Consider the following 144179-nt stretch of genomic DNA (forward strand, 5'->3'; position numbering starts at 1 on the left):
TATGCTCATTAGAAGCACATAGCGAAAGTTCTGGATATGATTTGCCAGATGAACACTTTCTGAGCACTTACTCTGCACCAGGTTTTTAAAATGTATTTATTATTTATGTAACCAGAGCTGTAGCCGCTGGTCTACACCACAGCCACAGCAACACCAGATCCTTAACCCACTGAGCGAGGCCAGGGATCGAACCTGAGTCCTCATGGATGCTAGTCAGATTCGTCACTGCTGACGAATGCACGGGAACTCCCTGCACCAGGTTTCAAAGAAAGGAAAACTAAGGAGTTAATAGTTAAATGGCAGTAGTGTCACCTGGAGGAATACACAGTGTGGTCCATGGAGGGAACAAGACACTCAAATAAAACTTTTACAAGAGCAGAATTGAATTTGAGTATTCAAGGACTTGAAGGAATTAGCAATGTCAAGAAGGCAAATAAAAACCATCTGAAAACCCAGAGCTGTGATGTCAGCACCCAGCATGGTGTGGCAAGGGTCAAAGGCACATGTGGGCAGCATGGTGCAAAGTTGAGGAAGAGGGCAGTGGCCAGCGCCATTCAAAATAGCTTGTGAACTAGACAGGCTAAGGAGTGTGTGTAGGCTTTAAGCAGAGAGGTATTCTGCTCAGATTTTATTTTAGGAAACTCCCTCTGGCAATGATGGCAGGAAGGATGGGCCAGAGTAGGTTACTAATCAAGGCAAGAACACCCGTTAGAAGTAGCGATGATGTGTCAGACTAAGGACAGCACATGGAGAGAGCGAGCAGTTTTGAGAAACAGACTAGAGCTTGGTGATCAGATGCGAAGGGTGAATGTGCCTTTGGCTCCTGAGTTGATTGACAGTGCCGCTGCTATTTACAAACAAAATATAGGGAGAAAAATGTTTGGGGTAGGGGAGATGTTATTGATTCTGTGATGATTTACATCAAATTATCAAGGGATCTGGCAACAGGTCTTCTATCAAGAGCAGGTTTGGGCTAAAGATCCTGACTTGGCTGGAGTCGCTGGTGACCACTGGAACTTAAAGTCACCCAAGTTTTAAAAAAACAGGCACAGGAAAAAGGATGGAATCACACAGAGAAGTGAGTGTAGGTGACACAAAAGATTAGCATGGCGCAAAACAACGAAGAATAGGCAGGGAAGTGGGGAGAAAATTACAAGAGAATCTGGTCATATGAGCCCAGGAAATACAATGTATGAAGCCGGGCCTGGTGATTAGGGTCCAGAAGATAAGGTGAGAAAATGGACCCTGGATCTGAACAGAAAGATCACTGCATTTCTCCAAGCCCTGTGTTGACATAACTTTAAGGTAATTTCCAATAGAAACCATTTAATATGAATAACATGAAGAAAACAGGTTCATCAGGCTGGTCCAGAAAACTAATCAATGACATTAGCACTGATACAGGGTAGACACTGAATGTTTATGGTTAAACTGTAAAATACGGAGAAGCTCAATACCATGTAGAAACATGCTTCCAAGAGAGGGTGGGGTGGGTGAGAAGGTATGTGACAGTGTCAAATATATACCAGATAAGAAACAAATATACTGGAGTTCCCTGGTAGCCAAGCAGGTAAGGATCCAGCACTGTCACTGCTGTGGCACAGGTTCAATACCTGGTCCAGGAACTTCTGCATGCTGTGGGTGCCAGGAAAGAAAGGAAGGAAAGGAAAGGAAGAAAGAAAAGAAAGAGGAGGGAAGGAAGGAAGAAAGAAAATACAACAGCAATAGGCAAATGCTCACTTGAATCATAATTCTAACTTATTTTCATATTAACATAGATGCTTCCATGGTTAACATGATTCAAAAATTTTTTATTAAAAAGTGACCAGAAGCTGGTTGAAATTCTCACCATAAATATAAAATATCTATCACTCTTTTTATTCACAGAGAGCACAGATCCAAGCTTCCTGAAGAGCTGTATTATCTAACACAACAGGGATGACCGAGGACTTAACAGCCACTCTCTAAAGCACAGGCCCAACATAAAGTGATTAAGAAACAGCTCTTCCCCTTGGCGTTTACAACAAAAAGGCGAATCTTTTTTTTTTTTTTTTTTTGGCAGAGCACTCATTTTATCATGAAATGTAGACAATTAGAGACAGATAGATGCATAGGTGTCAAGGAAAAGAGCATATCGAAACTTTCTCACTTTTATTAAAGGTTTTGACAATGCAGGCTTCATAAAACATCACAAAATTCTATTTGCTATACAATAGCCATCTACTTTTAAGTAGGAGACACACGCTAGTACGGGAAGTGTTTGAAAGTGGAAAATAATTCTGAATTCTTAATATACAAAGATTTGGCTAAAATACGAAACATCATTACAATGAAACTAACAATGTAGCTTAAGTAACTTCTAAGATTTCAGAAATGTCTCCTGGGAGAAATGGGATAAACTCGGAACAAAGTTCAGGTGCTATAAACTAGACAAAGTCAGGAAAAAGCACCGGGTTACGAGAAGAGAGCAGCGTGTGATGTGGACATCCTCCATGTCAAACTGACAGCCACGTACGACAATGACTTATATACACAGAAAGGAGAGATAACGCTCTTCAGAAGGAAACAGCAAACCTCATAACTGAATCTGAAACAGCTTTTCAGAGAATGTAATCACAAAATGGGTAGAGATAATTTATACGACAAAGGATTCTTTTATATTACAATACCCTCCTCAAATATAAACAGGCTTATAAAACAAAGATCCTCTTAATCAAACATTGCCTTGCTGCTACACACAACTACTAGCGGCGCTGGGATGCAAAGGTTTAACTCGTGCTAATCTGGACAAGCCAAGGCGGAGGCTCTGACTTGGAGACTTCACAGCCACTCCTGCCAGCGGGCGGCTGCTGCTGCCACTTCCCGATGCTGCTGCAAGAAGACACATCATTGGCTGTTGATGTTGGAAATCTCTTAACAAAGATCAGTTTATAAAACAGAAGAGGCAAAACCAAGTACTACAGATATTATCTTGCCATGCAGTTTCTATCAAGTTATATATATGTTACATCAAAAGAATGGGAAGTACTAAAGAGCAGAAAAAATATAGTATTGCATATTTTTAAACATCCCCGGAGGCCAAGGCAATGACATTAAACTTTCAACCTGAAAGCTGAACAGGAAGGTTGGGAGCAAAGAACACTGGGTTGTAAGGGATTAAAAAAAAAAAAAATCAATGTAACCATGATTTCTTTTTTTCTTCTTAGGGCTACACCTGTGGCACATGGAGGTTCCCAGGCTAGGGGTCAAAGCGGAGCTACAGCTGCCGGCCTATGCCACAGCCACAGCAACACAGGATCCAAGCGGCATCTGCGACCTACACCACAGCTCATGGCAACGTTAGATCCTTAACCCACACTGAGCGAGGCCAGGGATCGAACCCTCAACTTCATGTTTCCTAGTCAGATTTGTTTCCACTGCGTCACAACAGGAATTCCAATGTAAATGTAAGTTCTAAAGTGGTAGACAAACTAAGGAATTTTAAAAAATGCTGCAACTTTTTTTTTGGGGTCTTTTTGCCTTTTCTAGGGCCACACCCACGGCATATGGAGATTCCCAGGCTAGGGGTCGAATCGGAGCTGTAGCCACCGGCCTACGCCAGAGCCACAGCAACGTGGGATCCGAGCCGCGTCTGCAACCTACACCACAGCTCACGGCAACGCCCGCCGGATCGTTAACCCACTGAGCAAGGGCAGGGACCAAACCCCCAACCTCATGGTTCCTAGTTGGATTCGTTAACCACTAACCCATGACGGGAACTCCAAAAATGCTGCAATTTTTACAAGTACTCCTTAAGGAATCTATTTTTTCAAATGTTAAATAACTTTAAATGTGACAAATACTTTTTTATTTATTTATACTAGTTTCATTATATGCTATCACTAATGTAGCAATTATTTTCATCAAGTATTAAATTTCAGAATTTATCCACATATATATGTTCATAGTTGATCATGATTGTAGCCATAATAGTATAACTTTGTGTACTTTTTTCAATCAAAGGGTTTTATAAACTTTCTGCGTTTCTAGTCATCTGATTTAACATTCTTTATTTTTTTTTGTCTTTTTGTCTTTCTAGGGCCGTACCTGCAGCATACGGAGGTTCCCAGGCTAAGTGTCTAATTGGAGCTCTAGCTGCCGGCCTACACCAGAGCCACAGAACACGGATCCGAGCCATGTCTGCGACCTACACCACAGCTCACAGCAACACTGGATCCTTAACCCACTGAGTGAGGCCAGGGATCGAACCCGAGTCCTCATGGATGCTAGTCGGGTTCGCTAACCACTGAGCCATGACAGGAAACCCTCATTCTTTATTTTTTTTAACTCGGTGAATTTTATTATATTTGTAGTTGTACAACCATCATCACAACCCAATTTTACAATTCCATTCCAAACCCCCAGCCTGTCCCTCCCCCAACCTGTCCCTCCCCCAACGACCTGTCTCCTTTGGTACCCATAAGTTTTTCAAAGTCTGTGAGTCAGTTTCTGTTCTGCAAAGTTCACTATATCCTTTTTCGTATTCCACATATAACTGATAGCATACGATGTTTGTGTATCACTGTCTAATCCCCCCCCACCTTTTTTGGCCACCCTGTGGCACATGGAGTTTCCATGCCAGAGATCAGATCTGAACTGCAGTTTTGACCTACACTGCAGCTGCGGCAACACCAGAGCCTTAGCTGACTATGCCAGGCTGGGGGTCAAACCTGCATCACTGCAGAGATGCTGCCAATTGCATTGTGCCACAGTGGGCACCCCTGACTTATCATTCTTAATTGCATGTACATGCCATATATTGATCAAATTCCTACAACAGACTTTTGGTTGATTCTAGTTTCTATTTTTCTATAAATGCCTCTTAAAAAAAAAATCTAACCACTTACTACTTTTACTTTTTTTGAATTCTTTTAAATAATAAATTCCCAACAGTAGTTCCTAAGTCAAAAGACAGATTTATTTTTATGGCTCCTGTTAAGATGTCCTGTAAAGGGATTATAAATTTATAGGAAAAATTATACCGGCTACCTTACAACCCAGAGTGTACTGGTTGATATAGGTTTATAATTTCCTAGTATCTTATTTTAATTCACATTTCCTTAATTAGCAGTGAGATTGCAATTCTTTTCATATTCATTTCTAGTTGCACCTCTTAGGGGCAGCAGTATGTTATGTTCATTTTCCCATTGGAATCTTTTTTTTCTCATTGGAATCTTGCTAGTCTTCTCAGTCGTGTAAGACAGCAGACTAGCAGGCAACCTGAGGGTCAAATCCCACTCTTAGAGATACCGTTTGGTACACATGGTGTTTTAAAAAGTCGACTTTTAAAAACTGGGAGTTTTCACATTAAAAACTAGATTTCTGGCTTCTCTTAAAAAACTCAGGCCCACAACCCTGCATGTGAATGACTGGGGGTGGGGATGGGAGGGTGGGCAGAGTCCTGACTGCTCCCTTCCAGAGGGTGACAGCTCTCAAGGGCAGCAAGGCCCCCTCCACTCACTGATGTCACCTGGGCTGCCCTTCCCCACAGTGAATCCATAAGCACTTCGTGTTTTATGACACTGACTCTTTATCCATCACTCCATTATTTCCTTTTTAGCCTTTTGATTACGCTACCTTGCAATTTCTATAGTCATTATACTAATTCTTTTACATTTCTTTTGCTGAGGAATCACTAATTATTCTCAAAAGAAGTACACTAAGGATTATCCTTTAAATGATACAGCATCATTATCTCAATAACTTATCGTCCTCCTTTCTCCTCCAAAGAACTTGAAGTCCTCCCTAAAGTCTTAGAATTTTTAAACAGAAAAGACTTTAAGATTATATAGTGCCTGAGATTTCAGACGATGAAATGGAGTCTCAGAGAAATTAAGTAATTATCCAGTCGCAGGCCTGAGTCTGTCCAGGAATACCTGGTTCTCATCAGGGGAGTGACTGCTGCGTACCAATCAAGAAGAGTCATGGAAAAGACGAGAAGTAAACCTGTGAGACCGTGACGAGTGAAGAAAGACACCCAAGAGGGAGGAAGAAAGAACGCATAGTGCCAAAGGCACAGAAAGTGCATCGATTCCACAGCAGAGGGTTCATGTGGCTGGACAAGGGGAAATGGTCAAGGACTAGTTAGCAGGGGATGCAAGGAGCAGGCCTGGGGTAGGGTTTTAGGGAAGGCAAGACGGGGGAAGGATTAGCGAGGCCTGGCTGTGGAGCAAAAGAAAACAGAGAGAAGCCAAATGTGTAAGAGCTGAAGGTCAAGTTTGCCACATGCAGGGATTCCCAAGGATTCTGTCAGACTTTGGAAGTCAGTGGGTCTTGGGCAAAGAGATTTCTTGACAAAAATATATAACAGGACTCTTCCTCTTCTTCTTTTTAGGGCCACAACCTATGGCGTATGGAAATTCCTGGGGTTGAATCAGAGCTGCAGCTGAGGCCTACACCACAGCCACGGCAACGTGGGATCCATGGAGCTGCATCTGTGACCTTCACCACAGCTTGCAGCAATTCCGGATCCTTAACTGACACCCTCACAGAGACAATGTTGGGTCCTTAACCTGCTGAGCTACAATGGGAACTCCTATAACTGGAGCCGTAAACACTGGTACTCATTCACTATAATTCTACTTCTAGGAATGTATCGTAGGAAAGTAAGGGATGTGCCCACAGAGGTCTAAAATAAGGACGCTGGAGTTCCCGTCATGGCGAAACAGAGGAAACAAATCCAACTAGGAACCATGAGGTTGCGAGTTCGATCCCTGGCCTCGCCCAGTGGGTTAAGGATCCAGTGTTGCCATGATCTGTGGTGTAGGTTGCAGACGCAGCTCAGATCCAGCGTTGCTGTGGCTCTGGTGTAGGCTGGTAGCTGCGGCTGCGATTAGACCCCTAGCCTGGAAACCTCCACATGCTGTGGGTACAGCACTAAAAAGACAACAAAAATAAATAAATAAAATAAAATAAGGATGTTTGTGCTTACTGTAACCTTATTTATAACAATGAAAAAGTAACCTGGATATTCAAATATAAGGGAATAATAAGTGATGAATGAGTACAGCAACTAAGAACCTTGGTTTGAAGACTACATAATAATATGAGGAAGTGCTCATATGTGACATTACAACTAGGAAAAAAAAAACCTACCAGTTTTTGAAGCCCCTGCCCTTGAGCAATCAATAAATACACCGTACCTGGTGGGACCCACTTAGGTCTCCTGCTTTCAGCCGAAGGACTGCATATTTGTAATGGCTTCTCAGTGGCCTCTGAAGAAACAAAAACCTTTTTTGGCAAGGGCTGAGATTCTGACTTGACGGCAGATGGAGCAGAATCTACTGAAGTCACTTATTTGAAAAATACACATAGAAAAAGTGTTAGAGAGGAAAGATAAAGTTTAGGATGTGTGAAAATTATAAAATGACAATCTTATACAAACAAAAAGTATCATAAATGTGAAAAATCAATTATAATTATCATTAATCATCAAACATTTATTGAGAACCTAAGAACAGCCCTTTTTTATGAGCATTTCTATGCTAGGAAGTATGCTAAGCACATCATAAACATTACCTTTAACCTTAGAGCAACCATGATACAGAAATTACCATCTCTACTGTCAGTTAAGGAAACACAGAGGTTAAATAATCTGCCTGTAGTTAATAGCTAGGAAGTGTCCAAGCCGGGACTGGAAACCAGGTCTGACTCTGAGTCCACACTTGTAACTGTTACACAATAGTGTCTCACTCTAGGTTAGAGTATCCTGCTCCCAAGGAACTCATGGTCCAGTCACTAGACTCTAGTAGTAGAAAGGGCACAGAAGTGAATTGTACAGTGCAACGTGGTAAGAGAGATGAGACTTTAGAGGTGGGCTCAGGAGCTGTATGCGTAGAAGCATCTTGCCGATGGTGGGGTAAAGCACACCACCTGGATGGCTTTATGGCTATCCCCGTGAGAAGAGGAAAGGGCCTGCGCTAAGAGGAGGGAAAACCAGCAGATTGGACATCTTTTAGTAATCAGAGGGGAGGGCAGTGCTGGAGGGGAGGAAATAACCAGGACTTGTAAGTTCCTGCCACTGGAACACTGCTTGATGGCGCCATCTACCCAGAGAATGAACACAGAATGGGAGTAGGTTTGAGTTTTCTGGTTTGTTGTTTGCTTGTTTTTGATGGAGGGAAGTAGGGAGGTAGAAAAAAAAAAATCACTTTTAGTTAATGCTTGCTTCGAGATACCTAAGGAGCATCTTGTTTACCTGAAGGCCCATTATACCTAAGGGGCCCTTATCCATAGGCATGTGAATTTTCACTGCATACCCGTCTTTTTTTTTTTTTTTTGTCTTTTTGTCTTTTCTAGGGCTGCTCCTGCGGCATATGGAGGTTTCCCGGCTAGGGGTCGAATCGGAGCTGTAGCCACCGGTCTACACCAGAGCCACAGCAACTCAGGATCCGAGCCTCGTCTGCAACCTACACCATAGCTCACGGCAACGCCAGATCCTTAACCCACTGAGCAAGGCCAGGGATCGAACACGCAACCTCATGGTTCCTAGTCGGATTCGTTAACCACCGCGCCACGACTGGAACTCCTGTATACCCGTCTTAATGTTAGTAACTACACCCCCTGATCAGCACCATCCGTCCAACAGGCTTTTCTGCAATGATGGGAAGACTCCGTATTTCGTGCTGTCCAATGTGGAGGCCACCTGCCACATATAGTTAGTGAGCACCTGAAACGTGGCTAGTGAAACCAAGGAACTGGCTTTTAAATTTTATTTTTAATTAACTTAAATGTGATAAAGCTACTTGTGGCTGGTGGCCACCATAATGGACACCACAGCTCTTGAAATTTCCTCTATCAAGGAAAAAATTATAACATGTACCAGATTGAAGACACTCAAAGGTTACTCAATATGTTATTACTGGGACTAGAAATATAATCCATATTTCTGAATTCTTAATTTCATTATTTGGCTGTTAAATTTTACTTCTAATATCACATGGTAAACTTTCTTGTGAAGCAACTTGCTCCAGGATAAAGAAATATTTAAGTGGTAAATGGCAACTTGGAAAGCGAAATTTATTTTTAGCTTTTAGAGTGTCTTGGTGAGAAGGCATAAACAAAAATCTAAAGAAAACATAAAATATATTCATGTTAGGTTTTTTCATATCGTCAATGACCTTCTCCTATCAGTCTATATAGGCAGTTCCTTAAAGATATCTATCTCCTAACTCCCCAGAACGTGTGCACGTGTTATCTTACTCAGCAAAGGGACTTAGGTGGGATTACATTAAGGGACTCGAGGAGTTCCCGTCGTGGCTCAGTGGTTGACAAATCTGACTAGGAACCATGAGGTTGTAGGTTCGATCCCTGGCCTTGCTCAGTGGATTGGGGATCCGGTGTTGCAGTGAGCTGTGGTGTAGGTTGCAGACGAGGCTCGGATCCTGAGTTGCTGTGGCTGTGGCGTAGGCTGACGGCTGCAGCTCCAATTCGATCCCTAGCCTGGAAACCTCCATATGCTGTGGGAGCGGCCCAAGAAATGGCAAAAAGACAAAAAGAAAAGGGGGGGGGGACTCGAGATGGGGAAGTAACCTGAATTGTGCGAAGGGCCCAGTGTACTCACACGGGTCCTTGTAAGTGAAAGTGAGAAGCAGAGAACAAGAGTGATGTGATGGCTTTGAAGAGGGAAGTGGGCCACCAGTCAAGGCAAGCAGGCAGCCTCAAGGCTAGAAAGGGGATTCTCCCCTCAAGCCTCCACAAAGGAACACAGTTCTCCCAATGCTTGATTTTAGCCCAGTGAGAAGCATTTTGAACCTGTGACCTGCAGAACTGTGAAATAATAAATTTGTGTTGATTTAAGCCACCGAGTTTGTGATAACTTTTTACAGCAGCAATGGGAACTCATACACAGCTTTATCTCTAAAAACCCGGCATTTAAAATCTAATTTCTGGAAACGATGAATTTGCCAATTAAAAAAATCAATTAAAACCTCACTAATCAGGAGTTCCCTTCGTGGCTCAGTGGTCGATGAACGCTAGGATCCTTGAGGACTCAGGTTCGATCCCTGGCCTCGCTCAGTGGGTTAAGGATCCAGCGTTGCCGTGAGCTGTGGTTTAGGTCACAGACACAGCTTGAATCCTGAGTTGCCGTGGTTGTGGCATAGGCCGGCAGCTGTCCAATTCGACCCTTAACCTGGGAACCTCCATGTGCTGCATGTGCAGCCCTAAAAAAAGCAAAAAACAAAATAAAACCTCACTAATTCAGAATATAGTGGCAGGAGGAGAATGACTCAATCAATACTTAATTCTTATTTCTTAGTAAGTACTCAGCACCAGTACTCAGCCCTGGGCTATTTCAGGTAAGAACAATGCCCACAATTAATAAATGGGGTCTGAATAATGGAAATTTTAGTTTCAAATAGCACATATATTTAACAATGAAGACATAAATGTCTGTCAGTATGTAAAGTAAATCAAGGTAAAGGACGTTATATTTCACAGTAATCTGTTATCTATTACGAACTCAAAAATATCTGAACTTCTTTCACACAAGTATTCCATATTTAAGTCATCACAAGTTCCAAAGTTTTATTGTAAAACTGGTTTCTAAATGAATTCATTTTGAAGAAACCAAAAAGCCCCAAATACGTGATTGAAAGATTCTCAACTCAAAGACTGAGAGACCCGTGACAGGGAAGGCGGAGGCTTGTACCCAACGGCTCTGTCTGCCTGACCCCACCTGCTCTCTTCCACGGATTTTCATGGGAACGAACACCGGCAAGATGTTAAGAGAACACAGACCACGGAGAGAAACCCACTAAGTAAACCCAACACACTTGCTCTATTCAGGGCTGCGCTTACCCACAGCAGCACGTCTAGATTTAGGTTTCTTCTCTTTCTTTTCAACTGGAGATTTCACCTTCACTTTTTGCTTTTTGATTTCTTTAACTTTGCTTTTTCTCACAGTGAGGGCTTCATCATCCTCACTCTCACAAAAATCAGAATCATCCTCAGAATCGTCACCTGAAACAGAAGATTACAAACCTCATCTTGGTTCTGAAACGTGAAGCTTCTAGTGCCTCCACTTTGGCTTCTGCCCCAGACTCCGGTGCCCTCTGTGCTGTGCCATCTCCAGGGGCGAAACCACGCACAGTGGCCTAGTTTTGGGTCTCAGCCTCTCCACTTACATGTCGTGTGGTCTCAGAAAGGTCGCTGTCTTCACAGGGCTTCAGTTTCTCATGTATAAAATGGGGAGAACCCTAAGACCTACATCACAGGGTTGGTGTGCAGACTGAGCGAGTTAATACAGGCAAAGGATAACATGTGCATGCAGCGAGCAGAAGAGAATTGCTTGCTCTCACTGTTGTCATTAACCTCCCATTAGTAATCATAAGGATTCCGAATTTACCAGTTTAACTCAGTAACTTCTGAGAAAAATAGCTGGATAATATTAGCTGCTCTTACAAAACGTTAACTTTGATGGTAATTTCACCGTATACCTTCCCTTAATCGCACAAACTTCAGCACTGCAGAACAAAGATCCACTGGGAACTGAGAAGAGACAAGCGGCACCCCGGCAGTCTTAACTGACGATGATTTCATCTGGGACACACCCCAGCTCTCCCACACACTCTTTTCTGGGCTGCAGGAGGTGATATTAGCCGGTGATAAAATGTATTACATAGCTACAGCTGCTTTAGAAGAGAACGTGCAGAACAACCAATAGTCAAGCAATAATTCTTCTATTTTTTGGTGAGTAGGGGGATAAGAAGGCCGTGTCTTATAAAGAATAAACTCTGACAATTAAGTGTAAATAAGGATTAGCCCTATATTCATAACAATTTTTTTTCCACTTTTTATATTACGAGCTCCCTGGAGGCCTAGTGGTTACAGATGCAGTGTTGTCACTGCTGTGGCGCACGTTTGAGCCCAGGCCTGGGAAATTGCACTTGTTGTAAGTATGGCCAAAAAATAAACAAAAAACCAAACGCAGTTCATGCTTACTGTAGGAAATGTAGACTATGCTACAAAATATTAAGAAGGAGGCCCACTCTCTAACCTCCTCACTTTGAGATAACCACTGTCATGCTCACCACCCACAGACAGTACCTACCCAGCTATCTATGGAATAACATAGTCTATATAAAAAACAAAAAAAATGAAAAATTTTAAACACTCACAACAGGTGACAATAAAACTAACACCCAGATTCAACAATCAGCAATATTTTGCTGCATCTCATTAGTCTTCTCTTTTCCCCTTTCTTCTCATGTCTATAAAAATAAACCCAAGGCACTGTGTCATTACACTCCTACATACTTCACAAAGCATCTCTGAAAAACACGGACCTTCAAAAAACACAACAATGTTATCATCCTATCTAGCAATATTAACAAATGTTTCTGGGTATCATCTTTTACCCGGTCCATATTAGTCACTTTTAGTACAGAGCAATATCCACCCCTCTTGTCCCCCAGCTCTGAGTAGATGGGAGAGAGTCATTCTTGGCTTAGGGTGGATGAAAATGAGCTGTCTCACTCCTTGAAGTATATGGAGTATAAAAAGAATGTTTGTCCTTGACTGAAGGTAAAGCAGGCTTGGCTGGAGCATCTGAAGGAGGTTTACAAATCCACAAGACAGCGTAGACTTTTGCATTCTTGGGGTGAAGGACAGAGGAGGAGTCAGAAATTTGGAGAGGCAAGGAAAAAATCCTGTGCCTAAAGCTTAGTTTGTGAATCCACAGCCCAGGCTGGACAGCAGTTCTCACCTCCTCACTGATGAGCAGCTCCCGGAAGAGCTGAGATACTGCTCCTCAGGGCTGGAGCACACGACATTTGCAGGAAGCACAACTGTACAAGCAGTTTGGCAGAAACCATAATAATGAAGCCGGGAAAAACCAAACCAACTCTCAAAGAGCTGGAGAAACAACAGTCATTTTAGTCCACAAGTGATACACAAGCAGCTAAGGGCTATGTCTCAGAATCTATGAATTTTTAAGTATCTACTACTACATAAACCATAAATTGACACCTTAGGTATTTGTTTATTGTCTGTGTCCCCTTGCCAGAGTTTGAGCTCCATAAGGGCAGGAACTTTGTCCAATGCTATAATAATATCATTAAGTGTCTAAAATACAGTGCCCATAACAGGTACCCAACTATTTCTTGAATGGAGATGAACAAACAGGTTATTGTTGGTCAACTGCATGTTAAAAAGATAGCATCTGATGGCATAAATTTATGGATTTATTCATTTTAATTTTAGTTTGTATACCATGATGCTGTCAAGATCACTATGCTTCCCATTTGCCCTAATCTCTGAATGAGTCTGAAAACTATCACAATAAAATACAGGTTTCACATCATTCCGACCTCAAAATGATTTGTGAATTTCCATTACTTATGGAAAAAAATTCTACACCTCTTAGGATGGGTCAGGGACTCTGCACAAACCTGCGCCAGGGGGCCTCTTCAGCCTCTACCACATTCTCCCTTCCCTGCAAGCCTCACTGGATACCTTGTATGTGTGCATGTGTTTCTACATCTTTTTTTTTTTTTCCTTCCAGTTTTATTGAGATTTAACTGAAGTGCAGAACTATGTAAGTTTAAGGTGTTCAGTATAACGATGTGACTTACATGCATCACGAAATGATGACTACAATGGGTTTAGCGAACATTGACCATTTCATACAGGTACAAAATTAAAGAAATAGAAAATAAAATGTTCCTTGTGATGAGAACTCTAGGATTTGCTCTCTTACTTACTTTCATGTATAACATAGCACAGTGTTCATTTACTCGTCATGTATGTTACACCCCAGTACTTGTTTATCTCATAACTGTAAGCCTGGTCCTCCTGACTGCCTTCATCCAGTTCCTCCTCCAACATCTGCCTCTGGTAACCACAAGTCTGATCTCTTTTTCTGTGAGTTTGTTTGTGAAGTAGAATTGACCTGAAACACCATGTTAGTTCCTGGTCCACAACATAGTGATTCGCTAATTCTTTATGTTTCAAAATGATCACCACAGTAAGTCAGTTACAAGATGTCACTTTACAAGGGTGTTATGCAATTACTGACTGTATTCCCCACACTGCACATTTCATGTCATGAACTCATTTATTTTGCAGCTAGAGGTTTGTCCATCTCAACTCCCTCAACTATTTCTTTCCTCTCTGGCGACCATGTTTGTTCTCTGTATTTATAACTGTATCTGTTCTGTTTGATTTGCTTTATTTTTAGATTTCACACCTAAGTGAAATCACACAGTATCTGTCTTTCTCTGTCTGACTTACTTCACTTAATGAAATGCCCTGCAGGTCCATGCACATTGTTGCAAGTGGCAAGAATTCATTCTTCTCTTTGGCTGAGTAGTATTCCACTGGGGGTGTGTGTGTGTGTGTGCGCATATTAAATACATACATATGCACCACATCTTCTTTATCCATCCATCTACTGCCAGGCCCTCAGGTCGCTTCCATACCTTGGTTATTGTGAACAATGCTGCAATGAACATAGGGCGTGCACATATCTTTTCCAATCAGTTTCTATTTTCTTTGGATTAAATACCCAGGAGTGGAACTGCCAGATCATCAGGTAGTTCTATTTTTAATTTTTTGAGGAATCCCCAGCATCACCGAGTTCTTGTACGTGCGCTTGTCCATTCTGTTGTTTATACCCTTCTATCTGTCAGAAGTGCTATTTCACCCCAATGCTACTCATTTTTCAAGGCATGCTTAAAGGTCACCTCCAGGTACAGCTCCCCCCAAATGCCACAGCTGAATTTAACAGTCCTGAGCGTGCACACAGTCTGTGCACACCAAACGTTTAGCAGTGTTTTGCATACATCAACGGTCTTTTTACTGACTCTCCATGGGGTTAATGCAGAGTTAGGACAAAACTCACCTGTAGCAAAGTCTGGTTCGGAGTCACTGTCGCCGTCACCGTTGCCATCACTGCCGTCCAGGAGGATCTTCCTCTGCTGGACCGTGGCTTGGGATGCTGCCTTTCTCCTCCCTCGAGCACCTCGAGAATCACCTTCCTCAGTGATCTTATCCAGATCTGCAGGACACACAAGTCAACAAAACTTTTTGTGCCAGGTACCATGAAAGAACTGCGGAGTGGACTTCTATTGCACCTGCTGCTTGTATCTGCCCCACTTCGTCCTTCCTGTGCTTCTAGTAATAGATCACACAGCCCAATCCAAGCCAATAATTCATTAGTCTCCTGGCACCAGTGTGAGTTAAGCCTAAGTCCAAGACCCAAAATGACAGAGTCTTTCCCAAGAATTTTCAAACTGGAGCTGGGAAGATGCAGGCCCTTTCTTCAGTGTTCAAGTGCTGTCAAGTAGAATCCAAGGGCAGTCACGACCCTTCACCAGGGAAGAAGCTGGGTCTGCAGTGAAAGAGGGGAAAACTGAAACAGAAAGAGACGAAGGAGAAGAGGTGACAAGAACCTTCACAATGTAAAGACCTTGGTTCTAGTTACAGTTTCAAGAATGTAAGTAAAAGCTAGAAAAAGATGGAAAAAATAAATATTATTAATACAAAAAACTCACCTAAATAATCACTGGCTACACTGCAGTTGGAGATATGAGGAGACTTAACCGTTGTTTCTGCGTTTCCACTGCCATGTTCATCAGTGCCTAAATGCAAGGAAGAAAAAAGGACATGCAGACGCACCTTAGTTAGGCAATGTCTAGAAACAGGAAGGTAAGTGCTCAAACCTAATAGCATTTAGCTACAGACAGATGGTCCAGTACCAAACCAGCACCAAGCTCTTACTTGGAAAGGCTAACAAACATATAGTTAGGAGTTTGGGCTCTGAAGTCACACAGACTTAATTAGTTCAAATTCAGGCTCAACCACTTTACCTCTACGACCAGGAGAAAGATGCCTATGTTCCTTAAGATTCAATCTTCTCATCTATAATGTGGAGATGAAAACTGTGTGGGGATTAAATGTTGATCGAATGTGGAAACTGCTTATCGTAGTGCCTGGCATACAGGTAACAGTTCATAAATATTAACTGTCATTTCTAGGCAGGCAGATCCATGCTTTCACTAACATAAAGACTCCTGAATCATTATTATAACTTTAAAGTGATCGGGAGTGTTTTAAGAGGACTTTAAGTCATGATGATTGGGACTACAAATCCTAGGACTACAGGGCACATTACTCTAGAAGGGGTAGTTCCAGGGAAACCCTACTATACACGCCACAAAGTTTTATAGGAAGAGACTTTCATTTTCTTAATTTTACTTATTTGGCATGTGGCAGCATGTGGAAGTTCCCAGTTCAGGGATCAAACCTGTGCCACAGCAGTGATCTAAGTCACTGCAGTGACCAATACTGGATTTCTATCCCATTGAGCCATAGGAAACTCCCTCATTTTCTCTATTTTATTTATTTTTATTTTTGTCTTTTCTAGGGCCACACTCGTGGCATATGGAGGTTCCCAGGCTAGGGGTCTAATTGGCGCTATAGCCACCGGCCTACACCACAGCCACAGCAATGCTGGATCCTAAACCCACTGAGCGAGGCCAGGGATTGAACCCACAACCTCATAGTTTCTAATCAGATTCGTTAACCACTGAGCCACGTCGGGAACTCCTTTTCATTTTAGTTATAGGACAATTATCTTTTTAAGTTTCTTTGATTCTTGATTACTAAAAGGGCCACTAATCAACACTATCTCATTTATTTATAACCAAGAGGCCAGAGTGACTTAAACATTTATACCCCTAAATAAGCTAATGGGCTGAATATCCTGCAACATAAAAGAAGTTAGGCCAAAGCAATTTAATCCAAAAGGCATTTTTAGCAATTTCACTGTCTTTCCCAGGAATGATTTCTGTCTCTCCAGAATGTCAATATTGCCATCTGCTGCCTAGTTGCCAGAAACATTGAAGGAGAAAAATCCATAGAGAAAGCCAGAAGTCATAAAACTATCAAGTCTATTGAGCTTGCTCAACCAAATTAGTACCCTTAACCCTTGTAAATAATAGGTATTACCATCATTAGAGCATGTTTAACTAATTTCAATTCGGAGAGAAAGGAGGTGATTGTTAGGAGGTATAGATCAATTTATGCAATCAAGAAGTTTTCACTGTATACAAAGATGTACTTTGGACACGCAGGGTCACCATCCGTGTCCTCAAGTGGACTCGGAGTGTCAGACAGAGACGTATTTACCTGTGGATGAGATTCATGCAGCTGAGTAAACAAGCAGTACCCTCTGCAGATTGCTCCTTTTATAGTCCCAAGTATTAACAGTATATTCTTCCCTCTGTATATTCTTTGGATGTAATTTCATCCAAAAAATTATTTCAAAAGCAGTAAGAAGGTTTTAAAGATAAATATACAGAAAATAAAGTTACTTTTATCTTGACAGTCCTCCGCATCAGTGGTGACAGTTGGAAGTTCCTTCACTGATAAAGCCAGTGCGACTTCTAAGTCTCTCTGGTATAGCTTGTCATCTAAAGCCATCCTAAAAAAGACGCACAAATAATACTGAGTTTTTAAACTCTCAATCTCAACTAAACTGCAAAACTTGAGATTTTCCTCAATGACCATCTCAGTTTCCAACATCAGAAAGATGTTCTTAAATAATAATCACGATCATAGGTGCCCTTTAATGTGAAGCCTCCTGAAATAAAACAGTATCATGTTGGACCCAGCAGAACAGATTCAAAGCAGGAGAGCATGTGCTGACTGTCCTTTTTGTTGTGATGTCTCTGATCCCCACCAGTTCCATCCAGGTGGGAAGCACTTGTCCAATGGAGAATAGACTTGGTTCAAACATCACTCACTTGGAAATCTTCCTTGACCCCGCCCACCCTCTTTAGACAGCTATTACCGCTCTTATGTTAAATTGAAATTACTTTTTTTTTTTTTTTAACATCTGTTCTGTTCCATCTGGATTTTGACAAATATTTCAGCAAGTAATCTGTGGGAGGCATTGCACTAGACAGGATATTAAAAGTGCCCTCAAAGAGCCTGCAGTTAAGGAGGAGGTAAAGGAAATAAGTGATGCTAATAATTATCCCACATAAACAGACCATCATGTCTCCTATCCGAAGTGGTCAAAAGTGCTCTGGTGTGTAAGAGGGAAAGAAAGCAAACACAGGTGAGAAAAAGATGACATAAAGGAGGAAACACTGAAATGAACCTTGAAGCATTTACTATTTTTTAAAATAACAGTTTTGTTGAGGTATGTCACATAGCATAAAACCCACTCTTTTAAAGCATAAAATTCAGCAGTTTATGTATGTTCAGAGTTGTGAAACCATCACCACTCTAATTTCAGAACATTTTTATCACCCAAGAAAGAAACCTCACACCCATTAGCAGTCCCCATTTCCCTCCCCAGCATCTGTCAGCCACTAGTCTATCTTCTGCTCCCATGGACTTGTCTATTCCAGACACTTCACACTAACGAATTCATGTAACACGTGGCCTTTTGTGCCTGCATCTTTGGCTCACCACTATGTTTTCAAGGTTTACCCATTTGTTTCTCTTGAGGAAGGATATTCCACCGTATGGAGAGACCACATTTTACTTATCCATTCATCAGCTGATAGACATTTGGGCTATTTCCATTTTTTGGATATTATGACTAATGCTCCTATGAATACTCAGGTACAGGTTTTTGGGTGGGCATAGATTTTTATCTCTCTTGGGTATATACACAGGCTGGGTCCTATAATAACTCTGTTTAACATTTCGAGGAACTGCCTGCCACTTTGTTATCCAGTGTGGCCACACCATTTTTACATTCCCAGCAGCAATGTGTGAGGCTTTCAGTTTCTCCACATCCTCCTCAACACTTGCAACTGCCTGTCTTTTTGCATACAGCCATCCCTGTGGGGATGACATACCCTTTGTGGGTTTGCCTACGGCTAAGGATGTTGAGTATCTTTGCATGTGCTTACTGGCCATTGTATGTCTCCTCCAGAGAAATGTCTACTCAAGTCTTTTGCCCACTTTTAAATTGGGTCATTAGCCTTTTTACTCTTGGGTTGTAAGAGTTCTCTATACATCTGGATGCAAGTCCCTTATTGGTTATATGATTTGCAAATATTTTCTCCCATCCATTGGGTACTTTTTGTTTTTGTTTTGTTTTTAACTATATTTTAAATGTAGTACAAGATGCTCAAAAACAAATAAAAAAGTGAAGAGAATGCCATGGCATGAGTTTCTCTGTCACCTTCCCTCACATGGGTAGCAGTAAAGGATCACATGTCCTATATCTGTCAGTATCCCTCCTCTGCCCAGCTCCTTCCTCCCACACTGCAGATCTGAGGCCTCTCGGCGCTTCCTTCCCTTATTTACCCCTCTCTTTGGTTCTAATTAATGGAACTCCAGCATTAGTCCAGAACTACAGGTCCTTTTCACTGCTAGACAAAGCTCAATAAGATAAAGAGAAAACATACATGTATTTTTAATTTTAGCCATACCTATGGCTTGCGGAAGTTCCTGGGCCTGGGATCAAACCCTCACCACAGCAGTGACCATGCCAGATACTTAATCCGCTGAGCCACATGGGAACCCCAGAGAGAAAAATTTTTTTATCTATAGAAAAATATAGTTTAAATTCTCTTCCTTCTAGTTTCACCGGGATAGAATTGACATACAGCACTACGGTTTAAGGTGTACGATACAGTTGATTTGACTTACATACACCAGGAAATGATCACCACAAGTTTAGTGAATAGCCATCACCTCATATAGATATATGGTTTTAAATTTTATAAACTGTCCTTACAAATGTAATTTTTAACAAAATAGTCTTCTAAGACCTGAGGACTTCAGAGGCAGGTGCCAGGTCTTGTAAGAGCAAGTTATACCTTCTAAACTTGGTGATTATGATTGTCTTAATACTTAAATGGGTATTTCCTATACATTTGTGAACTTGAAGTTTAGAAAGTCAGAAGGGTGACACTTTTTTTTCTTTTTAGGGCCACACTTGTGACATGTGGAAGTTCCCGGTCTAGGGGTTGAATTGGAGCTGCAGCTGCAGGCCTATACCACAGTGGTGCCAGATCCAAGCCACGTCTGTGACCTACACTACAGCTCACAGCAATGCCAGATGCTTAACCCACTGAATGAGGCCAGGGATCAAACCTGCATCCTCATGGATACCAGTTGGGTTCTTAGCCCACTAAGCCACAACAGGAACTCCAAGAAAGTCAGAAGGGGATTAATGGCATATTCTGGTTCTCCTTCCAACATGCACTAAACAAAATAAGACCTAGGATGCTGCTCAAATTTCTAATTTAGACCAAGAGTTTGAGGTATATCTCTCTTTCAAGCTAACAAAACTAATGTTGTATGTTTACTGTATGTCTTACCTCTCACCTTTTTTTAGGGGTTTTCTCTTGTAGTGGGATGTCTTTTTCCTGGAGGTTCTTCAGTTTTGGTTCTGGTTTTTCTAGTTTTAACTCCTTTTGTGTTGTTCTGGATTTCTTACTTAACGGTGCGGTTGCAGGAACAAAATCATCTATGTGTGAATTAAAAATAAAAGAACATATGAAATTGTTTTTCCTAAGGAAGAAGCAAATAAAATTACTTTCTTGGTAGCTGGGATTCATTACCGTGTGTGTTTGAATTTTAAAGATAAACAAATTGTTTACTTTAAACAATTTAAAAAGTAACTGGTAGTATTTTATTTGTCTTTATTCTCACTCAGGCTTATCAACTTTGTTTTAGTGCTCTTTATTTTTTAAAATATCCATCTATTAAAAACTAATTCCTTTCATTGTACAACTACAAATGTAATAAATTCATTGAGTAATAAAAAAAATAAAATAAAAAATAAAAACTAATTCCTTGAAAAACTACAAAGGCAACTGAGCTGGTATATATAACTGGTAAAGAAAAAAATGATTAAAATATTTTAAAACCATTAGAAAAATTAATAAAATTCCTTTTATAATTTTATCATATTGACAAACTAGAAGAAAATGACTTTTAGGAAAATTTCATAACTCAAGTCAAATATCTTCTTTCTAAGGTCCATTATTTATTCCTAATACATTAACCAAGCTAGGAAAAATAACAAGTATCAGAACTTGGAGGAAGAGAAAGTAGCTCCTTTTTAGGACTTTCACAATGGCAATATTTTTTTCCTTCCATTACCTTAAGGCCCCTTCTCTGACCTTACCACAGTAACTTTAATTTCTGGCAAGGGGATGCTCTTCTCAGGTCCATTCTGTTCTCACAGGTTATTCTGTCCTACCAATCCTTAGGACTGATGTAGTTCTTCTGTTGACAACATAAAACTGTTGCTCTAGCTTTCAAACTCATACCTGACACATGTATGTGTACCTCCCAGGTAGCCGTAGTCGGAATCACAAACTTTGGCATTTATTAACATGTGTTGTCTCTTTTATGCTTCCCCACATAGGACTATAGTGGCTTGTGACTTGCCCCTACTTCCATGCCACAGTCTCCAGAACACAAGCAGCAATTTATAAATATTTAATGACAGACTGACAACAATACTGAAAGGCTAGAAGTTACATTCTATGGTCTTTTCTCCTAAGTCTTACACACACTTAAGGCGAAAAACAGATTCCTTCAAACCAAGGAATTTCTAAATATCTGACTCACAGAAAACTCCCATGGTCTTAAGAAAGAAACCCAAAACTTACTTCGAAATATAATGTAATCTAACATGATGTTTCTCAAAACTTTTTGAACAAGGTTCTCTTAATAGCAGAGACAAGTAAATATATCACATAACAGGGTAAAGCTTAAGCCTAAGCTTTCTTCAAGGTCTTGGTTTATTGCAAATTAATGGGAATTTCACATTATATTCTATCACACATTTGTGTCTCAAAAACTGTGTGTTCTTCTCAGGGGAAGGGATAAGAGGACATGAACCCCACTGAAAAACATGGACCTAGCGTAGTTCAGATCTACAAAGCCACTCCAGCTGGCCTGCTTGTTTATGACGTAGGCCAATATTCTTGTCAGTGTAATTATCAGCATAATTATCCTAAATGCTTAGAAAATTATTTTTTCCAGACCCATCTCCCATATAATTGGGTAATATGTTCACTATTTTAGCTACACACACACACCCTATAATTTGTGAGAAATAAATTTCTAAATCTTTAAAGCAGAAATAAGAAGCTCTACTTACCATCACTGTCAGAGTTCTCAAACTGGGAGTAATTGACTGGCTTCTTATGCCTGTGACCAAGACAGAAATTTTCGTTTACACAAATGTCAATTTCTCACCTCAACTCCTTAAGGCTGTTAACAGTCTTGAGTAAATAAAAACGTGTTTGGATTCCCTTAAGAATATATAAATTAAAAAACATGATTTGTATTTTACAGCAAGTATTTTCCCTTGATAAGGGAAAAATGTAATTCAGATAACACACAAAGTAAAAATAATCAATACAATTAACAGTTAAATTTTACAGACTGTTTAACTGCTCTTGGGCATGTCAGCGTTCCTGGTGTGTGTATTCTTTCTTTTTATACGTGCATTCTGTCTTCTTCATGACATTTTAAGCTTCTTGACACTAAAAACCGCTTTCTTTGATCTCCCACAATATGAAATAATGTTCATTACACAAGAGACATTTAAAACACGTGACTGACTTTGTACTAGCTACCTGAAATGAATCTACATGCTGCGTTACAGGGCACTGGAAGAAAGAGATAGTCAAAGTGAGTAAAATAAAGTCATTACCTCTAGTCACTGAACTGAACTCTACTCTAGTTTTCACTTTTATCTTCTGCCAAACACCTAAGTGCATATAACCCAGCTTGTCAGTCAGTTGGGACTTTCAAGTGAAAATGATGTTCTACGGAAAAAGTGGCTCAGGGCTCAAACTTTATGCATCCTCATTTCCTCACGCAGGGTATTAAAACCAAGCCTGCTCTGGTTACTCTCCCACTCTTTGGAGCAGGAATTTGAGAGCTGAATAAAATATGGAAACCTCCTTAGAGATACTGGGATTGAATAATAGTAAGATAAAATCAAACCTACTTTAAAAAAAGAGCATGCGGTTGGGCTACAATGAGTATAATAATTCTGTTTCACCAAGGACTGTCTTAAGTGAAAGTGGCATTTTCTTGTTTTTACTCTGAGCACAGAGCAGTATTAAAAAAAAAAACACCAAAAGATGACTACTTGTATAGTTTGGTGCCAATGCCTTGATTCGTGTTAAGGCCCCAGCATTTCTACCTCCAGTGCAGTGCAAATGGCATAATGGTTAAGAAAAGCATACAATGTCTTAATATTGTCATGAAAATAGTTTTGATTCCATGGACCTCCTGAGAGGGTCTCAGAGACCCCTAGGGGTCTGCAGATCATTCTTTGAAAACCACTGTTCCAGGCAAAGGGAGGATGTCTTTACTACTTGGACATTTGGAACCCATTTTAAACTCGTGTTCAAAATGGAAATCTTGATCTGCCATATGCTCTGAACTTTTTCCTGGTCCTCCCCACCTCAGTTAATAACAAAGATCATCCACTCAGTAGCTCAGCCTAAAGATATTGGGGACTCATCCCTGATTCTCCTTTTTCCTTACCTCCATATCTACTTCATTCCAAGTTGTCAGCAATATCTCCAAAATGTATCCCAAATTCGCCTGTCCCATTCCACATCCACTGATAACACCGTACTCCAGCCACTACCTAACAATAAACCACCTCCTAACTGGTTTCCCTGTGCCCCTTCTGGTCATCCCCTCCTCCACTCTCTACCAGCAGCCAGCGCACTATGTAAAACCCAAATTAGATTTCTCTCCCTTCCACTGACCTCCCACTGTGCTTAGAATAAAATCCAACCTCCTTTCTAAAGCCTTCAGGGCCCTACCTGCTCTGGACTCTGTCTGTTTCTCTGATCTAACCCCCTATAACTGTCCCTGTTGCTGGCTAATGCTATAGCCTTAGTGATCTTCTTTCAGTCCCTCAAACATGGTCAAACTCAGGGCCTTGGCTCTTATTCCCTCTGCCTGGATTGCCCTGGACTTTGACTGCAGAGTTCCTTCTTATCACCCATGTCTCAGCTGCTGCATTGTCTCCTGGGAAGGGCCTGTCCTAACTTCCCCACCTCTGCCTGCTTTTGGATGTGTCCACAGCATGAGGAAATTCCCTGGCCAGGGATCAAATCCAAGCCACAGCAGTGACAACACAAAATCCTTAACTGCTAGGCCATCAGGGAACTAGGGAACTCCCTAACTACCCTATTTAAAGTAGGGGTCATGGAGTTCCCGTCGTGGCTCAGTGGTTAATGAATCCGACTAGGAACCATGAGGTTGCGGGTTCGATCCCTGCCCTGATCCCTGCCCTTGCTCAGTGGGTTAACGATCCGGCGTTGCCGTGAGCTGTGGTGTAGGTCGCAGACGTGGCTTGGATCCCGCGTTGCTGTGGCTCTGGCATAGGCCGGTGGCTGCAACTCCAATTCGACCCTTAGCCTGGGAATCTCCATATGCCGCGGGAGCAGCCCAAGAAATGGCAAAAAGACACACACACACACACACACACACACACACACACACACAAAAAGTCTACAAATAATAAATGCTGAAGAGGGTCTGGAGAAAAGGGAACCTTCCTACACTCTTGATGGGAATGCAAATTGTAAGTTGGTGCAGCCATTATGGAAAATAGCATGGAGGTTCCTCACAAAACTAAATACAGAACTACTGTATGACCCTACAACCCTAGTCCTGGGCCTATCTGTGGAAAAAAACTAATTCTAAAAGATACATGCATCCCAATATTCATAACAGCACTATTTACAATAGCCAAGACATGGAAGCAACCTAAATGTCCATCAACAAATGATTGAAGATGTGGTATATACACACAATGGAATAGTACTCAGCCATAAAAAATATGAAATGTTATTTTCAGCAACATGGATGGACCTGGAGATTGTCATATTGAGTGAAGCAGATCAGAAAGAGAAAGACATATTTGTCCTATCACTTATGTGAAATCTAAAATATGACACAAATGAATGTATTTACAAGACAGAAGCAGACTCAGACATAGAAAACAAGTTTATTGTTACCAAAGGGGAAAGGAGGTGGGGAAGAGATAAATAAGGAGTTAGGGATTAACAGATGCAAACTATTATATATAGAATGGATAAACAACAAGGTTCTACTGCACCGGGAACTATATTCAACATCGCATAATAAACTATAGTAAAGAACACAAAAACAAATATATGAGATACATATCATATACATATATATAACTGAATCACTTTGCTGTACATCAGAAACAAAACATAAATTGGCCACATTTCAACAGAATTTTAAATAATTGAAGTAGGGCTTTCTTCCTTCTCACTCTGTCTCACGTTGTGATGTTTATTTTCAGTCCCCTAAACTCATCCCTTGACTAGAATGCAACCTCCAGCACCTAGCACAGTACAGAAGTAAATACATCCAAAACTACTAAATGAACAGCCGACCCTAAGTCGCCATGATACTTGACTGTGGTTAAGAAGAGGAACAGTTTCAAAGAGTACATTTAATGGAAAACGCAGAGGAGCTGGCGCCAGCTGACTTAGGTTTGCGTGTTATCCTGTCACTTACTAGCTCTGTGACTCAGGTAACCTGGCTTTTATGCCTAGCGTAAAAGTGATAAAATGGGGAGACCTAAACTTTCTATATCAAAGAAGTATAGTGATGAATAAATGAAGTAACACATAAGCAGGAGCTCGGTGAAACGCAGAGCAATGTAAGCAGGTCTTATTTGAATGAGGTGGATAAAAGAAAGGGCAGTAACTGCCGAGGGAGGCAAGAGACGGAAACAGCTAGGATGCTAGGGCCCTTCAGAGGAGTGGGAGGCTCTCACTGGGGGCTGGCGCGTCTCCCAGTGACTGTCCACCCCGCCCCGCCATCGCTATCCTGGTCCTCTGGCCTATTCCTCCATCCTGTGCAGCAGACGCGGCCTGCAGCGACCTCCCGCCCTTCCACCCCATCCCCGCCGGATACCACGAACTACTCACCTCGCAGGCCGCACCATGGTCTCCTCCAAGACAGGAAATATGCACCTCTTAGACTCCTGCTGGCATCTGCCGCTGCAGTTCCAATTCCCGCCCAAAACCAAATCCACAGCGCTCCGCCCGGCCGTCAGCCCTCCAATCCTCACCGGCCATCCCGGCCGCCGCGCATGCGCTCTGAAAAGCGCGCGTTAGTTCACGCCCTCCCGAGGCACCGCCTTTCCGCATCCGGTTCACCAGAGTCGAGTTCTTGTTTCGCCACTGCACTTTCGTCACAACAGTGGCTTCAGCGTCGTCCCTCAAGTGTAAAATAACAGTAGAAATACACCTTCCTACACTTTTTAAATTATTACATTAAGGGTAGTATGGAACGAGAGGACATATAGAGCCATAAATTTTCCATGGGATGCCAGGAAAGAGGAAAAGATTAAAGCGAATCTGCTGAAACGGATCTTCCAGCTGTGAAAAATCAGGCTGTAGTCAGCTGACCAATTCTGCGCCGAGGCTCATTGACAGCGAGGAGTGAGAGGACCGCTGGGGCCTGTAGGACTAGGAGAGGTGAGCCCGCGGCGGGAGCGAGGAAGGCACTTAAAACCGAAACCCTCTAAGAGGGGGGCTGTTCCCTTCCCTCGGCTGGGGCTTCTCGCCGAGGCAGTCTGCCCTCCCTTTCCTGGCTTATTTAAACCTCAGAACCTCCACTCTATTGGCGGAGTGAGTTTGGTCCGGCCCTTCTCACATTTGATTTCAGCTCTGTTAATAATAACAAATCAGGGAGAGGGAACTAAAGTATTAATTTGTTGAAACATAGTAAGCCTAAAGGTTGCACCGGTTGAAACCATAATTAATGGTTTTTGTTTACTGAAAATATTGACCCTAAACAAGATTAGACTATGAACCCGTTATTTCCGTAGTCTTCAATTCCGTGCAAGATGTTCCTTTGCCTGCATCATGTGTGTTCAGTTAGCAGCTCGGGTTTTTTCTCTGATATATTCTTACAGCTTCTTTCTATTATTATTTATTACTTTTACTAGCTTCTAGTTATTTGTCATCTTATGTTTGTCAGATGCTTCGTATTTATTATTTGGTTAAGCCTAATGACGGTCCTACAAGTTAAAAGGCTTTCTGGGGCCTATCCATGCTGAGACGTGGCATGGGAAAAAGAGCATTAAGAGTGCCCTAGGCATAGGAAAAGCGTTCTGAAAGGTAGGGAGTGGCAAGAGAGGTTCGGTATTGAAAAATTTTCAGTATAGGTTGAAAAGTAAAGTCTGTGAATTTGTGTTGAGAAGAGGAGGTGCAGGTGCTGAAAGAAGAGTCTGGAGTATAAGCAGAGGCAGAGTAAACTATGTTAAGGAGTTTGAATTGTATCCTAACAGCAATGGAGAGTCACAGACGGGTTTAAAGCAGATGAGCAACATGTTCTGGTAGGCATTTTAAAAAGATTACTATATAAGTTGTCTTTTTGTTTTCTTTTTGGTTTCCTTTGCTGTGCAAAAGTTTGTCAGTTTGATTAGGTCCCATTTGTTTATTTATTTTGTCTTTTTGCCATTTCTTGGGCCGCTCCTGCAGCATATGAAGGTTCCCAGGCTAGGGGTCGAATCTCAGCTATAGCCTCTGGCCTACGCCAGAGCCACAGCAGCACAGGATCCGAGCTGCATCTGCAACCTACACCACAGCTCACGGCAACGCCAGGTTGTTAACCCACTGAGCAAGGGCAGGGATCGAACCTGCAACCTCATGGTTCCCAGTCAGATTCGTTAACCACTGCGCCACCACGGGAACTCCCCCATTGGTTTATTTTTGCTTTTATTTCTGTTGCTTTGGGAAACTAACCTGAGAAAATATTCATAAGGTTGATGTCAGAGAATGTTTTGCCTATGTTCTCTTCCAGGAGTTTGATGGTGTCTTGTTTTATATTTAAGTCTTTCAGCCATTTTGAGTTTATTTTTGTGCAAGCCATGAGGATGTGTTCTAGTTTCATTGATTTGCATGCAGCTGTCCAGGTTTCCCAGCAATACTTGCTGAAAAGACTGTCTTTTTCCCATTTAATGTTCTTGCCTCCTTTGTCAAAGATTAACTGACCGTAGTTGTCTGGGTTTCTTTCTGGGTTCTCTATTCTGTTCCATTGGTTTGTATGTCTGTTTTGGTACCAGTACCACACTGCCTTGATGACTGTGGCTTTGTAATGTTGCCTGAAGTTTGGTAGATTTATGCCTCCTGCTTGGTTTTTGTTCCTCAGAATTGCTTTGGCGATTCTGGGTCTTTTGTGGTTCCACATAAATTTTGGGATTGTTTGTTCTAGTTCTGTGAAGTAAGTCAGAAAGAGAAAGACAAGTACTGTATGATATCACTTATATATGTAATCTAATATATGGCACAAATGAACCTTTCCACAGAAAAGAAAATCATGGACTTGGAGAATAGACTTGTGGTTGCCGGGAGGTTGGGGGGAGGGAGTGGGGTGGATTGGGAGCTTAGGGTTAATAGATGCAAGCTATTGCCTTTGGAATGGATTAGCAATGAGATCCCGCTCTGTAGCGCTGGGAACTATGTCTAGTCACTTATCATGGAACATGATAATGTGAGAAAATAGAATGTGTACATGTGTGTGTAACTGGGTCACCATGCTGTACAGTAGAAAAAAAAATTGTATTGGGGAAACAATTAAAAAAATAAAATTATGTTATGAACACACACACACAGATTGCTATGACTACAGTGTAGAGAATAGCATTAGAACTGATTTGATGCAGGAAATGATTAGAGACAAGAGTCCAGTTAGGAGATTAATATATAAATCTTCAATTGATGTATTCTCTTTGACCAAATTTCCTTCTTTCCAAATAGTTGTCCAGTTTGCCTTGTGGGCTGCCCTGTTTCTGTGTATCTTCTTCCCATAGGGAAATCTTTCCAGCACCATCTCCCTTCCCTCCACTCTCAATAAGATCTCCTACCCACAGCATCTAAGATCTTCAAGATAACTTGTTGGTCCTCAGTCTGTTTCTTTGACTTGGCATTTACCAACTATTTCACGAACTATATCCAGCCACCATGCATCTCTTCCTAAGAGTCCTCTACTCTTTCCATGTTCCTTACCTATTCTTGAGAACTCTGCCTGGGAAAGCTGAGTACTTTATGGGCATAATTTTTTCCTAAATAAAGTTTATTTATTTTTGACTGCAACCTCAGCATGTGGAACTTTCTAGGCCAGGAGTGGTGACCCAAGACGCTGCAGTGACAATGCTAGATCCTTTGCCACAAAAGACTCCTTAAATGGAGTTTAAAAGAAACTTCATTAAAAAAAAAAAAGAAGAGGAGTTCCCGTCTGGCGCAGTGGTTAACGAATCCAACTAGGAACCATGAAGTTGCGGGTTCGATCCCTGCCCTGATCCCTGCCCTTGCTCAGTGGGTTAAGGATCCGGCGTTGCCGTGAGCTGTGGTGTAGGTTGCAGACTCGGCTCGGATCCCGCGTTGCTGTGGCTCTGGCGTAGGCCAGTGGCTACAGCTCCGATTGGACCCCTAGCCTGGGAACCTCTATATGCCGCGGGAGCGGCCCAAGAAATGGCAAAAAGACAAAAAAAAAAAAAAGAGGAAGAAGCAGCACTTTGTTTTTGTCACAAAGGTGAAAATGCAGGGATAAACTAGAATAATTGCCTCAGAGTCACACAAATGAAGTTGCTGAGTGGGGGAACATTTTCTTAGAAGTGATAGAGCAACAGTGAAACATTGTGGGTTTTTTGGTGGCCTTATAACCTACTGAGTTTTTTGGTTAGTTCTGTAGAAGTCCTGAAAAAGAAGATGAAGAAAAACAGAGAAAGATTCTGCAACAGAGAGAGGGAATTTGTGTATAAATTCAGAGTGGGAAGTCAGGGCTTCGAACTGAGGGTACCCCTCAGATTTCCTGTTCAAGAGAATGCCGGTCATTTACATGGACGTTTGATGCTGCTGCACAACTTACCGTGCTTTATAGAAAAAGGTGAGGATTTTTTTTTAAATATCACTTTATTATTTTCCTATGGAGTTGGTCATTAGAAGTTTCATATTAGAACGCATAAACCTAAAATGTATTGGAAACAACCCCAAAGTTTTCAAGAAAAAGAGGTTCCCCAGACCTTTGTTGTAGTGAGTGTTTTTTCCTAGATCCCTTGTAGTTGTTTGTTAGGCATTTTAGTATAAAAATTAAATTAAAATTAAACATGATGAAAAATACAGAGTCCAGATTAGAACTTGTAACCTCTTAATGTAGTTAGATGGATTTACAAGACATTTCAGTTACCACTTGTTAGGTACTAAATGTATTGCCCTTTTAATGATCTGGTCCTCAATTCCCTGAGCTGTCCTGGAAGAGGGAGTATTAATCTTTCAATAATCTTTGCTTACCTAAATGAATTCCATAAAGTCATCTGTATTAAGCCATTTTAAAAGGTCTATGTTCTGTCTTCAGATGAGGGAAAATTTTTAAATTGGAACTAGGTTGGATCATAGAAGATTGGCGTAGAAATTTCCTAGCACAATCTCGTTGTACAAATAAGGGAACTGTACATTAAAAGATGAAGTTATTTGCTGAAAGGAGTGGTTCTCAAAAATTGTTCCCTGATCAGCAGTTACAGTGTCACTTGGGAACTTGTTAGACATGTGAATTCTTGGGCTCCACCCAATTCTTACTGAGCCAGAAACTGGGGGCAGCAGGCAACTGTCGATTTCAGTAAGCCCTTCAGGGAACCAAAGATTGAGACCCTCTGGTGTAAAGTTACAGATGTAATGACAGGGCCAAGACCAGAGCACAGATAGCCTGGTTTCTCTACCAGGGCTCTTTACATAGTGTTTTTAAAATTGGGGTTGTAGATCATCTGAAGTCAGTCACTTTTAATATGCTAATTACTCAATTTCTCTTTCACATTTAAAGAATGTCACAATATTTACCCCGTAGAGTTATATAGAAAACTCATTTAAGTACGGAAACCTTCAGACCTTCTAAATCTGTAGATCTTTTTGTGCTTTTCCTTACTCGGTTTCAAATGAATCAGGCCTAAGAAATTAATATTTTTAATTAGTCTTAGGGCTGTATGTGAGAGTTAAGAATTTTGACCTATAATTGTAGAGAAAAGTAATTGTGAGTTTAGTTAGATGATCCTCCAGGCATATTTTAATTTAGCTAGACATTCTATTAAGGGTATAAACTTGGTAAAATGAAGGCTCACATTGGAATGCTTAGTAGATGGAATGTTCCCTATTTATGTCTGCTGATAATGGTATTCATTGTCCCTGTGACAGACTTAAAAGAAGCTCTGAGCCAGTTTATAGAAGAAGAATCCCTCAGAGATTATGACCGAGATGCTGAAGCAGCTCTGGAAGCCGTGAAGTCTGGGGAAGTGGATTTACATCAGCTGGCAACTACATGGGCCAAAGCTTATACGGAGGTGAGATAGATCAGATTGTAAATTTTAGGGCTATTCTGGATTTTGATGAGGATTCTTTTTCTTCCAGTTTTATTGAGATGCAGTTGACATGTAGCATTGTGTAAGTTTAAGGTATATAGCACAGTAATTTGATTAACATACATCAAGAAGTGATTATCACAAATTTAATGATCATCCATCATCTCATAGAGATAAAATACTGACGAAGTAGGAAAACATTTTTTTTCTTGTACTGAGAATGCTTAGGATTTACTCTCCTAATGACTTTACTGTATACCTTACAGCAGTGTGAATTATATTTATTATGTTGTACATGATGTACCCAGTACTTGTTGTACCTGAAAGTTTGTATCTTTTCACGGCCTTCATCAAGTTTCCCCTCCCCCCCCTTCCCTAGCTGCTGATAACCAAGAATCTAATCTCTTTTTCTGTGAGTGTGTTTGTTTGTTTGTTTGTTTTTTGAAGTATAATGATTGAGGATTTTGTAATTGCTAAGGTAATACTGAAACAGTAGTAGAACCCCTTTTTCTTTATGCGCAAAAATGTATTCCATTGTATGTGGTATATACCGATGCTTGTGTGCTCCCAATTATCAGGGTGAGCACATAGGACACAATACTTTATGTAATACTCTTTTTGAGGAGGGGGCACACCTGCGACATATGGAGGTTCCCAGGCTAGGGGTTGATTTAGAGCTGCAGCTGTTGGCCTATACCACAGCCATAGCGACTCAGGATCTGAGCCGTGTTTGCAGCCTACACCGCAGCTTTTGGCAATGCCAGATCCTTAACCCACTGAGCAAGGCCAGGGATTAAACCTGCATCCTCATGGATGCTAGTCAGTTCATTACCACTGAGCCCCAAAGGGAACTCCCTTTATGTAATACTCTTGTAAAATGAGAGACTACTTTTATATCTCTGCTCAGGATAGGATTGCCAGATTTAATCATTAAAAATATAGGACATCTATTTAAATTGGAATTTTAGATAAACAAGGAATAATTTTTTAGTATATTTCACACTAAAAAATTACTCCTTGTTTATCTGAAATTCTAGTTTAACTGAGTGTCCTGTATTTTATCTGGCAACTGTAAACTAGCAGTAGTAGTTCATTTTATTTTATTTATGGATTTATCTTTTTGTCTTTTTAGGGCCACACCCGAGGCATATGGAGGTTCCCAGGCTGGGATCAAATTGGAGCTGTAGCCACCAGCCTATGCCAGAGCCACAGCAACGCCAGATCAGAGCTGCATCTGTGACCTAAACAACAGCTCACGGCAACACCGGATCCTTAACCCAGTGAGCGAGACCAGGGATCAAACTTGCAACCTCATGGTTCAAAGTCAGATTGTTTCCACTGCGCCATGACAGGAACTCCCTGTAGTTCATTTTAAACTCTTGTCCTCTCACCTCACTTCACTGTCGTTATGTAATTAAAATTGTCCTCATTTTTCCTTTTAAAGAATATACTTCATTTCATAAAGTGTAAGAGGCCATTAATTATAACACACCAGGTTTTTTCATGCTAAGAAAGAACACCATCCCAATTAAACTGTGGTAGAATGCCAACATACCATCAAGTATACAGTGCATCCTCATTTCTGAAAGCTGTCATGTGAAAAAATGTACATCAGAATTGAGGAGATACGCAATGTTGAGAGTCTCCTGTATGCCAGGTACTGTATTTGTGACAGGCACAAAATGAAATTGACATTTTAGTTAGGAAGCAAGATACAGAACTATGTAAACAGATTCAGTAATTGCAAGCTGTAATGAGTGAATTACATGCCACTTTAAGTAAATTCAATCTAGGAATTTGAAAGAAATCAATCTTATGTGGTCATATTTGTTATTCAAAGCAGTTTACTCCATATCCAGTAAGGTTTCCTAGCTTATTTACAAAATGATTCTATTTACACATATTATTTTTAAAAATGTTTTATTAGAGTATAGTTTATTTATAATGTTGTGCCGATTTCTGCTGTATAGCAAAGTGACCCTGTCATACATGTATATATATGTTCCCTTTCTCATATTATCTTCCTACATGTTCTGTTCCAAAGATTGGATATAGTTCCCTGTGCTATATGTAGGACCTTATTGCTTATCCATTCTAAATGTAAAAGTTTGCATCTACTGACTCCAAACTCCCCGTCCATCCCACTCCCTCCCCCTCCCTCTTGGCAGCCACAAGTCTGCTCTCTGTTTGGAGTCTGTTTCTCTTTTGTAGATAGGTTCATTTGTGTCATATTTTAGATTCCACACACAAGTGATATCGTATGGTATTTGTCTTTCTCTTTCTAACTTACTTCACTTAGCATGAGAATCTCTAGTTGCATCCATGTTGCTGCAAATGGCATTATTTTGTTCTTTTTTATGGCTGAGTAGTAGTCCATCTATTTACACATATTATTTTAAATGTTAAAAACTGAGTTTAAAATAATATTTGTGAGCAGTTCCCATTGTGGTGCAGTGGAAACGAATCTGTCTAATATCCATGAAGATGTGGGTTCGAGCTCTGGCCTCATTCAGTGGGTCAGGGATCTTCTCTTGCCGTGAGCTGTGGTGTAAGTTGCAGAAGCGGCTAGGATCCCGCCTTGCTGTGGCTGTGGCGTAGACCGGCAGCTGCAGCTCTGATTTGACTCCTAGCCTGGGAACTTCCATGTGCCACGGGTGCAGGCTTAAAAAAAAATTTTTAAAAAATGTTTGTGATAATTACAATTTAAATAAACATCATCTTTCTGCTGATAAAAGGAATAAAGCTGTTACGATGTGTTTAAAGAATAATTCTACTTAATTTATTCACCCAATATTTTTTGTACCTCTGAAATGGGTTGGGTATTCAGCTGAGGGTAAGCCTTTGCCTTCCTGGAGTTTACAGTCTAATAGGAAGGGACAGATGCCCAGACCATTGTTGTGCCGCGCAGGCAGTGTTAGGATCCGGGTAAATACTATGGGAGGGTGTAGAGAGGTCGGGGAAGACAGTGGTCCAGGCAATGCTCCTGAAGAAGACAGTCCCTCCTCTTGGGCAGAACCTCCTCATCCCAGAGGTTGGGTGACCAAAGAGAAAACTTCCCAAGTATTACCTCCAGAAAGGCTTGTTTGTTAATCTTACCATAAAAAATATTGACCATATTTACTGACTTTATGGATTTACTTACTCTTTTGTGTCTTAGACATTTTAAAAATAGGAATTTGATTATTCTCCAAATTCATGACCATAACAATAGTAATAATAACAATAATATCAATGTGACAGAATAATAAACTCTTGTATTATTTTATAATTCATTTAATCACCAGAGTGCAGATATATAGTGAATTAATCAATAAGCATTACTTGAGCAAGTACTTGTTCTTAGCCTATGCAAATTTAGTTGAGACATAGCACCTCTTGTTACGTAGAAATCAGCCTTGTAGCAGTGCCAGGATTCTGGAACTCCAGTAGCTTGTTTTTGTTTTTGCTTTTTCGGGCTGCACCCTCAGTATATGGAGGTTCCCAGGCTAGGAGTTGAATTGGAGCCATAGCTAAGCCCCAGCCACAGCAGTGTGGCATCCGAGTCACATCTGCACCCTACACCACAGCTCATGGCAATATTGGATCCTTAACCCACTGAGCAAGGCCAGGGATCGAATCCGCAACCTCATGGTTCCAAGTTGGATTCGTTTCCACTGCGCCACAGCAGGAATTCCAGTGTTATTTCCACTTTTGCCAGTAAATTGTATAACCTTTGGCAGAGGCCTTCTCAGCATGTCAGTTTCCTCCCGGGTAGAGCACTGTGTGTGTCTGGTGTGTTGGCACAGCACACGTAATGGGGACAGGCATCTGTCCCCCTCAGTGTATTTGTGTGTGTGCTCAGGGAATCTCTAGTCCGCCTCTCCGCATGGTTCTCTTTTTCTTGTTCATCAACGTTTATTCATTCAGCCCTGTTACCATTTTGATAGCTACTGTTTTCATATACTTAAAAACATGCTTATATTTTTATAAAGAAAAAGATACTTGCAAAGTTCAAAGGAAGAAAGTTGCACACGTACATCTTGATATAAATTTCTATACACGAATAGGGTTTTCAGGGTCACTGTTATTGCGTAAATAACATCATTCTGTAAATACGTAGCCTAAAGACCTTTTCTTAGCAATATATTTTTAATAATGAAAGGCTTTTTTTCTGATTATATAATTAATATATGCAAGATATTCTGTTATGCAGTACGTTAGAATATAAAGTAAAAGGCATCAGAAATCGCGCTCTGCTGAATAGCCCCAAATAGCGTTTTGTTGGTCATCTCTTCAAGTGTGAATATGTTCTACAGAAATGGGACCTGAGCTTACTTACCACCCTGGTTTTGTTGGTTTGTTTGTTTGTTTATTTGTGGACACTTCCTAATCCTTGCTACACATTAACACCCCCCTCATATCCCAGCCTCCAGGTAACCCACATTAACAACGTAGTTTACATCATCCCCTATTTTTTTGTATACTCACGTAACTCTGTGTAACCTGTATAACGTGTATACATAGAGGCGCTTCGTGTCCTTGCATAGGAATGGAATTATAACATACGTACTTCCTGCTGGTGTGTTAACTAAGAATACCGCATTGGGATCTAAGAATCTCTATGTCTCATCTCATAGACCACATTAGAGCACGCGAGGCCAGAAGAGCCCAGCTGGGATGAAGATTTTGCAGATGTGTACCACGACCTAATCCATTCTCCCGCCTCTGAAACCCTCCTAAATTTGGAACACAATTACTTTGTTAGTATCTCAGAACTGATTGGCGAAAGAGATGTGGAGCTGAAAAAATTGCGAGAGAGGTATTTCAAAGTTCTTGCGTTATCATAGTTAAATGTTATGTAGTCAAATCACGATAGGTTGCAGATCAGCGTGTTCTCTCTTTTTTATAAAATTGAAGAATAAAATAGAAAAGAATCTTTACACTAGACATTAATTTTCTTGTGTGTTTAAATCTGTCATTTCAACTGGGAACGTGAGGTCCTCATAGGTTTCTAGAACTTCTCAAGTGATTTACCTAAACAAATTATGCTGGCTTCATCTATTCTTAGTTCCATAAGAGGAGTCGCTTACTTCTGTTGAGGGTTTGCTTTGTCCTGGGCACTGTGCAGAGTGCTTGCTGCTGTCTTAGTTCAGGCTGCTATAATAAAAGTGCAACAGACTGGGTGGCTTAAACAACAGAAATTGATTTCTCATAGTCTGGAGGCTGGGGAGTCCAAGATCAAGGTGTCAGCAGACACAGTGTCTGGTGAGGGCCCACCACTCAGCTTGTAGACAGTGCCTGCATGACATTGCTCATACCGCCTTCCCTTAGCGTAGGCTCCTGGCAGGTCTCTCAGAGACAGAGAGCTGTAGCGTCTCTTCTTCTGGCCACTAATCCCATCAGGAGCTCCAACCTCCTGAGCTCACCTAAGGCTCATGACCTCCCAAAGGCCCCAGCTCCAGATACCATTACACTGAGGGTTAGGGTTTCAACATATGAGTTCTGGAGGGACACAAGCATGCAGTCCATAATGGATGTCCTGCCTCACTGATCCTTACCACAATCCTGCTAGTATTATCCCCATTTTACAGATGAGGAAACTGAGGCAAATAAGTTGATTTTCTTCTAGTTCTTTATTATGTAGCTAATAATACTATATACATATTTTAAATATGACTACATACTAAATACAGATTTTTTAATACATGTGTATATTACCTTATCCTAATTAATTGCCTTTTTTTGAACTTCATTTGCTTCATTTATTTTTTTCCTACCAGGGCTTCAAATAATATAATCTTCATCTCTTTCTGAATCTGTTCTTGGATCTCAGGTTTTCTGGGACTAGGCTCATTCTGCCTATTTAGATGTACTGAAAAAAATTCCCAGCTTGGCTATCTGAGGTGCATGTCAGTAGCCATCCATCCTACTTTCATTCAGCTGCTGAGCTGCTCTGAACTGTGGCCCACTTTGCTGCCTGCTGCCTACACCTCCCAGAAAGTTTCAGTTCTGACCATCAATATTCTATAATTGTCCTTTCTTTTTTTCAAAATTGAAAGAAGATTCTCATTCCATATGACTCTTCAGCTTTTGGGAAGCTGAATTAACTAATTAACAGTCTGTATTTACTCATACTTTATACATTTTTTTTTCTATCTTGGGGAAGATTTTTAGCAGGGGTTCGTTTTGATTTATGTTAGTTTTTGAAGTGTCCTTTGGCTGGACTTCTTCATGGGGCTTTGCTTTTTTCCCCCCCTCTAAACATACAAACAATATTTGAATACATTTATTTTAAGAACAGTTCTATAGTTCATTTTTTGCACGTCTAAACTATTAGCTTAAAAAATAAAAATAAGCTATGTACTACCCTAAAAAAGGTAGGTAAGATTTATTGCAAAGGTCAACAGTGTAATTAATGGTAAGTTGGAATTCATTGGAAGTTCATCCAGAATTTTGGTGCTTAATTCATTTAGCTAATTTATGAGCAGAGGGGGTGCATTTTCTCATTTCTCTCTTATTTTAATTCTATTTTACATCTTTAAAAGAATTTTTCTCAGTACAATATTATGTAATTACAATGACCCTTTTTCCTAAGTGTCTTCAAGATGATATCTAGGTTGTCAGAATTGTTATGCCAGACATACTGAGCCCATAAATGGTGTTTCATCTAAAATAAACTTTCTTGGGGTTTTCACTGTGTCGCAATGGGATCAGTGGAGTCTTGGGAGCACTGGGACACAGGTTCGATCCCCAGCCTGGCACAGTGGATTAAGGATTCAGTGTTGCCACAGCTGTGGCTTAGGTTGCAACTGTGGCTTAGATCTGACCCCTGGCCCAGAAGCTCCATATGCCATGGGGCTGCCAAAAAAGAAAAAAATAAAATTTCCTTTGGTCTGAATCATAGAAAATATATATTGTACAATTAACTGTATCATTAGCTATTTATATTTCTAACACATTTAGGGTATAATATGTTAATGAAATTTTATTTGTGGAATTGTTATCTACTTGTCTTCCCCCCTCACTGGAAATTTGCTTCTTTTAGCAAACCAGATTCAGGCTATTTCTTTGAAACCTCAAAATGGCAATGATAGTTTTTATCCACTAGAGGGAACATGTGTCATGTAAGATTAATATATTTGTATCAAAGTTTGTATTTATAAATGCTTAGCAGCTGTTTCTGTGTTAAGTAAATAAAAAGCCTATTGGCACCATAATCTCACCTGATCTCTAGTAGTTATTAGAAAGTTAATGGGGTCACTTTCATTAGAATTCAGTGGGGATTAAATAGTACTGAATATTTAATACTAGGAAGTATACATAGAAATACATAAATATATAGCATGTGAATGAGTTTCATTTATCATATACATATAATATCTTAATCAGTTATAAATAAGTATAAATTCTCTTTTAAGAGCAGTTTACTTAAACTGGCTAGAATGATAGTAATATCCTTGTAGTTCATGCCTGTGTTCCAGTCTTTCCAAGTTTGTTTTAAATATGTTTTAGAACAAACTTTTAAAAATATGTTTGTATGTTTGTTGATAATTTTTTTTTTTGTCTTTTTAGGGCCTCACCTGCAACATATGGAGGTTCCCAGGCTAGGGGTCCAGTCAAGCTGTAGCCTCCAGCCTACACCAGAGCCACAGCAACGTGGGATCCGAGCCTCGTCTGCAACATACACCACAGCTCATGGCAATGCTGGATCCTTAACCCACTGAGCAAAGCCAGGGATCGAGCCCACAACCTCATGGTTCCTGGTTGGGTTCATTTCCACTGCACCACAGCTGGAACTCCAGAAGATAATTTTTAATGGTCTTGTTTATTAGAATATAATGTAATACAGAAAAAAACCAATAAACTGTAGATATGCAGCTCAATAAATTTTCATAAAGTAAGCATGTCCTCATCACCCAGATCAAGAAATAGATGATTCTAACCCTGCAGAAGGCTCCCCTCTGCCCATTCAGAAGTCGCTATCATTTCCCCCATAAATAACCGTTATATTGATTAGTGTTTCCTGTAGGGAAAACTTTTTTTTTTTTTTTGGCTGTGTCTGAGTCATTTGGAAGTTCCTGTGCCAGGGATAGAACCTGTGCCACAGCAGCAACCTGAGCCACAGTAGTGACAACACTGGATCCTTAACTGCTGAGCCATTAGAGAACTCTGAAAACCATTTTTAATTTCTGCACATTATATGGATAAATGAAGATAAGACTAAAACATATCTTCAGAATGTAGTTCACATTCCTCTATAAAGGGAACTTTGTGAGTTAATACCAGTTTGATTCTTAGGACCTAACTGGCAGCTTCTGGTTATAATATAAAGTACCTTTCAAAAGTTGAAGTCACTTTAACTCATGATCAAATAAATAGGAATTGTGTTTAATCTGGAATTGCAGAGTCTTCTTAGTGAAAAATCTGCAGATGAAAAGGGGTCTGGACTTTTAACTCTTAGCCATGGAAATTGAAAGAGCAGCTAGATTTTGAATGCTTTCATTTATGCACTAAATTTGGATTCACATTTAGCAGCACAGATGACGTCATTGGTACTATATAACATTATCATCGTTTCCACATCTCCATTTCCAAGGCTTTAAAGTGCTTTCCAGATATTATAGTTGCCATACCTGGACATACTCCTATAAGATAAAAATTTTCTTTTCACTTTGTAGAGGTTGTTAATGAATCCAAAGTGGTTGTATACCCTAAAATTTAATGAATATAACTGATCGCCTATTTATGTTTTAGACAAGGTATTGAAATGGAAAAAGTGATGCAGGAGTTGGGAAAATCACTGACAGATCAAGATGTAAATTCATTGGCAGCTCAACATTTCGAGTCCCAGCAAGTAAGTGAAATACAATGACTTTTAGATTATTTTTTTTACTTACTTATTTCTGTAAAAAAAAAAAAATAACCTAGAGGATGTACTCTCTCTTTTTAGGACTTAGAAAATAAATGGTCCAATGAACTAAAACAATCCACTGCCATTCAAAAGCAAGAGTATCAGGAATGGGTGATAAAACTTCATCAGGACCTAAAAAACCCCAATAACAGCTCCCTCAGGTATTAATCAGATATAGTTCTTATCAGATGAAGGGTCATTGTCAGTAATAGTTTGTATTTATTGTAAAATTGGACCTTTTAGTTGTAGACATTTTGATGTTACCAGTGAAAATTCAAGGTAATCGTATATATACTTCTTCTAACACCTTTCCTTATATGGACTTTATGTGGATTTTTTGGTGGTGGGGAGAGTGGGGTAATTGGTTGGTGTACAATGATGACTTGCCCCCAGAACTTGGCCTTATAAATCTTGTGGGTATGTATACCTAGGTACCAAATACTATCTCTTGTTTCTTTAAGTTGGTTTCCTTTCAGAACAGTAAACACTCTCTAAGAAAAACCAAAACGATAACTGCCCATGTGGAGCTTATATTTTAGAGAGATGGACCTGTAAATAAATCAATACCGTACAGAATGATACGTGCAGTAATAGATGAATGAGGTATAAAATAGTATAGAGGACTTTGCGTACTTCATAATTCGTGTAGTACCTTATGGCCTATATACATTGTGTTTCATATATTGCCCCAGAGCTTGACAGTACCTGTTACTTCCTGGCTGTGTCCTCGTATCTTTGAATTTTTCTTTCTTCTTTCAAATGCTAAAGTATATTCAAATGGAAATATATTTGGTACAGTATGATAGTCCTATTTCCAGCACTTTCTTGTGTCTGCTAGAAACATTTAGAATTAGTGTGTTATTTGTATGTTGGTCTCCCCCATTCTTCCTGCCTTGAAGACAAAAACCATATTGATTTTTTTCTACTGTTGTATACCCAGATCTTTGCCAAGTGTCTACATCTTGACACAGGTACATAAATAAATATTTATGGGATAGATGTACAAAGAGACAGATGGATTATCACTCAACTATTTATCTGATACTGTCTATATCACCTTTTACTGTAATCTTTCATTTGTGTTGTTATTTTCCCCAAGACAACACTTTAGGAATATTTAAGCAATTTTTTTGTAATTAGAAACATCCTGGACATTAACATATTTGACTGTACTGCTCATTCAGATGAAAATAGTGATGAACACATATATTCTGGATACAAGTCCATCATCAGATAGGTGTTTTACAAATATTTTCTCTTGTGGTTTGTCTCTTCATTTTCCTATTAATAGTGTCTTTAGAAGAACAAAGTTTTTCATCTCAAGTGCACTTTACCAATTTTTAAAACAGCTTGTCTTATCTAAGATATCATTGCCTAATCCAGGATCACAAAGATTTTCTCCTAGAAGTTTTATAGTTCAAACTTCTACACACTAAGGCATGATTTCTTATATATTACATGTAAATATGGGTAAAATATATCCACATAAAATAAGAAACAAATATACCCACATATATGTATGTTGGTCTGTAGCCTTATTTTTTCTTACATCTTCATTTAGTTTTGGCCTCAGGGTAATGGTGGTATCATAAAATGTGTTGGTGGTCTGCTGACAAACCTGGCAAAGGAATTGATGTCTCTGTTATCAATCTGATACCATGTTTTATTTCTACTGCTTTCTCTCTTTGCTCAAATTCCTTATCTGTCCTGTCCTTGTGTGTTGTTTTTACACTAGATCTTTTAGCATGTTAATCATAGTCATTTGAAAGTCCCTTTCTTTTAGTCCCAATATCTGGGTCATCTCTAAGTCTGTTTCTGTTGATTGCTTTATCTCTTGACAGTAGGTTATTTATTGATTTTTTCTTTTTTCTTTTTGCTTGCTTTTGGGGTCTTGCTTGCTGGTGTGTGTTTGTACTCTCTCTCTCTTTAAACTGAATGCTGCCTATTTTGTATGTTAGAGAAGAGACCGAGGTAGGTAGTGCCCATACCCAGAAACAAACAGGCTGTTAATGTGAAGGTCATGCAGATCTAAGCAGCAGCTGAGCTGTTTGGCTTCTGTTCTTCAGTATACCACAGGCTTCATTTTCTGCAGCACTATGCTGCTGCCACTTTGTGTTTAGAGTGGGGCTTTAGGGTCCAGATTGTTCTCTGTCTTTCTGCTCCACCCTCAGCTGTCTTTGCAGCCCTGCACTGCAGCTGGAGGCCCCTGTGCATGGTTTGCTCCGCCTCCTCCTCCACCCCCACCCCAGCAATTGACAGTGTTTGTTACCTGGTGCCAGATTCATAGGTGGAGGTGGGAGACAGGTCTCTGTGGTCTTTGTCCAGCTTCAGTCTTCTGCAAGCCTTGCAGATCCGAGTGGTGGGCTTTGGGCTTCCTTAGCATTTCTACTTGTGGCACTGAGTGGGCTCTTCTCTTCTCCTGCCCTGCCCCAGTGTTTTCTTAAGCACCTTGGTGGAGGCCAGTGAGAAAGACTTCACTGGAGTCTTTCCCTGGAGTTCATGGCCCTTCTACATTTACATGCTAGCCCACGCTTAGGAATTTGTTAAAATTTGGAGTTCATGATGTGGCTCAGTGGTAACGAACCCAACTAGTATCTGTGAGGAAGCAGGTTTGATCCCTGGCCTCGCTCAGTGGGTTAAGTATCCGGCATTGCCATGAGCTGTGGAGCAGGATGCAGATGTGGCTTGGATCTGGCATCGCTGTGGCTGTGGCATAGGTTGGCAGCTACAGGTCTGATTTGACCCCTAGCCTAGGACCTTCCATATGCCGCATGTGCAGGCCTAAAAAAAAGCAAAAAAAAAAAAGGAATTTGTTAAAATTTTAGCTGATTTCTTCTTACCCTCTCACATTACTGCAACTCATTTCTACCCTGCTTTGCCAAATCTGAAAACCGTCTGTGTGGCGACGGGAGGGGCATGTCACACTTTAGAATTTAGTTTCTTGGTTACCTTGTTACCACAGATCTCTGATGAGCTCCAGAAAAGTTGTGATCTTATAGGTTTTGTTTTTTTCTTGTTATTAGAATGGGAACAACATTCTCTAGTAGCTTTCTGTATCCTAAGATGAAAGCATTTTATTAATATGTATTTAAATGAATTTTTAGGTTTAAATTTGCCGTATTTACTAATGAAGTCAATCAGTGACTCTAATGAGACTGTTTGGATTTACCCCCAAAATGTAGTCAGGGGAATGGATGATTATTACAGACTTATCTTCAGCATACCATGAAATTGGATTAGACAGTCGTACAGTTCTGGGTCTTCCATGGAAACCTTCTCAGGAAGTACAGGGGCAGAATGGAGCAAGGAGAGAAGCCCTTTAATGGGAGAATGTAGGCAGTGAAAAAATAGGAAATGGTACAAAAGGGAGAGAATATGGCTGTCGAAATCAACTTCACCTTTATTATTCCTTTGACTTTTTCATTTTCATTCCAATTACTTCGTTGATTTTCTAATTTTTTCACCAGTACTAAGTTTGACATAGGATATATATATATATATATCTATAGATATATAGATATATAGATATATATATCCTTTTTTTTCCTTTGGTCTTTTTAGGGCCACACCACCTGCAGCATATAGAGGTTCCCAGGCTAGAGGTCAAAATGGAGCTGTAGCCGCCGGCCTACACCGCAGCCACAGCAATGCCAGATCCGAGCCGTGTCTGCAACCTACACCACAGCTCACGGCAACGCCAGATCCTTAACCCACTGAGTGAGGCCAGGGATTGAACCTGTGTCTTCATGGGTACTAGTCAGGTTTATTTCCACTGAGCCATGACAGGAACTTCAGATATATTTTTAAAAATATGTCATTTTAAAGTAATATTAGTCACTTCATTTAATCATTCTCTTAGGCTACTAAGAAATATTAAATGATGACATATGAATTGATATTGTAATAACTAAAAAAAATTAATATCCATTACTTACTGAAAGAAATAGCCAAAGAAATGGATGAATAAGTGGGGATTTTAGAACCTGTGAGTGCTACGATCCTACTTATCCCCGTGGATTAAGGATAAGCTTAGGAATAAATTAAGTGCTCCTTTCAGCTGTTAGTTTCCTCTTATTTGACTATAAAGCATTCTTTCCTTTAAGAAACGTTATTGACAGACATTAAAAAAAGCATATCAGTAATTTTTTTCCATTTCAGTGAGGAAATTAAAGTTCAACCAAGTCAGTTCAGAGAATCTGCTGAAGCAAATGGAAGGATTTATGAGGAACAGAGAAAGTTGGAAGAAAGTTTTACCATTCACTTAGGTGAGTGTATTGATTTTTGCAGTCATAATGTATTGTAACCTGTGCAACTTTTTTTCTTTTTTCTTTTTTTAGCTATTTCTTGGGCCACTCCCGAGGCATATGGAGGTTCCCAGGCTAGGGGTCGAATCAGAGCTGTAGCCACCAGCCTACGCCAGAGCCACAGCAACGTGGGATCCGAGCCACGTCTGCAATCTACACCACAGCTCATGGCAACGCCAGATCATTAACCCACTGAGCAAGGGCAGGGACCGAACCCGCAACCTCATGGTTCCTAGTTGGATTCGTTAACCACTGCGCCACGACGGGAACTCCCTGTGCAACTTTTTTTAATGTCGTAAGAGAAAAATCTGTAGCATATGAGTAGAGTAAACCCAGGTTCTTTTTATTAAAAATTATGTTCTGCTTCAAGAAAGCCTATAGTTTGTTGGCTATAAGTTTTCTGTTTTTATTCATGTTATTTTTCACAAAGAGAAAGATGAAATATTAATAATTATTGAAATAGAAAACCGTAACGCCCATTTTAAGTTCTTTGTAGCACAGATTTCTCTGGATTCTTGCCATTGAGATTTGCATCCTGTTCTCCTGGCTTTTTGTAGCTGTCTAAGTATCTTTCTGGGACTGTTGCCTACCCCCTAGGAGCCCAGTTGAAGACCATGCATAATCTGAGGCTGCTGAGAGCAGATATGCTGGATTTCTGTAAGCACAGGAGGAACCACCGAAGTGGCGTGAAGCTCCACCGACTCCAGACAGCACTGTCACTTTATTCCACGTCCCTCTGTGGCCTGGTGTTGCTGGTTGATAATCGAATCAATTCATATAGTGGTATTAAAAGAGGTGAGAGTTGACATGATGCATATTTATTCAATTAAACCTCTCCATTTAATGCCATTCTAGAAAGAAAGGAATTATGGAAAAACTTCAAAAGAGCTTTAGTTACCCCAGTATGCAAGTAGACCAAACAGCATACATACCCAGCCATAGCCGTTTTTGATTTGTGTCCTACTTTAGCATGCATAGGGTGCTTCGAGATGTTTAATTTTTCTTAAAATTCTACCATATTGTAGATAATACTCTTACAGATCCTTGTTTCAAGGTATAACAAAAGAATAATCAAGTTATAAATGCTTTTTTCAGTTTAGAAGCAGATCCTGACTCACTGAATTTTAGGTCATCCATTTTTCCCTTCTTTCTTTGTTTTTTAAAAATAATCTATTTCTTTTTTTTTTTTTTTTTGTCATTTCTTTGGGCCGCTCCCACGGCATATGGAGGTTCCCAGGCTAGGGGTCAAATCGGAGCTGTAGCCACCGGCCTATGCCAGAGCCACAGCAACGCAGGATCCGAGCTGCGTCTGCAACCTACACCACAGCTCACGGCAATGCCGGATCGTTAACCCACTGAGCAAGGGCAGGGACCAAACCCGCAACCTCATGGTTCCTAGTCGGATTCGTTAACCACTGCGCCACGACGGGAACTCCTATTTCTTAAAAATAACCTATTTCCTAAAATTCTACCTTCCTTCTTAGTACAATTCATTTTTTATGATTATTTAAAAAAAATTAATACTAAAGTGTATTTAATGTATAACTTTAAAAGAGGCTTAGATGGCCTTTGTTTTTTATCATAAATATAAGAACTTTATATTTTGTAGCACTTTTAGGAGACTGGATTATGATCAAAGTACTCTTATTTAAAGAAGGTTTGGAATTATATTAAAAATTTCCCTGCCTATTAATTGTTTACTCTTTTAGATGATTGAGAGATTAAGTTTCTTTCTTTCTTTTGTCTTTTTAGGGCTGCACCCACAGCATATGGAAGTTCCCAGGCTAGCAGTTGAATTAGAGCTGCAGCTGCCAGCCTACACCACAGCCACAGCAACACAGGATCTGAGCTGCGTCTGCGACCTACACTGCAGCTCAGGACAATGCCAGATCCTTAACCCACTGAGCGAGCCCAGGGATTGAACCCACCTCCTCATGGAGTATTGTTGGGTTCGTTACTGCTGAGCCTTGATGGGAACTCCGAGATTAAGTTTCTGATCAAAACAAAATTGTCGTCCCCCCAACTTAATAAGACACAATTATTGAGAGGACAAGTATGGGAAGTTGTCCTTATGAATGCTCTATTCCATTTCTACTATGTCTTATTGGAAGTAAATGCTAAATATTTGGTATTTCACCTTTAGAAATTTATAACTCTGTTGGTCCCTTAGATTTTGCCACAGTTTGCCAAGAATGCACTGACTTTCATTTTCCCCGAATTGAAGAGCAGCTGGAGGTCGTCCAGCAGGTGGTCCTTTATGCCAGAACCCAGCGCAGGAGCAAGTTGAAAGAATCACACGGTCAGTGAGACTCAGATTTTTAAAAATTTCACTTTTGGTATATTCTCTTCCTCTGTACCATCCTAGCATATGGGTCATCTGAAATATAGAAAGTCGTATTGGTGGGAAGATGGGAAAGAGAGAAATTAAGGACAAAATTCAAAATCTTTAGAAGCTGGAATTCTGTTCTTAGTTTCTTTCTTTCTTTTTTTTTTGGTATGAGTTTGTTCAAGATCCTTAGAAAAACTGTTTTTAAAATTCAGTTCTATAGTTATACTTGAAGTGGGCACTCAGTGGAAAGTTGGTGATGTTTTGATCTAAGTTCTATATCTCTAAAATGAATATAATTATTACTACAACGGACATTGAAATCATAGGGCAGATAGCCTAAAATATACACTTTTTATATGTTTCATCTTTGATCTACTTAGGTAGCATGAAGTCAATTGCAAGAATTGTTCCTTGTTGTTCTTTTAAAAAATTACTATGTTTAGAACTGTCTTACTTTTTCTATATTTACCCACAATCTAAACATCCTCTAGGAAATTTACTGGAAAAGGACTTTAAAGCTATAGAAAAAGTTCATGACATCTTCTTCAGAAGACTTGTTTTTATACCCGTGGAAACTTAGGGGAAAAACGAAAGCAAGCACTCTGTCTCAAATTGCAGAGTAATTCTGATATCTTTCATTGAAAAATGAAACTTTAAAAAAGTAATCTCTTTAAAAATTAAATTGGTGTCATAGGTTTGTTTAGTTAGGAGCCAAATATAAGGGTAGTATTCATTCAAAAAATGTATACAGTGTGTTTTTCTTGTTTGTCTGACATTGCATATTATGTCACAGGCATAAAATTACAACGTGCTCCTATATGGCTTGAATGCATATTCAGTATTTTACTATTTCTTATAAAAACTTGATGTCTGGCCTAGGAAATAAAATATGGCAAGTTTTTAAATGGTTACTGGTCAGACTTTTAAACCTGTTTGTGGTACTTGAGGTGTCTCTTTTGTTTGTTTTGCAACTGCAGTGTTTACAAGAAAGCTGCATGGCACTTCTGGCTCACACGTCCAGTGTTCTGTAGTAAGCAGAGTACTGCTGAATCTTTGCTTGGTGTTTCGTGCCCCCCCCCCCCCCCCTGCTCCATGTGACTTGTGGAGTGCCTGCCTTTCTCTGGGGGATGCTGGAGTGCAGCTCTCTAGCCTTACCTTGATTAGCAGTCCCTCCAGTTGCCATGTTTGTTCAGTAGACTTGAAGTAAATGTTTGATTTATATTTTAATCATGGGTAAAACCAGTCTCGAGTACAATTTGAACTGTATGAAAGAGCATACAGTGCAGTGAAAGCCGTCATTACTCTGTGCACCAGCCGTCCAGTCCCCCTCCCAGAGGCAGCCAGTGCCATCTCACCTGCCCTTCCCGACATATGGTTATGGTTATGGTGTGTGTGTGTGTGTGTGAGCACTGTGTATGTATTTGCTTATTTTCCCTTTCACATAAGTGGCAGCTTTCTCTGTACACTTCTCTATACTCTTTCTTCCCTGCTAATTCATCTTGGACACACCTTCATCTCATTGCAGAAGGAGCATCCTCCTAGCTGTTTACTGCTGCCGGAAATCCCATTAGTGATCAGCTTCCTATTGATAGAATTTAATCTCTTACAGTTTTGCTGTTATAAGCAATAATGCAGGAATAACCTTACACATATATATTCACGCGTGAGTGAGCATATCTATAGAATAAATTCCTAAAGAGAAAGTCCTGAGTTAAAGGAAGTTAGGCTTACATTTATAATTTTGTAGTGTTAGCCATCACTCTCCATAGCGGCCCGGCCAGTTTGTATATCCACCCTAGGTAACCGTGGCTTTGCTGTGGCGATATGTGGGGTATACCAGAGCCAGGCCGAGTCTTCGGAAGTCCGCCTGGAAGCATATCCCAATAGAGGACCTGTCTTAAAATTCCCGCACGTCCTTTTACTCTTCAGCCATCTTCTTCCTCCATCTCATCCAAACTAGCGTCAGTGTGATCAGAAGCATCCCACTATTATTCTTAGTAGTGACTAAAAGCATGAGGATTGAGTTTATGACAGGCGTGGGGGAAGGAGGAGGATGTCAGGTTTATTTGTGAGAGGTAGAAAGTGTGCAGGGACAGGAAGTTTCCAAACCACGTACGGTTAAGGCAGTGTGTGTACATCTTGGTAGTATTTTGTTCTTGTTCAAGCAACTATTTTGTGGTTTAAGTGAGTCAGTGAAACAAGTAGGTTTCTAAAAGACTCCTTTCTTAACGGAACCCGTGTGTTGTTCTGGAAGAGTTTTGCGGAACTGCTTTCTCCATCTTTTCTTTTTCTGAGCATGCCCACGTATTTGTTCTACACGCTTACATCCTGATACGCAGGTACTATTTATTCCAAGACATTCCATTGTTTTTCTTACTGTGTGTATTATATTAGCATCTTTATATTTCTGTAGCTCATGGTAGGCCAAAAGTGATTTAATTCTTGTACATGTTTTATATGCCTTTTTAATAAGTAGACATCTTCTTAGTATTACCACTGAAACATGGAAAGGAGAACGGTCTATGAACTGTTCTTTGTATTTACTTAGTAGGGATTCTCTTTGTTCAGATCTATATGAACAAAATTAGATTCCTTATATATGGTTTTTTGTTTTCTGTGCTGAGAGCAGACATTTATTCAAAGCCTATCAGTTTTGTGGCTCTGTATGAGAATCACTATTACACTAACTATGGATTCTGGCAACACAGAACCATCTCTTTGTCTCTCTCTCCATTTATAAAATATATGTATGCATTTACAAGGTACTGTGATATAAATCAGTTACTCAGAGTAGTCAGTGGGTTAAAATATTAAGTTATTTTTGTTCAGAACTTTTCTGAAACCGTAATACTCCCTCAGTATTTTTAGTTTACTCATTTGAAATTCTGTTTTCATGTAATTTTCAGATGCTGAAGGCCATTTCATACGCAAACACACACACACACATATTGCAGCTGCTCCTTGGATTTGATCCCTGGTCTAGGAACTTACATATGTTATGGGTGCAACCAAAAATATATATGTAGACACACATACATGTGTAAAATAGTTTGTGTTCAATCAGAGTAATGTATCATCAATTGTGATATATCTTATTTTACCTACATTTATCCTTCAAAGAAATATCCTGCCTTCTAAAAAGAAAAGACTATTGAATATCTGAAATAAAATGTTCCATTTGAAACAGAATCTCACATTTTTTTTGAAAGAAAGTGTATGTAGTGTCAGAAAAGAAGTAACAAATTTCAGGAATGGGCCCAATATCAAGTGATTCTGGTGCTACTACCACTTGCTTGTAGTCCTGAACAAGTTATATCAACAAGTGACTCAGATTCTAAAAATAAAGATAGCCACACCACAACTGTCTAATGAAGTTATTTTATACGTAGTTAGTGCCCGAACCTCCCGGATGAAAAATAGGGTATTGCAAGTCTAATGTGGTAAAGACCACAGGTTTGGAATCTGAGTATATGGGGTCAAGACCTGATTCCAGCACTTAGTGTGCATCCTTTGTTAAGGGAATTAACTGATCAAAGCCTCTCTTCTTATATGTAAAATGAAGAGAGAACTGGTACCTCATAAGGTTGTGGGTTTTGTATGAATGAAATGAGACCATCCATGCAAAGCATAGGTGGGACTACCCAGCACCTAGAGATCCTTAGTAAATTCTTGCTGTTGTTGTGGTTGTTTGGGGAACAATAGTGGTGATGTGTTTTCATGTTATTTTGTTATTTTGTGTTGCATTATCTTATAAATAGAGTCTGGAAACCGAAATGGAGGAAGTGACGATAAGTCGAAGATTGCGGAGAGAAACTACTTAAATATTTTACCTGGTAAGTATTGCTTTAAATTGCAGTTTTCTTACAGTCACATACATTGAAATCATAGATTTGAAACATAAGTTTTTATGGTGTGCATTATAAAAGTTTGTCCATGTGTCACTGTAGAACATAAATACACTGTCACTAGGTTCTGCAATTAAATCTTTATTCTTATACCAACCCTGAGTTTTCCTAGATCCATACAAGAGAAGTTGCTTGAGCAGTTGTATAAGTTTTATCATTATTTGCTCTTTCAAATTTCCTCTTTTATATGTGGTTTCTTAGTTTCTTAAATGAACCAAGACATAATTTTTACTCTGATACATAAATAATAGTACATAGAAATGTAAACAGTAGAACACATGGGTCCTTTGATTTAGAATATTTTATATTCAGAGGACCTGTTGTGGCACAGTGGGTTAAGAATCCCACTGCAGCAGCTCAGGTCACTGCAGAGGCACGGGTTTGATCCCCAGCCCAGGGCAGTGGGTTAAGGATCCAGCATTGCCACAGCTGTGGTGTTGGTTGCAGCTGTGGCTCACATTCAATCAGTCTCTGGCCCAACAACTTCTGTATGCTGTGGATGTGGCTAAAACATGGGCAAAAAGTCTTTCTTTCTCTTTTTAAGGGCCGTACCCGCGGCATATGGAGGTTTCCCGGCTAGGGTTTTATCAGAGCTATTGCCTCTGGCCTACACCACAGCCACAGCAACTCCAGATCCGAGCTGTGTCTGCGACCTACACCACAGCTCACAGCAATGCCTGATCCCTAACCCACTGAGCAAGGCCAGGGATCAAACCTGCAACCTCATGGTTTCTAGTCGGATTCGTTCCTAGTTGGATTCGTTTCCACTGTGCACAACGGGAACTCCAAAAAAAGTCTTTCTTATTTCCATTTCCCCATAAATTTTCCTGCTTTCCATTTAATATCCTTTATTATTCTTGGAGATATATATATATATATATTTTTTTTTTTTTTTGGTCTTTTCTAGGGCTGCTCCCATGGCATATGGAGGTTCCCAGGCCAGGGGTCAAATTGGAGCTGTAGCCACAGGCCTATGCCAGAGCCACAGCAACATGGGATCCGAACCTCGTCTGCAACCTACACCACAGCTCACGGCAACACCAGATCCTTAACCCACTGAGCAAGGCCAGGGATCGAACCTGCGACCTCATGGTTCCTAGTCGAGTTCATTAACCACTGCGCCACGATGGGAACTCCATATTCTTGGATATATTCTTTATCACCAGGAAACTCAGTCTCTTGGTCTTCTTCCAGTTTAATGCATCCTGATGATCCTTAGTGTATTTGTGGGACAGGGCGCAACAGGGAAGTCCTATTTGTTGACTCTACAAATGTAAAGTCTTTAAAACTAAATGGTAAAATTTGCACTTTCATAAATAACCCAGGTTGTGTCCTCACATTTCCTTCCCCAGATTTTTCTCCATGTGGGTCACATTCCCTTTCATCTAAGCAAATAGCATACCCATCTCTGGGACACATCTTGTCAGCCCCAGCCAACTAGCCTGTGGGCATCAGCTTCCGAATTTCCTCCCACCTTACTGGGTCATGTTAGAGGCGGGATTGCATCACCACATGCTGTTTCCTCCACTTTGTGGAACAGGAAGCTCTCCTCCTCTCCATCCAAAAATACCTTCATTGAGACAAGATTTATTGTATTTCTCTTCATAGATCCATAATTTAAATCATCTCTATTTTGTGGCTTTCCTAAAGTGTACCAGTCTTATCTATTCCGGAGGTACCAATGTCTGAGTATTTTAAACTTAACTCTCTACTGCTATATTTATTTTCTTCCTTGCTCCCTTTTGGAAGACACCTATAGGATAGTATCTCGTTATTCCCACCCAGACAGGAGAACATGTCATGGGTCTGCATTAGTAAAGAAGTAGTAACTGTTCACTTAGCTATGCTGATAGCGTCTGAATTTCCCCTGGGTTAAAGGATGCCTGCCCAGCCAGGAGGTGCACAGAGATGAAAAAGAGCCAATCACAGCTGCTTTTGGATTTCGAAGTTGCAGAGAAAAAGTTTTATTTATGTACCTTTTAACCATTGCATTTGCTTTATCATTATCTAAGGATCTGTCATTAATTCTCACAACAACTTTGTGAGGAAAGCAGTCAGGTATTATTTTTCCACTTGAGTCACATAGTATAGCAGATCTGTAAGGAGAATTGATTTGCCCAAGGTCACTTAGCCAGTGAATGCTAGAGACCAGATCTTCTTAACACCCAGTCTGGTCCTTTCTCAACTATAGGATGTTATTTTGATTACTGCTGCCAGCTCCATGACCCCCATTTTACTAACGGGTAAAATGAGGCCCAGGACAAGTCATCTGAGGTCAAACAAAGCAGTGCCAGTTTGGGGATTAGGAGCACCTGACTTGTCCACTAAGTCCTGGGCCTCACTGCTGGACCATAGCCCATATTTAATGCTGTGACTCCCAGCATCTGAATCATCAGTAGGAGTTCAAGAGGTGAGACACTTCACTGGATCTCCTGAGTTTCTGATGAGCAGTCTGCGTCTTTTATTGCCTGCCAGGGAAATTGCAGCCCATGCTGCTCCTCGCCAGTTTTCTTTTTACTTCTCTTTTGTCTAGTTTATTTACACTGGGCAAATAGTCTCTATATGTAATATATGTAAATATATTATGTAAATATATGTAAATATGTTAAATATATATATTTGTTTCTGTCACTGGCCTTTGTTTAATTTCTTTTACTGCTTATCTAGTACTTTTAAATTAAAAGAAAAAAAATGACCTTTGCCTTGGGGCCTGTCAGTGGTTTCCATGGGCACCACTTGTGTACAGTAGTAACTGGAAATGGTTAAACATTGTGCCAATGTATATTAAGTATTTTAACTATACTGTATGTTTATGAGTAAATACATGTAAAATCCTAAGGGATTTTGAAGCAAGGGCGGGCAGAATTTGCGAGGACGTGGGTTAGTGACGAAAGAGTACTTAGAAGAGCAGTTTCCTAGAAGGACACAGAATTTCCAGCAAGGTAGATGTGTTTATAAAGATTTATTTTTATACGTTTCTTATTTTCTTTATTTATATGGATAGAAACTGCAGAATATAAAAGCTGAGGGCTAGTGTGGCTACAAAAAAAATGGAGTGATTGTAGAAAGCCTGGGCTTTAAGGTTTGATCAACCCTGCACCAAGCATTCAGTCCAAAAATTTGTTTACCATACACCTAACAGACATATACTGAGTACCTTCTGTATACCTGGTCCTGTTGCTCCAGGTGCTAGAGATAGAATATTAAACAAGAGAGACAATTCCTACAGCCACAGAAGGTAAACAGTGGTCTCTTTAAAATAACCTCATGAACAAATAACAAAGGAATTTCAGTACTGAGGAGAAAATAAAACAGAACAGCGTGAGTGAGTAATGAGGGGTGAGGGAGTCTTACATCAGTCAGATGGGTCAGTCAAGGAAGACTTCTCTGAGGAGGCGGCCTTCGCTCTGAGGAGGTGACTTTTACTCTGCCAGGCGATTGGTGAAAAGTAGTCAGCCATGCAAGAATCGTGGGAAGAAACCTCTCTGGAAGCAGCCCTGGGTCAGGAACAAGCTCGGTGTGTTTGATGACCTTGACAAACACCTATGTGGCTGGGGCAGGAGGCGAGGGGGAGACAAGGATGGAGTTTGGATTTTTTTCTGGGGGTCCTGTGAGCCTGCTGGACCATGCTCGGTGGGAGAGTGCCATCATCTGATTTATATTTCAGTCATTTTAGCTTCAGATGTGGAAGCGGTTTGTAGATGGGCAAGAATAAGGAGGAAAGAGATTAATGAAGAGGTTGTTCCAAAAACCTAGGTGATACAATGGTAGCATAAACCATTTTAGCAATAAAAATGGAGTGCTGAGGTTTGAGATCATTGAGATATGTGTTAGAGATGTGCTGAAAATAGCCGGTGGTGAATTGGCTTGGGGATTGGGAAAGAGGCGTTGAGAGAAAGGAAGTCATCAGGGCAACTTCTGTTTGTGTCCTGTGCGCCTAACTGGAGGGAGACTGGGCCCCTGAATGGAGCTGGAGAGGAGCAGATGTGGGGTGTAAGGAAGACAGGTAATCAAGCAGCCTGTTTTACATGTTAAGTGTAAGTATGACATTTTGAGCATTTACATCAATTTACTGATGGTGAGTACTTACTGCTTGGTGGGCTCTTCTTACCAGTTCATGAACCTCAGGTACCTTTGGCTGTTACCTTCCTTCCAAGAAATAAAGAGCTCCCTGAGCTCAGCATAGGTACCTGTACACCCCTGCTGCTTCAACACATCAACTGCCCATTACAGCTGTTTATAAAGCCCACTGATGAATGGAGTTTATGCATCTCAAAGTCATGGCTGTATTTGCTGTTCGCAGGAGAATTTTACATCACTCGGCATTCGAACCTCTCGGAAATACATGTTGCTTTCCATCTTTGTGTGGATGACAATGTGAAATCAGGGAACATCACTGCTCGCGACCCTGCCATCATGGGACTCCGAAACATACTCAAGGTTTGCTGTACCCATGACATCACAACCATAAGTATTCCTCTCCTGCTGGTGCATGATATGTCAGAGGTAAGCAGAGAGAAGAATACCGACATTTTCTGAAAAGGTTGACCCTCACTATTGTCTAAAAATAATAACCGACTTTACATTTTATTTCTTGTTTTTATTTTTAAATGATTTTTAATTTTTCCATCATAGCTGCTTTATAGTGTTCTGTCCGTTTTCTCCTCTACAGCAAGGTGACCAGTCACCCATACATATACACATTCATCCCAGTCCCTCCCCCAATAACCCACTTTACATTTTAAAAGCACTTTTTTTTAACCAGTGGACTTTTGCATCTCCTATCTGATTTATAGAGATGAGTGACATGTGATATAAAACAGCGAATAATCCCTAACTGTTTATGTTCAGAGAGTTATATGGCATTATCCAATAGTTGGGTAAACTAGAAAATCAAATGTATCCTTAGTTTTGGATAAGCCATGTGCTTAGGCTAATATAGGTATTGACCTCTGCAGTTACAGTGTGGCTAATGATTCATTCATTTTATTATGTACTGTACTTCACATTTTTAATTGAAAAAAAATCTCTTTCCATGATTGTTTGCTTCCTTCCTTGCTTTCTTCTCTCATCCCCATAAAAACTGGTTAGAGGGGATATGTTGAAGAAATAATACAAAGACTAAATATCAACTTCCGATAGACTGGAGGAACAAAGCAGCCTCGAAACAAATGGGAGCAGGCAAGTCCTGGGAGAGCCAGTGGCCAACCTGGAGATGAGGGACCATGGTAGGCAGTTGATACCTGCTTGGTTAGAGTAGCATTTTTTTTTTCTTTTCTTCTTTTTAGGACCGCAGGTGTGGCATATGGAAGTTCCCAGGTTAGGGGTCAAATCAGAGCTGCGTCTGCAACCTACACCACAGCTCATGGCAACGCCAGATCCTTAACCTACTGAGCGAGGCCAGGGATCAAACCTCTATCTTCATGGATACTAGTCAGGTTCTTAACCCGCTAACCCACAATGGGAACTGCTGGAGTAGCATTTTCTTAAAAAGCAGGATGGCTGATGGCAAGTACAGATTGTGTAAGGAAGTTTGATCATTGATTATTAAAAGTTATTTGCCAAAATTACAGAGATGTGTAAATGCTACATCGTAGCATGCAGTGTAAAAGATTTTATGTTGTACTTTTTAGAGGGAGTAAGTCCCTGCTGAGACTCAGCCTAAGAGGCCTCGTTTTAAGTTTAATACCCTGTATGAACACACACACAAAAATCAATTTCACATTAAGACAAGGTGATTTTAAATGATTTCCCACTTACAATCCATTCATCTTTTTACCAGACACACCATTATTTTGATTAAGGGAATTCTAGCACCATCAGATGAGAGCTGCATCAAACTTTTTAATTTCTCATTCCATCCACGTCTTTAGCCTCAGTCATACCTAATATGGCATTAGGAGAGATTGATAAACATTTTTCTTTCCATCATAGCTTTATAAAGTTTGAGTCCCATCAGGAATTCTTATCCATTGTTATCATCACTAACTAGTCCATCTGTAAGAGTCTTTGGGGAGCAACAAAGAAAGTTTGTGATGAGACAAAAAAAAAAGTGGAGTTCTCATTGTGGCTCAGTGGTTAATGCATCCGACCAGGAACGATGAGGTTACGGGTTCAATCCCTGGCCTTGCTCAGTGGGTTAAGGATCTGGCATTTCCTTGAGCTGTGGTGTAGGTCGCAGATGCGGCTCGGATCCAGAGTTTCTGTGGCTCTGGCAAAGGCCGGCGGCTACAGCTCCGATTAGACCCCTAGCCTGGGAACATCCATATGCCGAGGGTGAGGCCCTAGAAAAGACAAAAAAAAAAAAAAGAGAGAGAAAGTTTGTGATGAATTCCAGCCACAAGGAAACATCCAAACGTTCCTGCAGCTGGACTCCTGGTTAACCAGTTTTTAAAAATGGTTATATGTAGGTGGGAAACAACCTCAAAAACAGTGTTTCCAAAAGTCACTAAGTTCAGATTTACTTCCAGACATCTGATACTACTAGCGTGCCCTCTCCCACGGTGTCACAAAAGTTCCATGTTTTAAATCGGGACAGCCAGCTGCAGCACATTAAGTTTGTTTCCAGAGTGTCCATTTTAATTCACGAAAGTATATTGAGCCATGATCCTCCCATTGGTTGTATTTAAACATCCATTCAGGTCAAGAAGTTTATTCTACAAACTCAGACAACACTGCACAGGATATAGAGGCGGTGTCTGTCTTAGCTTTTGCCTAAGGGTCCCAAAGCCATTTCAGCTCTTGTTTTCTTCCTGTAATACACAGGCTGGCCAGACACTCAGTTACCACACTGCAGTACAAGGCGACGATGATGATGTCAGAAAGAGTCCATGTCCTGGTCGATAAAAACAGCTATGGGAATGAATTGCAGTTTTTTTTTTTTTAAAGGAAAGGAAAAAATAATCTATCATCAGCAAGAAGGAAGACATCTTGCTGTTAGCAGTTTTATCTCGTTTATCTCCATCTTAACCCTGTTAGAGTTTTCTCTCTGTAGATCTTTGCCCTCTGAAGATACTGCCCTCCTGGGGTCAGTCTAACCTGACAGACGTGGAATGAAGTTGGAGGTCACAAATCCTGAGTTCCTGGCTTCCTTGTATTTGTGCCATTAACTTGGTGAATCGTTTGGGACTTAAGGATTTTAGTTGTAATTGTTGTGGTTGGAGCAGATGTTGTTAACATTTTATCAGCATCTAACACATAAAGAAAAGCACACATATAAATATACAGCTCACATTTTTGCCAACCAGACACCAACATAACCAACACACAGATCGTGGAGCAGAATGTTCCCAGCCTGCACCCCAGACTCTGCCCTCATGCTCCCTTCCAGGCGCTTAAACCACATTCCCTCCACAGGGGTCACCACTGTTTTCACTTTGAAAAGCATAGATTAGTTAGGTGTGTTTTTGTAATTGATGTATGTGGGATCCCGTTGTACACACTACTGGGTCTGGCTTCTTTCACTCAGTATTATGTTTGTGAAACTTATCCGTTATTATTCATTCTTACTGTTCTATAGCATTCCACTGCATGACTAGACCACAGTTATTTAGCCGTTCTCCTGTTTGTGGACATTTGGGTAGTTTCCAGGTTTTGACTATTACAATGAATGTTGCTGTGAACATTCTAGCACCTATGTCTAGGCATTTCTGTTAGGCATATACCCAGGGATGGAATTTTTAGGTGTCAGGCTCATGTTTGGCTTGGGTAGAAAGAGCCAAAAAGTTTCCCATAGCGACTGTTGAATGGGAAGAAGGAGAAAGCCAGAGTGTTGTTTCTCACCTTCCGATGATGGTTATGAAACTGATTAATACAAGAATCTCAGGCACCTCCAAGGCATATGCGTGAGAGTCGTAAATAGTTTTGCATATGAGTTTCCATTGTGGTGCAGCAGAAATGAATCTGACTAGGAACCATGAAGATGTGGGTTCGATCCCTGGTCACGCTCAGTGGGTTAAGGATCTGGCAGTGCCGTGAGCTGTGGTGTAGGTTGCAGACACGGCTCGGATCCTGCGTTGCTGTGGCTGTGGCGTAGGCCTGCAGCTGTAGCTCCAATTAGACCCCTAGACTCCATATGCCACAGGTGCTACCCTAAAAAGCAAAAAAAAAAAAAAAAAAAAGTCTTTCATTGCCTAGGGGTACGTAAACTCAGGAAATAATTCTTATATATAACTTCTGAGATACATAGTGAAGACCTAAATGTATATACTGACTAAATCTTAATCACCTCTGCCATTGTCAGCCTTACCCTAATCAGAAGGTTCTGGTTGGGTGCTCAAAGGATGGCCACTAACTTTAGGTACAAAGTATCATCTGCATTTATAATCAGAGGTGACGTCTCCCTTTCAGTTTCACAGGTTGAGAGTTTACTCTGGGTATGCAGTGCCCATTTATTATCTAAAGTGTAGCCATGGGGCCTAGTTTCCTGCCTCATCTCCAAAGTGTGAAGTGTTTCACGTGATCCGTTCAGCTTCTTCGGTAGACTTCTTTCACAGTGTGTCCTCACAGGTAGATTTGTGCAGGTGCCTGCAACTTGCTGGAGTTTCCTTTCAGCTCCATATGCTGCTAAGCAGCACAAGTGAAAGTAAATAGAATGTGAGGGTTCATATTATCTGAAAATTAAATTGTCTATCACTTCAAAGATGCCCTGGGATCCCACCAGGATTTGGTATTTTGGTGTGTTCTCTGCGTAGCACCCATGAAACTTCGCTTTAATTCACATCATTATGAAGAGCGTGAAGTTCTTAATTCGGCTCAGAGGTATTTGCTCTAGACCATGCTGTTAGCCACACATCTGCCAAAAGCAAGAAAGCTCGTTATTGAGGGATTAAGGGGACGATCTTTGGAGAAGGGGGGCAGTGACAGCGCTTGATTGCTTTTTCCATCTGCTTCGCTCAGACCATTAGAACCATCCCACTTCCCACTTCCCATCTCACGTGCTTCCATCTTTCATCATTGCCATTATGAGCCTCGGTACCCTCTGCTGGTGTTGAAGGCTGGCCCTCAGAACCTCGGTGCACACTGCGCGTTGTTGTCCTGTGACTAGTGCTGAGGCTTGACCTTGGCCTGAGATCATTCAAAGGCCAATCGTAGATGTCAGAAAATTACAGATGATAAGCTCCTGTCAGACAATGCTTTTTTATATATAAAAACAAGTGCTGTCTTATAATAGTATAAATAGTAATAGTTTCTTAATTCTGATTATTCCCATGGCATTTCAAAAAAAAAAAATGGTATGTTTTAGAGTAACATTTTGAGGTGATGCAAATACTCAGTTCTATTTTAGGGTTTATATTATCCTTCATTAAATATTTGACTCAAGTGAAAGGTAAGTACATGAAACACCATGAATGAAAACCAGCAAATACAATAAACATACACAGAGACTTTTGAGGCGCTGGAAATGTGAGACACAGACCATAAATTGCATAAATTAGTTGGTTACTGTGTTTCAGGGACTTGAAGACAAGCTTAAAATGTTAAAAATAACCTTAACAACTACAAAACTCAGTTTCTAGTTACTGAAAGAAAAACGAAAAGACCTAAATTCATAAAGACTGTTCATGGGTTGAAGACTTGGTACTGTTATCAGCTCTCCTCAAACTGATCTGTAGATTTAAATCCCTGTAAGACAATTTTAGAGATATCGGTGAGCTAATTCTAAAATTTGTATTCAGTACACAAGATCTGAAACAGTCAAAACAAGAAAAAGAACAAAGTTGGGGAACAAAGTTGGGGAACAAAGTTGATTTCAAGATTTACAAGCTTACCAAGCTCTAATAACCACTACAGTGCAGCGTTAGCCAAAGAATGGACTGTGGGGTTGGCGCAGGTCCTGAAGCGCGGGCTGCAGCAGGTCAGCGGCCCCGGCGGCCTCCGCGGCTCTCTACAGGTTCTCTTCAGGGCAGATGAGGCGAGAGTTGGTACACGAGTAGGGGAAGGCAAATATGGAAACAAATACCATGAAGACAGCAAGCAGTTTTTTGGCCATCACCGATGGGTTGTACATACTACTGAGATGAATGGCAAAAACACATTCTGGGAGGTAGATGGAAGCATGGTGCCCCCTGAATGGCATCTCTGGCTTCACTGTATGATTGATGATCCTCCAACAACCAGACCACCTACTGCTCATAAATTTATTTGGACAAACCATAAATTCAATGTGAGTGGCACTCCACAGCAATATGTACCTTATTCCACCATTGCAAAGAAGATTCAGGAGTGGGACCCACCTTCAACACCTTACAAGTAAAGAGAATGAAAAATAACTTAAACATGTAAAATAAGAGGCTTTTTCTGTAATTGCACTTTCACTGCTTACTGTTAACTTGATTAAAATTATTTGATTAAGTGATAAAAAAAAGAATGGACTGTGGATCAAAGGAACAGACGAGAGAATTCGTAAATAAAACCATGCATCCATCTATGGTCATTTGATATATAGCAAAGATGCCAAGGCAGTTCATTGGCAGAAAGGGTACTGTTTCCTACCAGTGGTGTTGGAAGAATTGGATATTTATATACAAAAAAAAAAATTACCTTGACCTTTACTTTAATCATACATAAAATTCAACTTAAAATGGATCATAAACCAAAGCCAAAAGAGCTACTAATACTAGGAAAAAACCTCTTGAAGAAAACATAAAAGTCTTGATAGCAGATTAAGCAGGGATTAAGACACGCACACAAAAACCATAAAAAACTATAAATTGTACTTCATTGCAATTTAAAACCTTTTCTCTTCAAAAGACACTGTTAAGAAAATGAAAATTCAAATCTCTGTCATATGACCTTGAGTGGTTCACTGTACCTTTCTCAGTGTCTTTTTCAATTTATAAAGGTTTTTTTGTGAGCTAAAAATGATATATAAAGTTCCATGTAAATGTAAGACATTATTATTGTAGTTTTCAGAGCCACCCGCATTCCCTCTCAGCTTCAGCTAGATATTTCTTAGTCACCTTTCTTTCTCTTTACATTTTTTTTAACTAGGCACAAACACTAAAAGATAAAAACTTGTCACTCTGTGTGTGTGTGAATTCCTGTAAGGCACCATGGCTCTCTTGTGGTTACAAGGAAATACTCTTCCTGAAATTTGAAGCTAAGAAGTATTATAAACATAATTCAAACACCAGAAAATTCTTCTAGTCACTTCTATAAGCTTCCGGAACTTCAGAAAAGATTTTTTTCCTTTTTAGCCCTTTCAGCAACTGGATCCCTTTTACTTATCAATCTTAACAGTATCTTAGACATTAAAAGTAGTGTCTCACCAAAGCCACTTTCTTTTTAAATTCATGTGGCTAAAAAATGAGGCAGTCAACCTGTACGTTAGCATCTGTGTGCTCCGTGTTACAGAGGCATCGTGAAGGTAGTAACGGTGAATAGAGAGCAGGTCGCGCCTTGAGAGGGTGCACACCCTAATAAAGGAAAGAAAGCCTAGGTCCCCATCTCCCTACCTATCCTTCTTCCACTGCCACCCGCTACAAAAGAGACAAAAGCAAAGGGCTCCAGGGGTTCAGAGGAGGAGACCCCATCCATAGCTGGGAAATAGGAAGTACTTTCTGAAGGAGATGCCGGCTAAGGAGTGAAGAGGTTTCAGTTGATGAAAGAGGGGGAAGGCATTCTAGGCAGAAGAAATGGCTTGAGGAAAAGTGGAAGGGGACAGGCCCTGCAGATCATGTTCAGGCAAAGGTAGAAGGGTGGGCTTGAGTGAAATTTTTTTTTTTTTTTTTTTTTTTGCTTTTAGGGCCACACCCGTGACATATGAAGGTTCCCAGGCTAGGGGTTGAATCGGAGCTGCAGCTGCCGGCCTACACCACAGCCACAGCAACGCGCCAGATCCAAGCTGCCTCTGCAACCTACGGCACAGCTCATGGCAACACCGGATTCTTAACCCACTGAGCGAGGCCAGGGATCGAACGCACAGCCTCATGGTTCCTAGTTGGATTCATTTCTGCTGCATCACAACGGGAACTCCAGTGAAACCGTTTTTAAATTTAAAAGTCTTAGAAGCTGCTTTTGTCTTGGTCCTAATATAAGTAGCCTTAAGCACTAAAGAAAGTCAGCTATAATCACGGGACAGTAGGAAGCGATGGCAAGTTACTATGCCGGAGCATAATGTGGTCAGAAAGCTACTTGAAAAAAATGAGTCAAGTCAGTTCAAAGGGGAAATACTGGAGTCCAGGAAGCCAGCTGGGAAGGTGTCAGTAACCAGGCCTGAGGTCACAGAGGCAGGTGGAGACGGGTAACCCAGTGACACCCAGTCCCCGAGAGAGGTGGGCATGCTGTACTGATGTGAGATGTTACCAGGGGAACCTGAGGTCTCTTCCCTTGATTCTTAATGGGTGCATGGACATCCCCACTTTCCGTGCTGTTCTGATGTAAGATGTGAACAGGGAACCTGAGCATGGAAGGGAGTATATGGCCGTTCTCTGCACCATTTTCAGAATTTTTCTGTCAGCCTAAAACTGTTCCAAAAAACAGAGCCTGTTTTTTAAAAGCCATCAGGGTTATTTAGTACAAATGTTAAGTAATATTCAAGTGTCCAAATGCTGGTGAACATAAGATGAAATTGGATGGTACAGACATTGCAGGTGGCTAGTGTATGTTGATATTACCTCTTACGGAAGAATGTGAATTTGAATTCACCTATCTATCGGAATAAGTATCCCAAGAAATTATTCAAAAAAAAAGATATATTGTAAATCAGCTATACTCTAATAGAAAATAAAAATTAAGTTAAAAAATGAAAATTAAAAACCAAGATATATAGACATAGACATCATATAAATAAATGCATTCACGGCAGTGTTATTAACAAAAGAAAAAGTGGAAATCTAGCTATAAGGGGCCATTTAAATAAATTATGACACATGAACTCAGTAAAACAGCAGTTTACAAATTGTGTTCTGAAGATAGCCCCAGAATCCTAGCCCCTTCTGGGGGTCAGCAAGACTAATGTTTTTGTGAAAATACTGAAACGTCGTGTTTCTTTTCCATTCTCATTCTTGCCTGAGTGCCATTGAGTTTTCCCAGGGCTGGGTGATCACACAGCCGGTTGATGCAGAGGCAGATGTGACAGTCCAGAGGGCCTCCGTGAAGCCAGGCACTGATGAGATTTGTAGATATGTACAACATTGCCACTCTGCTCACGAAAATTTTTTTGTTTTGGAAAACAGAGTAACTTCACATTTGAAAAAATATATATTACATTAACTAGGGATTTTATCGTTTTTCAATGAAGTTTTAATATTTTTCTGTTTTAATTTCTAATACAATAAATATCAAAGATATAATCCACATAAACAAAAGCTCGGTAGAATCATCAGCGACTTTTCAGAGGGCAAAAAGGTCCTAAGACTCCAAGAGGTTAAGCATCACTGTAATTAAATAATAAACACATTTTATTGTTATAACTACGAAGATTTGCAGCATGGGAAAGCAATTCAATAATAGTGAAATGAAATAGAATTAACAATGGCATAATCACTGATCACGGCAATGGGAAATGGTGGATGTCTTGGTTAGAGTCTGCCAGTGGCCCTCCTCTGCTCACTTGGTCAGAGGTTAGAAAGAAACATGGAGAAAACAATTCCCTCGGGTTTGTTAGGTGGCTGGGACAGGGTGTTTGTTGATTTCTTTTACTTTTGTAATAATATGTTATACGATAAAAACATTGCATTGCTTATTCAAATATTATATAATTTAATAGAATTATTCATGCTGACATATCGAGAGTAGTAGATTATGTGACTTAATATTTGTCTTTAGAGTTAATTATGTAGAACATATTAAGGATATGTTCATTTTAAAAATTATATTTACAGAGTTCCCGTTGTGGCGCAGTGGTTAACGAATCCAATTAGGAACCATGAGGTTGCGGGTTCGGTCCCCGCCCTTCCTCAGTGGGTTAACGATTCGGCATTGCCGTGAGCTGTGGTGTAGGTTGCAGACTCGGCTCGGATCCAGCATTGCTGTGGCTCTGGTGTAGGCTGGTGGCTGCAGCTCCGGTTTAACCCCTAGTCTGGGAACCTCCATATGCCGCAAGAAATAGCGGCCCAAGAAATAGCAAAAAGACCAAATAAATAAATAAATAAATAAAAATTATATTTACTAGGCTAATTCAGTTAGTTTGCATCCCACAGGTACAGTCTAACAGCTGGAAGAAGTAATTATGCCTAAAAACCAGAGGAAATCCAGCAGGAATTAGCCGATAGTCCACACTATAAATAAATTAAGATCTGGCCGTGTGTGTGTGTATTTTTTTTTTTTTTACAAAGTTCTGTTAAAAACATGATTTTGTTTCTGTTTTTAGGAAATGACTATACCGTGGTGCTTAAGGAGAGCAGAACTTGTGTTTAAGTGTGTCAAAGGTGAGCACAACTTATATTTAACAAGGACCCAAATACTGAAAGTAAGACAAGCCAGGAGAAAAAGTGTGAGAGTTACTGCTGTCATCTGGTGCCTCAGTTAAATGGTTAAACATGCAAATATTTCATGATGGGCTTTTTTACTTATCTTTTTTCAATCACAAAGTAAAATCTCCAACCCTCTTAAAATGCAAGGGTATTGGAACATTTATATAGCTTGATCTCTATTACTTTTTTTAATGTTTTATTTTTATTTTAGTTTTTTTTATTTGCTTTTTAGAGTCGCACCCGCAGCATATGGAAGTTCCCAGGCTAGGGGTCGAATCGGAGCTACAGCTGCCAGCCTACACCACAGCCACACCAAGCCAGGATCCGAGCCATGTCTGCGACTACACCACAGTTCACACCGGGTCCTCAACTCACTGAACGAGGTCAGGGATCGAACTTACATCCTCATGGATCCTAGTCCAGTTTGTTAAGCACTGAGCCATGATAGGAACTCCCTGTTTTCTTTCCGAGAAAAAAAATAGAACGACCTGTTTTATTAATCTTTAATAACCTGTTTTGGCTTCATTGTGTGGAAGCTAAAGAAGACTTGGGAAAATGTTATTAGAAGTATGTTGACAGACTATTAAACCTCTCTGGCATGGAGAATTGATGACTGCAGAAGTTTATCAGGCTTTCAGGCCTACCCTCTCCTACAGGCAAGTGGCTCCCTAAAAAGCCAAGACGTCTTGCCCCACAATGAAAATTCAGTCTATTTTTAGTAAAGGACTGGAAGGTTGGACGACCAGAACTCATGATTCAGCAAAGTCTGTTGTTCTGTTTTAGGTTTCATGATGGAAATGGCCTCATGGGATGGAGGAATTTCTAGAACAGTGCAATTTCTGGTACCACAGGTGTGTTATCCGCATCACTGTCACCCCAGTTTAGTCCCTGTTGTTAATTTTCCTCATAGACATGGCTAGCACATCGCCCTAAGTCCAGTGTAACATAACAGTGTCGGCAACTTTCTATTTTTCAAGGGGATAAGTGTTTGGATGCCATAGAGGCCTTAGTTGGTTGTTAAAGAAGTCAGCAGCTACCACTGCAGGGTCTTTTATTTAACCCTAAAGCTAAACTCATCTTTCCTTTGTTTCCCCCACATTTATGTTATCTAGATTCTGAAGACGTCATAAAGAAGAACATGAGCAGAGAATGATTCTGTGTTCAATGTGGCATTTAGTAAAATTAATGAGACTTTCATCACTGATTGCACTAGCATTACCTAGAGGTTCTTCCAGTGATCAGACTGATTGATTCAAACAGCATAGGTTCTCAGAGGCTGGACCCAGGGAAACAGCCCCTGCCCATAGCCATGCAGTTAAATCACTTCTGACAGATAATGTTCACGTATCTAGAACTACTTGCATTTCTTCCCTAGTTTAAAATACTTTTAAAAAACTTTGGAATCAGTGATGATTTAACAAAGGCAAACTTTTTTTTTTAACCTCTTACAGAGCATTTCTGAAGAAATGTTTTATCAACTTAGTAACATGCTTCCCCAGATCTTCCGCGTATCGTCAACACTGACCCTGACCTCTAAGCACTAGACCCTCGTAGACCAACCCGCTGGCAGAAGAGGATTGTTTAACGCTCCAGGAATCTGAGCCATGCTGGGATTCTGTCAAGCAAAAGATGCCCAGGAGGAGGACCTGCAATCCAATCCACAAATCCAATCACGACAAATGTCTGTTAAACAGTCCAAAAATCCATGCTAATCAGCCCTCACTTTATACATTTAGTCTTAAAGCTTCTTTATGGGGGGAAAAAGTCTCTTTTTCCTACGGTTGTGTCCTATCTGTGAATATTAGTGAGTTAAAACTAGGTGTATATCACACATGGACACTAGATGTAGATCTTTCACTACATTTTCATGGAGATATTTGACTTGCCCAAAAGGTTTGGATCACATCCGGGACAAGGCTTAATTAACATACAAATAAAATCTTCCCTCTACCTTATTTGCCAAGCGAAAATTAAAAGACAATGAAATATACGTGGCAAGTATGGATTTCTTGTGATAATCTTTTCATAGAAACACAAATACATGAGACAAACGTGATTCTTCTTTTTAAATTCCATTTCAGAAACTTGTTTTTAATGTACTCTTTCTAGGTTTTAGAAGTTAAGAATCAGAAAAAGACTGGATTCTTTGCCCCCGTCTCATCTTCCCTTTGTGACCTTGCCCTTGCCTGTTAATACTGTTTCGTGGGCTGGGAAACCAGTGTGCCTGTACGCAGGCCTGGTGGACGTTGGTCTAAACCAGCACATGGTGGTATTTTCATTCTCATCAACATGGTGACCATCAGACAGTAAGTATCCTTCTCATTTCTCTGCCCTGCTTCCCGCATTCTGCTTCCTGCATTACTTTGCTGATAACTGCGTCCCCATTTCTGTCTCTGCATTTCTCCACTTTTTCCATTGTCTTTCCTTAGAACGACTTCCTTAGATACTTATGCACATCTCACTTATCTATCCCATCTAGAACACAGTTACTCTGAGTAGGGACTACATCACATAAAGGCATTTACAGAAGCAATGGTTTCATCAAATCCAAGTTGTGTGGAAGTTGTGATTGGCCAGCTGAGTGGAGAACCTCTGACATCATCATAAGATGGTAGATCTTTTATATCTTTCTATCTATACATAAACTATATATATATATATATATATATATAGTTGGTTGTAAAATACATGAAGTATAGTCAATTTACAATGTTTCTGGTGTACAGCAAAGTGTTTCAGACACACACACACACACACACACACACGCTTTCCTTTTTGTATTCTCTTCCATTATGGTTTATTGTAAGATACTGAAGGAGTTCCCATAGTGGCTCAGCAGAAATGAATCTGACTAGTATCCATGAGGATGCAGGTATGACCCCTGGCTTCACTTAGCAGGTTAAGAATCTGGCATTGCTGTGGCTGATGGCGTAGGCCAGCAGCTACAGCCCCAATTCGACCCCTAGCCTAGAAACCTCCATATGCCGCAGGTACGGCCCTAAAAAGACCAAAGGGGGAAAAAAAATTATGTGCATATATATATATAAAATATGGTTCCCTGTGCTATACAGTAGGACTTTGTGGTCTATTTATTTTATATGTAGTAATTTATATCTGCTAACCCAAACTCCTAATTTATCCCTCCCCCACCCATTTTCCCCTTTGGTAACCACTGTTTTGTTTTCTGTGTCTCTGAGCCTGTTTTCTGTTTTGTAAATAAGTTCAATTCTGATTAGATGGTATATGTTGATTCGAAGAAATAGAAAGCACTCTATTCATATGCCTAAAAGTAAAAATTTATGGAAACTCTTTTGACACACAAAATGCTTTCTCATAACACAGAATGTGTCTTTATTTTCTACTCAAGGGAAGGACTGTCCAGTAATGACCCTAAGGGAACACCTACCCCAGACCGTGTCTCTTACTAATGCTTTGTAAATCCTTCTCCAAGGAACCTGGTGATCCCACCAAGAAGAAGGTAGGTGCCTGCTCTTGGAACGAGAAATTGGCTTCCAGGCACAAATGCTACCATAGAGGCTGATTCTAACACAAAGCAAAGTAGACAGAAAACTGGGGTGTGCTAGAACAGTGTCAGGATGTTGGGATTGGTAGTCTGACAGGTTGAGTTGGAGGTGGGTGTAGTGGGATCAATAAAAGGCATTCAATGTATGCCTGTTCAATCAACTAGGAGTTTGGGACTGGCAGATACAAACTACTATATAAAATAAAGACACAGTGTCCTTTATATCACGGAAACTGTATTCAATATCTTGTAATAGAATATAATGGGAAAAAAAATTGAAAAAGAAAAAAATAGATGTACATGAGAATCACTTTGCTGTACACCAGAAACTGAAACAACATTGCACACCAACTGTACTGCCATAAATGAAAAATTTGAAAATTAAAAAAATTTTTAACAAATAAAAGGCATTCAAAAAGAGGGGAGGCCTTCCCTGGAAGCTCAGTGAGTCAAGAATCGGCCTTGTATGGCTCTGGTCACTGCTGTGGTGCAGGTTCCATCCCTGGCCCCGGAACTTCTGCATGATCTGGGCGAGGCCAAAAAACAACAGCAGCAGCAAAATGAAAAGAGGAGAACCTTTCCACAGACTTCCTGTAACTAAGTGTAGAGCCAACAGCTTGAAGGGTGTGGGCAGGGCTCGGGGTGTAGGAGGAGGTATGTTGACAGCAGCCAGGTAGGTGAGTGCTGCTGCCCAGCCCTTTGTCACCTCAAGGCTGTTCTATTAGATTAAGTATGAAGGGGTGGCTTTCACACCAGCATAATTTAAAGGCGCCATTTGGCCTGTGAAATGAAAATAAGTATTAAGTATCCATTTTTCATGTGGTGCTGTATTATGAGATACACAGAAGTGGTAAGGTTGGAAAAATCAACCTTATGATGATATGAAGACACACCTGGTACTGAGCTGGTAACAGATATATAATTTAAAATACTACATGGTAGGGATTTTAGTGGAGCAGTAGATGAGGAGGTGTGTAATTCTGTATTTATTTTCCAAGTGTTCTAGAAGGCTTCTTTGGTGGGAATGGTTTCAGACAGTCCATGGGGATGTGGAGAAGACAGCTTGGCAGGCTGAGAGTGGAAGGATCATTCTCCGTGTAAGGTCCAGATAGGAGCAGCAGTAGAATGAAGGGAGGCAGGGGTCCACAGCCAGGAAGGTGAGAGAAGCTGACTGCAAGTGCCTCTGGGTGGGGGGCCTGCAGGACCCGGGGCCAGAGCACAGGCCTTGGTGAAGAAGGTCCCAGGGAGCATCGGGTTCTCTAGCTGTACAAGCAGTTATTCCTAAGACAGGTGAGAAGGTCCTCAAGCCTGTTTTTTTTGTTGTTGTTGTTTTTTGTTTTTGTCTTTTTAGGGCCACATGCGCAGCATATGGAGGTTCCCAGGTTAGGGATCTAATCAGAGCTACAGCCGCCGGCCTACATCACAGCCACAGCAACACTGGATCCAAGCCTCGTCTGCGACTTACACCACAGCTTGTGGCACCACTGGGTCCTTAACCCACTGAGGGAGGACAGGAATCAAACCTGCGTCCTCATGGATGCAAGTCAGATTCGATTCCACTGAGCCATGACGGGAACTCCTCCTCCAGCCTTTAAAAACACACTTTGGAGGTGGGACAGGGCATTGAGCCTGAGGGCTCCAGTCCCTACTGCCCTTTCCTCCCCTCCTGTTCTCAAAACACCAAACCCAGCAAGGCCGTAACCTCCCTACGCATGGGGAAGGGCGGCACCAGCTGTTCCTCAGCATGGCAGTGCGACCGGAATGGAAGAAATGCATGAAAAGGAATTTCAGGGGGAAACACAACTTAGGTTGCCTAGGCGCTGGCAGATCTCTTGCCGGCTCAGTGCACACTGTCTGTGTCACTTAGCTGGATCTGGGCTAATTCTCCCAAGAAGAAAATGTTCTGCAAAGGAAGGATGAATTCACGGAAAGATTCCCTTTCCAGTGTCCCTTGGGAGAATCAGCAGAGGTGTGGTGAAAACAAACAAAACTTAAAGAGAGGCTTCTCAGGCCCCATTTTCAGTTTTCCGGGCGAAGGTGATTGTTTCTGCTAGTTTTCCCTTTGAGATGTAGTGGGGCTGCTTTGCTCAAAAGAAGTCACAGCAGTGTAAAAATTCTTAATATTATTTTGAAATAATAGAAACTATTTTACAACATCTATTTACAAAAACTTTCGTGTATTTTAGATTAATGATTTCCTATCCTTTAACCATCAAAGACCCTGTCCATTATCTTCCCCGTATTTCTCTGGCATGTTCTGAAAACTTCCTTAGCAAACAATTTGAGCAGCTACCCATTTTTCGTTTATCAAGGATATGTCTATGGAGTTGAGGGATGGGTGGTGTAGCAAGCGACTCAATATGACATGGAGTTATCACTGTGTAATTCCAGGCAAGTTCACAAAATCAAAAGCCAAACCTTGCCATTTTATGTTAACCTGTGAGGGAGGTCTCATCCTAGTGAAATGTATTTTGTGGAAGATTTTTCTAAAGAGCTCAGGGAAATATTTAGACACCTCTAAGGACCGAGGGACCCAAGGAACCTCAAGTTGGAAACTGCAAGTTTAGACAAATATTAACACAAGAGTACATCACAAAGGGAGAGCAAAGGAAAGGACAGATGGACCTGAGCCCTGTTCAGAGCACAAGTGTTTGGTGAGTTTCTTCCATACACCGAGGCACAGAGCTGAGTGAGATTCAGCCTCGAGAAGACTCCGAAGCCAATGGACTTGAGCTGTTTGATTAAAGTCGGAAGACCTGGTAGACTTCCCTGTGATGTGAGATACTGACAGTCTCTAAAAAATCCCAGCTAAAGGCAGGGGGTGGATGGCTAGCCTCCTGAAGTCCCTGCTGGACAAACATGTGATGTCCTCTTCCACACACAGCTACCGTTAGGGTGAGCCACTCCAGATCTCTGTTCTTTTCCTGCTTCCCCAGAGGAAGGCAAGGTTCTGGATATATCCACGTCTAGGAATTGGCTGAACTTCATGCTGTGTGGAGTGAATCATCCTTGATTCTGGACTTTGTATTTTGCAAATTCCTCTGCTTGTTAAAATGTATTTGTAACTCCAAAAGCAATAAAAGCATTTATAAAAGCCATGTCTCATCAACTCCAGGTTGTGTGGATGTTGTCACCGACCCTCAGGATGAAATGGGGATCTTTGGCCCCACTTTGGGCGTCATTTACACACAAGTAGAGCAGTGGAAAACGGAGTTGCCTGATGCAAGTTCCTCGCTGAGAGGAGCAGGGGGACCCCTCCGCCTTCAGACTTCAGCTCCACCAACATAAATAAGTGTCCTTTGCACCATCTGTTTCCTGCCACTTTTTCCCACATTTTTGTGCTTATTGTTGGTGATTTTGCTGTTTTAAGTGACCCCCAAGTGTAGAGCTGAAGTACCGTCCAGGGTTCCTAAGTGCAAGGAGGCTGTGATGTGCCTTATGGAAAAATACACCTATCAGATAAGCTTTGTAAGGTGCCGCTGGCCATGGGTTTAGTGTTGGCTGTCAACCACCTGTATAAATAAGGTGTCTTTAAACCCAGTTTGGAAGATAGTCAGGTATTCTACAAAAATACCTCATCATCACTGAAAACCTATCACAGACTAGAGGAGGCTGAATATAATGTGGGACCCTGGAACAAAAAAGGGCATTGGCATAAACACTGATGCCATATGGACAAAGTTGGGAGTCTAGTTATCAGTAAAGTACCAGTGCTGGTTTCTTAGTTTTAACAAAGGTACCATGGTAATGGAAGAAGCTAATAATAAGGGGATCTTGGTAATGGGTATAAACTCTCTGTATTTCCTCGCAACTTTTCTAAAATAACTCCAAAATAAAATGTGATTTTAAAAATTTTAAAAAAAAGGTGTCTTAAAACAGAAACACTCTTAAGGAAAGGTTCTGTGTCGAATGGCTGATGGACATGTTTTGAGGAGAGGTTGCAGGAGCCTGGCCTGTGCCTCCCCCCGAGCTGTGGTTCAGGATTTGCTGACTCAGTGTCCACAGACCCAGCATCAAGCAGAGGCACATCTTCTCCCATAGGCAGGATCCCATGACAAGCCCCTGTGTGGATGTCTTTGGCACGTAGAGCATGAAACCCGGAACACATTACGCAGAAAGCACACAGAGCCTTCCTGGAGATGTTTAGGAATTGAGCAGAAACCATGCTGTTGCAGGTTGGGTGTGACATCTGTATCTGTGGGTCTCTCCCTCCTTTGCTCTCTTCTGCTTCCTGTCCTCTCTCTCTCTTTTTAGTGAATGCCTGCTTTCTTATTGTCTGCTCATTTGTGCTCAAACTGCTCAGCGCGACAGTCTGGCATCCCAATGGGAACCCAGTTAAACAAATCTGTTTCCGGGGCTGCCCCCCTGCTTCCCTCACTGTGGCTGGTTCCACTGGGTATGTTACCTAACCCTCGGAAGCATGTTTCTCCTCTGTAAGCTAGGAAAAATTAATAATAGTATCCACCTCACTGCGTAGTGGAGGGATTAAATAAGAAAGTGCACACGACCTGGCGTATAGTCATTCTATAAATATTTACTGCTATTCTCCTTCCTTCCTTCCTTCCTTTCCTCCTTCCTGCCTGACCTTTCTCCTTTTTTCCTTCTTTCCTTTCACTCGATCTTAGGGACACTGAGTCACTTAGCATGCCATGACCTCAAGCAGCTTGCAGCCTAATTGAGTTGGGACAAGAACTTGTGGTAACTGAGGACCAACCCACACACAGTCAAGGTATACAGTCAGTGCAAAATTACGGTGCACAAAGAGGGCCGTGGAAGGCAAGACAGAAACACGAGGGATGCATTGGGCTGTGAAGGGAGTGAGCCCCTTAAAAGCGGACTGCCTGGCCCCGCTTCTCTCTGGCAGGGAGTGCTTACCCCCCTGATGACAGCAAGCACAGGTCCTCCTGGCAGACGCAATGCCACCAGTGCCAGCAGCAACAACAGCTTCAGATACAAAGGAAGGGGCGGGTTAGAGTGTCAGGAAGTCACAGGGTGGGTGACTAACCCTGTATTTCAGAGGAGCAGGAAGGGCTATCGCATTTTTATCAGGTGAACCTGGATTTTGGACATAACAATAGTGTGAAGTCGTTAGGAAACTAAAGCCTCCTGCCCTGATGCAGCTGTGCAGAATTTGCCCTGTGATGCCTCCCTGGCTCATCTCTGAGGCTCCCCTGCCGAGATCTGATCAGATGGCACTGTCTTCCAGATGACTCACTGAGGTCAGGAGACCCAATGCGGGCAAAGGATGCAGGGCTTGGAAGGTTAGGGAAGACATCCCGGGATGAGAGACAAGGATGAGAACTTAGAAATCCCTGGTCCTCTCACTTTGTTCTGTGTGTGTGCGTGCGATAATTGGCAGGGGGGTGGAGGAGTGATTAGGGCAAGTCCATTTCGCTTTTGCTGTTCTTTTAAAAAATCACCTTGGCCACCTTGTCTGGTGTGGCACATTGGACATTTACTCTTCTGTCCACATTTTCTCTTATTGTGAAAGACTTCAAATATACAGAAAAGTTAGAACTGTATAACAAACAAATCCTCATTTCTCCACTCCCTGTATTTGTTAAATCTCAACATTTTGCTCTGCTCCAGGTCTTTCTCTTTTTAAGACAATAAAACAGCAAAGGTACAGTTGGACCCTTGTCCCCTCTGCCCCTCCCCCATTCCGTGCTCCCTCCTATGGTCAGCTATTTCTGAGTAACAAACACCCCGAGACTTAGTGGCTGAAACAGTAAGGAGTGATGGCGCGGTTCAACTCCTTGGTCACCTGAGCTGTCCTGGTCTTACCTGGGCTTGCTTGTGAGTCTTCAGACCTGCCTCAGTAGGTCAGGTGGGCAGCTCTGATGACCTTGGTTGGTCTCCCTTGCTGATTTGGAGATTGGCTGGTTGGAGGTTGGAATAGGATGACCTCAGCTGGGATACCTGGAGTGGCCTTCCAGGATCTCCCCCTCCAAGGTTAGCCTAGACTGGCTCTCGTGACAGCAGGTGGGAAAAGAGAGTGGAATCATGCACCACCCCTCGAAGCCTCAACTCAGAATCAGTGCACATCACTTCTGCCACTTTCTGCCAATTAAAGCGAGTCACAAAGCCATGACATGTTCAAGGAACGAGGCAATAGGCTTTTTCATGTTTTGATGAGAAATACTACTAAAATCACATAGCAAAAAGCATGGACCCGGGTGGGGGGTGGGGGAATGAGGAATATTTCTGCTACCAATGGTCTGTCTCTCCTCAGCAGTCATTGCTGTCTTGATCTTGCAGTCCCTCATTCTTGTGGGCTTATTTAATAGTTTCAGTGCATATCTGTACAGTGTATATCCATGTCTATATAGTGTAGCTGTAAAGTGGGTCATGTTGAAATGCGCCAAGGGTGTCATACTGAAAGCATTATCTTCTGCATGTCATTCAGCAGCTTGCCTTTTTCCCCCTCTTTCTGGCAACACCCAAAGCATGTGGATGTTTCCAGGCCAGGGATCAAACCCATGCCACAGCCACAGCAACACCAAATCCTTAACCTGCTGCACCACAAGGGAACTCCATTTTCTTTAAATCCAATGTCATGCTTCTGAGATTCAGATGTTGCTACAGATAGAGTCAGTTCATTAATTTTAGCTGAGGTATATTATTTTTCAGTAATCTGAATTATATGCTTACAGGCCATTTTATTTATTTCCCTCCTGATGGAGAGTGAGGTGCTTTGCTGCAACAACTACATTGTGTACATGTACCATTGTGCACCTGTGTTCGAGTTTCTCTAGAGTGTTATCTCCGTGAAGGGAATTGTTGGATGATGGAGGAGTAATAGCTTTCAATGTGATAGTTCCAAATTGAACTCCACAGTGGTTGTACCCAAATCCCCTTCTACTGCACAGTATGTGAACATGCCTTCTTCCCCAGGTCCTCATATAAAGGAGGTGAGAACTTTCAGGAATTTTCATTTTTGCCCTTCTGATAAGTATGAAATTGTACCTCAGTGCCATCTGGTTTTGCATTTCTGTTGAATGGTGATGTTGGGTAGTGCAGCACATGTTTGTTGGCAGTTTCGATTTCCCTTGTCGTGAACTATTTGAATCATTTTTGAGGAACCTCCATGCTTTTTCCACAGTGAATGCACCAGCTTTACATTCCCACCAAGACAGCCCAAGGGTTCCCTTTTCTGCACATCCTCACCAACACTTGTCTCTTGTCTTTTTGATAATAGCCATCCTAATAAGTGTGAGGTGATAGCTCACTGCACTTTTGATGTGCATTTCCCTGATGATCAGTGATGTTGAGCATCTTTTCATGTGCCTGTTGGCCATCTCTGTGTCTCTTAGGAAAAAGACATAGAGATGTTTCTTAGGAAATAGACATGTCTATTCAGTTTCTCTGCCGATTTTTTAATTGAGTTGTTTCTTTGGTCTTTTGTTTTTGTTATTGAGTTGTATGAGTTTCTTATATATTTTAGATATTAAACCCTTATCAGATACATGATTTGCAAATATTTTCTCCCATTCCATAGGTTACCTTTTCATTTTGTTGATGGTTTCCTTTGCTATGCAGAAGCTTTTGACTTTGGTCTAGGCCCACTTGTTTATTTTTGCTTTTGTTGCCTTTCTTTTGGTGTCAAATCAAAAATAAATAAATAAATAAATCATTGCCAAGACCAATGTCAAGGAGCTTATGCCTTATGTTTCCTTCTAGGAGTTTTATGGTTTCAAGTCTTATGTTCAACTCTTTAACCCATTTTGATTTGAATTTCGTGAGTGGTTTAAGGTAGGGGTCCAGGTTTATTCTTTTGGTTGTGGCTGCCCAGTTTTCCCAACACCGTAATATTGAAGAGACTGTCCTTTCCTCATTGTATATTCTTGGCTCCTTGTCATACATTAATTTACCATTTATATGTGGATCTATTTCTGGGCTCTCTATTCTGTTTCATCATTTATGCCAATAATATACTCTTCTAAGTACATAGCTCTGTAATAGTTTGAAATCAAGAACTGTGATGCCTCCGGTTTTGTTCTTTCTCAATATTCCTTTTGCTTTTCTGAGGCATTTTGATTCCATACAAATTTTAAGATTATTTTTTCTATTTCTGTGAAAAATGGTATTGGAATTTTGATAGAGACTGCATTAAATCTGTAGATTATTTGGGGGAATATGAACCTTTTAACAATATTTATTCTTCCAGTCCTTGAGCACAGAATATCTTTCCATTTATTTGTATCTTCTTCAATTTCTTGCATCAAATCTTATAGTTTTCAGTGTAGAGATCCTTCATGTTCTTGGTTAAATTTATTTCTAGGTGTTTTTTTTTTATGTAATTGTAGTAGGATTATTTCCTTAATTTCTCTTCCTGATAATTTGTTGTTAGTGTATAGAAACACAAATGATTTTTGTGTATTTATTTCGTACTCTGCATCTTTACCAAATTCATGTGTTATTTCTAACTTTTTTGGTAGAGTCTTTACAGTTTTGTTTTGTATATATAATTTGTGTCATCTGAAAATAGAGACAATTTTACTTTTTCCTTTCTTATTTGGACAGCCTATTTTTTTTTTTCCTGCGTAATTACTCTGGCCAAGATTTCCAGTACTATATTGAATAAAAGTGGCAAGGCAGCTCTCCTTGTCTTATTCCTGATCTTAGAGGAACAGCGTTCAGTTTTTCACCATTGACTTTGTAGATTTGTCATGTATGGCCTTTATTGTGTTATGTTGAGAGATGTTTCCTCTATACCCAATTTGTTAAGAGCTTTTATCATGAAAGAATGTTGAATTTTCTCAGGTTTTTTTTTTTTTTTGTATCTACTGAGATGATCACATGCTTTTTCTATTTCATTTTATTAATGTATTCTATCATGTTGGTTGATTTGTGGATGTCGAACCATCCTTGCATTCCTGGAACAAATCCCGCTTGATTGTGTTGTGTGATCCCTTTAATGTATTGTTGATTTAGTTTGCTAATAATTCGTTGAGGATTTTTGCACCTGTGTTCATCAAAGATATTGGTCTTTAATTTTCTTTTCTTGTAGTATACTTTTCTCCACTACCCTTTGATATCAGGGTAGTGTTGGCCTCATAAAACAAGTTTGGAAAGGTTCTCTTTTCTTCTTTTTTTTGGGGGGGGGGGTGGGAGGTGGAAAGACATTGAAGAGGATTGGTGTTAGTTCTTCTTTAAATGTTTGATAGAAATCACCGGTGAAGCTCTCTGGCCCTGGACTTCTCTTTGTTGGGAGATTTCTCATTACTGCTTCAATCTCCTTACTAGTAATTGATCTATCCAAGTTTTCTATTTTTTTTTATGATTCAGTCTTGGTAGAGTGAATGCTTCCAGGAATTTACCATTTCTTGTAGGTTTTTTGATATTTTTGCATATAATTATTTACAGTAGTCTCTTGTGATTCTTTGTATTTGTGTAATATTAGTTGCAATATCTCCTCTTTCATTTCTAATTTTATGTATGTGCGCTCTTATTCTTGCTAAGTCTAACTAAAAGTTCATCTATTCTGCTTAACTTTTTTCAAAAGATAGCTCTTAGTTTCATGATCTTTTCTACTGTTTTTATACTCTATTTTATTTGTACTCTGATTTTTGTAATTTTCTTTCTCAGTATAAGTTTGGGCTTAGTTCTTCTCTTTATAGTTCCTTGAGATGTAAGGTTCAATTAGTTATTTAAGCTCTTTCTTTTTTTCTTAATGTATGCATTTAAGACCATTCAGTTATCTCAAGCTCTGGGGAATCTTTTCTGTTTATGGAGTCTACATATTCTCAAACAGTATATTGTATCATTGCTTGCTCTGTAATTTTTTGTTACCTTCATCAAATCTTTATAATAAATTTATAAAGGGGGTTGAGAGTATATCCTTCCAGAAAGGTTTGTTTTTTATTTTTTTAGGCTACCCAAGGGTATTCTTGGCCTAGAATCAAACTTTGTTAATTTATTAAAAACTTGTTTTCAGGGAGTTCCCATCGTGGCGCAGTGGTTAACGAATCCAACTAGGAACCATGAGGTTGCGGGTTCAGTCCCTGCCCTTGCTCAGTGGGTTAACGATCCGACGTTGCCGTGAGCTGTGGTGTAGGTTGCAGACGCGGCTTGCATCCCGTGTTGCTGTGGCTCTGCGTAGGCTGGTGGCTACAGCTCCGATTCAACCCCCTAGCCTGGGAACCTCCATATGCCGCGGGAGTGGCCCAAGAAATAGCAACAACAGCAACAACAACAACAAAAGACAAAAATAATAATAATAATAATAAAATAAAATAAAATAAATAAAAACTTGTTTTCAGAGTTCCCACCATGGCACAGCGGAGATGAATCCGACTAGGAATGATGAGGTTGCAGGTTTGATCCCTGGCCTTGCTCAGTGGGTTAAGAATCCGGCATTGCTGCGAGCTGTGGTATAGATTGCAGATGTGGCTTGGATCCTGCGTTGCTGTGGCTGTGGTGTAGGCCAGCAGCTGTAGCTCCAGTTGGACCCCTAGCCTGGGAATCTCCATATGTCACAGGTGTGGCCCTAAAAAAAAAAAAAACAAAAAAACAAAAAAACAAAAAAAAACTTGTTTTCCCAAAACAAATGGATAGTGTAAGTTTGAATTCCAAACCTACTGATGACACGGACTTCTTCCCCACATTGAACTCGGGCTATGTCCATGATAATGAATGAGGTTTAACAGAATCATGCAGATTGATACCAATATCTTACCGATTATTAAACATTCTCTTCTAAGTCCTATGCTCCTTTACCTACTGCATAAGTTTAAGATACAAATTCAAATTCTGTGACCAAGTCTCAAATGGTGAAATTGAGAATTCACCAATGGTGAATTGGTGAAAGCAAGATAAAATTTTACTTAACTTTTATATTCAAGTCCAAGATAGAATGCCAGCTCTACTCTAGAAAGGTATCAGGGTTCCAGGATTCTATCTTTGGTTCAGTAATCACTAGGGTATTGCTCTTATTTCATGGCCCAAGATATCCTGCCACTATGTCTGCATTCCATTCAGCAAGAAAGGGAAAGTGGGAATAGGACAGAATCCAGAAATTGTGTGCACATCATGGCCACTCATACCCCATTGGCTAGAACATAGTGACATGTTCGCACCTACCTGCAATAGAGCTGGGAGACAGAGTCACTTTTTTGGGTGCTATCTCCCAGCTAAAAACTGGTGTTCATATGTCTACAGAAGAAGAAGAAAACAAATATTAAGGGCAACCAGCAGATTGCCATGCCTACATTATATCACTTTAATCTTTAAGCAATACCATTAAATAGATATTGTATGTGTTTTGTTTCTAAGGAAAAGTAACTTGCCCAAGGTAATACGGTTAGCAGAGAGAAGTTTGGACTCAAAGCCAGACCTCTGTGATAACGAAATTCCTCAAGACACTGTGGAAGATCAGATCTGAATGCATGGCTGACTACAGTTGCTTAGAGATCTCTGTCAAAATATTGAAGGAGACTTTACAGTCAAACAGATCTGAATTGAACCACCAGCAGAGCCAAGCCTAAGAAGAGGTAAACAAAATACCAAGAGAGAAACATATAAGAAAGCACTCACTCTCAGGGATACGCAAGCATTCACAACCCCGAGGGTAAGTGCTTCTTTACTTTTGCTCCCTAGCCATCTCACTTGCCTCACCTGACTGCCATTCCTAACTATCATTTCCATTACTAACTAGATATGATCCTAGATAAATGTTTCATGTCTTTGACTCTCAGTTTACTTGTCTCTAAAGTATGAGTAGTACCTTTTTCCCTCTCAACTTTATAAAATCGAGCTCAAAAAAAGGAAACATGAGGATGCTTTACAAATTATAAAGTTATTAAAAAATAAGATTTAACTTGATTCTTTAGAGCCAAGGCCATATTTGAATATGAGGTTCTTTGTATCTTTTGGGTGATAAGGCAGGACATGGCCAGGTGGGTGGGTAGATGGAAGGAAATTAAATAAATAAATACACATTGAGTATGTGTTTTGTGTCACATACTGTTTTAAATATACAAATATTACATAAACGTGAATAAGATGCATGATCTCATCCCCTGTCTAGTAGGAAAGTTACATTAGATTAATAAATCTGTATGTAATTATAAGCTGTATTGGGTCCTATGGGAAAATAATGAAGGGAATATAATTCATATGAAAATAAAAGAAGGCTTTTAGGATAAAATGACGTTTAAGCTAAGTCCTGAAAAATTAATATTGATTAGCCAGACAGAGGAAGATGCTTTCCAAGGCTGAGAAAAAGCAAAAAAAAAAAACAAAAATTGTAACAAACAGTACTTGCTTTAAGAACACAACTAAGTAGGGAAACTAAATTCCCAGATTTCTGGTTAGAGAACCAAACATGGAAGATATGGGGAAATCATAGAAAGGGGAAAATTGAAACATTCACCATAAAATTGTTAATGAATTCCTGGGCTTACTCCAGAGATGTATCTACATGGATATAATCCTAAACATTGTGCTAAAAATTTTGAGAATTGAACTATGAGATATATCACCACCAAGATTCCAAGCTGTCTATCAAGCAGCATACATGTGAGAAAAATTCAAATAGCACTGCAAAAACTTTGAAAATGGAACTGCCATTCAAGCCAAACCCACAAATGTTTGTTTAAACTTGTGGCCTGAAACAAACTGGGCTGATTGCCTGTTAGGAGAAAAATATTAATATTCTCCATAGGATTTAAACTAAACCTACACTCTCAATATAATATTTAAAATGCCCTGGATACAACCTAAGAATACTTACCATACAAAGAATAAGAAAAACATTAACTCCTAAAAGACAACCTAAGAGATACAAATATTGGAATTATACCATAAAAATGTTAAAATGGGCTCCCGCTGTGTTGCAATGGGATCAGCGGCATCTTGGAAGGCACTGGGATGCAGGTTCGATCCCTGGCCTGGCACAATGGGTTAGGGACCCAGCATTGCCATAGCTGAGCTTAGGTTGCAACTGTGGCTCTGATCCCTGCCCTGGGAGCTCCATGTGCTGCAAGGCACTCAAAAATGACAAAACAAACAAACAAAACAGCTATTCTTAAAAATGTTTCATGAAATAAGTACAACTCTCTTGAAATGAATAGAATTCTTACCCCAAAAATAGTAAGAAGAACCACATGGAAATTTTAGAGCTGAAAAATTAAATCTCCAAAGTAAAGGAAGAAATCACTGGATAGGCTCATAAGCAGAATGGAGATGACAAAGAGAAGGGTCAGTGAACTTGAAGATAGATCAATGGAAATTCTTCATTCTAAACAACAGAAAAAAGGAAAAAAGTGAGCTGAGTGTCAGAGGACTGGGAAAATAGCAAAATGTCTGGCACTGATGTCCTTAAGAGTCCAAAGATAAGAAAGAATGTGGTGCTGAAACAATATTTGAAGAAATAATGGCTGAAAACATCTCAATTTAGTGAATGAATTTATAGATCAAGAAATTTAGTAAATACTAAAAAGGATAAATTCAGTGTAATCCATACCCAGACACATCATAATCAAACTGCTAAAAACTAAAGACAAAGAAAAATCTTGAAAAAACAAAGTATTCCCTACAGGGGAACATCAGTATGAGTGTGAACAGATTTCTTATTAGCAACCATGGAAGCAGGGGGAAATGGAAGTATTTTTTAAGTGTTGAGGAAGACTGTCAAGCCAGAATTCTATACACAATGAAAATATCTTCAGAAATGAAGGTGAAATAAAGAATTCACTGGGGAGTTCCCGTCGTGGCTCAGTGGTTAACGAATCTGACTAAGAACCATGAGGTTGGGGGTTCGATCCCTGGCCTCGCTTAGTGGGTTAAGGATCGGGAGTTGCCATGAGCTGTGGTGTAGGTGGCAGATGCAGCTCGGATTCTGTGTTGCTGCAGCTGTGGTGTAGGCCAGCAGCTACAGCTCTGATTAGACCCCTAGCCTGGGAACCTCCATATGCTGTAAGTACGGCCCTAGAAAAAGAAAAAAAAAAAAAAAAAAAAAAAAACGAACCCTCTGATGAAGAAAGAGAATTTGTTCCCAGAAGGTCCACTTTAGGTACTGCTAAAGGAAGTTCTTCTGACATTAGAGGTTCAGGACCAACATCAGGAAAGAAAGCATAGTAGCAGAAATGGTAAATGTCTGAGTAAAGGTAATAGGCTATTTTCCTCTTGCGTTATTTAAAATATACTTGACAGTCATCAGCAAAAATTATAATATTGTCTAATGGGGTTTTCAATGTATGTAGATGGACTGCATAAAAACCTACAATGTGAAGAGACCTCTATGGGGATAAGGTTTCTACATCCCACAGAAGTGGTAATATTGAGTCTAAGTAGACTGTAAAAACAAATAAATCCCAAGTCAAGGAATTTTCTGATGCATTCAAGTAAATGAAAGAAGTCAAATTTTCCCAAAGGTCTCTTGGGACATAACTGCTTCTTTCTCATCTTAGAAAAATTCCAAATAGAAGCTTTGCCTCAGGCACCGTCCCTCTCACACCACTTATATCTAATCAATCACCAAATCCTTCTTTATTTCTTTCAGATCTGTCGATTTCTTTCCATCCTGTTGGTGCCGTCATAGTTTCTTACCCATATATCATCCCTGCACCTGATTTCCCCAACACCAGTTTTGCCTTGTCTCTTCATTCCAACCAATTATCTAATATCAAATATCAGTTATCTGATATCTAATACCAAATATCGTCATGTTGTATTCCTGCTTAAGACACATCAGTTGCTCCTCCTAGCTTTTAAAATAAAGAGCAAATGTCTTGGCCTGATTACAAGGCCTTTCATAGTCTGCCTCCGGATTACCTCTTCAGCCTCATTTCTTGCCACTCTCCAATCTCTCCCTGGGAAGCATACTCTCTTGAGCATCACAGTAAATATTTTAGGCTTTCAGGGCCATACATTCTCTGCTGCAACTACTCAACTCTGTAGTTGTAGCACAAAAGCAGCCACAGGCAATATGTAAATAAATGGGTAGAACTAGGTGAAAATAAAACTTTAATTACAAAAACAAGTGGCTGGCTGAATTTGGCTCATGAGCCCTTCTGTGGTGACCCCTGTTTTAGACAACTGAACTACCAGCAAATCTGTGGTGGACATGGCATTTTTTCCATCTCTTGAGTTCTGCATAATATACTGTCTGTTTGGCATGCCTCTCTCCTTTGTCTGGCTACCATCAATTCATTGCCAGGTCTCAACCTGGATGCCACTTCTTCAAGGAATCCTTGGACCCCCTATCCCTCCATCTCCATTATTGCACTTACCACACTAATATATATATTTACCTATTAGTATATTTACACATTTGTGTCTGCCTTCTCCCACTTATCTGAGGGCAGAAAACTATATCAAGCTCACACTTTAACCTCTAGTGCCTAAAAGAGGACTTGGCAAATGTAAGCATTCAATACAACTTTAATTTTTTCCATTGAGTGAATGGAAGGCCAGTAGCCCTCTGGCTGGCCCAGCCCCAGTCTTCAGACTTTAGAACCAGGAAAACACTGCCTGGCTAGGTGGTTTATCTCCATGGAAGCTGTGGTCTGTTTTGGGTAAGCCATCCCTTCCCTTTGGCCTGGCCTCTTCTTCCAGGGAAGAGAGGTCTGAAATTAAGGACCAACCGCTGTATCTCCTCTCAGCACCCATCCCATCCACCAGGCAGCCCAGAGCTCCCTGACCCCACTTCTGGCAAGCATTTGCAGCCACTGATTTTAAAAATAAGCCCCGAGGGGGAAATTGCTACATCTCTTTCCAAAGACTATTGTAGATGCCAGAGGCGGTGGACAATGAACCATTTGTGGTTAAGGGTGGAGCAACCACCCTTCAACCAGGCATCCTGGGGACTCTCTCCCCCTTGTTCAGTGTCCTCCCTTTTCAGCCCATCACCAATAAAATGGGAAAGGGCAACTTTCTCTGCTAAGCCACCAGGTAAGTAAGTAGCTGAAGGCTCAACCAGGTATCCTGTTCTGAACCAGTGCTCAAATCTCAGGTAAAGATTTGGACCCAGAATTCCCTTCATGGTTCAGTGGTTAACAAACCCAACTAGGATCCATGAGGATGCTGGTTAGATCCCTGGCCTCGCTCAGTGGGTTAAGGATCTGGCATTGCTGTAAGCTGTGGTGTAGGTCACAGACAAGTCTCAGATCCCATGTTGCTGTGGCTGTGGTGTAGGCCGGCAGCTACAGCTCTGATTCGACCCCTAGCCTGGGAACCTCCCAGTGCTGAGGGTGCAGCCCTAAAATAGCAAAAAAAAAAAAAAAAAACCCACCCCAAACAAAACAAACAAAAGATCTGGATCCTTCCTGCAGGACCTGAAAATCCAGTTGAAAAAATAAAAGACAGGCACATGTGAACCATTTAAAGATTGGGAAAAATTCATCTATTCATTCACTCAATCACTTTTTAAGGTGGCGATTCGATGCCAGGCACTGTGGGATGCTGAGTCACAAAGATAAAAAAGAAGAGTCCTCCCACTCAGGAAACAGTCTACTAAAATTTATGCTGAAGTAGGATTACATCATCAAAGGGGGGGGGTAAGTAGAAGATATTAACGAAGGCTAATGTTGTCAGAGAAGGTTCCTCAGGAGGTGGGACTTGAACTGGTCTTGAGGAAAGTATGGGATAGAGGTTTATGAATGAAAAGGAAGAGGGTTTCAGGTACAGGAGGTGGCATGACCAGAGGTAGAGAGAACGAGGTGAGGAGTGGAGGAGAGAGGGGAGCAGAGGGAAACAAGGCTGGAGAGACAAGGAAGAATGTTTTGTGGAAACCGTGAAGATTGAGTATTTAACTCGGAGGGTGAAGATGATAACAGCCTTATTTTTGAAAATTGAGCAGCGAGCATATCAACTGAACTAAGTGGGCCAAAGACCAGAAGGCCCTCTCTCCTAAGCATTCTAGTCTGCATAAATCTCCCGGAGTTTTGTCCTGTCCTGAGGAACGAGGCGTCTCAATGATGATGGGAACGGCGTTAACCCAGTGGGGTGGGATGAGGCCCAGTGTCACCGTTAGAGAAATTGAGGTTTGTGGACCTTCTTGAGAACTAGCCTCTCATGGTGATTAACAGCACAGATACTGAAGACTGAGTGTCTGGACTGAGTCTCAGCTCTGCTGTCCATGAGCTGTAGAGCTTGGGCGTGTTAGTAAAAGTCTTGACCTTGGTTTCCCCAAGATGGGGATGATGAGCCTCAACTACCCCGTATCGTTGTTATGAGGATTAAATGAATGAACGTAAGTAAAACAGTTATAACACTACTGGGCATATTAAAAAGACCATACAGGGGTTTGCTTCCTCCCTTAGTTACTTAATGAATGAGAGGAAAACAAATAGTTGGGCAGAGGGAGGAGTGTCTCCCTATAAAGGAAGATAACTATTGGGTGGAAAGAGGGTGGGAAAAAGAGTAGAGGGAACAAAGAAGAAAAATAGGAGGCATAGTAAGGATGAAAAAACTTCAAGTAGATACAGCATTTAGATATGAAGGACCTGCTGTATAGCACAGGGAGCCATATCTAGTCACGATGGAACATGATGGAGGATAATGTGAGAAAAAGAATGTATATATATGTGTGACTGGATCACTTCGCTGTACAGTAGAAATTGACAGAACACTGTAAACCAACTATAATGGAAAAAATAAAAATCATTTTTAAAAAGATATGAAGGAGGAAGGACAAGAAAATAAAAACACATGAAGATAAATTAGAATAGAGAAATAGAGGGTTAGATAGATGGATAGATAGGAAATGAAAAGAGATTGAGAAATAAGTAGATCCCATAGTGAAAGTTTAAAAAGTGGTGGCAAAAAGTAACTGATAAAAATGATATAAGTGAGAAAGACCAACTAAGATAGATGATAAACTCAAAATAGAATATCAAAAATAGCATCGGATGCTAAAGGGGAAAAAGGCATAAAGGGAAAACACAAGGGGGGGTGGTGAGGACCAGGTCGGAAGGGATTGAATGTCTTTGTCTGTGGGTGGAAGGCACCGCTGTCCCCACCGCCTGGCCCTGCCCTCTCCTCCTACCTACCCCACTCCCTCGGAGCTAAGCTCGGTATTCTCTGATTTCCAAACTATGCTTCTCCACTTGGGAACTCCCTGTTTTCTGTTCTGTATGGCGTTTTTTCTTTCTTTTTTTATTTTCGCTTTTTAGAGTCACACCCGTGGCATATGGATGTTCCCAGGCTATGGGTCAAATCGGAGCTATAGCCGTAGGCCTATGCCTCAGCCACAGCCACAGCAACGTGGCATCCGAGCTGCGCCGGCGACCTACACCACAGCTCATGGCAACACCGGATCTTTAACCCACCAAGGGAGGCCAGGGATGGAACCCACAACCTCATGGTTCCTAATCAGATTCGTTTCCTCTGAGCCATGACAAGAACTTCTTGTCTGGTTTTTCATTGCTTTGTGTATGCAACTCTGGTCTCCAGAAGACTATGTTCCCAGTGGGGGTAGGTCTGCCTCTCACTCCACTGTCTTGGCATCCTACCCAGTGTGGGGCTGAGAGAAGATGTGATGCAGGAAAGTCCTGGGATAGAAGCAGGAAAGGTAAGGGCACTCCCGTCTCCACCTGCCTCCATCACCACCCTGGAGGACATCAACAATCACCCCCGGATGGTTCATTGCTAAACGTTTAACCCAGGGGTAATTGTTCAGCCTTCTGTGCCACAGCAACATGTATGCAGTATGTGACGGTCGCTCCTGCTTCTCAAGGGTTCAGACCTCTGTAACTCCGCATTATATAAATATTTGGTCTCCCCTACAAAATTGTGAGCTCCAGACACTATGTGGATAAAGTTGGAAAATGTTACAGGATAAACACAGGGGCTTCTATTCTGTATCCATCATGTCTAAACATCTGAAAATGTCCACCACCTTGCAGCTAATGTGCTTCATTCTAAGGACAGAAGTTGTGTGGTATGAAGGGAAATCTTGCTATCAGAAAAGAGACATGAGATTCTCTGTATGCACAGTTCCTGAATATAGGTCAGGGGCCCTGCTAGTATCCAGAGAGTGTTCTGGTCACCCTAGCCACATGAAACTCCTCCAGACTGACCTAAACCTGTTCCTTTCCTCCTAGACAAGAGGAAGGAAAGGTTCCATTCCTAACCATGGACAAATAAAAGTCTTCCTCCCTGATTATATACAATTTACAGCAGAGCGTTTCATTTGTCAGCCTAGGAGCCTGTAATAGCTGGAATTACCCTTGTTCCTCTTCCTCTTTGATGGGCCAGAGCTGAGAAGTGCTCTATGATTATGGGTCAGGGTATGACATCTCCATGCCAAACTTACTCAGCCTGGTTTGGGGTGCGAGTGTGTGTGTGTGTGTGTGTGTGTGTGTGTGTGTACTTCCAGAATAAAATTTTCCCATCTCCTTGCATGTTTTTTCAATTCATGAGGAATGGATTAAAATATTGTTGCCATTTCACCCATCCTTACTGGAGAGAAGGAGGGAAGGAAGGAAGAGAGGGAGGGTGGGAGGGAGGGAGGAAGGAAGAAAGGGGAGGGGAGGGGAAGAGCTAGAAGGAACCATCCCCCATCTCACACCCTCACGTGTGGATTGAAAATTCCAGTATCAACAGAGTGGGAAAGCTGAGTTCGTTGGCTGTGATGTACTGATGTGTGCAGTACAGGAGGTGAGAAGCAGAGAAGAAGAGACTCCCCAGATAGTGAAGGCAAACGCTGCCACTGAAGAGAGTTGTGACTCGTTCTCCCCTGGAGTTTTGCAACACAGGTAAAATATAAGAAGTCTGAGGTTGCAAGCTTTTTCTGTCAAGGGCCAAATAGTAAATATTTTAGGCTTTGTGTGCCATATGTTTTCTACCACAACTACTCAACTCCATAGTACAAGAGGAGGCACAGACAATAGGGAGACAAATGGGCAGGACTCTGTTCCAACCGAACTTTATTACAGAAACAAGTGGAAGTCGGATTTGGCCATGAGGATGTACGCAGTTCACGGACTCCTGCCCCAAGTGATTCAATGAGTTTTTAATTTGAAAAACCTTGGTACTTTTAAGGACTAAGCAACAGACTTAGAAAGGATGGAGAAGAAAAGGAAGAGGTGAAGATTGGGCAATAATTATTTTTAGAACAGGGACACTTGAAGTGTCTGGACGTGTGGGTTGGGTGCAAAGGGAAGGAAAAATCCCAGTTCAAGTCTTCTATAGGATTTAGGGAATCAAATGGAGCTTTGAGTACTTTCAAGGAAAGCATGACCAAGTACTTGGTGACCAAGTACTGAGGAGTAGAATTTGAGTCATAATGTAAAAAGACTTTCTCCCTGTAGCCGTTATCTATTTCTGCATAACAGAAATAGTTATCTATTTCTGTTAATATCCCAAGACTTAATGACTTAAAAATAAATATTGATCATCTCTCATAGTTTTGGGGGGCAGGAGGTCTAGAGTGACCTTGCCAGGTGCTCTGGCTCATGGTTGCTCACAAGGTGAAGTCAGAGTTCAGCCAGAGCTGGTCATCCGAAGGCTTGACCACAACTGGAGGACCTGCTCTACTCACACACCTGACCAGTTGGCGTGGCTGTTGGCTGGAGGCTTCAGCTCTTCTCCACGTGGGTCTCTCCACAAGGCTGCTTGGGTGTCCTCACAACATGGCAGCCAAGCATTCCTCCAGAGTAAGCCAACCAACAGGCCCAGATGGAAACTGCAATCTTTTCATGACCCAGCATCACACACCTTCATATCTACCATATTCTGTTGGTCTCAGTGACCTGCCCTGATTCCGTGTAGGGAGAGGCCAGCCCAGAGTGTAAACACCAGGAGGCAGGGATCAATGGAGCCCATGTTAGAGGCTGGCTGCCTACCACTGAGGACAAAGAGAGTTAAAAGATATATTTCTGATCCCAGCCTAGGATTTGCATATTAGGACAGCCTAGAATGTATCTGTCTAGTGAAAGAGAGCAAAATATAGCACCCAACTTAAGCTTCTTAAACCATGGGAGAGTCTAGATATGGGAGCTTTTGCGTCTACTTCATTCAGCAGCTCAACGATGTGTAGCTCTTGCTCAGCCTCCTGCAGTTTTCTTGGCTTCTCAACAACTTCATGGTCACAATATGGTTGCCACAGTCCACACTACATGCTTACACAGCAACATGTGAAAGCAGAAAGGAAATCTGTTGCGTAGGCAGCTAACTTACTTGCTGCAGAAGCCTAATCTATTTGGACACATGTGACATTCTGAATTGAGTAATTTGAACAGTGTACTTGTTAACTCTCCTAGAACCACAAGATCTCAGAATTCACTAAATCCAGCTCCTGTTTGATGTCTTCATCTCTTTCTATCAAATCTAGGGAGCACAGCTGTATACCAAGATTTCCTCTCCCATTATAAATTAGCTTGGGCAGCATAAATACAGGACAGAGCCTTTGGGTCAAAGTGCAGAATTGCAAGAAATGTAAAAAATTGATGCCAAGCTATTTGAGGGACAATCCCTGAGCCCCTGGCTGGTAGCAGGAACTTTGTAAGCACAGATGGAGTCTTTTATTATGGATGGCCTCAGCACTCTCTGACCACCAGGGACTTGGGTATCTCTCTGCCCTGACAGTGAATTTTAGGAGAGGTCCATTCCCCTAAATGACTTTTGCTCATAATAGTAAACCCCAAAAGTAGATAACCAAGACCCAGGAATAAAACTCACCATGAGAGAGATTTCACACTTAATACTTGCAAGGGTTTTTTTCTGGGGGGGCACAGGTGTGGTATATGGAAGTTCCCAGGCTAGGGGTCATATTGGAGCTGCAGCTGCCAGCCTATGCAACAGCCACGGCAACACCAGATCTGAGCCATGTCTGTGACCTACACCATAGCTCACAGCAACATGAGATACTTAACCCACTGAGTAAGGCCAGGGATGGGACCTGCATCCTCATGGATACTAGTCAGGTTCTTAATCTGCTGAGCCACAATGGGAACTCCAAGAATTTTTTTAACAATAAGAATAGTCCAACAATGTATTAGTTCTGCAGGTTAGTATCTGCAAGCAAAGTCTCTGTGATAAACTATAGAAGAGTCTCTCATGGGGATTCTTATATAGGATGCAAAGTTGCGTAGAATAAACTCCAATTGCCCTTCTAACTCCAGAATCAATTATTCTTCTTTATTTACAGCTAGGATTTTCTTCCCCATGTCAAGCCTAAACCTCTTTTGTTGAGCTTTCAACCTCTTTCAAGATGTCATGGAATTTTGGAGCTGATATGACTGTAGGGAGGAAAGCAGTTGTTTTTATATGTGTGAATCTATTCCTGGACTCTATTGAGGTCCATTGATCTATATGTATCTGTCTCATGCCAATATCACATCCTCTTGATTTCTGTGGCTTTAAAGAAGCCTTGAAATCAGCCTGGTTTAAGTGTTCCAATTTCATTCTTCTCTTTCAAAGAAATGGCTATTCTAGGATCTTTATTTTTCCTGTAAATTTTAGAGGCATCGCATCAACATGTATGAGAAGCACCTCTTTTTTAAAATAGCTTTATTTAGATGATTAAAATTTGTTCATTTTAAGGGTAAAACTCAAAGAGCATGAGTATTTTACAGAGTCACGCAACCATCACCACTATTCAATATTAAAACATTTGCACCATCCCTAGAAGACCTCTCATGTCCATGAGCTGTAACTCCCCTCTCCCACTCCCAACAATAATCTACTTCTGTCTCTATAGATTTGCCTTTTAGGAACATCTCAGGTAAATAGAATCATATAACATGTGATCTTTTTTGTGGGGGGAGGTCTGGCTCCTTTCATTTAGCATAATATTTTTGAGGTTCTATTTTGGAGCATGTATCACTACGTTGTAACAGTTTGTTGCCAAATATATTCCATGGTAAGAACAGACATACATTCACTAGCTGATGGACATTTGATGGTTTCCACTTTGATATAACTGGGAATGATATTGCTGTGAACACTCATATACAAGTCTTTCTCTGGACATATATTTTAATTTCTCTTTATGTTTAACTTTTGAGGATATGCCAAATTATTATTCAAGGCTGCATCTTTGTACATTCCCTCCAGCAGTGTACGAGGGTTCCATTTTTTCCAGAGTCTCAAACTCTTGTTATTGTTGTAAAGTCCTGTTGGGTTTTAATTTGCATTTCTTTAATGACTACTGATCTTGATCATATTTTCATTTGCTTTTTGGCTATTCATATATCTTCTTTGATAACTCATCTACTAAAATCTCTGGCATCTGCAGGATATGGAGGTTCCCAGGCTAGGGGTCCAATTGGAGGTACAGCTGTCAGCCTACACCACAGCCAGAGCAACACAGGGTCCAAGTAGCATCTGTGACCTACACCACAGCTCACAGCAATGCCAGGTCCTTAACCCACTGAGCGAGGCCAGGGATCCAACCTGCAACCTCATAGTTTCTAGTCAGATTCGTTTACACTGCCCCACGAAGGGAACTCCTGGATTGCCCATTTCTGAAAATTAAAATTTTGAGAGATTACATTGAATCTATCAATTTGGGAAGAATTGCCTTTTTTTCTTTTTTCTTTTTAGGGCCATACCCACAGCACATTAAGGTTCCCAGGCTAGGAGTCGAATCTGAGCCGCATCTGCAACCCACACCACAGCTCAGGGCAATGCCGGATCCTTAACCCACTGAACAAGGCCAGGGATCGAACCTGTGTCCACATGGATGCTAGTCAGATTCATTAACCACTGAGCCACAACAGGAACTCCAGAATTGCCATTTTAACCATATGGAATCTTGGAATCCATGGTCATGGAATGTTTATCCATTTATGTAGATCTTTATTTTACAATGATTTGTCATTTTCAGCATACAAGTTTTAAATGTCATTAGTTAAATTCAGTTCCCAAATACTGTATCTTTTTGGTATTTTGTGAGTGGAATTATTTTCTTAGTTTCATTTGCAAGCTATTCATTGCTAGTACATAGAAATACAATTGATTCTAGTACACTGATATTGTGTCCTATAGTCTTATGAAACTCACACATTGGTTTTAATGGGTTTTGTTGTTTTTATTTTTATTTTACTTCTTGGGATTTTCTACCTACAATATAATGTCATCTGCAACTAAGGGACAATTTTACTTCTTCCTTTTCAATCTGGTTGCCTTTTACTTTTTCTTGCCTGATTGCACTGGTTTAGAACTTCCAGTGCAATATTGAAGGGAAGGGAGAGAGAAAACATATTCGCCTTGTTTCTAATATTAGGGTGAAAGCACTCAATCTTTCAACATTAAGTATACGGTTAGCACAGGTTTTTCATCAATGCCCTCTATCAAGCTGAAGAAGTTCCAATTTATCCTTGATTTTTCTGAGATTTAATCAGAAATGAATACTGATTTTGATGAATATGTTTCTGCTTATATTGAGATGATCGTAATCTTTTTTAGTTTGTTAAATGAATTACTTTTTTTTTTTTTTTTTTTGCTTCTTAGGGCCTCACCCTCGGCACATGGAAGTTCCCAGGCTAGGGGTCCAATCAGAGCTACAGCTGCCAGCCACAGTCACAGCCACAGCAACGCCAGATCTGAGCCATAGCTCATGGCAACGCTGGATCCTTAACACATTAATTGAGGCCAGGGATCGAACCCCAGCCCTCATAGATCCCAGTCGAGTTCGTTAACTGCTGAGCCACTAAGGGAACTCCCTTACATTGTTAAATGAATCAATAAATCAATGAATTATAATTAATTGATATTTGAATTCCAAGATTGCATGATTGGGATAAATCCCACACTGTCATGATGGTTATTGTTTTTATATTTTATTGTAATTGATTTGCTAAAATATCCGTAAGAATTTTTACATTTATGTTCACGAGGGATATTGGTCTATAGTGGGGTTTTTTTCCTATTATATCGTCTTTATCTGGTTTTGGTAAATGGCAATGCTGGTATCATGGAATGAATTGGGAAGTTTTCCTCTTCATCAGTTCTCTGCAAGGATTTGGGCAGAATGGATATCATACCTTTTTTAAATGTTTAATAAAATTTACCAGTGAAGCTATCTGGGCCTGAGTCTTTTTCTTGGGAAAGTTTTTAGCTATAAATTTCTTTAATAGACATAGGGCTATTCAGATTATCTATTTCTACTTGAGTGAGCTTTGGTAGCCTGAAGCTTCCAAGGAGTATGTCCATTTCTGTGAAGTTGCCAAATTTATTGTCATAACTTCATTCATAATACTCCCTTATTATCCTTTTAGTACCTGTAAAATCTGTAGTGATATAACCTCTCTCATTCCTGATACTGGTAATGCGCATATTCCCTTTTTTTTCCTGATGAGTCTGCTACAGGTTATTAATTTTATTGATCTTCTTAAAAATCAGCTTTTAGTTTCATTGATTTTCTTTTTTCCTTCCTGTTTTTCTGTTATTAATCTTGCTGATCTCTATTATTTCCCTTCTTCTGCTTATTTTGGGTTTAATGTACTCTTTTTTCTAGATTCTTGAAATCGAAGCTGATGTTATTGATTTATTTCTTCTTTGCTAATATAGGCATTTAATGCTATAACTTTTCCCCTCAATACTCGTTTAGTGGAATGCCACACCTTTTGACAGATTGTACTATCATTTCCATTTCATTCAAAACACTTTTAAATTTCCCTTCAGATTTCTTCTTTTACCCATGCGTTGTTTAGCATTGTGTTATTTAGTTTTTGAATATTTGGGGATTTCCCACATATTTTCTGTTGTTGATTTCTAATTTTAGCCTTGTCAGAGAACGCATTCTGTATGACTTGATCCTACTGACCTTTTTTTTTCTGGCCCATAATATAATCTATCTTTGTAAATGTACCCTATACCCTTGATAATAGGGTATTCTGCTATGTGGGGGTGGAAAGTTTCATAAATGTCAACTCGGTCAGGTTGGTTGGTAGTGCCCTTCCGGTCTTCTCTTATTTTCAGACTCCTTGTTCTATGACTTATTGTGAGAGGGTATTGAAATCACTGGCTATAATTGTGAATGTGCCTATTTCTCTCTGTAGTTATATCAGTTTTGCTTCATGTTCCCTGAAATTCTAATGTTAGGTACACAATGATTTATGATTACTATGCCCTCTTAATTAATCATCCCTTTTCCATTATGAAATGACCTTCTTATGTTTCTGCTATTCTTTGATAGAAAATCTATTTTGACTCATATTAATATAGACTTTCCAGCTTTACTTTGATGTATTTTGTGTGTATTTTCCAGCTTTCCTTTGATGTATTTTTATGTGTTTGTATTTTGTATTTATGATGGGTTTTTCCTAGGCAGCCATACCTTAAGCCATACCTTTTTTTATCCTGTGTGACAGCCTCTACCTGCTAATTGATGTACTTAAACTGTTTGCACTTAATGTGATTATTCTAGGTTTAAATCTAGCATATTGCTATTTGCTTTCTTTGCTCTTTTATTCTTTTTTCTTCCTTCTTTTGAATTAACTGAGTATTTTTCAGGAATCCATTTTAACTCATTTGTTAGCATATTAGCTGTAATTCTTTGTTGCTTTTTGGTGGTGGCTTTAGGGTTTATAGGGCACATTTTTGACCTCACACACTCTCCCTTCAAGTGATGTTACAATATTTCACATACAGTAAGAACTGTCCAGGCTTTCTCTCCTCCTGGACTTTCTGCTATTGTGGGCACACATTTATGTAATGTACATTCTACATATATTATAAACTCTACACTATATTGTTATTATTTGTGTTTAATCCATCAACTGTCTTTTAAAGAGATTCAAATAAGTTTAAAAATCTTGCCTATTTGCCAATCTGTTTACTATTTCTAGTGCTCTTCATTCCTTTACGTGGATCCACGTTTCCATCTAGTACCATTTCTCTTCTCCCAGAAGGACTTCCTCTAACATTTCTTGCAGTGTGGGTCTGCGAATTATAACTTCTTTCAGCTTTTGTTGGCTGAAAATTATGTTATTTTTCCTTTAAAATATTTTGTGGACTATAGAATTCTAGATTGGCTGTGTTTTATTTCAGTATTTGAAAGAGGTTGGTCCACTGTCTTTTCATTTGCCATACTACCTGCCAAAAAAAATCTGCTATCCTTACTTTTGTTTCTTTGTACATAATATGTGGGTTTTTTTTAAGATGCTTTTAAGATTTCCTGTCTGTCACTGGTTTTCAGTAATTTGATTATGACTGCCTTATAATTTTCTTTGTATTTCTTGTGCTTGGGGTTTATTGAGCTTCTTGGATCTGTGACTTCCTTTCCCTCAAATTTGGAAAAATTTCAGCTGTTATTTCCTCAAATATTTTTCCCCTCCCCTTCATCAAAGAATCCAGTTCCACATATATTAGGTTGCTTGGAAGATGTTCTGTAATTAAATTTTTTTTTCTCTCCATGATTTGGATAGTTCCTATTGTTATGTCTTTGATTTGACTAATCTTTTTTCTGCCATGTCTAATCTGTTATTGATCCAATTCAGTGCATTTTTCATCTTGGGCATTGTCATTTTCATCTCTAGAAGTTCAGTTTGGATCTTTTTTATATCATCTGTGTCTCTACTTAATATTTTTATTTTTTCCTCTAGCATTGTGAAGATGTAAAATAAATTATTATAACAATTTTAATATCTTTGATAATGCTAACATCTGTGTCAGATCTGGGTTAGTTTCTACTTATAAATTTTTTCTCCTTATTATGACTCATATTACCCTGCTTCTTTAACTGCTTTTTTTCTTTTTAAATCATATGCCAGACATTTGAAATTTGTCCTATTGGGATCTGGATGTTCCTGTATTTTTAGGAATATTCTTCAGCCTTTTCCCAGAGGGAATTTAAGTTACTTGGAAACAGATTGATCTTTTTGGGGTTTTCCTCTACTATGTTAGGTGTTAGAGCAGCATTTGGTCCGAGGATAATTATCTCTCACTGTTAAGGTGAGCCCTTATGAGCACTCAAACCAATGTCTCGTGATTATATTTTTCCATCTATCTGGTGGGAGCAGGCACCGCCTCCCATCCTGTGTGAGCTCCAGGCACTGAATTCTCTAATCCTTCTTTCTCCAGCCTCAGGTAGCTCACAGGTGTGCTGACCAGCACTCTGCTGACCACTTGAGGGGGTTGCCCTCTGCTCATCTCTGGGTCCTCTGCATGCTCTCTTCTCGGGAACTCTGCTCTGTCTTTGCCTTGGTCTCCCTCACTCAGTTCCACCTCCTCAATTCAAGGCGACTGCGAGGCTCCTCCTGGGTTTCTCCTCTCTGTGCAATGTCTGAAAATTCTCCGTAAGCGTGGGGAGTCCTAGGATTCACCTTGTTAATTTCTCATTCCTTGGGAATCACTGTCCTTCGTTGCCCGACATCTGGAAAACTGTTTGACTTATCTTTTCCAGTTTCTCAGTTGTTTTGAGCAGCAGGGTAAATCCAGTTCCTTTTATTACCTCTCAGCCAGAATGGAAGTCTTGAAAATAGACTAGAGAAAGAGTCCAGAGCCTTACTCCAAGCTCTGTTTATCCCCACTCCTACTAAGATGTGACTTTTCTGGGGTCTCTACAGAATGTTCTCTATGGAGAAAATCTAGTTCTCTCCCCTCAGGCTGGTCTGAGCCCAAACATCTCCGCGTGAGTATTGGAACTTGTTCTACTTTTGGCTCTCTGGCTGTGCTTTTCCTCATCTCATGGAGTTTCACCCTATACTTGTGGGGCTTGGTATAGCAATAGACTGAAGGACAAATGTAAACAGATTTCTGGGGAGCTCTTTCTCTCCCTACTTTCTCTTCTTGGGTCCTCTATCCTGCAAATACTGGCAGCCTCAGCCTCCCCAAATTCCGGTCTCTGTATCCTCAGCGCGGTGACCTGTGGGCTCTGCTTGGGTGCTCCTTTCCTGCTCTGTGCCCTGGAAGGTGCTTCCAGACAGAAAGAAGAAGCGATCATCCAGCTCACGTGTTTCTTTCCTTTCAGGGCTCATGGTCCTGGGCTGCCTGTTACTCGGTCTCTGTGAAGTCATTTCATCTATTTGTCCAGCTATGCAAGGTTGGTACAAGTTTCTCCACTGTGGCAGAAGCATAAGTCCCCAGTGTAACTACTGTTGTATGACAACAGGCAAATCATAATATTGAAAGTGGGTTTTGGAGTTCCTGTCGTGGTGCAGTCGTTAACAAATCCGACTAGGAACCATGAGGTTGTGGGTTCGATCCCTGGCCTTGCTCAGTGGGTTAAGGATCAGGCGTTGCTGTGAGCTGTGGTGTAGGTCACAGAACGCGGCTCGGATCCCTTGTTGCTGTGGCTCTGGCATAGGCCGGCGGCTACAGCTCCGATTCGACCCCTAGCCTGGGAACCTCCATATGCCATGGGAGCAGCCCAAGAAAATGGCAAAGAGACCTTGCTGTACAGTGGGAAAATAAAAAAAAAAAATTAAAAAAAGAAAATGGCGAAAAGACAAAAAAAAAAAGACAGTGGGTTTTCAAATTAACATGCCCCACCAAAATTCCGATTGCCCCTCCACAGAAGGCTTGGTCCTTGTTTGAGAATCATTCATCTAGTGAAACCCACTGCTTTCAAAGCCTTTAAGTCAACCCCATTTATTCAAACAGTTCATAAACATAATTATGTGACAGCCACTGTGCTGGGTTCTGAACATACAGAGAGGAAGAAAGTTTCACTGCTGCCTCAAAGACTTCTTCTCAGAGTAGTTATCTAATCTGATGATTATACTACAACCTGGTAAAGGAAGTGATAGAAAAACATGCAAAACATTAATGAGGCGAGGATGGGGGGAAGGGAGGCAGGGTCACCAAATCCAGCTTAGGGACAGGTGGAACGTTGTCAGGGATTGCTTCCGGAGGTGACATTTAAGCTGAGTCTTTAAAGATGGGAAGCGACTTGCCAGGCAAAGGGAGGACAGTGTGAGCAAAGACACGGAGGCAGAAGCAGCACAAAGTATGTATGCCCAAGAACCACAGGACATTTCAGCAAAAATTCCCAAAGAAGGAGAGTCAGGGGATGGAACCAGAGAGGCCAGCAGAGGTCAGGACGTGGAGGGCCTGTTGTGCCACACTGGGGAGCCTGCCACCGAGGGCTGAGTCTTTTACGTAACTCGGCACAGGGGCTGGCAGGGTACATGCCCGCCTCAGCACGCAGTAGGTATTATTAGATGATGATCATGGAGGGCGAATCTGAGAAACCACAAAACTCTGAGCAGAGCCAAACTCCCTTACGTTCTGAGGCTCCAGAAAGTTATCTGACTCCTCTGCCCCTTTGCTAATTCAGCTGAGATGTGTGGCCACGGTGAGCAGCCAACCCTGAGGTGCTGCTTCCTTGGCAACTGGCTAACCCTCTAGGCTAGCGGATGTGGCTGGAGCATGGTCAGGGGGACAGGGGACAGGGTGGGGTGGGGAGAGAGCCAGTGAGACAGAGAGAGATGAAAGGCAGAGAGAAGGAGGCTGGGAGACAGGAAGTCCGGCAGGGAGATGCAGCAGGATGGGGCTCAGACTGAAGGCGTAGATCAGGAAGCACTTCAACCCAAGATGCTGACTTCTGGGGTGGCGGGGAGGACACGGCTCCTCCTTGCAGACTCTGCCAATCTTTGGATAACCAGGCCACCAAGCTGGGTGTCCAGCCTCCTCCCCCTCTGGGGAGGACAGCGGAAGAGGAGCTGGCTCTCTAGCTGATCTTATGCCGGATCCACACACATCTACAGCACGGGAGGGCTGGCCCCCCGCAAGTCTGTCTGCCTGATTGTTGAGGAGGCTCCCAAGAAAGAGTCCATCCTGGAGGAAAAGGCAACCCAACCTGACGAACTTGACCCAGAATGAAGATTAGTCCCCTGCAAAGAGTTTGAAGATAAAATCCGAAAGAGTAAATCCCCAAGGCACAAGCCGTACTGGTCAGACATTCCCGTGACAAGCCTGACTGTGGGAGGGGTGGAAGTTACCGGTCCTGGCTTTGAAATGGATCAGAAAGCAGGGCTGGCTCCTCCAGGGTTTGGGTCCTCGGCCGAGGGGGCAGGGTGGAGTAACCCTGGCAGGAGGTAGGTGGCTGGTGGCTGGGTCCCTGCACTGCCCTGCGGTGGTCCGGCCATGAGCAGTCACATGCTCCCCACGTGTGTGAGGCATGCCCTGACTTCTGGAAATTCCTCTGGGGGCCACTTCGAGCTCCGTGAAGCCCCACCCGAGCTGGCAGGGGCCAAGAGTAGGGAAACTTGGCTTAGCCAACTAGACCAGGGGAGAACTGAGCTCCTCTCGGAAAGTGCAAAATACGGGTTCCTCCGCGGACCAGCCAGCAAGATAAGACCTGACCCCTCCCATGGAAGTCCCACCAGGACACCTTTGTTCTGGAAACATTTTCTCTAGAATCTTGCAACAAGTGTCACGGGCCCTAAAGGCTCAGCTTCGGGCAGGGTGCGTCCTAGCCCCTCCCCTCTGCGCATGCCCATTGTGTACCCATCAAGCCACCTGAGCAAACGCTACCTCTGAGCGCCTGGCATCTGGTGGCTGAGGCGGGGGCCGGGGAAGAGCGAGGGAGCCGGCAAGCCCCTGGGCCCAGGTAGCTCAGAAAGACCAAGACAAAAGATAGGAAGATGCTAAACACAGCTGTTTCATTTTCCACCTGAAAAATCTTGTTTTCCAAATTATCCATGGAAAAAAGCACATGTTACTCTCTCAAAACCCCGTGTATAAGACACAGGTAAACAGCCTTTTTCACAATCTACGTGAGACTTCTGTGCTTTCCCTTATGCTCGCTCCGAAGGTGTTTGAAGTTGATTATGTAATAATCACCAGGACGTGTGGACTGCAACCTGCCTGGCTGTGACAGAGGTGGGTCCGCCCTGTAGGTGGAACTTGACCCAGTATCTACTGCGTAGTGCCTCCCTCAGGGCCAAAGGCCCTATCGAGGGAGGAGATGGACATTAACATTTTTTTCCACCGCCCGCTTACCTCCACCAACTCTTGACTCATCGGGGAGAGTGATTGACAGCCCCAAAGGCTGCTGGGCAACTATTTGAAAGAGGGGTCCACAGAGAGGCCTCCTCCACCTGTTACTCTTTTCTCTATCACTTCACATCCATAGGGGTCCCTAAGCCCCAGGAGAAGGGTCAAGTGCAAATCTGGTAAACCAAGAAGCCCTAGCAGTTGTCAACTTAATTAGCCTTCAGGAAAAATCTATGGATATATGAGCAGAGTGGAGTTGCTATGGAGACAGGCCCAGGAGGCGCATTTAGAACAGGGCCTCATCACATCACCCGATAAAAATAAGACCCAGGCTTTTTAATAGAATGAATTACTTAAGTTTTATATTTAACAGGGGACAATACCAAGGCTATAACTGGTTTTCAGAATATTTTAGGAATCCGAGCTGCCTGCATGTGCAGATGTTAGCAGCCATCACAGTATAGGCTCCGGTGGCGGCGGGCAGTTAGGAACTGGAAGCCCGCGGGTGTCTCCCATCCTTGAGATGAGAGTTGGTCCTTCTCACTTTGGGTTTGTCCTCCTTTAATTTTCAGCGTGTGTCTGAAAAGGACTGCCAAGTGCTCTGCACTCGGCCCTTTGCACGTGTTATCACTAATATGTAAGAACCCTATGTAGTAATGGTCTCATTTTGCAGATGAAAAAATGAGGCTCAGAGAGGTTCAGAACTTTGCCAAGGTCACACAGCTAACAAGTGGTGGAGTTGGGATCCAAACCCAAGCATCCCCCATCCCAGAGCCCTCTGTGTTATAAGACACCAAGCACAGTCTCTACACAAAGAATCTGGGATGCAGTGAATCTAAAGAGATCCACTATATATATATATATATATTTTTTTTTTTTTTTAGAACAGACCTTGTCATGGTTCAGTCTCTCCTCCAAAGTGATCCCAAAGTGGATGGGTTCCAAGAAGAAATCCACAGAGTTTTCAACCCCTTCTCATGGGTGCCTCTCCAATTATCCAAGGCAAGTGCTCATTGCACAATAATTTCTGGCCCCTGGGCCACCTCTTCCTTAAGTCAGAACAGCAGCATCAGGAGCCCAGGATTTCAACATGAACACCAGTAAGAGCGTCTCCACTGCTCTTGCCTGCCCAGAAGCGTACAGGTATGAAATCTAGCTGAACTCCAAAGTGTAGATCCTTTTCTGGGACAAAACAAAGTTTTGTCTTTGGATTATTCAAGATCCTCCTACTCTGCAAAGAGATGCTGTCTTTAATTATGGGTTTTTTGTTTGTTTGTTTGTTTTTTTACTAATTTTCTACCAAAGGCCAAATTAGTAGACCTGATCTGTGCTCACAAGGCACCAGTCTTCCCTTGTTGTGGGAAAGATGGCGATAACAAGGCTGGGCATGAGGCAGTGGAGGCGACAGGGAGTGGAAAGATGGTCGGGAAGCTGGGGGCCCTGATAGTGAGGGTGATTCTAAGCGGATGTACATATACCCCCACCCCCTCCCCACATTTTACCAGCTGAAGGTGATGGCAGAAGACCATTGGGCTGCTAGGGATCTGGGAGAACATGCCTAAGGCAAAACAGACATGCAACATTTGTTTTTGTTTCAGAGGGCCAGTTGTATTTGCATTTATTAATTTTTATTTTTAAAAATCTTATTGAAGTAGAGCTGATTCACAGAATTGTGTTAGTGTGGGGTGTACAGCACAGCGATTCAGTTATACGTAGGTCCATCCTGTTTCAGATTCTTTTCCCATCTAGCTTAGTACAGAGTGTTGAGCAGACTTCCCTGTGATGTAGAGTAAGTCCTCATTATGTATCTAGATTATATAGATTCATGGGTAATGTTAATCCCAGTTCCTGACCTTCAAGATTTGACCAAATCCTCACCAAGGCACCGTCCCAATGAATTAGGCAGTGGGCAGGAAGCAGGTAGATGCCACATACTGGAGCTGGGACCCAGGCCAGGGCAGGAGCTTGGATGCAGAGGGGACAGAGTGGGGTCTCAGCAAAATCCCTGAGCAGTGGGCATCCCCTTGGGAGCTTTCCCCAGGCTGTCTGCAGCCTCCAGTGTGGGTGCTCGGATGAATCATTTTGTGCTATTAAAATCATCCTATGATGTCCTCTTGGTATATAATGAGCTCAGTGGAGTCCACGGAAATCTGACTTTGATGGCAGGCAATCATGCAGTGGTTAAAGCACAGGCTTTGCACTCAGGCCAACATTGTAAGTTCTGGCCATGCCACTTACTAGCTACGGTTGCTCAGGCAAGTCCCTTAAGCTCTCTGCACCTCAGCTTCCTCATCTGTAAAATGGGAATGGTGACAATCAGATGCCAAGGGTTTGCTCCTTGGTAGGAAAATGGCCAAGTGCTGTGTCAAGGGCCAGACACAACTTCTACCTGTTGGCTGGGTGAATGCTGTGACCAAAATGGAGAGCAGAAGCCTGCCCCTCCCTCCATGCACAATTCTCCAGGCCCTGGGATACCCACCCCTCATCGGTGTCTTTTCTTGCCACAGCCCTTCAGTGTTTCCCCAGCCTCTGCTGCCCTCAACCGAGAGCTCTTTCCATGAATGGGGTGACTCTGGGCACCAGTCATCACCGTCCCCATCCCTGTCTTTACCCTTTACCCTCTAAATAAGGAAGCCGGCGCTGCCAGGCCAAGAACTTGTGCCCAATTTGGGTCTTGGGTGGCCTCTCGCCTCCCTCTTCCCCCGGGCCCCCAGCCAACTCCCCCCCCCACCCCCACCCCCAGAGATGCGCCCTGCTCACTTCATTCCTGCCTCATAGTTGGAATGGCAGTGGCTCCCAGAATCCCTGGGGTGTGGGGAGGGTGATGGGGGTCTGGGGAGGCAGCCAGGCCCAGGAGCAGGTTAATGTTACAGCCCTGGATAAGTGAGCTGGGCTGGTTGACGTCAGGGTGATGATGGGTGGAGGGCCGGGCTGGGCTGCTGAACTATAAGGATAGGTCAAATCAAATATAATCAACTCGGGTCGGAGCAAGCGGGCGAGCTAGACAGCGTCCCCAAGCCATGGTCCCTACCGGCCGCGGCTCAGCCTGGGTCCTTCTGCTCCAGACCCGAGTGCCCAAAGCAGGCTTTGGTTTCATGTCAGCAGCCTTCAACTGCCTTCCAAAAATAAGCCCCTGCCGCCATGCCGAGGGGAGAAAAACAAGAAGGGCGGTATTTTTAGGGCCATTAATTCTGACCACGTGCCTGAGAGGCAAGGTGGATGGCCCTGGGACAGAGGCTCTTCATCACTATGTCCCGGGGAGCAGGACGTCTGCAGGGCACGCCGCAGGCTCTCGTCTTCCTCAGCGTCCTAGTGGGCATGGTGGCGCCCTCCCCGGCGGGCACCCGCGCCAACGGCACGCTGCTGGCCTCGAGGGGCTGGGGCGCCTTGCTGTCCAGGTCCCGCGCTGGGCTGGCTGGAGAGATCGCCGGCGTGAACTGGGAAAGTGGCTACTTGGTGGGGCTCAAGCGGCAGCGGAGACTCTACTGCAACGTGGGCATTGGCTTCCACCTCCAGGTGCCACCGGACGGTCAGATCAGCGGGACCCACGAGGAGAACCCCTACAGTGAGTGCTGGCTGCAGCCAGTTGGGAAGCCAGGGGGCTGGGGCTCAGGCAAGGCTAAAGGGTGGAGGGGCCTGGGGGCCTGCTGTGAACGGGGAGGAATTGTTCACTCAGATGTCTGGAAGCTTGGCCACGTCCTCCAGGCTCCCTTTGACCCTGCCTCGGTGCAGTCTCCATGTGCTGAGGTCCGAGCATCCTGGCATCCTCTGCCATCACCCCGCAGAGCCCCTGAGGCACTAATTCCTTCAGCTTTGCGGGCCCAGCTGTGGCCTTGTGAGACCACCGGCAACCCCCAACCCGGGGAGCCGTGAAGCGAGGGTGGGGAGAACCCAGTGAGGATGCTTGGACCAAATTAGACACGAGCTGCTTTTTATTTAGTTTCCCTCTTTGAAAGGCAAGGCATTTGCAAAATTTTCAGCTGAAGCACATCCTTCTTTTTATTTCACCTTGGCCCCTTCTGTCCTCCAGGTTGATGGGTTGCTGCCCAGATGGTCTCTCCCTAAGGGGAGGGGAGGGGGCGGCAGGGTCCAGGCAAGCCCTCAGCCTTGCTGTGGCTGCAGTGTTTGCAAGATTGGATGGGCTGAGACTTGTTGAAATACGAGGAGTAGACATTTTTAACAGAGCTAATCGGAATTCACTTTGTTTTAATCTGCTCTGAGGACCCTGTGTGATGAAGTCAATGAAACGCCAGATTCAGAGCTAACCTTAGGAAGATGCTTAAGCAGCCACTGTGATCTCTAACGCTGCTGTCAGAACTTTGCCTTGCAGAACTGGGTTTTTAGCAGTTTGGTAGGACTGGCCAAGTCTGGCAGCTGATCTCTTAAAGCGAGATTGGGGATGGAGATGGAGGGTCAGACTTTCTAGAAGCAGGGGGATGGGCCCAGATGCCCTTGGAGGGTGATCTTTAGGTTGCCATCCCACCTGGATTTGCATAAGCCTGGGTAACGCGGTCCCCATCTCTTTGTCAGGCCTGCTGGAGATTTCCACGGTGGAGCGAGGCGTGGTGAGTCTCTTTGGGGTGAAAAGCGCCCTCTTCATTGCCATGAACAGTAAAGGAAGATTATACACGACGGTGAGTTCCTTGGGCCTGAGGCCTGCAGCTCATGCAATTGAAGAAAATAATGCAAAATCTTGAGCAGACATGTGAACATTTATCTAGAACGGGGGGGCTGTGTTTGAGGGCCTGACACCTTGTTAGCTGCACAGTGAACGGCCTCTGCGCGGGAGGGTGCTTTTCCTGATCCCACCTGCCCTGTAGGAATTGTAGCCCAGAGGGCTCTCGGGTCCAAGGGAAACCCCTGAGTTCTGGCATAAAGCTGTCATCCGTCTTGTGGTCAGGTTCAATTCCTGAGCTGCAGAGGCCGGAGGAAGCAGACTGTCCCTCAGCCTGGAGATGCTGTCCCCCTGGCCCATCCCCCAAGGCCCCGGCCGGGAGCACAGCAGGAGGAGAGATGAAGCTTTGTGCCTCACCTCCACCCAGGCATGGACGTTTTACTTCAAGGTTTTAAGTCCTTTGATCTCTGACCCCCCGGGAGCTGCAGAAGCATCCTTCCTGTTACACCCCCTTGGCTGGTACCAGCCCCCGCCCCCACCCACACCTGCTGCCTTCTCCCCATCACACATACCGCTGGGAGGGCCAGCGCTGAGACTTTGGTTAACCTCGCCAACTTCCACATTTACCAAAATCTCTGCTGTGTCTGACCGTCTCATTCCCAGGTCCCTCAGCCCAGGATTTGGTGTAAAATATGGGCTGGGAGAACATCCCCACGAAGGGGAAGACACTGGGAGTTCTTCTGACAGAAATAAGAAGGCTAAAAAAGGAAGACCTCTGAGCCATCATCAAGGAATAGCAGAGTTATTTGCGGGGTGGCTGTGGAGGGCCGTTCTACCTCTGCGGGGAGACAGGCAGCATCAGGAAGTGAACAGGAAGGTCTGGGGTCAGAGCCGGGTCCTAGGGAGGCTCTCCCAACAGACAAGGGCTGTGAAACACCCGAGTGGGGTGCCCAGGTGGCCTTAGCCTGTGACCTTCAGCGCCAACATCTCTCCATCTGGGTTGGTTGACATGGAGACAAGGTGTGCATTAAAATCAGCGGGCCTCTGAAGAGGAGTAGCTGGAGGGCAGGCAGACAGAAGCTGGAACCTAGGTCCCAGTCTGAGTACCAGATGAGCTTCTGCTGCAGGCCTACAGGCTTTACCTGCCAAGCCCTGAGGCACCTGAGACTTTGGAGACCCAGGGTCCCTTCTGCAAAGTGAGGACGAAGATCAAAGGCACCTCCCGGGGTGCTGGGGGCTAATGCTCAGAAAGCCTCCACAGGGCGTTTGACAGACAAACAGCCGGCACCCAGTACTAGGGAGCTATTTATATTGTCTAAACAGGCTTAGGAGCCCCGCCACAGGCTCTGCACCCCTTTTTCCTAGAGATGAGTCTCATGGGACGACCACTTGCGTCCACATCACCTCAGTAACTTGTTAAACTAAACATCCAGGGACCTGCCTCAGAGATGCTTATTTCAGGAGGACTGGCAAGAGGGCCTGCATATCAGTTTGTCTTTATTTTTTAAGCTGCCCAAGCATTTCTGAGGGGCAAGCAGACGTAGGGACCACCATGCTGGTGGCCCAAAGGTTCCACTAGCCCTGAGGGCTGCCGGGAAGGGAAAGGGCATGAGATGGGGATTCTCATTTTCACCTCTTTCTGCAAAGGTGATGGAGAGGACAGGAGGCAGCTGAGACCACGGAGGCTTCAGTGGGGCCAATGCTTGCTCTGGGCAGGGGGCTGTCCCATCCCCAAAAGCCCCTTCTCAGCAGTCTGCTTAAGGGCTAGATCCCACTGGTTGCAGAGCTAGGAATCGGGGCTCTTGGCTATGAGACTCTGTACAAGGTGAATCTTTAGGAAGGAAGCACAAATTATACCAGCCCTTATCTCTGCCGCCTTTATTGACAAGCTGTTTGGTATTTCTTTCTCCCTGTCCTCAAAGAATTTCACCTGAGAGGCAAGGAAATAGAAGGCAAATGTATCTACTTCCCAGTTAAAAACCGAGGTCCCCCCCCCCCGCCCCCACTGCCCCCTGCCCAGGGAAGAAGCCAGGGAGGCTGGGAATAAGGGATTTCACAGAGAGGGCGCTGCAGGTAGGGAGAATATTCGAGGGGCACCAGGAAGCGGGCTGACCCCTGATGTCAGAGACAGCTGGGCCCCTCCCTCTTGAGCAGATGGCTTTAGAGGGAGTCCACAGGGTTCCATAAAGGAGCAGAGTTAGAAAAAGGGAGACTTCCCTGGGGAAAGCCCAGCCCACTCTCCACCTTCCCCCCAACCCATCCCCATCCCCCACCCCAGCAGCATCCGGCCCAAAGGCATCTTCTTGTGGGGGAAGATGGTCCTCCCTGGAGCCCAGGGCCATGCAGGCCCATGGTGCCCCAAGCCTGGGAACCAGATGCTCCTGAACCACCCGCCCTTCTTCTCCCCCCACCCAGCCTGTAATGCTTTATCACAGTCTAAAAAAACAATTGAGAACTGATCCCTGGAGCCAGGAAGACTCCTGCTGGGTAATGATTTCATTCACACTATTTCCCTTTAAGCCCCCAGAGCTGCCTCTCCTCCCTTAGCTGCCACCAAGTGTGGTTCTCCTTGGGGGGGAGGGGAACAGGGCTGGGGGTTGGGGAGGCAGGGGGACGGAGACAGGGGGCAAGGTGGGAGAATAAGAACCAGCCTAGGAAATCCACCTAGGAAGGGTAGCCTCCCACAAGACCCATCTCTAGGAAAGAGGCAGGGAGAGCCTGCCGTGGGGCGCCTTGCTTTGTTTAGGCAGCATAAGTAGCTCCCCGCCCTGTATTGAGCACCCACTCTTTGTCAGACGCCTTGTTGAGCCCCATCTGATCTTTATCCTCACTTTGCAGAAGGGACCCGGGGTCTCCAAGGTCTCAGGTGAGTCAGGGCTTGGCAGGTAAGGCCCTATGCATAGGCAGGCCTGCAGCAGAAGCTCATCTGGTGTGCAGACTGGGACCCGGGTTCCAACCTCAGCCCAGCCACCCTCCAGCTACCGTATTGTCTCACTTCAGGTGAAGTCTCTGATCTCCTCCAGGCCGGACCTGTGCCCTCTCCAATGTGGACTGTGGCCGGGGTCAGCGAGTTCCAAGCTTTTTCGTCTTTTTAACATTTAAAAGAAGACGTTTGAAGATCTCCATCTGATAGTGGCTCCGTTAGAATCCTTTGACGAGAAAAATACATAGTGACAAAAAGCAACTAGGAATTCAATGATGCAGTGATTTTGGTTTTCTAATTATAATAGCGTCTCCATCCTGCTAATCCGTAGCACTATGGCAGCGTGCAAAGCACAGCATTTGTTTTATTCGTAGTAGCCTAGGATTCTTACCTGGGGTGTGAGGTTCAGGGAGGTGAGGACCCAGTCTTTCCCTTGCTGGGTTAGCTCCCCCTCTGTCCCAGCAGAGATGGGGCCTTTGAGGGTATGGGCCAAGGGACCCTTGGTGTTACACTATGAGGCAGGGCTAGGGGATGGGACCCCAGTGCAGGAAGAGGCTCTGGCTGCAGCGAGGGCCTGGACGGCCTCACAAACGGCTTTGTGTGCCACGTGCCAGCTACTAAGGGCATGATGGGCCTGGTGGAGACATCTTCAAACATTTCTCACCTGCCAATGCCATAGTGGCTTAGGAACAGGGGTTAGGACGTACGAACTCTTCAGAGCCAGGAGGACAAAAAACACAGCAGCCACACAGCAGGCAGGGGCTGCAGGAGGAAAGGAGCTTTCTGATTTTTTCTCACCACTCCCCCCGCCCCAGTCCTCTCCCCAACTCCCATGCACACACCACCCCAGAGCAGCCCTAGGAGAAAGAACTTTAAAGACAAGAAGTCACCTCCACTGATCCAGGGGACCAGCTGAATAAAGAGGCTGGGATGAATGGCTGGTCCCCCCTAGACCCTAAGGGGTGTTTCCGCCAGAGGTAACTCACACAGAGAGTGTGGACCCCCCACCCCCACCCCCTGCAAACTGCCCTTCTCCACAGTGAGAGCTAAACACTTTCGAGCTTGGGTCCTCATAAGTCTGATTAGACCTACACGGAATTTAAGACATTGTCACGCTGGGGCTTGGGGCCCGGCAGGCCCAGGAAATGTGATCTGGTGGAATGATTTTCATTTGTTCAAGTAATCATATACGGTAGCTGCTTTTATTAACACGGCGTTCACTTGGCGGGAGTGCTTTTCTCACCAGAGCCGAGGAGCCAACATTCCTGAGCCATGAGGCTCCGAGCTGGAGGCCACAAACAGTGGAGATGCAACGAGGGGCGGGGTCCTGATACCAGCTTGAGCATCCTTGTGGGCAGCAGGGAAATCCTATCAGCCCGCAGCAGCAGGCTGAGTTCAGGGACGGGGCCTTGGCCTCCTGCCACCAGCCTCATGGCCACCTGAACACCAAGGATGGGGTGGAGAGGGACAGGCAAGAGAGGGACAGAGAGGCTTCTGAAGCAAACGTCATCCATCTCTCTTTTCTCACTGTAGTACAGAATTCTGGGAAAGGCTAGGAACAGGAGGTAGGCTCGAGGAAAGAAACCAAAGTCGGAAACTTCATTGTTTTGAAGCATTGATTGATTGAAGTATAGCTGATTTATAATATTGTGTTAGTTTCAGGTGCACGGCACACTGATTCAGTCATACGTTTATCTATGCTTTTTCAGATTCTTTTCTTTTATAGGTTATTGCAAAATATCAAGTATAATCTTTTGTGTCGTATTGTAGTTCCTTATTCTATTTTACGTAGTAGTGTGGGAATCTTTTTTTTTTTTTTTGTCTTTTTAAGGACTGCACCTGAGGCATATGGAGGTTCCAGGCTAGGGGTCGAATCAGAGCTATAGCTGCTGACCTACGCCACAGCCACAGCAACATCAGACCCGAGCTCATGGCAAGGCCAGATCCTTAACCCACTGAGCGAGACCAGGGATCGAACCTTCGTCCTCATGGATGCTAGTCAGATTCGCTTCCACTGAGCCACGATGGGAACTCCTAGAAATTTTTTCAAAGGCGGGAGGGGGTTTGAATCATCAAAATCTGATGAGCAGAGAACAAAGCACAGTGTACATACAACTACTGTCGTGCACATTTAAACAAATGTTTTAGGCTGGATTCATTTTTTTTTAATTATTATTTTCCCTTAGCTAGGGCATGCAGCGGGCTTGATGTAGCACCTCAGTTCCCAGACCAGGGATTGAACCCAGGCTGCAGCGGTGAAAGTGCTGGGTCCAGATCAGAAGTGCATTCTCCTGGAAATTGGCAGACTGGGTGCTCTCCAGGGACATGAGTTAGAGCAGAGGAGGCGGAGGGGGCTGGGACAGGATGGGGGGCAGGGGGAGGACCCTTTTCTGATACCAGTGTTCTCTCACTCCATTTCCTAGCCCATCTTCTGTCCTGAATTCCCTTCCTATTTGTAATAATCTACTAACACGAGTAGGTGATCCATGGACATGGTTTAAGGGGGGAAAGGTGCAGAAGAATATGCCATGGAAATTGTCGCATTCTCACGGTTGGCTTGAAGCCACCAGGCCTTCCCCAGAGCAGCTACTATTGCCAGCCCCTTGCGTGTATCTTCTTCTTCTTCTTTTTTTTTTTTTTTTTTGGTCTTTTTAGGGTGGCACTCGTGGCATATGGAAGTTCCCAGGCTAGGGGTTGAATCAGAGCTTCAGCTGCAGGCCTGCGCCACAGCAACAGCAATGCTGGATCTTTAACCCACTGGGCGAGGCCAGGGATTGAACCTGCATCCTCATGGGTACTAGTCAGATTTGTAAGCAGCTGAGCCACAAGGGGAACTCCCGAATCTTGCGACTTCACTTGACAATACGCCTTGGAGAACCTTCCAAGTCAGGGCCCAAGGAGGTTCTTATGTTTCCATGGCTTAGGGTGTCCCGTCGTGTGGACCCCCTATTACAGAGCTAAGCACTGCCCTCCTGAGAGACACTCACTTGGTCACTCTGCAGATATTTTTGAGCACCCATAACAAAGGAGACGACGGCTTGTGGGGACAGAACCCCCGGTGCAGCGATCAGAGACCAGTCAAGATGGCCAGGGGAAGCTTTCACAGTCATCTCAAGCAAGTTGAAGTAAACCATAACCCAGGGCATGAGGGGGAAACGGGTGCATTCATTCAGCAGCGATGAAGGGACAGGCCCCCTGGGTCTCACTGCATCCAAAGCCACCCGCGTGGGGACACCGTGTGTGTCAGTCCCGTCCCTGTTAGAGCAGCATTCACTTGGCGTCACCTGCCCAGCAGGACACCGTCCTTGTCTCGAGCCGGGAGCCCACTGGGATGGTACAGTGTTTTCAGTGCTGCCGGCCTGGTCCACAAGAAGGGCCCTGGGAGTCGGAGCCGAGCAGCCAGCCCCTCGCCCTCCATTCATAAGAGGAGGAGGCTCCCGTTCACCCCACGGCTGCAAGGCCATGTGCTCATAGTAGCTTCTTTTGAGAAGGTCAGCTGACACCCCTGGCAGAGTCGCTCAGCCATTGGAGGGTTTTTATAGCCCATGGCCTCAGTCAGCAGGAAGGAGGTGGGTGTTAGGCTCAGCTGTGTCTCCTTCTCTCTCTCTCTCTCTCTCTCTCTTTTTTTTTCTGTCTTTTTGCCATTTCTAGGGCCACTCCCGCAGCCTAAGGAGGTTCCCAGGCTAGGGGTCTAATCGGAGCTGTAGCTGCCGGCCTACACCACAGCTACAGCAACTCGGGATCCGAACCACATCTTCGACCCTACACCACAGCTCCCGGCAATGCCGGATCCTTAACCCACTGAGCAAGGCCAGGGATCGAACCCAAAACCTCATGATTCCTAGTCGGATTCGTTAACCACTGAGCCACGACGGGAATTCCTGTGTCTCCCTCTTTTATTCTCCATTTCTTTAAAGACTAGATACCAGGCCTCTGGGTTCCCATAGACCACGCCCACTCCGGAGCCCAGAAATCCCCCCAGCCACCCTCGGGGCAGTGACCTGGGTGGACTTTGCATAGGACAGCGTCTCTTTTAAGATGAAAGGAGGACTTGGGTGATTTATGGGGAGGAACTTGTTGATGTGGGACAGGAAGCCTGGCCTTCGTTGTCGGAACTGGTGGTTCTGTTCCGAGCACGCCCTGGAGGGGGCGGCTCAGCACAGGCCCGGGTCTCCATGGCGCCGCGTAGCTGGGATGAAACCAGGCTCTTTTCTCCATAAACGTCGCTGCTTCTCCTCATCTCTGCTCCTGCCCTTCCCTGTAAAACTGTGGGTGCCTGGGGGGACCAGGCACCATCTGGGCTTGAAGTCAGAACTGAGAATGGGCCTCTTTAGGGACCCACTCTTGGGCGTAAACTGGGATAAACCGGGATAGCCTGGGAGAGGCAGAGCAAGGGAGCCCAAGTGGAGAGAGGGTTACCATGGTAAACAGACCTGCTGGGAAGAACTTCGGAAGCTGTGGGTCTCGTCCTCCACTAACTGTCCCCCCCACCCGCTGCTCCTCCACCACGAGGTTTGCAGAGAGGCTGCCCCAGATCACACCCTGGGCTCTCAGTCCTGCTCCACTAGACTCCCCCCGACCAGGGACTTGAGGAACAGCTTCTTTATCCTCCCTGATCCTGTCTCTGGATGGAATAAATTTTCACCCTGGTGCTTAGTGGCAAGTGCTCAGGACCCACAGTCAGGAGACCCCCCCCCCTTCCTACCCTGTGACACAGATGGTCCCCTGCATCCCTGGGCCGGGGTTTCCTCATCACGAAGGAGGGGAGGTAAGGGGGCCATGAGCATCCCGAAGCCTCTCTGTTCTCAGCCTCCACACTTCTGCTCAGCCAGGATGGTCTAGAGCTCCCATCAGTCGTCCTGCACAGGAAGGGGAGGGGCGTGTGGCTGGGGGGCCTGCTGTGCCTCATTTATCCCTGAGACTCTGCCCTTTGTCCATTTCTTTTGCAGCCCAGTTTCCAAGAGGAATGCAAGTTCAGAGAGACCCTCCTGCCCAACAACTACAACGCCTACGAGTCAGACCTGTACCGAGGGACCTACATCGCTTTGAGCAAATATGGACGGGTGAAGCGGGGCAGCAAAGTGTCCCCCATCATGACCGTCACCCACTTCCTCCCCAGGATATAAGGACCCTGGAGGAAGGCTCCCAGGTGGCAACAGCGTCTTTTCTGTTGGAATTTTGCACAAGTTGAACAGTTTCCCCTCCCCCCATGACTCCTGAGTCGGGCTCCTCTTTTGCGTGGGGAGGGCCGAGCCAGTTTCTTCGGCCACCAGACCCCATGGCATGTGAGCCAATCAAGTGGGGGGTGGCAGCCGGCATCCTAGAACAGTGGGTCCACGCTCTGGCCTCACCTGAGGAAAGAAGGTACAGGTGACACTCGTGCAAGGGGACCTTGGGCCCAGGACAGGCAGGGGGAGGAAGCGTGTGTGCGTCGATGTATAGCCATAGTCTCAGGGTGAATCCTCAGCGCCAAGGCATTTGGAACATCAGGTTTCTTCCTCCCGGCGTCATTGCTGCAGGAATCTGCCTGCAAGAATGTCACCTGTCAAACCAGCAGGATTGACACGTACCCCCATTCTGCCTCTTTCCAATCCCCTTTCCATTCGGTGGCCACTGACTGTGTGGGTTGCATGGGGGAGGGGGGGTGGCGGGGAGCAGCTGTCCTCTAAGTGCAAAGCGGGCAGGTGACAGGGAGTAAGGTTTAGCTGCAAGGCAGAAAGTGAGGGGCACTCCAGGCATCCTGCCTGTGAGGGCTCTGGGGACCCTGGAATGCATGGTCAGGGAAGCTGGGGGAGGAGGGACCGCCTCCTGGAGGCGAGGAGTCGAGCAGCTCCCAGGGCAGTGGAGGGAGGCACCGGGGGTTCCATGGAGAGCTGCTCTGCCCAGACGATTCAGGACTGCGCATGGCTCCAGGAACAAGCTGGGGCCGGGCTGCCTGCCCATGACTTTTCCTCACGTTGAACCGGGTCTTATTTTAACCTCAGATGACAAGGATCCTAATAATGGCAACCTCTTTGGCGAAGGGTGAGGGGGTACAAAATAGGGCACGAAGGAAGTAGAGAGGCTTTGGACGGCAGATGCTAATTCCTCTCCAGCCACGTCCAGGAAACTCACCCAAGTTCTCATCTGATACCCTCACTTCCTTCTCGGCGTCCTCTTCTTGCACACACGCTGGGGGATGGATGCAGCAGAATGAGCATGGTGATCTCCAGAGTTTGCCCCCTCTGACCCCCTACAGTAGGAGAAGAGTGATAATCCCGTGAAATCCAGCAGCCAAGCCCAAGCGGCTCCTAGCCGTACGATGACTTCCTGCCTCCTGTCCTCGGAGAGTACTTAAAGCAGAGGTTCCCCAAGTGACTATAAATGTTGCTGCCTGGAGCCTTCAGATTCCTGAACCATTGGAACGTTCCTAAATCTGAAACCAGAGAGAGCTGTATCAGAGGGCACATATTTTCAGCGTACGTGAACCGACGAGTTACCGGATGAGTGGACGCCCTCTGCAACTCCCAGGGGCCCCCGCCTGCAAGACAGGCCCTCATCTGCTGCACATACCTTCATCTCTGACATACCTCTCAAGCTGCAGATGCGTCCATCTATATATAGATTTGAGATGAGCTGAAGACAGAGGTTGGCCATCCCCGGGAGAGCCACCCAGCTGGCCACCTCCTCTGCCCGGCCAAAATCAGGTGAGGCACGTGCTGGGGGACGAGGGAAAGGCCCCATCAAGGCGAGCAAAAGTGGAAGAGACGGTCAGAGGTCAGGATGAGAGCGGACGTGGTCAAGCCTTGGCTAGAAACTGGATGGAGCCGGAGCCTTGGTCAAGTGGGAGGGGAGAAAATCGGCCCATCTTGACTGTTCAGAATGTTTCAGGTGTGGGTCTGTTGGAAGCAGGGAACAAAGCTCATAGCTTTTGAGGAGGTCCTGTCCTGAGTAAGTGATCTCTTTTAAAACAGGGTACATCAGCAGCAGATGCACCCAGAACATGAGCTACATGTCAGTTCCTGACAGGACATAGTGGGAGGGTAGGAGGGCTGGGTGGATGGACAGACAGGGACCCGGAGAGAAGAAGGAAGTTGCAGGTCCCAGAGCATCCATCCATTCCCTTCTTCCCAGGTCTTGGGCCACCTTGGTATGAGGCAGCTCTAAGAGAGTCACGAGGCCATGGACGGTTAGGTGTTTCCTGTAACTCCCTCAAGGCTCATCAGAATGCCCAGATCCTGATCAGAAGTTCCCCCAAATGTCCACTGCCATCTTTTCTTGCTGAGAGTGAGAACGAGAAGCTCTGAAATGCCCAGGACCAGGCAGGCTTGGCACCCAGTCGCTCAAGCACATTGGTTACCCATGGCTGGCAGCGCTCTAGCACCTGGGCGTCTGTTCTTCTAGGCACGAGGGCCCATCTGAACCGATAGTTATCTGTTTGGAAGCTGGATCCTGGGATGTCTCACTGGTGCTTTAAAATCCTCCGCATTCAAAGGAATTCTCCCAAGGGCTTTCACTTTGACCTGTGAGTGACAGGCTTAGGAAAAGTCAATCCCCATCTGCAGAAGTGGGTCACCTTACCAGGCAGGAACAGAGCGGGATCAGCAAGGCACCCCCCAAACCCCTCTCTCCCAAGGCTGCATCTCTGTGCAACTGCGAGGAGTCCTCTCCGGTCTGACCACCATCTGAGTCCTGAGCTCAGCTCTCAGCCTCGTGGGACCCACAGGGCTGCAGAAGAGCTTGCAGAAGCAGGGGAACAAGAGTGAACCCCACCTTCTCGCTGAGATTGGGCTGAGAATGACTTGAGTCCTCCCTCCCTCACCCACAATCTGAGCTTTGATCTTGGTTTATAGAGTTTTGTAGCTAATTGGCCTCTCTTCCAACCCAAACCTTTTCGAGCAAAGGTGGGGCTCTAGAAGCCCAGAGGCTGCCTTATTCCCTCTTCTAGAGCAAACGATGAAGAAGAGGGCAGCACATGTGCACCCCTGGAAGGTGGCTTCTCAGCTGGGATGAGGTTGGCCCAGAACAGAGAGGTCCCCAGGCCCACGGAGAGTCTATACCCTCTGGGGCCACAGAGAGACCTCAGAGGAAGCCAGGGAACTCCCTGCTTGCTCCTGCCATTGACAGTGTTCATCATTCACCGCCTTCTAACCCCCATCCCACCCCACAGCCCAGACGGGATTGAACTTTCCTGGAAGCAGCACATGATTTTGTAATTAATACCCTGTCCTTATCCTCATAACCTCCCCTCTGCCACCATGTCCACCCTCCACCTCCAACACCGTACTCCAAGCCCCAGGTCAGGGCTGTTCTTTGGCTTAAGAAAGAGGGTTCTCTCTCTCTCTTTCCTTTTTTTTTTTTTTTTGGTCTTTTTAGGGCTGCACCCATGGCATTTCGGAATTCCTGGGCTAGGGGTCAAATCAGAGCTGTAGCTGCCGGCCTACGCCATAGACACAGCAATGCCAGATCCGAGCCACATCCGAAACCTACACCACAGCTCATGGCAATGCCGGATCCTTAACCCATGGATCGAGGACAAGGATTGAACCCTCATCGTTATGGATACTAGACGGGTGCGTTACCTCTGAGCCACAACAGGAACTCCAAGCTGGGATTTTCTCCTGGCCTCTGATCCAGGCTACAAACCTCTCTCCTTTAGACACAGCTCCTTCTCCCCAGGCCATTCGCCCCAGCCTAAAATTCCCTCCCAGCCCAGTCCTATCTGGGGCCGCTGGGACCCTCCTTCCCTGGCTGGCTCCGGCCCTTTCTTGTTCTGGACCTCAGCTTTTCACATTCTTTTCCTATGCGAGTCCCCAGCGAGAGGGGAGACACAAAAGGCCATGAGCTGTCGGTCCCCTTCCTCCCGGGGTTGGGCCACTTTGGGCCACAGTCACTGGTGCAAATCACCTGCAGTCGCTGGCCCCCAAGACACCGGGCGTCCTCTCTGCCCTCCTGCCCCTTTTGCCTCTTCTCGTGTGGACACAGCCAGAAAACTCCTGTATCTTTCTAGCCCAGTGCTTTCCCCCAGAGGTCCATCTGGGTCCGTCACCACCCAGGAGGTGTTCTCTGTCACTTGCCACTCCTGTGCCTGCAACGTGGGTGTCTAGTATTTGCACCCCTCACCCCCAGCAAGAACCCGGCCATGGATTCTGCTGCCTCCTAGGAAATCGCCAAAGGCAGGGATATTGGGGTCAAGGCCGGACGAGTGGATAGAAACCCTGTAGCCCATGCCTGCCCCTGAGCCAGAGCTTCCTCTTCCCAGAACAGATCCTGCAATCTGGTCCAGACTGCAGCGAGCCGACCCGGAACCGTGTTTGTATACCTCACTGAACTCGTGAAATTCCAACATCCAGACAGCTGTGGCCCCCCATGGTTTCCCTGTAAATCAAGAAGTACCTCAGGCTGGGTCCCAGCGCAGAGCTGTCCTCAAGCGGGGGGCCTAGCGGGTAGGAAAACTCAGAATTCGTTCAGTCATGTGCTTGTAAAAATGTGATGCTTCTATTTTTTTTAAATATGTATGTGCTATGCACAAACCATATCCTGTTCCAGCAAAAAGGAAAAGGTCTTTTTATACGTTCCTCTAAACTGACTCCACCCCTCCTATTAAAACCGACAACGAACCTCTGGGTTGTGGTCGATTTTCGTCTCCATTCTTTTCCGCCTCTCAAGGAGGCAGGGCCACTGGAAACAGAACGCATGGCTGCCTGGTCCTGTGGCCCATCAGGGCAGGAGGAAGTTACAGGGGTCGCTTAACCCAGCCCCCATATTTTATAAAAGGGGAGTTTGGCCCCAAGGGGAGAAGTGTGGCAGCAGCCCTGCTCTCTCTGCCTTGCCAGGGCGGGTTGTCCCCTCTTCTGTGACTGTCACATTCACTCATTCACTTATTTACCTGTCAAGAACTAACTCTTGAGCACCCACCTCTCTGCTGTGTTGAGCTAGTTTGGGTGTATGGAAAGGAACAAGGCAGAGACGGTCCCCCAGCCTCTCATGAACCTGCCTCCCCCAAATTAAAATCACCTGCAAGTGTGGTAAAGTGTGGATCCCCAAGCCACTCTCGCAGTTGGACCCAGAGACCAGGGTGGACCCCAGCATCTACCCCGGTGACACACTCTGGGCCACCCTGACATTGCAAAGCCCTGGTGTAGTGGGGCGACTGGACGCATAGAACGTCTGAGCTAAGAGAGACTATAGATGGTGCAAAAAAATCTTTTTAGAGGGTGAAAGAAGAAGGCCAGGGAGTTAAATTTCTTCTACCACCCTTCATCAGCCCTGGACTCTCCCCCGACCCCCAGCCTTGGGTGGAGATTACAATGGCCATGGATGGAGCAGCACGGGATTCTGATTGTGCTCCCGGAAGAGCTGCCCCAGGCCCTCGGCACCTCACTCCCGTGTTGACTCATGCAGTTAACATCTCCCAAGCCCCACTCTGCCAGAAAACCATGCTCAGCCTTGCAGTGTGGCTGTGGCAAATTATATGTGGGCTTATATACTAGCAAGGAAGATACTAAAGAAACAATGCAGCAAATCGTTGATAAGGGGCATGACAGGGGCATAGAACAGGTCCTGACCTCATCGCTGCAGATAACGGCACCCATCCCAGAGAGCAAGCTGCGGGGAGGGGCATCAGCCAGGTTTCTGGTGGGTGCACGGGGGGGGGGGGGGTGCGCACAGGTGGCGGTAGGGGGGTTGGAGAAGGATGTTTGCAGAGAGGGAGGCCATAGCGGGTGTTTGAAGGTACAGGTGGGGACTTGAGGAGGGAGAAGGTGGCCCCTTCGAGTCTCTGATCCTCGCCGAGCAGCGCAGGCACAAAGAGTGAGGGGAGGTGGGCAAACAGGCTGGCAAGAGCGCCAGCATGGAGCACCTGTTGCCTACACTGAGCTGCTTGAATCATTTTCAGTTTTGCATATGGTGTAACTCACCCTTTTCAAATACGCAATTTAATGATTCTTAAGTAAATTTACCCAGTTGTACAACCATCGCCGTAAACCAGTTTTAAATAAGACTGTGTGTTGACTCTGAATCCCCACCTCCCTACTTCAGGAGACCACTAATCTGCTTTCTGCTGCCACAGTTTTGCCTTTTCTAGGAGTTTCATGCAAAGCAATCATCAAATATGTGGTTTCTTGAATTTTTTTTTTTTTGTCTTTTTGCCATTTCTTGGGCCGCTCCCTCGGCATATGGAGGTTCCCAGGCTAGGGGTCTAATCAGAGCTGTAGCCGCCGGCCTACGCCAGAGCCACAGCAACGCGGGATCCAAGCCGTGTCTGCAACCTACACCACAGCTCACGGCAACGCCGGATCGTTAACCCACTGAGCAAGGGCAGGGATTGAACCCGCAACCCCATGGTTCCTGGTCAGATTCGTTAACCACTGCGCCACGACGGGAACTCCCGGTTTCTTGAATTTGACTTTTTTTTTTTTTTTTTTTACTAAGAGAGCTTGAATTTTCATCTAAAAACCAGGGCTCCTTGCTGAGTTTAAGAAGGAATAGGATGAGACAGCGTTGTGGCTTATTTTTCAATTTTATTGACGTAGAGTTGATTTATAAGTTTATGTTAATTTCTTCTGTATGACAAGGTGGTGCAGTTATATGAGTACACACATCCGTTCTTTTCAGACTCTTTTCCCATATGGGCAAGAACATTGGCTAGAATTCTCTGTGCTATACAGCAGGTTCTCCTTGGCCAGTCATTTCACATACAATACTGTGCATAGACCAGTCCTAACCCCCCAGTCCATCCCTTCCCTCACCTGTTCCGTTTGGTAACCATCAGTTTGTTGTCCAAGCCTGTGGGTCTGTTTCTGCTTTAAAAAAAAAAAAAATTAATTAATTAATTTTTAAAAAATAAAAAAAAATTTTTTTTTTGTCTTTTGGGGGCCACACCTGCAGCATATGGAGGTTCCCAGGCTAGGAGTCTAATGGGAGCTACAGCTGCCGGCCTACACCACAGCCACAGCAATGCTAGATCCAAGCCACGTCTGCAACCTACACCACAGCTCACGGCATTGCCCGATCCTTAACGCACTGAGCGAGGGCAGGGATTGAACCCACAACCTCATGGTTCCTGGTCAGATTCGTTTTCTGCTGTGCCATGACAGGAACTCCTGTTTCTGCTTTGTAAATAAGTTCCCTGTATCTTTTTTTTTTTTTTTTTTAGATTCCACATATAAGTGGTAGCATATGATGTTTGTCTTTCTCTGAGACGGGGTTTTAGAAAGATCAGTGGAGCCATCTTGTGTCAAACGAATGTGCAGAGGGAACAGCCTGGAGGTGGTTGGAGGGTCCCAGGCTGGAGGGGACTGTGGCTCACAGGGCGGTGACAGGTGGATGGAAAGAGGGCTGTCACTTCTCACTGTCCTGGCCCCCCAGGACTTCTCCATTGACTGAACGTGTTTCCTCTAAAATGTGAGGATGAGCCCTTGGCATCTTCAGAAGTGAATCTCTAGAGATTTCCTACCCTTTCTGACCACTCACATCCCTCGATGGACAAACCAGGAGGCATCTGTGTATATCATTGGGGACCCAAAGCCAGTGTGATGGTTCTGACACAGGCAAGGGGACACTGCGACCTCATTGAGCATCATGTGCTCAACCAGCATGTCCACGTCTCCTCCTTCCCCCAGGTGTGAGAAGAAAGAGCGGGGGAGCCAGGATGACAGGCTGAGAACAGATGCTGAGCTTCTTTTGACATGAAAATAATATGCTAGGGATAGTGCAGGCTCTGTCCACACTCTGTACTGTGTCCTCCTGTCGTCTGTACATAAGAAGTGATGCTCAAGGTGGAAATGCTGAGACCTGCAAAATCCTCCCTGACAAAGATGCTCGTGGGGGAATAAATACATATTTTGTAAAGATTTACAACACAAAACTTTGGACATTCCCCCCAAAGAATTTAAATGCTCAGTTAAAAAATCAAACCACCCAAACATTCTACTTCTTTTTTAAAATGTTTTAATTTTTTGTATTGTTTTGTATATAGTGTATTGACAGAGCTATCTTAGTTTCAGGTGTATAGCAAAGTGATTCAGTTAGACATACATATATAGCTGTTCTTTTTCAGATTCTTATGTGGAATCTAAAAAAATGATACAAATGAACTTATACATAAAACCAAACATTCCATCTCTTTCTTTATTTTTGCTTTTTAGGGCCACACTGTGTCACATGGAAGTTCCCAGGCTAGGGGTTGAATTGGAGCTACAGCTGCCAGCCTACACCACAGCCACAGCGACATGGGATCCGAGCTGGGTCTGTGACCTACCCCACAGTTCACAGAAATGCTGGATCCCCAACTCACTGAACAAGGCCAGGGATCGAACCCACATCCTCATGGGTACTAGTCAGATTCGTTTCTGCTGCGCCACAATGGGAACTCCAAAGATTCCATTTCTTGAGCATCCCTCCTTTGCTGCCCCGAAAGAGAGAAGGAAGGCTGCTGACTGGCCCGTTGGGAGGCTGAAGTGTCACTCAGCCAGCCGTTTGCCCTGTTAGGTGTAAATATCCACGGTGAACCATTACTCTTACAAGGAACCCTAGAGCCCTGCCATCTGGCTTTGCCAGGATGTCCTCCATCCAATAGGCTGGCATGTGTCAGCACGGGGCAAGGCTACTTGGGGTCATCCAGACTGCCCAGCTGGGTCGGCTCTGGCTGTCTTCACGGGATGCTACAGACTGATGGCTTGAACACTGACTTTCTCACCGCTCTAGAGGCTAGAAGTCCACGACCAAACCCAGCAGGCTCTGCATCTGGTGAGACCTCTCTTCCTGGCTTGTGGCCGACTGTCCTTCTCACTGTGTTCTCACAACCCTCTTTGTGCAGACATGGGGAGAGAGAGAAAGAAAGGAAAAGAGAGAGAGCTCTCTGCTGTCTCTTTCTCTCCTTAAAAGGACACGAGTCCCATGGGATTAGGGTCATGCCCTTGTGACCTCATTTAACCTTAATTACCTCCCGAAAGGCCCCATTTCCGAATACAGTCACACTGGGGGTTAGGGCTTCAGTGTACGAATATGGGAGAGGGGACTCCGTCCATCCCAGTGCCCACTGCCAACTGGTGAGATGTGACCTCAGAATGACCTCATCCTAACAACACCCCAGGGGGACGATCATCAGTCAGCCCATTAGCCAGACCCCCAAGGGGTCTGCTGTGATCACAACCAGCCCTCATTTGGCACCCAGTTCTTTTGAGTGGCTAAAATAGACAGTCGCCTCTAAGGACACAGGCTCAGCTGGGGGTGACCTGGACATGTGTCAGTAGCCAAAGACATTTTTGATCATCACAAATCTGGGTGCAGGGGGTTCCCTCTGTGGTGCAGGGAAATGAATCCAACTAGTACCCATGAGGATGCGGGTTCGATCCCTGGCCTCCCTCAGTGGGTTAAAGATCCAGTGTTGCCGTGAGCTGTGGTATAGGTCACAGATGAGGCTCGGATCTGGTGTTGCCATGGCTGTGGCGTAGGCCAGCAGCTATCGCTCTGATTCAACCCCTAGCCTGGGAACTTCCATATGCTGTGGGTGAGGCCCTCAAAAGCAAAAAAAACCCAAAAAACCAATGCCCCCATAACCAAATTGGGGTGCAGAGTGCGTGGAGCTCAAACTTCAAGGGTGTGAAGGCCAGGGGGTGCTGCTAGACATCCTACGGGGCACAGCGCAGCCACGACCACCTAGAACAGTCCGTCCCAAAGGCTATTGGCACTGCAGTGGAGAAAGGCTCACTTGGTCTGAACTTCTTAATTGATTCCCACTGGAGACCCAGGTGAGGAGGAAAGGCTGTGAGAGGAGCATCAGACAGCGTTAACCCCCTCACGCCTCATCCTGGTCCCCAAGACGTCCCGGTGGGGACGGGATAAGGCAATGGGTTAGTGAGACGTGTCCAAAGCCAGGGGCTGCGATGCACTCAGAGGAAGTCACACCTGGGAGTCAGGTAAGAGTTTCTGGGCGGAAAGAGGAGCCTGAGCGACAGGTGACCAGGACAGAAGGGAGATGATGTGAAGACACCCCACGTGCCCTTCCTCTTCTCTCTCAGGTCATCTCTGTCACCTCTCACACCCAGGTCAGGGTCCCCCTCACCTCCACCAGCCCCCACCCACCCCGGCCTCATCCCAGCCAGGGTGACTCTTCTTCAGAACTTCACCCATACCGTGTTCTTACCTATCTCATCTTAACTTCTTCACTCTGTGTTCAAAAAATACTATTTATTTTCATCTGAAACCTGGTTAAAAAAATTTAGAACACTCAGGAAATGAAAAAATCACCAATTCACGGCAGAAAATTTTAAAAACTCGGGAAATGAAAAAAATCACCTCAGCCCTCATAATCTCACCGCCCGGAGGCCACGGCTGTTGGGATTCTGTCGTGTTCCTTCCGGGCTCCCAAGGGTGAGACCAAGCCCCAGCGAGTGTGGGGAACCAGCACAGCCAATGGGCCCTGCTGCACAGCGGTTCTCTCTCCGCCTCTCCCGACCCCACTGCCGTTGCTCCCTGGAGCTAATGTCCCTGGAGGACATGGGGCTCTCCCAAGACTCTCCTGGTCACTCTCGGCTGCGTCAAAGCCAGGGGGGTCATTGCAAGTTGCAGAAGCAATTTTTTTCAAGGTTTTTGTTTGTTTGTTTCCATTTCAAGTTGCAAAAACATAGGCACAATTCAGAAATTGGAGCATCAGGGGCCCTCAGAGGCGGGAAGGGGTGGTTGGGCTCATCTCTTCTCCTCGGCACTTCCTGCCTAACTGGCCACCATTGTTTCTGACTCTGGGTGCAGGAGGAAAGCGGGGAGGAGGGGAAGGTGAGCCGGGAGGGAGGTTGTTATTTCCTGAGTAGCCCTGCTGTGAGTTGGCTTTGCGCTCTCTGGGGGCCTAGTGAGTGTCTAACACCGAGTTTCTCAAACTCTCCATCTCTCTCTGTCTCTATGTGTCTCTGCCTCTCCCTCTCTCATTAGGAGCTGCTTTTGATTTTTCAGAGACCCTCTGTCTCTGGAGACCTTTTGCCTCTAACATCCAGGGCCTAGTGAGTGCATCTCTGGTGGGGGGGCGCTTGCCCCCTTGAAAGCCAGCAGTCCACCGCAGTCCCTTTCTGCCATGTATTGGACAAGGGCTGTATTGGACAAGGTCTAAGACCCCCCCCCCCAACATCTCCCACCCCCCCACATTATTGATTGGCTAATAAAATTGTGTTTGGGAAATGACATAAGTATTTTATAAAGAAGACAAAGAATAAGACAAAAACAATTTCCTCATGTTTTCCCAATTTTTTCAAGAAACTCCAAAAGTTTTCAAAAACTTCCAAAAACATTTTTTGGTAACTTTCACCCAATTTTCCTGCCACACTTCGCATTGTTTACTCTTTTGGTTGAGCACCTTTCATTTGTTTTAGACCTTGGTTCCTCTGTCCTGCAGGGTCTTCCAGATGAAGTCAGGACCATCCATCCTCAGACCCTTTGGTACTGCCCCCTTGTGGTCACTTCCTTAATAATAATCATGATTAAGATCCACTGAATGCCAAGCGGGGAGTTGGGACTTGGGTGCTAATTATAGAAATGAACAGATTGTAGCCCTTGCCTAGAAAGAGCTCACAGACACCTGCCCAGCTGATGCTGCTTTAAATCAGGACACATTTGAAGTTGTAGAGGAAAAAGTGACTCACCAGAGTGAATGGGATGGAAAGATACTCAGAGGAAAGGCCCCTGGGACTGGGACGGCAGGCATGAAAGACACATGGAAAAGAGGAAGGGATCTTCTAGGCTCGGAGAAGAGCCTGAGCAAGGGTCACAGTCAGAATACGAGGACGCAAGGTACCTTCAGTTTAGTGGGAGTTAAGGTGTAGACTCGAGGGGCAGACAGGTGGGGGAGGGGTCAGGCCTCAGATGTGCCATTCAGGAGCTGCTCCATCTTAGGTGAGTTCTTTAAGCCTCAGTTTCCTCTTCCTTAAAAATGGGGATCGTGAAAACTGGGGATAACCCCGGGGCCCGTCTCACAGAGCCCTTGAGAAGATTAAATGGAATAACATACATAAAGTGCCTCGCATAGTACTGGGCATACGTAACTGTTCACTAGATGACAGCTGCTAAGGGCAAGCAGTTCACAGTGTCCTAGGGTGGGGGTGCATGGGTGGGTGTAGGGGGTAATGGAAGCTGGAGCCACAATTTGAATGCCAAGCCCAGGGGCAAAAACTATCCGTAGACAGAGAAGAACCACTGCGGGGCTTGCTGGGAAGTGGCCTGATGAGATCTTGCTTTAAGAGGAGAATTCTGTGAGGAGGACAACTTACGGAAAGCTCAGAAGCTACTAATTCATTTATTAAACAAATATTTGTTTACAGCCTACCACCTTTTTTTTTTTTTTTTTTGGTCTTTTTGCCATTTCTTGGGCCGCTCCCACGGCATATGGAGGTTCCCAGGCTAGGGGTCCATTCGGAGCTGTAGCCACCAGCCTACGCCAGAGCCACAGCAAGGCGGGATCCGAGCCGCGTCTGCAACCTACACCACAGCTCACGGCAATGCCGGATCCTTAACCCACCGAGCAAGGCCAGGGATCAAACCCACAACCTCATGGTTCCTAGTCGGATTCGTTAACCACTGAGCCATGACAGGAACTCCTACAGCCTACGAGCTTTAAGCAACCACACTCCTGTACTCGAGGAAGCAAAGGTCAGCAAACTGGAGAGAGCGGGCTCCTGCTACAGGGAGCCTTTGTTCCAATGAAGACGAGACGGCCACAAAGTCACCACATGATATACTGTCATTACACATTGAGGGGAGGGCAGCACAAACACAGGGATAGAACAGAGAATAACCCCAGGGAAGTAGGTCCCTTCAGGTTCCTGTGCTTACAGGGAAGAATTAGTATGAAGATTCAAGAGAGGATGTGTTAGGAGTTGGAGATTATCACCTACACACCACGTACACAAAACAGACAAACAACAAGGACCCACTATAGCACAAGGAACTATAGTCAGTATTCTATAATAAACCGTAATAGGAAAGAATATATATGTGTGTGTATACACAGTCATATACATAGGTATATATGTACATGTATATATATCTAACTGAATCACTTAGCTGTACACCAAAAACTAATGCAACACTATAGATTAAATAGACTTCATTTAAAAATTTTAAAACAAAAGGAGTTTCTGTTGCTGCTCAGTGCTAACGAATCCAACTAGTATCCATGAAGACGCAAGTTTGATCCCTGGCCGTGCTCCGCAGGTTAAGAATCCGGCATTGCTTTCAGCTCTGGTATAGGTTGCAGACACAGCTTGGATCCCACGTTGCTGTGGCTGTGGTGTAGGCCGGCAGGGGTGGCTCCTTTTTTACCCCTCCCCTGGGAACCTCCATATGTCTCGGATGTGGCCCTAAAAAGAAAACAAAAAACAAAAAAACAAGCAAACCATATGATCTAGCAATCCCACGCCTGGAATATATCTGGAAAATTGTAATTCAAAAAGGTACATGCACCCTTATGATCATAGCAGCACTATTTTTTTTTTTTGTCTTTTTGCTATTTCTTTGGGCCGCTCCCGCGGCATGTGGAGGTTCCCAGGCTAGGGGTCCATTCGGAGCTGTAGCCACCGGCCTACGCCAGAGCCACAGCAATGCGGGATCCGAGCCGCGTCTGCAACCTACACCACAGCTCACGGCAACGCCGGATCGTTAACCCACTGAGCAAGGGCAGGGACCGAACCCACAACCTCATGGTTCCTAGTTGGATTCGTTAACCACTGCACCACCACGGGAACTCCAATAGCAGCACTATTCACAATAGCCAAGACATGGAAACAACCTAAATGCCCATCAACAGATGAGTGGATTAAGAAGTTGTGGTATATATACACAATGGAATACTACTCTGCCGTAAAAAGAATGAAATAATACCATTTGCAGCAATATGGATGCAACTAGAGATTATCATATAAAGTGAAATAAGCCACAAAGAGAAAGACAAATACCATATGCTATCACTTATATGTGGAATCTAAAATATGTCTCAAAGGAACCTAACTACAGAACACAAACAGACTGACAAACATGGAGAGCGGACTTGTGGTTGCTAAGGGGAGGGGGAGGGAGTGGGATGGACTGGGAGTTGGGGTTGGTAGATGCAAACTATTACACTTAGAATGAATAAACAATGAGGTCCTACTGTACAGCACAGGGAACTATAGCCAATCTCTTGGGATAAAACATGATGGAAATGATTATAAGAAAGAATATATATATGACGGAGTCACTTAGCTGTACAGCAGAAATGGCACAACATTGTAAAGCAACTATAATTTTCAAATTGTTTTAATAAATTAAAAAAACGGGAGTTCCTATTGTGGCTCAGCAGTAACAAACCTGACTAGTATCCATGAGGACGCAGGTTCCATCTCTAGCCTTGCTTAGTGGGTTAAGGATCGGGCGTTGCCTTGAGCTGTGGTGTAGGTTGCAGATGCAGCTCAGATCCCGCATTGCTGTGGCTCTGGCATAGTCCGGTGGCTACAGCTCCGATTGGACGCGTAGCCTGGGAACCTCCATATGCCGCGGGAGCAGCCCAAGAAATGGCAAAACACATAAACACACACACACACACACACACACACACACAAAGAATTTGATTCTGAAGAGGAAACTGGTGAGGATTCTGAAGTAGAAGACTCAGAAATCCATACATATGCTGAAGAAGTCTCTTCCTCTATAGATGCAAAACCACCTATAAGAAATTCACTAATACCTGACTTTTGAGAAAGACACTGCCAAAGTTTACCTCCACTATCCTTCTTTGTAGCAGAGTAAATAACTTTATAATGCAAACTTGGAATCAGACTTCCCTGTTTGTATCCTGGGACCCTGATACTGTTTTAAAATACAACTACTATGTATTTTTAATCTATGACATTTTGTGTAAATAGCATTTTCTCAGTGGTCGAACAGGACTTGTGTATAAGATAGATAAACTCCATTTATTCTAAAAAAAAAAATGCAAGCCTTAGCCTGGGAACTTCCATACCCTGTGGGTGCGGCCCTAAAAAGACAAAAAATTGATTTAAAATTAAAAGAGCCAAAGATATGGCGTGCAGGTATCGTAAAGTGTGGATCACTGACAACGTGAGAGTGACATGCGAGTCCTTTCCTGGTTCATCCTGGGCTCTGATGAAGCTTTGAGGGCTTTGTCCCAAGGCCCCCTCTCAGCGGACTCCTCTGATCGTCCCACTTTAAAACATCATGTAAGTGAACCTCCTGCGAATGACTCTCAGCCCCGGAATCAAAGTGTGCTTTACATAAAGCACAGCATGTTTTTCCATCATACACCCTGAATTCTCTGACGAGGGTGTGAGTCCAGGGAGGGCTGGACTCTGCCTTGTTTGGAACTTTTCAAGAGCAGCTCGCACCATTTTAGAAAATCGTCTTCTGACCACGCCACCCTTGGTACAGAATTATCTCTTCAGCTCTGTCAGTAGCTGCCACGTTCACAGCAGTTCTCTCTCTGTATATGTATTTCTACCAATATGCATATTTAATCCTAACTTCAATTGTCAAAAAGGCACATGCTTTTTATTTTATTTTATTTATACACACACACACACACACACACACACACAAACACACACACACACACACACACATTTGCTTTTTAGGCCTGTATCTGCGGCACATGGAGGTTCCCAGGCTAAGGGTCCAATCAGAGCTTTAACTGCTGGTCTACACCACAGCCACAGCAATGCCAGACCCAAGCCGCATCTGTGACCTACACCACAGCTCACAGCAACGCCGGATCCTTAACCCACTGAGCGAGGCCAGGGAGCAAACCTGACACCTCATGGTTACAAGTCAGATTAGTTCCCACTGCGCCACAACGGGAACTCCAGCACATGGTTTTTAGTTAAACATCATCTTGCTGCTCTTAAATCCAAATATACTCGTGATAAGTAGGTAGGGACATCTCAGTACCCCAATATATCTGTTAATGTAGCTGCGCTGAGTGTCTAGAGACTGAAATAGTGTTTTAAGTTGCTTTTCTTTCATTTCTCCTGTGGTTATGGCAGTGTGTTGATTTTTTTTAATGACGTGTGTAGGTTATCGTGTGGCTGGCCCACAAGATAAACATCAGGCCAAACGCACGGTTCCTGTCACCTTGCATCCCACGCTGTGGTTTATCGTAAGCTTTTCTCTTTCAGCCAAGAGTTCTAGGAATCAGAGCAACACTGAATCCTTGGGCTGGAAGAATCAGCGGGGCCAATGAGCTTCCATCGGCCTTGGAGACAGAGCACACCACTACGATTTTCACGTTAAGATCGTTATTTTGGTGTTATAAAATATTTGTTGTTGAAGGAGCTGTCTTGTGTACTAGGGCTGAGGACTGCCGTGTTAGTTCAGCTCACTAGAGAAGGAGCAGCCAGAGCCCTCGGAACCGCTGGGGACCATCACTGGTACACTGAGAACCTTCATCACCTCCCTGGCCTGGTGGCTTCCTTGTGAGGTCTCTCCGAACAAATTCCCCTGCTCTGAATTTAGCTGGGCCCAGGCTCCTTGCGGTAAGGACAAGGGACAATGTCCTACGGTTGTTCCTGATAATTTGCACCCTGTATCCCAACCCCCGCGTTCATCCACTACCTGCCCAGGCTGTGACTAGGGGCAGGGGAAGCCCTCCAGCTCCAAGGGATGAACCGTATTGTCCCGTTGGCTCCTCCTGGGGGTAACGCAAAGGGCTCTCAGAGCTGGGGACCTGAGCTGAGTTGACAGGGCTACATTTAAGTCCCCCAGGGCCCCTCCCCATCTGATCCCTCTCCCCCCCGACGGGTGATCTGGAGTCTCCATTAGTGGGAAGATGCTGTATTTCTAGAGCACCCTTCTGAGAAGAGCTGCAACTCCTTTAGGACATCAGCTCATCACGGCAGGGGTGGAGGGAGGAGACAGGGACCAGGATGCTCTTCTTTTCCTCTCCCTTTAAGGCAGGGGGACCGACCCCACATAGGAGGCTGGGAGATGGGGGCTCCCTGAGCCCTGGTCCAGGGTGAATTTAAGCCTCGTCCCCGCTGGCCGTGAGCTCCTGGTCCCTGTCATGAGGATGCAGAGTGAGCCCTGTTTTGCTTGCTGGGAGAGTAAAACCATCAATGAGGGAGGTGAGTGAAGGATGGGTCACTCTCCAAGCTCCAGGCCCTGGACCACGGGCACACGGGCCACCTGGCTCCCAGTCCAGCCGGCAAGCAGGCCAGTGGTTCTAAGACCCCTCTAGCCTCCAGCCAGGGAGATATCCCTTCCCCCATGTGCCCTCATTTCCTCCTCTCCCCGTGCAGTGGTTGTGAGTAATTGGGAAGGAAGCTGATGGGGAAAGCCCTATTCTACAGCTGAAAGGCTAGCGATTGGTTGCCGGGGGCTGGCTGGCCCACAAGATAAACATCAGGCCAAACGCACGGTTCCTGTCACCTTGCATCCCACGCTGTGGTTTATCGTAAGCTTTTCTCTTTCAGCCAAGAGTTCTAGGAATCAGAGCAACACTGAATCCTTGGGCTGGAAGAATCAGCGGGGCCAATGAGCTTCCATCGGCCCTGGAGACAGAGCACACCCAAAGCACGGGCTCGGTTCTGAGCTGTCTTCAGGACCCGAGCCACAGCTGTCTTGGGAGCCTGTTCTGGAAGTTCCTCGAACAAGGGAGTTTACCCATAACCAGCATCTTTCCTGTGCCGTTGTCGTCTGGCTCTGCTATCCTGATCAGCACTGTCCAGCATCAAGGCAGGACACTGAGAAGTATGCCACCACCCCCCTGCCCGCGGAGAAGCAAGGGTGCAGGGACCGAGGGCAGAGCCTCCAGAGACAGAGCCCCCGGCGCCAAGGGCTGCTGCACCCCTTTCCAATCCATGATCCTGGAGAGCTCACGTAACCTCCTCAGACTCAGTTTCTCAAGCCGCAAAATGAGTATGGCCCTTGGCCTCACACTCGCCCTTCCTCTCAGGGCTGTTCTGTGAATTAAATTAGTAAACGCACCTAAAAAGCTGAGCACAGTGCAGCGCCTGGCACATAGCGAAGCGGCAGTACATGTCAGCTGTGTTAGAACCTTTCTGAGGATTCGACATAAAAATAAAAGTCATACAGCTCAGACAGGACCAAGAGACGCAGCTTAATGATGTCTTTAAGTTCCCCGGTGGCCTAGCGATGAAGGATCTGGCATTGTCACTTCTGTGGCGCAGGTCACTGCTGTGGCTCACGTTCAGTCCTTGGCCCAGGAACTCCCACATACTGCAGGTGTGGCCAAAAAGCGATGTCTTTTCATATACATTCTGTATTATAGTGCCTTTTTATACTTTAGCTCATTCCATAAAAGAAGGCGAGGAGAGAAAGATAATTATTAGCTGTTAGGATTAAATGTATGGACAGAGTGTAACCTTACACTCAATCTAATCTAGATCCAGCCTTTTGCAGAGAAGAAAGATGAGATGGAAGTCACGTGCCTATGCTACATACGCATCTCGGTAACAGCAAAAAGTTGGGACCACATCCTCAGTCTCTTAACTCCCCCACAGAATGTCTACCCCCCCACATCATCAGCACACACAGGACCACAGCAGAGCTGAAAGGTGAAGGAACCCCAGTGGGTGGATGGGTCTCTTGTCCTTTCCTTGATGGGGTGCCCCCTGTGGTCCAGGGCCGGGAAGATAAGTTAGGCTGAAAACCTAGCCAAGTCCACAGTGGAAAGCCCTGGTCTGCTGATTCCACTCACCCAGAAAGGAGACAGTTTTCTGTCGACCTTCAATGTCCAGAGCAAAAAGGCTTATACTCTGCAAAGGAGGCCTGAACTCCAGCCTGTGCGGCTGGAGTGATTTGTCTCACTTCCCTGGGCCTCCGTTTTCCCATTTGTCTATTCGGAGCTACTGCCATCTCATGTGTGATAAAAACCACAACTTGCAGAAAATGAGGGCTGAAATAACTGCGTCTTTGATGGGGAGGGAGTACCCTTGGGTGCCACTTGAAACCCACCGCTGAGGAGTCTTCCTCACCCCTGCTGGTTTGATGCTTCCCTGTTCAAATCCATTTTGGCTCAAATTAGCTCTCTGGAAAAAACTGGTGAAGATGCAATGCTTCGAGAGAATGCATAGAGAGCTCTCATCAGGGCATAAGCGCTCAACCAATGCAGCAAGTTAATCCACAGCCAGGGTGCATTTGGGGGTCTTGTAGACTCTTTTTCCAAAAGCAGGAACCTCAAATATGTATGACTCTATTAACTTTTTCACCAGCCCTAAAGCATGTGCTGGGCCTTCACAGTGGAGGGGGGTAGAAAGCTGAGTCCAGACCCTCAGGGGTCTATAAGCATGTAGGGAACAGGCCTGTGACATGAGCAGCTGGCCTCCACAAGGACACTTGAGTGACACTGAGAGACAGCGACCCGTGCTGCATCTGATCAAATGCTGAGGGACACATCCGGGAGTCTGAGAGCTGGAGGGAGCACGTATGTGAGTCTTGACCTGGATCCTGAAACAGGAATAGGGCTGGGATGGAAGCAGAGCAGAGGAGTCAGGAAGTCATTCTAGGATGCTGGAAATGGCCCAAGAATAGTTCGGGAGGCAAAGGGGTCAGGTGGGCATCCAAGCTCCTCTTTCTTTCTTTCTTTCTTTGTTGTTGTTGTTTCACCAGAGGTATGTGGAAGTTCCTGGGCCAGGGATTGAACCTGAGCCACAGCAATGACGATGCGGTCCTTAACCTACTGCACCACCAGGGGACTCCCCAGCTCCCCTTTCGTAACTACATGGCCTGGGACAAGATAATCACCTCTCTAGGCTGTAGTTCTTCACTTTTGAGAGTAATAAAAGGGCCTGTTTTCTAGCTTTGGGAGGAGCAAATGAGATCACATATGGGAAACACAAAGCCAGGCGCACAGGAAGCACTTCGCTGGCTTTAGCTGGTGTAATTTTGAAGCCCCGGGGGCAGAAATGCCCATATGGGTGCCGAAGGTGGACCCATGAGATCGTCACTGAGGCCACACTCACCATATCAGAGCAGGAGAAAGGCCACGTGCAGCCTGGCTTACTCCGTTCCGTAAAATCTCCCCAACCAGCACCAATGTTCAGAACGATCTCAGAAGACTGAGCTGGCACCGGGACTTGTGCAACAGGCATTCAGTCAACACTGTACAGTGCATGGATGGTTAGGTAGATGGATGGGGGAAATATTGCTGAGGGTTCCTTATTTGTGAGTCAGCAGACCTTTCTGAAAACAATTATGCTTTTCTGCCATACCACTCACTCTCCAAATTCAGACAAAACTTATTCATGTGAGCATCACCTTTGGACAAAAGAACTTACATAGCTAGATGGCCCAGGTTTAAATTGAGGCTTCCAGGAGTTCCCACTGTGGCTCAGCAGGCTAAGGATCTGATGTCTCTGTGAGGATGCAGGTTCCACCCCTGGCCTCACTCAGTGGGTCAAGGATCCAGTGTTGCCCTAAGCTGTGGCATAGGTCACAGATGCAACTTGGGCCTGGTGTTGCTGTGGCTATGACGTAGGCCGGCAGCTACAGCTCCGATTCGATCCCTAGCCCGGGAACTTCCAGACCCTGAAGGTGCAGCCAACAAAAGAAAAAAAATTGACCCTCCAAATTTTTCAAAAAGAGCATTCTTGTCTATCCTCAGTTATACGATGAGCACATTTCTACGTGTGTTCCTTCCGAGGTGCCCAAGAAACTAGAAAAGAATCATCACAGTGCATGTACAATCATCTCCGCTGATCAAACACCAGCTTCGGAAAGTTATCGCTGTGTGACACAGAGATCCTTGAGGACTGCTTAGGAGAATCACTCCTGGGGCTTTTTCAGAATGCTGATGCCCAGGTTCCACGGACTCATCCCTGCATGCTGAACCCAGAAGCATTTCTGAATCATTCATCTGGGGTGCAGCCCGGGCAGGCATCTTTTACAGCTCCCCCAGGTGACAGGTCAGCCCAGCCAGAGAATGAATAACCTCACTGGCCCCCTCGTTTTGCAGATGATGGACCTGAGGCCCAGTGGGGGTCACTAACTTGAGGTCATGAGGAATGAACTCTTACGGGGACAAAACTGCTTTTCAGATCTCGGCAGAAGTACATCTGGTTCCCACGTGTGAGCCTCTGGGGCAGGGTGTTGGCACTGCCCCTCGTGTTCCCTATAATTATATCATAATGAGCTCAGACTTGCTCTTTGCCCTCGAGGGGGTGCTGGCCCTGTCCTTCCCTTTCACTCTTCCCCCTCCATAGCCTCAAGCTAAATGTTACCCCTAATTTCCTCAAGGTCTCTGCAAGCGGAGGAGAGAAAAGAATTAGCCCCCAGTCTTAAATTCACAAGTACAAATGCACTGGAAGAGTTCAACCTTTCCCATCTTAATCAATACAAAAAATTCCATCCCAAGCAGCAAGATTTGCAGCCAAGTATGGTCTGCAATAGGTTAGTTCAACATTCGAGGCTTCCTTAGTAGTCATTGCAGATTGTTGCATGATTTTTATGCTTGCTTGCCCTCTTAGATAATCAGAGTGACCAAATCTCTCAGAAAATGGTCACACTGATGGCTTACGAGCCAGAAGGAAACTTATGGCACAATCAAAACTAAATCAACCATTCTATGCTAATCAAACATCAACAAGAGACTGGTTCATTGACTCGGATTTCGCTAAATTGAATAAGCTAGTTCTCTTTGCTGGTTTTCCTTGTCTGCAGCCTCCATCACATTTATTTCTGCTGATAACTTTTTTTGAGGGTGGGGGTGGAACCTGCGGCTCATGGAAGTTCCCAGGCTAGGGGTTGAATTGAAGCTGCAGCTGCCGGCCTTCACCACATCCATGGCAATGCCGGATCCGAGCCACATTTGCAACCTCCATTGCAGCTTGAGGCAACGTCGTATCCTTAACCAGTGAGGCCGGGGATTGAACCCACCAACATCATTATGGATACTAGTCAGGTTCTTAACCCACTAAGCCACAACGGGAGCTCCTATTGATAACTTCTTCGCATCAGCTGATGGATGTCCCCCCCAAAAATACCTGCTAAGATTTTCTTAAAGGGCCCCTGAGGTTCTGTACTCATGATTTCTGAAGTTTCTGCTTGTCCATACGACCCATGTCTGCCTCTTGGCATTAACAAGAATGCAGAGAGGCTATAACCAGCCAAGCTCATCCACAGCACAGCACTCAAGGCCCCCAGACAGAACCTGTCTTTCCTTTCGTCCTAATGATTCAGGCCCTTCCCAAGTTCCAAAGATTCTTGGAACCGGAACCATTCTCTGGGGTACACTGCTGACAAGCAGGGGTGGGAAGAAGGGAAATTGGGGCTAAGGGAGGGGGTAGTCAGCAGGACCCTTGGCCTCTGCATCTTTGCGTGGTTTTGTTTCCCAGGGCCAGCGCATCCGTGCCTGGACACATTTTCTGAGAAATGATCATCATTGCTGCCCTCCTTCCTGGACCAACTTTGGCAGATGCTAGCCGGAAGCAAGTCTTTTCTACTCTTTACTGGAATGTTATCCTTGCTGCTGTTTCTGGAATTAGCATGTTATTTATGCCTCTTACGTATGCACCCTCCTTACCCTAAAGAAAGACGAGTCTCATGCATTGGGCTGCATTTATTCCTTTAGTCCGTGTCTTCAGTAAACATTCAGTAGGCGCCTTCTGTGTGCTCAGCCAATGTTAGCCGTGGATGCAGATACAGTTACCTATAGAATTAGAATGATGAGAAATGTGCCCCCATCCTTTTTTAAAAATTGAAGTGGAGTTCATTTACAATGTTGTATTGATTTTTACTGTACAGCAAAGTGATTCAGTTATACATATACATACATTCTTTTTTAATAGTCTTTTCCCTGATGGGTTACCATAGGACACTGAATAGAGGTTTTGTGCTGTACAGTAAGACCTTGCTATTTCTCCCCTCTGTGTATAAGAGCTGACATCTGCTACCTCCAACCTCTCATAGCATCCCTCCCCGGAACCCACCCTGCCCCCGCCTTGGCAACCACCAGTCTGTTCTCTATGCCTGTGAGTCTGTTTCTGTTTCAAAGATAGGTTTATTTGTGCCATATTTTAGACTCTACCTATTCGTGATCGCATATGGTATTTCTCTTTCCCTTTCTGGCTCACTTCACTCAGCATGAGAATCTCTAGTGGCCTCCATGTGGCTGTGAATGGCATTAGGACGTCTTTTTTTTTCCGGCTGAGTGGTATTGTCCCATCCTTTATCCGTGATCGGTCTCCCCAGGAAGACTACACACACGGAGAGAAACAAGAGGACCGTCTCCAGAAGAAAACTTAGCCCAGACTAATGTTACATCGCGTAGTAGCTATCTTCGCAAGAACTGCATCCAAAACAATTTTTTTGGTACCAAAAATTGTATTATAAGTGCCCTAATTAAAGTTTCTCTTGTAAAGTTTGTGAGGAAGGACACTCAGCCAATAGTAGAGAATAGTATTAGTTCCAAAGGTCCTTCCTGACTTTAATATTCCACGATCCTTTGTGATCAAGCCAGATCTTGCTCTAGGTTTTAAAAGACTTTTCAAAATGGGCATTCCCATTGTGGCTCAGTGGGTTAAGAACCTGACATGGTTTCTGTGAGGATGTGGGTTCCAGCCCTGGCCTCGCTCAGTGAGTTAAGGATCTGGCATGGCAGAGAGCTACAGCAGAGGTCACAGATCCATCTCGGATCCGGTGTTGCCATGGCTGTGGCATAAGCTGCAACTGCAGCTCCAAAGCGACCCCTGGCCAGGGAGCTTCCATATGCTGAAGGTGTGGCTGTAAAAAGAAAAAAAAAAAAAAAAAGCTTTAAAAAAAGAATGCTAAAAAGGGGCAGGGATATAATATGATCAAAGTCTGCAAAATAGTCAAGTACCATTAGGTGAACTGTGACTTTTTATAGCAAATCTCAAATATTAAAACGTCAGCTTCCTTGTCCAAACTTGCAAAAGTTTGGGGAAAATTTTAAGTGCCTAAGGGCTATCAATTTCTATGCAGGGTTCTAGAACTCATTCTTGCCAAAAGTTAATCTAGATGGACAACACGGTTAGGGTTGGGGGGAAAATGAGGTACGTCAGCGGATGGATTATCATTATTGGGCCTGTTTGGCGTTCCTGACATAACATGTCCTGGCGTCAGTGCCGTGATGCTAATCGGCTGTGAAAACCCAGACAAGGCATTTCCCTTCTCTGGTCTCATCCGAAAAACGAGGGGTTGGGCTGGATGATCTCCAAGTCCCTTCCTTCTTCTCTGTTCTGAGAAACCACCTTTTGGAGCAGCGGGAGAAAACAGGATACAGGGCTGAATGTCCAGTCGGATGTAACAGGGTAATTCTGAAAAGGGACCTATGCTGACTTATTTTGTAACAGATTCACCTAGTATCTGTTTCGGGGCTTCCACAGGCTCAGTCACAATTTCTTTTACGCGTATAAGCACAGAGAGGTGACACAGCCCACAAACGATCAGAGGGGCCCAGGTTAATCAGAGAGTTTGGAGGGCAAACCAGGCGATGGAAACTGGGATGAAGACCATGTGCCCAGCAGCCAGTAGGGACACCGGCTGGAGCCACTGAGGGACAACAGCCGGCCTGGGCAGCAACTTACTTGATGTGGTTCAAGGGGGGTCAGAAATTCCTCTGGGCTGCCTTCCTCCAAACGAAAACATCCCTCCTGCCAACTTGTGTGAAAAATGCCCTACCTATGGATTTTCTGTTAGGAGATTATAATTTCTTTCTTTCTTTTTCTTTCTTTCTCTCTTTCTTTTTTGCTTTTTTTTTTTTTTTTTTTTTTTTTGCTTTTTATGGCCACACTCATAGTATATGGAGGTTCCCAGGCTAGGGGTCCAATCGGAGCTGCAGCTGCCAGCCTACACTACAGCCACAGCCACGCCAAATCCGAGTCACATCTGCAACCTACACCACAGCTCACAGCAACACCAGATCCTTAACCCACTGAGTGAGGCCAAGGATTGAACCCGCAACCTCATGGTTCCTAGCCGGGTTTGTTAACCACTGAGCCACAACAGGAATTCCATATAATTTCTGTTTTTAAGAAAACCTGAAACAGCATTTTGCATCACTATGTATTGAACCTCCCTCTCACTGGGCAAGCTCACTTTCAGGTTCTCTGGGAGCTGACGACTTCGTTGTCCAGAGAACCCTTGCAGGGCCGTGTGTATCCCTGGAAATGTATCATGAGCAAATACGGGACAAAGGTGCTAGCAGGTAACAGCTGCAGAACCAGGTTCTAAGTTGGAAATAATCAGTGAGTTTAAGAAGCCAGTAAGTTTCTTAAACTAAACTTCAGTTTCCTCATCTGCAAAGCAGGAATCATAATTCACTTTTTGTAGGATTATTGGGAGGGTCAAATATCACAATGCACGTAAAGTATCTGATACAGAGAAAGCAGCTATCTGGAGTTCCTGTCGTGGCGCAGGGGAAACGAATCCGACAGAAAAAAGAGAAAAAAAGAAAGCAGCTATTATTATTATTGCTGTATGTTGACAGGTATTTGCATTTTCCTTTTTAAAAAAATTATAGTTGATTTACAATGTTATGCCAATTTCTGCTGTAAAGTGACCCAGTCTTTTTCTTTTTTTTTTTTTTTTGCTTTTCAGGGCCACACCCACGGCATATGGAGGTTCCCAGGCTAGGGGTCGAATCGGAGCTGTAGCTGCTGGACTACACAGCCATACCAATGCCAGATCCAAGCCATGTCTGCGACCTACATCCCAGCTCTCGGTAACGCCAGATCTTTAACCCACTGATTGAGGCCAGGGATCGAACCTGCATCCTCATGGATGCTAGTCATTAACTGTGGAGCCATGACAGGAATTCTGACCCAGTCTTATATATGCATTCTTTTTCTCGTACTATCTTCCATCATGTTCTATCACAAGGGATTGTTATAGTTCCTGCGCTGTACAGCAGGACCTCATTGCTTATTCATTCTAAATGTAATAGTTTGCATCTACTAACCTCAAATTCCCAGTCCCTTCCCCCTCCCCCTTGGCAACCACAAGTGTGTTCTCCATGTCTATGAGTCTGTTTCTATTCTATAGATAGGTTCATTTGAGCCAAATTTTAGATTCATATTTGCATTTTCATTGACGTCTACTGGAGAGAGCTCGGTATGAAAAAGTTAATTTATCATGGTCACCTCGGAGATAGCCGCTGTAGAAGATACATGGCTTTAGAATCCACGGGCTCAGGGATGCAGAGAATGCCTTCAGGATTTAAAAAATTATACTTTTCTTGGCCAAGAAACCCTAAGGTTCCTCTGAAAATAAAGTTTCCTAAACTTTGAGTGGGCTTCCATCAATTTGCTTGTGGTCACTTCTATGGCTTATTAACCATCAACCAAAGACTTTATCTGGACAGAGCCTCTGAATCCTCTGATAAATGGCCTTTGTGCTCTGCTTATCCCGCTGGACCTAGTTTAAAGACATCTGCCCAGAAGCAATCCAAATTGTACCCTCATACGGGGAGTCTTCTACAGAGCTGATCTTGCCAGCACCCTGTCCAGAGAGTCCAGTGAAGACGCCTAAGCACGGTGTTTGGGGGAGAATCCTGGCTGAGTGAGGTTTTTCTGGGCCTCAGTATCTCCTGGACATAAGATTCCTGTCTCCTTCTCTGCTTTCAGGGGAGCATAATCTTGTCACTTTCTTTGAAGACTCTACTAAAGACTACCAAAAAGAGTGGCTACTCCAATATCCTGAATTCTCCATCAATTCCCATAATTCTGTGCCCTCAATGGACTCTTACTGACTTACCATCCCAAGGGTCTACTGAAAACAGTTGCATCTGTTAATTCACAGCCACGTAGCTTTGTCTCCTGCTTCCCATCCTGGAATAGCAGGAATCTTGATTCTGGCTGGCAGTTTCCCCACCAACTGCACCCGCCCACTCCTCATCTGAGGGCTCCTCCGAGTCTTCTCACAGGCCATCCTCTGGCTCTGCCCTCCTACATGCACTCACTTCATCCTCACGCTGGCAGGAAAATAGTTGTAGCATTTCCCAACACCACGTGCCGGCACAATCACATCTTCCCTATGTTCCTCTTTGGGAGGAAGAATTTCCCTGCAGCTCCCCCACCCTTACCCCCATGGCAACCTCTCCATAATGGCTCCTCCATCAGAGCAGGCTGTGGGCCCATTCCCTGACCCGCCACTGGTGAGGGCAACAGGATCACCGTGGTAGCTTCCAGAGTGTGTTTGGGGGCCCCTGGGGGCCCTGAGATCCTTTCGGGAGGTCCAGGAAACCCAAACTATTTCATAACATTATTGCCTTTCCTGCTCATTCTCTTACCATGGATTTTTACAGAGACAACGTGCTGGGCAATATCATGGCAGAGGGAATGCAGAAGCAGATATGGAACCAGCTGTCTTCTATTAAGCCAGGCCCTAAAAAGAGAGGGGCACAGATATAAAACAACACCCTTCTGGAAACAAATCTGACTAGGAACTATGAGGCTGCCGGTTCGATCCCTGGCCTCGATCAGTGGGTTAAGGATCCAGCATTGCTGTGAGCTGTGGTGTAGGTTGCAGACTGGACTTGGATCCTTCGTTGCTGTAGCTGTGGCGTAGGCCTATGGCGGCTCAATTCCAATTTGACCCCTAGCTTGGGAACCTCCATATGCGATGGGTGTGGCCCTAAAAAGCAAAAAAAATAAAAATAACCCCCCCAAAAAATCAAAAAACAAACAAACAAAAAAAAAACCCACTATTCTTCTTACTACATTTTTTGGTGTTTGGGAAAATAAGAGTGATTGTCATTAAACTATGCTAATTGGGTTAACACAGAATGGGCTGATGGTTATCTTTCATTCAAAGGGTTTTTTAATTCCTCAGTTTTAGTGTCAAATATTGACACTAAACCAAAACTCTTCAAGTTCCTCAAGAATTGTTAAGACTATAGAAGTGTCTGAGACCAAAACGTTTGAGAACCAACCATTGCTTAGGTTAATCAGTCTCCATCTACTGAAGCTGGGGTTGGGGGCAGCATCCCCAGAAGGTTTACACAGAGGAAGGGTGCATGTCTGAACTAATCAGGATCTGTTGAAAAAGAGTCAAGGGCAATTAATTATTGAGCAGGTAGCCAACAATGTCCACAGAGTATGCCATATTTTTTAACCAAACTAAGGAGTACATTGACTTGCCCAAGGTCACACAGCTCAGGTGGAGTCAGAACTTAATACCAGGACTTCTGACTACCGATTAGAATTATTCAGACCTCTAATTGCTATGCTTTCTGCTAAGCCCCACTGTTTTCTGGCAAAAGGTCTCAAAGGGGTTCAGAAATCTCAGCAAATTTGGAGTAATGGGCCATCCTCATAAAATGCTAGTCAGAGTATAAATGGTTCAGTTCAGGAGTTCCCGTTGTGACTCAGTTGGTTAAGAATCCGACTAGTATCCATGAAGATGTGAGTTCAATCCCTGGTCTCATTCAGTGAGTTAAGGATCCAGCATTGCTGTCAGCTGTGTTGTAGGTCACGGACAAGGCTTGGATCCCACATTGCTGTGGCTGTGGTGTAGGCCGCCAGCTGTAGCTCCAGTTTGACCCCCTAGCCTGGGAACTTCCCTATGCTGCAGGTGTGGCCCTAAAAAGAAAAAAAGAATAAAGAAATAAATGGTTCAGTCCTTCCAGAAAGCAATTTGGCAATATGCATGAAGCGCTTTGACAATGTTTTTACCCTTTAACCCAGTAATTCCACTTCTAGGAATCTACACAAAGGAAATAATCAGAAAGTGAAAGAATCGATGTCCAGGGATATTCATCAAAAGGTTATCTGCAATGATGGAAACAACCGGAATGTCCAACAGCATGGCACAGTTCACTAAATTCTGATAAAGCTGCTGGATGCTTAGAGTGGTTTTCTCTCTCTCTCTCTCTCTTTTTTTTTTTTTTTTTTTTGGCTTTTTAGGGCCACAGCCTTGGCATATGGAGGTATGGAGGTTCCCAGGCTAGGGGTCCAATTGGAGCTGTTGCTGCCGGCCACAGCCACAGCCATAGCAATGCAGGATCCAAGCCGCGTCTGTGACCTACAATGCAGCTCACAGCAATGCCAGATCCTTAACCCACTGAGCGAAGCCAGGGATCGAACCTGTAACCTCATGGTTCCTAGTCGGATTCATTTCCGCTGCACCAGGACGGGAACATCCTAGAGTGGTTCTCTCTTGAGGTGAGACTCTTGGTAATATTCATAAACGTGAATGATTTACAAGAAGCCTGGTTACTTTGGTGATTCAGAAAAAGAAAGACAAAAAATAATAAAAAATAATTATGATTTTGCAAAACGTTAATGGTATGGGAAAATACAATATTGAGCAAAAGGCATGGCGCCCTACTAAGTGCATAGCAGCATACACTCATTTACATATGTGGGGGGAATTTTCAGGAAGAAAACATTACAAATGTTTACACTTGTCATCGTCTCTGAGATGTATTATTGGTGATTTTGCTCTCTATTTTTTCCTGAATTTTCCAAGGCTCTAGAATGAGCATTTTTTTCTTTTGTAACCATGGAAGAAATGAAGATTATTATACAAATAGATTGGTGCAGGAAGGGGAGAAAATGAAGCAAAGCCAAACATCCTGGCTCATCAGGCAAGCAGGGGGGAGCCTCTGGCTGGCACGGTTGGTTGCTTTGCTATAGAAACCAGCTTTGCTTGGGCTGGCAAGGCAACATGCCCAGCTCCAGGTAGAATACATGCTCAGCCTCCCTGTATCCAGAGGTGGCCATGTGATGTACTTCTGGCCAATGAGACACGAGCAGAATTCTACCCATAGCTCTGGGAAGCTACTCTTTCTGGTTTCCCTTTTATCCCTGCCTTAAAAATGTATGTGGTGCCCAGAGCTGGAGTAGCCAGCTTTCAACCCAAGGATAAACACTGAAGAATCACAATAATGTCAGCCTTGATGTTGAGCCACTGAACCATCACCAGAAAATACCCAGCAATGTTTTCTTATCACGTGAGAAAAACACCCCTCTCAGTGTTTGAGCTCTTGTGAGTTGGGTTCTCAGTCAACTGTAGCGGTAAATGCTCCTTTTCAGTGGTAAACATTTATTTTCTGAGCATTAATCTAGCGAAGACCTATATAGATTTTTCATTTACCCTCAGCCCTATCCCTGAACCTCTCAGAACAAGCAGAGTTGCTCAGCCATGAGTAAATAAAAAGAAATAACACGGCAAATACGCAGACTTACTGCAGAAGTTGAAAGAGAGAAGAAGGAAGAACGAAAAAGAAAGGAAGGAAAGAAAAAGAGAGGAAGGGAAAGAAAAAGGAAAATACTAATTGGAAGAAGCAGCAGAATTTATCAAGTGGTTTTTTTAAAAAAACTGAACACGAAACTATTTATAGAGTTGTTTTCATTATCTATTTCTACATAACAAACCACTCTTACACAACAATTATTGTCTACTGCTCACAATCCTGTAAATCAAGAATGTGAGTAGGGGTTAGCTGGGGGGTTCTTCTGTTCCACGCATCACCAGATGGGGCATGCACTTGATTGCATTTAGCTTGTGGCTGTGCTGGACCAGAAGGTCCAAGAAGGTTTCACTCACAGGCCTGGCACTGTGGCTTCTCTCTCTTGCCATGTGGCTTAGACTTTGATTCCCTCCCAGCATGGCCGTCGCATGGCACTCGGACCCTGTACAAGATGAATGGCTTCCAAGAGGGAGAGTTTCAAGCATACAAAAGCAGAAGCCTGTGTGCCTCTTGAGGCTAAGCTTGGAAGGTATGCAATATCACTTCACCCATAATCTAGTGATCAGAATAAGTCATAGGGCCAAACCTCTTAATGCAAGGAATGGCAAAGAATTTGAGCCATATTTAATCCACCACAACAACATTATGCAAATTTTCAAAATATATATATTTGTGTGTACTAAAAAAAAAAAAAAGACCAGAAGCTAGAATAGCCTTGGTGCAAAACCTTTAACCAAATCTCAGAGGGGAAGATAGCTAATATAACAAAGACCTATATAGATTTTTCAGAGCTATCCTCAGCCTCATCCCAATCCCAGGGCAAACAGACTTTGTTGCTCAGGTATGAGTAATAAAAACAAAGGGCAGGAGTTCCCGTTGTGGCGCAATGGTTAACGAATCCGACTAGGAACCATGAGGTTGCGGGTTC

General features: G+C 43.7%; 4 protein-coding genes across 8 annotated transcripts; 3 read left to right on the top strand and 1 right to left on the bottom strand.

The window, feature by feature from the left end:
- Positions 1–1790: 1790 nt before the first annotated feature.
- RAD51AP1 (RAD51 associated protein 1) lies at positions 1791–26130 on the bottom strand. Of its 2 annotated transcripts, none has more exons than XM_047787787.1 (9): positions 25965–26130; positions 22124–22173; positions 20335–20476; positions 17355–17464; positions 15534–15620; positions 14882–15037; positions 10840–11001; positions 7182–7331; positions 1791–2871 (listed from the first exon to the last, which is right to left on the bottom strand). In XM_047787787.1, exons 1-9 carry the CDS (start codon positions 25979–25981, stop codon positions 2732–2734), a joined length of 1014 nt encoding a protein of 337 aa, XP_047643743.1. In that variant the 5' UTR covers positions 25982–26130; the 3' UTR covers positions 1791–2731. The 2 variants fall into 2 exon arrangements, with proteins under 2 accessions (XP_047643743.1, XP_047643744.1); XM_047787788.1 differs by having other exon boundaries at positions 1791–2868; positions 25965–26122.
- Positions 26131–26438: 308 nt separating this feature from the next.
- Positions 26439–67228, top strand: C7H12orf4 (chromosome 7 C12orf4 homolog). 4 transcript variants are annotated; one of them, XM_047787790.1, is made up of 15 exons: positions 26466–26516; positions 27332–27379; positions 29729–29931; positions 31230–31375; positions 36010–36191; positions 40127–40226; positions 40323–40444; positions 44442–44548; positions 45185–45382; positions 46758–46886; positions 50675–50749; positions 55125–55327; positions 65136–65193; positions 66022–66089; positions 66690–67228. In XM_047787790.1, the coding sequence occupies exons 2-15, from the start codon at positions 27363–27365 to the stop codon at positions 66780–66782; spliced, it is 1701 nt and encodes a 566-aa protein (XP_047643746.1). In that variant the 5' UTR covers positions 26466–26516; positions 27332–27362; the 3' UTR covers positions 66783–67228. The 4 variants fall into 4 exon arrangements, with proteins under 4 accessions (XP_047643748.1, XP_047643747.1, XP_047643746.1 ...); XM_047787792.1 differs by lacking the exon at positions 27332–27379 and having other exon boundaries at positions 26439–26516; XM_047787791.1 differs by lacking the exon at positions 27332–27379 and having other exon boundaries at positions 26456–26516; positions 29737–29931.
- LOC125131611 (NADH dehydrogenase [ubiquinone] 1 alpha subcomplex subunit 12-like) lies at positions 57630–62531 on the top strand. Its single transcript, XM_047788395.1, has 2 exons — positions 57630–57637; positions 60518–62531. The coding sequence occupies exons 1-2, from the start codon at positions 57630–57632 to the stop codon at positions 61074–61076; spliced, it is 567 nt and encodes a 188-aa protein (XP_047644351.1). The 3' UTR covers positions 61077–62531.
- A 36337-nt stretch (positions 67229–103565) lies between the features above and the next one.
- Positions 103566–116456, top strand: FGF6 (fibroblast growth factor 6). Its single transcript, XM_047787793.1, has 3 exons — positions 103566–104156; positions 105122–105225; positions 113079–116456. Exons 1-3 carry the CDS (start codon positions 103811–103813, stop codon positions 113253–113255), a joined length of 627 nt encoding a protein of 208 aa, XP_047643749.1. The 5' UTR covers positions 103566–103810; the 3' UTR covers positions 113256–116456.
- Positions 116457–144179: the final 27723 nt, after the last annotated feature.

This window comes from Phacochoerus africanus, chromosome 7 (assembly GCF_016906955.1).
Source record: "Phacochoerus africanus isolate WHEZ1 chromosome 7, ROS_Pafr_v1, whole genome shotgun sequence".
NCBI lineage: Eukaryota > Metazoa > Chordata > Mammalia > Artiodactyla > Suidae > Phacochoerus > Phacochoerus africanus.

Coding starts and splice junctions, on each gene's coding strand:
- RAD51AP1 (XM_047787787.1), bottom strand. Junction 20,477..22,123: donor TGAGAACTCTGACAGTGATG/GTAAGTAGAGCT, acceptor ATTCACACATAG/ATGATTTTGTTCCTGCAACC. Junction 15,621..17,354: donor GGAGGACTGTCAAGATAAAA/GTAACTTTATTT, acceptor CCTTGCATTTAG/GCACTGATGAACATGGCAGT.
- C7H12orf4 (XM_047787790.1), top strand. Junction 44,549..45,184: donor AAGTTTTACCATTCACTTAG/GTGAGTGTATTG, acceptor CCTACCCCCTAG/GAGCCCAGTTGAAGACCATG. Junction 55,328..65,135: donor TGGTGCATGATATGTCAGAG/GTAAGCAGAGAG, acceptor TTCTGTTTTTAG/GAAATGACTATACCGTGGTG.
- FGF6 (XM_047787793.1), top strand. CDS start 103,811: ATGGCCCTGGGACAGAGGCTCTTCATCACTATGTCCCGGGGAGCAGGA. Junction 104,157..105,121: donor CCACGAGGAGAACCCCTACA/GTGAGTGCTGGC, acceptor TCTCTTTGTCAG/GCCTGCTGGAGATTTCCACG. Junction 105,226..113,078: donor AAGGAAGATTATACACGACG/GTGAGTTCCTTG, acceptor TTTCTTTTGCAG/CCCAGTTTCCAAGAGGAATG.